This window comes from Sinohyriopsis cumingii, unplaced genomic scaffold (genome assembly GCF_028554795.1).
Source record: "Sinohyriopsis cumingii isolate HCF-2022 unplaced genomic scaffold, ASM2855479v2 utg002966l, whole genome shotgun sequence".
NCBI classification, from domain to species: domain Eukaryota; kingdom Metazoa; phylum Mollusca; class Bivalvia; order Unionida; family Unionidae; genus Sinohyriopsis; species Sinohyriopsis cumingii.
Window position 1 is genome coordinate 120966 of NW_028316354.1, and position 119632 is coordinate 240597.

Consider the following 119632-nt stretch of genomic DNA (forward strand, 5'->3'; position numbering starts at 1 on the left):
TGCATAGCATTTCGTGTGCTGCAAAAATGGCATTAACCCAAAACAATAAAGACAACAACACTTTTAGTATGGTACTCGTTATATGTTCGACATTGTATTATGTCACATTCACTGTTGTAAAGAGATACTCTTGTTCAGAATACATACTTCAGTATCATCCACTACATGGCTCTTGTTTTGTTAACTACAGAATCACCTAAACTTACTTGCTTGATTTTGAGTATTTTGGAAGGTAGCCGTTATCAATTTTGTTTTGCATTTTGAAACTATTACCCTTTCACAGATTTTGAATTAATTAATTCCAGATAGGTCATTCTTCAAACAACCGAAGAGATTGTTTCATACCTTTGACCTGTTTAATTCATCCTCTGCTTCAATCGGTTTATCTATATTGATGTGGAATTAGTGTTATTATTATTATTATTATTATCATATATATATATATATATATATATATATATATATATATATATATTGGCTTTTGGAAAATACCAACTAATTTTCTTGTTTTATTGTTTGTCAAAATATTTCCCATCTTAGTCTTCAAAACTTTTAAAGCTACATATTATTTTTACATCAAAAATGTTGAAAAGTACTCAGTTTTTCCATTTCTAGCTAATCCTATCAAATAACGTTTTTGTTGTATAGATCTTTTCCCTCGTGAAAACGTATCTTTTCAGATTATCTCCCTTTCAAGATTTCTCTATAAACAATTAGTAGGTCATCTCCTTTTTCCGTTTTAACTATCGCAGCCCGAGCTTATTTTGAGAACAAATACATATCTTTTAAAATTTCTGTCAGCGTTTGAATGTAAGTGCCTTCTGGGTACTGGATATGCACGAAACTAGCATAAACAAATATGTATTGAAATTTTGTTTACGCTTTCGTGCATACTACATAGGCAAAATGTTCAGTGAGCCATTCTTCCAATTTAGTGTACTTTATTTTAGTTTTCTTTGACTTAATTTGTTCCCATTTATGATTATATTTATGTAAGCAATGGAACTTTCAGAATCGCAATAAATACGTTTAAAATATTGTTATTGTCAAACCATCTAAATTGGTATAAAACAGCCAGTGAATGTAAACTTCTTGTAGGAGTTTTGAACAATGTAAATAGACATCCATTTAAAATGGGATGTTTCCTTTTCAACAATCTTCAACATTTCTTTTATCTATTTTGTACTGTTAGAATACTTTGGATTTGACAAGCTTGTTCATTCATATGGTTGATTCAAAGCCAGCAACTTCATTTATTGACTCACCATGTGCTGTCCCTAATCGATCTGTGTTTTCCATAAATTATATCTCTGTTTTGCTTCAGTCACTGACGACTAGCCATGTACTGTTTACACGATATTTGAGTTCTATATTTATCAATATCAAGCCATTTATTTCTCCCTCGTATATACAACTTTTAATCTCTATGGCATCATTGGATGTAATCGGTAAGTCTTCTCCTATAAAGATTATCTCTATGGCATCATTGGATGTAATCGGTAAGTCTTCTCCTATAAAGATTATCTCTATTGCATTATTCGTTATAATCAGTGAGTCTTCATCTATAAAGATTATCTCTATGGCGTCATTCGATCTAATCAGAGAATCTTCGTCTATTTTAAAATTTTAAACTTGTCGAATTAACACAACTAGATTTGATCACACTTTAATTCCTTCCAAAGGTGTCAACTAATAGACATTAAGATCCTTGCATTTATATTAAACTCATGGAATATTTACATCACCTCCCTGAAAACTGTTGAATCTATAAAAAACGCATTATTTATGTTGTGCAATATAATCAAAATTATCCAGCTTTTAAATTTCAGCATAATCTAGGCACCATGGTTTTGTTTCTTTCTTCAGAAACAACATTAGCGGTTCATAGCTCATTTGCAAGAATTCGTTCCGTGATTTAAAACATTTTTTTATATAAAAAAAAACTAGGTGTTGACTTCAGATTTTTTTACTTGTGCTAACATTACCTTTGCCTACATATAGAAAATACGATGCTTTCTTTGAACACGTTTCGCGTTATGAAATTTGAATGGTTATTTATGACCAATGCAGAGGATGCTGAAGAGAAAAAACGTCAATGTTCATCATATATTTGACTCATGTATATGAGCCGAACAAGGTACAATAACTCCTGCAACCTTTGTCAGTGACAGACATGTTGCAATTTCCCTTTATATGGGCCGGTAAAGTCATATAAATGTCTTTCCGTTTAGATATAAATATCAACGATTTTTTTTCCAAATCAGACCGGAAAAGGTAATATGTGCTTTCAAAATGTCTTTTATTTATATATCATATTATCAACATTCAGCTTATAACCCCTTTTATTATTTTTGTTTTATATCTAACTCTGAAAATGTTTAACGATGAATAAATTGGGGACCGGTAAATCTGAAATCAGCTAATCTCTGTACTAACAGGCGTTGCCCGCGACCTCCCACCATATCGAAAGCACGCTGTACATTTAATATGGCAGATAGAGGCTCCATAAATAAATGGTCTGATCTATACAGCTCTGACAACACACTTCTCTCTTCAGTAGTCAATCCCCAGCATGATACATGCCAGCGTATTTGGCTATCCGTCCAAAGTAGATGATGTTTTTCTCTGGTTGTGGGTTTGCCGGTTCGATATCAGCCTAAGCCAGCCATCGTCGGCTGCCTCAGTGCGATCTTGGGTGTTTCTCCCATTTCCTCGGCACGATAAATTTAATACTGTATTATAAGTGATGTTACAGCCAACAAAAGAACAAGTATCTGGCTTCTCACGTTTGCGCCATTTTCAATAGACCTAGCAAGACACCAGCACAATCAAGACAACTTGACATAAATTGTGAAAACATCTACCATTGTCGGTAAATATTTAAAATAAAAACAGCAACGACAACAATGTGTATAATAATAATAATAATAATAATAACTTCATGTCATTGCTAGTTTCTATTTTCGAATTGGCAAGAAATCATTCATTTTAACAATGAAAAACGTCAAGAGTCTGACACAATGGCCTTTTATGCTAGTGTTTTTCCGATTAACAATGTTATAAGTACAAGCATATACATGTCGAAATAAGACTTTGTCAATAATGTACTCATGCTCGCAATGTTATTCGTTAAAGCAATAGCCTAATACTAGAGAGCCACGCGATATTTGTATGGTAGTGTTGCGTAATGAGTCACACAGTTGATTAAAAGGTAATGATTTCAGACATCGCTTTTCCGACTGCAACGTGAGTATGCTGTATGTCCCTTCATTCAACAGGACGTTATGTTAGTTGAACCCATATCTTAAGTGTCACGTGCCCAAGGAAAGAAACATTGCAATTGCATGTAATAAAAACTTGACACCAGACCTATACCTACAGCCTGAATAATATTAATAATCGAAACATCGAAAAGAAAATGGCGTCTTTCACAAACACAAGCACCTTAATTTTAGCGTGTCGATGCATTTGAAAAGAAGTTACAACTGTCCGAAGGTAAGATTAATTACACATAAGGTTGAGCTGATTACGGTGATGAATTTTGTACCTGTAGGGGACCATATTATTAGCCTTGCTCTGGATATTTTCAAACAACTATTTTAAAACTTACAGAAGGACATAAAACATCTTGCAATTCCAGATAAATATAAAGTAGATTTTGTAGGAAGAACATACATACGGGTTTATGTTCCACAAATCTCTAGTAGAACAGAAACTAAACGTTCCTACTTTAACTTACTTATATAAATAACGCGTAGAAGGACTGACATATATAATTCAGCCTATCCATCTATATGTTTTGACTACAGAGACACTGCCATAGGAGAATAAAATATATTTGACTTACATTTTAGCAAGAGTAAGTTCTTTACCATTAGTAAAATCAGTCTTCATAGACAACATTATTTGCCAAACTACAACACTGTCTAATGATAAGTACCAGCCATTATTTTATCACAAATGTTTTGAAAAGCAAGCAAGTCATTTTATTCTTTCATGGTTCATATTCAGTTTTCCAGACGTTATATATATATATGTATAAATGTAACTGAGTGTGTGGGTGTATGTAAGCAAGTACAATTGCTGTTACACGTCAAGTCTTTCTGTACATACACACACATATGCATAAATGCGTGCATTCGTGTTCCAAAATTAGATAAATATATGTATGATTAATTTATGTATTAGTTATTCGCCGGCTGTGCAACAGAGTCATCAACTGATTCACTATTTGTTTCCATATGAGATGAAAGGACATAAAGTCTTGGTTACATATTTTGATATTAGTAAAGTCCAGACAAATGTGGTCAGTCTGGTTTGAAGATTGATATGGGTAATATGGCATCGGATATTGGTAGCATAAATACAGATGTACTCAGTACTACTATAGGTATGTAAATAAGTACGATTGACTGTTAATCTAAACGTATCTGCGCACATGTATCAATGCATGTATTAATGTTCCAAATATGCATATATAAATTGCTGATTAATTTAATGGCTGATTCACACACTGTGCAATATGTACATTAATTGATTCGTTGACTATTTGATTTCAAATGATCTGAAATCACAAAAGACCATGGTAATAACTTTACAGGACTATATTGGCCACGTACAATCAAATGTGAGCAGTCTGAAGACAGATCTGAATAATACCAGTACAGATGTACGAAGTACAAAGAAAGAACTTGGAGAAAGATTAGCAAATTTTGAGACCAGGGTAAAGATTATTGAAAAGGATGTCGAAAACAAAATTACTAGTTAGTACAACTATTAATAACAAATCAAATGTCATACATTTAAATTACATTTTAAAATATATAGTTATGCCAAAATAATTTAACTATTCGAGTATTTGTATCATATCCATTTTTAATTATGTGCGCTTACATGAGCACGACCTTTAAACCGATTTAATTTCTTTATTATATTAGTTGTCCTAACTCGTTTTCGTCGGGCATTTTAAAATAGATTTCATCATTACAACTCAGTCTTTGTGACTCACGTTATAAAGTCTAACAATTTCAAGAAGAATGTTTTTCTTTCTTCCATCATGACGCCAGTGTACAAGCTGATGATACTTCAGATCAATCAAAGAGTCTGTATTATTTCGATTAAAAACTAATGAATCCGGTGCAATGGATATTTTGAAATTGTGGATATTAAAGGTAACTGGACGCAAGTTATACTTTTTAAAACTAATGTCCACTTGTAGATAAGAGTTTTCATTTTAAAACAAAAGAGACCTTATCAATTCTTCGAAGAACGCACAGTATAGTTTTAATTTTATCTCTCCTATTTATCTGCTAAAACGTTTTTATTTAAATTTACATATACACTGCGTTCCTTCTTTATTGCAGAAGTCCTAGCTAGATCCCAGCACGTGGCAGTATCAGGACTTCTAAAATCGACCCTCACCACATTCAGAGAAGGTCAAAAAATTGTGTTTGATGATAGTTATGAAAATCGTGGAAATCATACCAAACCTTCACTGGTGTTTTTACAGTGCCTGTCGCAGGTCCTTGTATTGTTCTCTTGGCAGTGTCTTCAGACCACAACCCAACTCCGTCGTGGATGTTGACCGTAATGGCGTCATGCTATGCCGTACAGTGGTGACCGTGTTAAATTTCTGGTCAATAGCCCCGTGTACCGCAGTTGTTCATCTCAGTCAAGGAGACCAAATCTGGGCGCAGGTATCAGATCTGCATTACAGTTCACACACAGTCCGTGGAGACTTGTTTACCTCATTTTCCACAGGACTCTTCTCTCCTGTCTAATTTCTCAGAACATCGTAATAAATGTTGGTGTTATGCGGAAACTATGGACTACTCAGAACACTCACCATTACACCATGGCCAAGGGACTAATTTGTCATTTTACCTCTGTAAAGTGAAATATTAAAGATTTTAACATAGTTGTACTCTTCGAACATGCAGATGTGTCACGTTTACTTCAGAAGGACTTCAGAGTTACACTGGCTGAACAATTTATATAAAAGTGAATTATTTTCCCATTCTGCTCCATTTCATTTTTAAGTTTTATATTGTTGTACAGATCAGACCTGCAATCAGATATAAATTAATATATTAATATCAAATATTTACTCAGTTGTCCATTTTTTAAATTTGAAATGTTTGGCTAGACCTATTGTTCTCTCTTTTACTGCTTATTTTTCTGTCATTTAAAACTACCTTGGCACATTATGACACATATTCGTCAGAAATAAAGAAACTGTAACCTCACAATTCAGTCTATGAAGTGTTTTGGTGAATATGAAAGTCAACGGACAGAACAGATAGCACAAAGAGAGCCAAATAGTTTAATGTTGTCACAAATGTAAAGTACGCACCTACTGAACATGGGTGCAAGCATGAGATGGTCACTACAGAGGTACATTGAAGACTTTGTGTATTCACTACACTCCTGCGGACGCGTGGTCTCCAAAGATTTTTCATTTCTGGTTGCGTCGCCAGATGGTTTAGTAAATATGATTCACACTGTGGAAGTCAAACGTCCATATTAGTCCAGGGATTAAATAATGTAACCTCTCTCTGTGCGGTATTCGAAACTTATAGGTAGACATCTATTACCTCAGAGGGAGAGTCACACCTTGATGAAAACCATGACTCAAATTCAAGGATGAGTCACACCTTGATGAAAACCATGACTCAAATTCAAGGATGAGTCACACCTTGATGAAAACCATGACTCAAATGCAAGGATGAGTCACACCTTGATGAAAACCATGACTCAAATTCAAGGATGAGTCACACCTTGATGAAAACCATGACTCAAATGCAAGGATGAGTCACACCTTGATGAAAACCATGACTCAAATGCAAGGATGAGTCACACCTTGATGAAAACCATGACTCAAATTCAAGGATAACTTTTTTGCACCGGTGCACCGAAATGTATTTTGTGTGTACAGCCTATAACCTTCAAGTCATGGACATCACGTACACAGTCAATATTTAGGAATGATACATTCAGAATTTAAATGATCAAAGAGTTTGCATTTTTTAAAACTTCCATTTCAAATCGGAGCTTCTTGATAAACATTTTATAACCCACATTTGAAGTGAACGATATATAGCCAATACATTCTAAACTCAAAATGAAGACCTGAAAAACGACTGTTTTAATGCTATTTATTTCCAGTGCATCCTTTTTAAAACCATGACTGCAAGCAAATAATACAATATACATATATATATATATATAAATATATATATATATATATATATATATATATATATATATATATATATATATATATATATATATATATATATATTGGATAAATAGCACATAAGCATCTTTTGAAATGATACCAGTTCTAAACTTAACACCACATAAAGCAAATGAATGTTATTTCTGATGACAATTTCGACTCCATACTAGTAAAGAGATTTGTTAAAATTTTAAATGTTTTGACTAGACCTATCATTCTTTCAATATGTACTTTTGTTACTTATTTTCCTGTCATTTAATATTACCCAGGAACACAGCAACACATACTCTACATAATTAAACCTCACAATACAATCTAGGAAGTGTTTTCTTTGTTTATGATCGAAGGTAACTACAAAGGTAATCCAAAGGATGGGCCATTAGCGGCGGTGCCACCTAGGTAGTAATAATGCCATGCCACTATCTCCCATTTAGACAATGGCTGACATCAGGACCTGGAGAAAAACATTGCTTTACATTAAATATTCATTGATTGGAAAAAAACACAAAAATCAATTTCATATGAACGCATTGATTTCTTTTCATATTTGAAGTACATGAGTTTCAAGGTTGTGTGAAAAAAAATTAGTTTTAATAAAGAGGGCAATTTTGGGCACAAGGAAACTGGAATCAGAACTTCTGATTATTTTTATAAAAAGTCACCAGCCATGGGCCAGCGTCTTAAACATGTTTATATGGGCACTGACATCTGAACTACATGTGACTTTGGCATCCCTAGACGTCCATCATCACATTTCAACCAAATAAAGCATACATAAACGGAACCTGCAAACGGATCCACTTGCTTGTGTCAAAATTTGATTCCATCAGAAATGTGTGTGTTTGTGTGTGTGTGATTCTTATTTTTATTGTAGCTTCAACATTTTTGTCATATTGCTATGATGTCTGCAGTGTGGCAGTTTATAGTGATGTCTAGCACTGGGGTATCATGACATAGACATATAGCATCATGTCCCACCCAGTCACATTATCCTGACACCGGGCCAACCAGTCCTAATGCTGAGCGCCAGATGAGGCAGCTGCTATTACCCCATTTACATAAGTCTTTGGTGTGACTCAGCTTGGGTACAAACCCACTACTTCCAGCATCCGAGGCAGATACTCTAACCACTTAGGCCACCAAAGCGGTCTCATCCAGAAAACAGACCTCAGAGTAGACATAGCAAATATACTTTAATGTATGGAGAAGCTGCAATATGGGCTGCCAAGTGTGAGAGATATTCTTGAACACTGGGCATCTAGTTACCCTGTCAGTCAACCAATGAACATGTTACTCACCACTGTTTATTTAGTAAGAAAGACCCATACAAAATCAATATCAGGGTGGACACCTTACATTGTATTATTGGGATTCAGTGTACAAAATTCCCACTACTTACAACTAAACTGTTAGTACCATTTTTCTGACATGTGAGAAACCCCATCATTCCTGGCACTACATACACTCATATTCACTGCTTACAATTTACCGACAAATTATGTATAATAACCCATGTTATTTGGGTGTAGGGTAAAATCCCACAAAGAAATGAAGGATATGACATAATCCCTTCCGCCAGATCAAGTTTTTAACTTTTAAGCCGTCAGAAATATACTAGCCTATTTTGAGATGAGATGGGGAAAAACGAAATCGGAAATATTTGCATTCAATTTAAGTATGGTATTTCCTGTTATACAATAACAATATGGCTCAGATCGTATGTACTTCACAAAATAATAGTCAAATACGGTATATATAGTCAAATAAAGTAAACTCAATTCTAAGTTCATCTCTATGCTAGGAATGATCTATTTCCAACTGAAATGTTATGCTGTAAAAATGCAAGTGTTAAAAACAGCTGTAGGATTTAATGCAATGTATTAAAAGTGTGGATAATGATGCTTATAAAAGTAAAGTGAAACACACATGTGCGTGCAGTAATTCCTTATATCATTAGACATCTTAACCTCCTTATTAAGATCTAACATCTAACCCGTACACAAAATTTCATTTATCTACTCAAAGGAGAACCACACATAGCTTCCGAATCAACTGGTCAATGGCGACACACAAAGATGTATATTTGTGTTGGTAAAAAAAAAGAAGTTTAAAGGTGGATAAACTTATACCGGGTTAGGGAATTATTTCCTATCTTTAATTTTTAGGGTGTTGGAGGTGGGAGTTGTCCTGGGGTATTTTATCTGTAGCCGATATAATTTATAGGTCAAATGCCCTAAGCATCCCACCCTTATAGTGGTGTGGCATTTTGCAGTATCTCCAGCACCTAAATTGCATGTAGATTAAGTCAACCTACCAATCTTTAATCTACAGTATACACTCTATAAGAATGATGCAAGTCACTATGGGCTATGTTGGCCCAGTTTGCAACAGGAGTTGTTGACGGAATTAGTCCTACAACGTGAGAAACATCATCCGATATTTTTGTTGCGGGAAGGGGGGCGGTAGCACTAAAACAGAAACAACATGTGCTATGTTTTACATTGAAGGACCACAGGGGTGTAGGACAAGAACGGAATATTCCAGCAAAAGCAATAGTTATATAATAAGTAAAATTGCAGAAATGACCTTAAAATGTATTTTAGTGATATAAACATATACGTTATTAACAAAGATATATATATATATATATATATATATATATATATATATATATATATATATATATATATATATTAAAATGTACATTAAAATGTAAACACCTACGCATTCTTTCAAATAAAGTTGAATATAAAATAAAATAAGCTTTAACCGTATTACTATCTCATTTATATATATCAAGTGGCTGCTACACTTTTATTTTCACAGATATATCCTTGATAGATAGATAGATAGATAAATAGATAGACAGATAGGTACATACATGCATACATACATACATAGATACATAGATAGATAGATAGATAGATAGATAGATAGATAGATAGATAGATAGATGGATGGATGGATGGATATATAGATAGATAGATAGATTCGAATATTACTAGTTTTTACTTCTGGCAGGTGCTCTTAAAATGTTCTCCATATTAACTAGTTTTTTGTTATCATTATGGTAATCGTTTGTAATTAAAAGTTCCACTTATAACAATTTTGGACAGTCCATTGAGTATTTAAGTGATTTGTTGCTCTACCGTCTTTCAGTGATTTTTGATTGCGGTAAAAAAAGATACCATTCATTACCATTATATATGTTTGTATTTTTGTACTGTATTTAATTATCATCTAATTTTACCATTTTGTTAGCCAAAATGAGCTTCATATTTTCAACGTTTTCTCTTTTCTTTCATTCTTTTCCATGATAGTACATTTCTACATTGTAGTTTGTCATGTGAAAAATAGGTGCGGTTTAACTGTAATGTGTTTGGCTTTGCTTTAATTTTTCCATGTTTAATTTTGTTGTCAGCAAAACTACTCCGACGGCTGTGTTTTAAATCCTACATTTTAATGTATGTATGACACATGTGCTACATTCTATTAAAAATCATTTTTCAAACATTCAAACTGTTGAGGCTCATTAAATATGTTATTTATATATTGTCCCTAATCATATATTTTAACATAATAATGTTTTATTATTGTTCCCATATTGTTAGACTACTCATCTTAATGTTTTATGTCTCGCTCATTTTAACCAGAGTTATTTTCACTGAAGTGGACTAATTTTAATATATTCCTTAAGGTTTGATAAAATATCAACGCATTTTTCGTTTCATTTGGAACGAAATAATTACACATTCCGCTAAGATTTTTCACTAAAGATGACCTTTAGATGAATTAGTTGAAAAGTCATAATTAGGGGTAGTTTTATTTTTACAGATCCTTAGCTGTGCTCTTGTATAGCTCTTTTCCTCAGTCAACTGTACATTGTATGGCCTTACTCATACTGAGTGAGACAGGTCTTATTAGCAAATTTATAAAGTCGACTCCGTAACAACGGTCTTCTTAACAAGATCACAAGTCGACTCCGTTACCGTGGTTAAATATTTGGTGTGTTTAGTACGTTATAAGCTTATATCAAATTAGTTATTAAACATCATTCATAGATCATTTATATCTTTATTAATCAGAAAGGTTGGTAAAGAGTCTCCCACCCCCACCCCCACCCAGGATAAGACTGATTTGCATTTTATGATATTAAAATTCTGAGATCTACTATTTTAATTTTCCAATCAATTTAATGCGGCATATGAGTCTACTTTGAGACTAAACTTATCCTTTTTTGTAATTGTTGCAGCCATGTTTTTGATCTATCTTATTCCGGTATGTGCGTGTATAACAGAGAGAGACAGACAGAGAGATAGAGAGGACGAGAATTGTAGATGTTAGATAGCTGGCCATATTTCCTCTTTAAATATGCGTATTTACGTTCTACAGACAGTGTCATAATTACAATAGTTAAGCGCCATTTCCACATTGCATATCTGCATGAAAGAAGCATACTCCACGTACCACTGGTTTAATACTTTCTGTTTTGACCGAAGCAAATGCGTGTGTGTCGATGGGTAACGACTTGAAACACTTTATTCGTAATTGTTATCATCAGCGAATGAGCTACAAAGTGTTAAGTAACAACCGGAAAACAATCCTCCATGGATGTTTTCAGATAAAATGTGTCAATTACAATGGTTTAGAGACATGAGTAGGGAACAGTCAGAAGAGACACACCAGTCGGAAAAACAGGAGAACAGACTTTGTAATCGTATTTCAAAGCCTGTGTTTTTACATTGTGAAGGACACACGCCTGTCTTTTGGCATTCTGTCATCGTCTTTCAATCAAAACTCTTTGTCGTCCAAGTTTCTGTAGTTGGCTTTAACATTTAAATCCTTTAGCGGTTCCCATGGATCCACTCTCTACCAACTTGACGTCCAGATTCCGATTACGATCCGAAATACATTTGGCTAAGGTTCTGTTGGTATCACGATACACATTGTAAGGGATATGAAAGTTAGTGCTCTTGGATCATTGGTTTGAACACAGTAATAATGACACACAACTAAAATTTCACAAATGTTGAGAGAAAAAAACAACAAATGTAACTAATTGATCATAATATTTGGTATGAAAACAAGAGAAAATGTATACACTTTAAAAAGCAAAAAATAATTCAAGCTTTGAAGAGCGTTTGTTTAAATAGAATTATACAAATTGGATACGTTAATAATTGTATACTCTTATTCGATAGATAAGTTTCTATCATCTGGTTTCTTGCAAAAGATAAACCTTCAGCCTTGCGGTTTAAACATATCAAAACATATTTTTTGAAAGAGATTCCTCAATGTGATAAATCGGTAATATCTTTTAATACTAGACCAATAACGGAGTAATTGTGATAGATCGGTAATATCGTTTATTACTACACCAATAACGGATTAATTGTGATACATCGGTAACGTGGTTTATTACTAGACCAATAATGGATTAATTGTGATACATTGGTAATTTCGTTTATTACTTGACCAATAATGGATTAATTGTGATACATCGGTAACGTTGTTTATTACTAGACCAATAAGGGATCCATACTCATCCCATGAAATTAATTAGCTGATCCGTAATAATTTACATACCTGTTTGCAAAGTTGACGTTTACAAAGCTCTATTTTGATTTTGACGTTGTTGATAAAACAATCATGACATAATCCAAATAGAAGGGTACATGTCGTAATCTGCTGACTGCTTGCTTACTGTTAATAATCTACGTACTATGTGCTAGTCCATTAATGTACCGTATTCTGACACCTATTCTTGTTTGAATGTTTGGTCTAGATCTTACAAAGCTACTCAGGCGTGTAGGCAAATCACACTTCCTGACCATCAGCGCTACGGAACTATCCGGTATATCCTCACTCTTTATTTTCAAATTTTATTGGAAAAAGGCCGAGGTCACTGTTCTTGCTCTAATCTCTAAAGCAAATCCAATCCCACACCAGAAACCTTCTAAGAATGAATGCAAATCTCATATGTTCCATCTTGTACCCATTATTAATTACCAAATGACTAGACCGAACAAATCAATTATTCACCCTTTCAACAATCAGAAAGTTAACTGTTAAAATCTATTATATAGTGTTTTACACGTCCACCAGTGCATAAATGATACCGTCGTAAGAATAGCCTTAACAATAGTACTGGTAGATGTGTGAAACCCTACATACACGACTTGAAAATTAATACTTTCTTTATAGCATTTTCGTACGTTAAGAATCGCCTATTATAATATTAGTTAATACGAGTTGTTACGACTCTGTTGTCTTAAACTAAGAAAAACAATCAAGTTTAGTAAACTTCAACAAATATGTTATAACATGAAAATGTAAGAGGAGCACACATGAATAATGCCTACGTGTCAGAAGTTTTGCTGTATGATACTGATACCATAAAGAGTGTTTTGAATGAATTCACAATTATCAAATAATAATATATTATATTATATCTGAACACAACAGTAAATACGTCTTCTTACTGAAAATAAAACCGGAAAAGGAACAGGGCGAGAAATGAACAATTGTTCACTTCTTCCTCTATTGACTAAGCAATACTTGAAGCAAAAGTGACCTTATCGAAACACTGATCACGCATGTGTCAGCTAAAGGAATAACTTCCTGATCATCATTCTCAAGAAATATATTTGTCGTATCTCTTTTAGTTGCAGAAAGAAGATATAATTCAAGAATTTCACTCTCAACAGGATCAACGTCTTGGCACAATCAAGACTTGTCAGTTACAAGTTGAATAATCACGGCCTTATCCTCGACTAATTCATTGACTGGTAATAAAGTAACATTTTCTATAGGTAAACAAGAACTGTTCCGACTTCAATGGGTATTGAGACTGAGTCTGATGCCGAAGTGACACAATGGAGAGGAACGTTAACAAAGCCGCACTCTACTCGCTGAATAAGAACACTTGCACTGGATAATAAAATACTATTTATTATATGCTCATGTTTTCTCCGTTAACTTTACATTGTCAGAATCGTTCAGTATATTACGATATTGCATTCACATGTACTTCATATTGCATTCACATGTGCCCAATAGTGTATTAGGAACTACTTTGTAAACAAAGCATGTACACTTACGTAGTAGGCGGTTTACGTTTTGGTTGATTACATTTGTTTCTGAATGAACTAAAGCAGATGTTTCGTGGACTGCGACATACCAGCTGCTTTGCCACAATCCGCGTTTATTTTTTTTTGATACAATGTTTTGGATTTAGGCTAGCGATAGACGCCAGATTTCATAAAATTACTGGGTCCCTACAAAAATCATGCAAGTGACAAGGCATAAACTGTCTTCTTTAGCTGGTAATAAGAATGGCAAAAGATATACTTGCAGTTTTACATCCTTAATTTCCTTAAAAGGTACTTTCTTAGTTCTGCAAATCCGATTCATTCACAATATTACTCCAAATTTAAATTTTACGTAGACCTATATGCAATTTTCTTTCAAAAATAATGTGTACCGCGTGATTAAGTTCAAATTTATTTGGGAGGAGTTGTGTGCGTATTAAAAATGTTGTTGTTGTGTAATTATGAATCTGCCGTTGTGTATTTAGTTTGAAATACGGAATACATTAATTCACTTTATTTCTTATAGTGCACTTTTGTTTATGTTATTAAGCCCTATGTAGAATAAGAAAATAAGCCTATAATAAAACGGTTACTGCATTTGTATTGGAAAACATGAACTCGTTTTGTCGGATGGATATACTGCACTCCCAAGGTCGTGCTGTATTTCCATCCGAAAAACTTGTTGGGATCAAATAATTTCAATATATAGTAATGTACACTCCAAGAAGTAAAGCAGTTTTAAATCTGCAGTTTTAGAGCAGTGAGCGAAGCAAGCAATTTGGTGTGTAATGGTATAATGGGGACAATCTCAAATTGTTGCCGTTTGATAGTTTATGTTAACACATCACACTCGCTCTTCCTCGATCGCTCAAAAAAACGACTAAAAGGATGAGATCTTTATATGTTTATTTATATGATACCCACATACGCATCCGAGATTCAATCATAGTGCAAGTTTAATGTAAATTAGTGAAGATGTTTAGAATTTAATTTCAGCATGAAAAAATAATACAAACGGATCCACAGACACAGCTTCCTGGCATCACAGTATAAATGTATTAGTTTTAACAGCTCGTATTTTTTTTTTACTCCTTGACATAAAATGTAATAAGTTAACAAGTGGTAAAATAAATATACATAAAAACATGTATGGCTCACATGGCTAAGACTGAAAAGGCAGTTACAAAACAAATAAGAATCTGCAAGTTGAAGTTTGTTTAGAAACCTTGTCTCCTTGATGCATCAAACCCATGTAGTTGTAATTTTCATGACGGTGGTGGAGGAGGTTGAATTATTTTAAACCATACACTACCTACGCGGCTGTCATGGGGACCAATATACACACATTTGTCTGTAGATTATATTGTAATAGTATCTCCTATGATACTTTCATATAAATGTTACAATTGTATTATTGGGAAAGATGTGAAAACGTGTGCTTTCTATCTAGTTGTTATGTAGTATTAATGGTAGCTATGGAACATTACATAAAAGTTGGATATATTGCACTTACTCAAAGCACTCACTTTCAGATGGACTGATGGCAATATCATGTCGATGAACCTCTCAAAGTCTGCGACTTTACTATTAAAGATAGCATAATAACGATGAGATTTGACACAACCTCGAGGCTTTGAAGTGACAAGAGTACCATATGCCAATCTCGAGCTCTTTTCCCTATCAATGTCTGGATTGTAGAGTAAACAACCTGCTGCTGCATCATAAAGAATGGAACTCGAAACAATTACATCAAAATAATTGAAATAGTGTGTGTTTTTTAAATGACAGCCGAGTTAAGGCATCAGTAACGACAACGTTATTCATTATATTGAACGCATATCCATTCACTCTCACTAAAGCAAAATATCCTCAAAATATCATTGTGATATAAATTTGCTGCAAACATCGACTGGAAATTATGATACCATTTAGATCATTAATAATCCAGAGTTTGTATAACAGTTTTGAGACGCCTGTTGTTCACTCGTATCAACTTACTTTATGCTATTTTCCGTATAGGTTGGAAGTGTCCATCTCCATTGTATATTTTCTACTATCCACTCTTTCTTTTTCTCAGCCTTCTTGATCAAACTCCAGCCTGTAATGGCGGACTTTCCACAAAGCACATTCCTTCTTCTGGGAGATGCCATTTTGCTAAGTTTCAATGTTTACATGCAGTCTTGAGCTTCTACGGTAACACCGGCACTTGTTCAAAAATGTATACATTATTCCTGATTGCTGTTTGTAGAACTTCAAAGCGCCGTCGCGACTTTTCAAATTTGAAGGCTTGATTTTATGGGACAGAGAATTATATATTTAAAAGGACAACACTCCTTTTGTGATTCCTGGAACTTTATATATCTCTTATTATGCAGATTTGCTCCTTTGATATTGTAATTGGGAGGCATGGCAGAATCACCATTAAGTGATATAGAACCGTCCGAAATGACGGTTCGTAAGTTTCCAAAATGGAATCAGACTGGGGTTTGTTCTAACTAACGCATATATTGCTTTTGACCGTGACATTGACCACTTTGAATTAAGAGCATTTGTAAAAGCTTTTTATCTTATTTTGTTGTTTAGCAATCTGAATGGTGCCCTTTCTTTTCACAATACGTGCAGTAAATAGAGATAAGGTTTTTAGATTAGTCTTTTCTGAAGTCTGATTTTTAAAAGTTGATTAAGGCCGAGTTCTGGAAGTACTCATATGAGACTGAGATGATCCCACAGAACAAAACAAAAAAATGCTGAGGGGAAGACTTGCTGACAAATGACTATCGTGAGTCAAGGGTTAACCATCAGTTGTGTGAGCATCATCTTCCAAGGTTTCCAGTGTTTGCTTATCAAGATAGTTCTTGACAACAGGACATTGACGCTTTTATACTGAAATGTGAAACCTGTTAACAGTATGCACTGAACACAGAAAGAAAGAAATATACCTCTGTGACAAATGGGTCAAGTGCCCCCAAAAAGAAGTTAAAGGATATCAATATTTGTTTATGAAACTTACTAAATAACATAGAAATAGGGGGATTTTTTTAGGAAAATATATAATGACATCATCGCATTACATCCTGGTAACCACCGAAAGTACAACTCAACAATCAATATAGCGGACAGTAAACATGACCACGAAAGTATTGAAGAAAGAGCCGACAGAGTAGTCGGCACAATACAATTAGTATGTGGTTATGCTATCATCATCATTATCATCGTCATACCATCATAGCCATAATGATGTCGCTGAAGCAACAAAACAGTAATATAAAATACGACCAAATGCTTTTCCGAGGGCTCGATTGTTTTGGACATAATTATACTAGCTTGAAAAATGTACTATTGCAATTATTTATTAAAGATGTAAATCCAGCATAGTTTGTCAGATTTTTTTAAATAAATCTTGCGACTAAAGAAGAAAACGCTTTCTTCTTCTGAACGTTAAAAAGTATGTCCATGACTATCGGTAAGGGCCATAACTGAGAATGACACGCAAATTCGTGAAGCCTTTTACTTCAAAAAAAAAAATAACTGAGTGTGTACGCATTCCTTGATGCAGGTTACCAATCTGTGATAATTAAATAGAAACAACATATGTAATTCTTTTCAACTTACTAGTTTGGGTAGTATATATAAAGGGCGGGTTTTAGATTTGTCAGCTTAGTTTGCTAACCAACTGGCAATCTGAAAGCTGTTATCTGGCTTTACGGGCAGGTGTGTGCGGTATGGTGACGCATGGGAACGGCGTTCCTTTACTTTTTTGCTCGTTCCCTGACTTTTTTGCGCTTGCCATCCCCCCCCCCTTCCCCCGTCGCATATGAGTGACAGGAGTTCCCTCACTTCTATTTTGTGTTCTATCACTTCTTTATTTAGCAATACACCACTTCTGACTCATTTTAATTCCTCGAACTTAATTTCATTGCTAATTTTCCTTGAAATGACCGTCAGCAAATTTCTTTAATACCAGTTTCGATAATGTCTGCTGCCATCATCGTTTTTAACTCAGTTTGTCTCTTCATCAGAGATATACTTAAATATTACAAACTGAATACCCTCTGATTGGCTGCAATTTTTATCGGCATGCTCCTAGTCCCATGGAAGCCCGCGCACAGGGGCAAGGGGAGGTGGTTGTCACCCTACTACACCGTCGGATTTCACCTCAAAACGTGTTTTGTCCCACGTCCGTAAAACTTAAGTGCTGACCATTACATATCTGTCCAACCACCCCCGAGCTCCCCTGCTTATTGCACAAGACAGACACACCATTGTGTATATTGTAATGCATAAATACAGCTTCTCTAGTTAGACTGAAATTGATTAGATTTTACATCTAGCGGAGACCTGGATGTAAATACGTGACTTCATAACCATCATTTTAAAGAGCGCCATTTATCATTTGACATTCAAATAAAGCGAGTGCGTTCTGTAGTAGATTAGAATAACCTTTTTGAACAGTTTTCATATCTGTCAGAATCTGTGCAAACAATGCGCTTTACGAATTTATTGTTTCTGCTTATACAGAGGTCAAAGCAATTGAGATAACTAAATTGGTTACCACCATCTCAAAATTCTACACGTATATATTATGTGTTTTAATGTAATGCGTGCATGCATGCGTGTTTGTGTATTAATGAATGTATGTGAGTGAGCAAGACTTTGTAGTAGGTAGGAAGTTTATTCATATCTTATTACTGTAATAGTTTGGTATCGAGGGCTGCTTGTATAAATGGTTAATTGATTCAAAACCAAAATGGAGTATCCCAGAAAATATTATTATTATTATTATTATTATTATTCAGCAAAGGATCCCAACACAAAGAAAATTAAAATAGCTGTTGTTGATTCATAGAATGACTGAATTTTAATTTGTCGATTTGTTGAGCGTCTATGAAATTTGTTATTGTTACAAAAGTGTGTGATCTAGTGCTGCTTTCATTTGGACTGGAATAGATTTAAAGTTTATTTCCTGTGTAAATGTTGGACTAGGATAGAATTAAAGTTTATTTCCTGTGTAAATGTTGGACTAGGATAGAATTAAAGTTTATTTCCTGTGTAAATGTTGGACTGGGATATAATTAAAGTAGATTTCTTGTGTAAATGTTGGACTAGGATAATTTTCATAAAATTAAAGTTTATTTCCTGTGAAAATGTTGGACTGCGATAATTTTCATAGAATTAAAGTTTATTTCCTGTGAAAATGTTGGACTGCGATAATTTTCATAGAATTAAAGTTTATTTCCTGTGAAAATGATGGACTGGGATAATTTTCATAGAATTAAAGTTTATTTCCTGTGTAAATGTTAGACTGGGATAATGTTCATAGAATTAAAGTTTATTTCCTGTGTAAATGTTAGACTGGGATAATGTTCATAGAATTAAAGTTTATTTCCTGTGAAAATGATGGACTGGGATAATTTTCATAGAATTAAAGTTTATTTCCTGTGTAAATGTTAGACTGGGATAATGTTCATAGAATTAAAGTTTATTTCCTGTGTAAATGTTAGACTGGGATCATGCTCATATAATTAAAGTTTATTTCCTGTGGAAATGTAACGATTAGGAAAGAGCGAGAGAGACGAATTATGTGAATAACTGTGAAAACTAACAAAACTTGTCAGAAGCATGAGTTTTAATCTTGGGTGTTGTGTATGATATAATGTGATGATGTGTATTCGATTCGTGTATGATCGAATGTGATAATATCATTCTTCGAGTCAGGTATGATCGAATGTGATAATATGATTCGAGTCGTGTATGATCGAATGTGATATGATTCTTCGAGTCGTGTATGATCGAATGTGATAATATGATTCGACTCGTGTATGATCGAATGTGATAATATAATTCTTCGAGTCGAGTATGATCGAATGTGATAATATGATTCGAGTCGTGTATGATCGAATGTGATATGATTCTTCGAGTCGTGTATGATCGAATGTGATAATATGCATTCCAGTCGTGTCTGATCGAATGTGATAATACGCATGCGAGTCGAGCATGATTGAATATGATAATATGATTCGAATCGTGTATGATCGAATGTGATAATATGCATGCGAGTCGTGTATGATCGAATGTGATAATATGCATTCGAGTCGTGTATGATCGAATGTGATAATGTGATTCTTCGAGTCGTGTATGATCGAATGTGATAATATGATTCGAGTCGTGCATGATCGAAAGTGATAATATGCATTCGAGTCGTGTATGATCGAATGTAATGATATGCATTAGATCCTTTTATGATCGAATGTGATAATATGATTCTTCGAGTTGTGTATGATCGAATGTAATAATATGCATTAGATTCTTTTATGATCGAATGTGATAATATGCATTAGATTCTTGTATGATCGAATGTGATAATATGATTCTTCGAGTCGTATATGATCGAATGTGATAATATGCATTCGAGTCGTGTATGATCGAATGTGATTATAGGCATTCCAATCGTGTATGATCGAATATGATAATATGCATTCGAGTCGTGTATGATCGAATGTGATAATATGCATTCGAGTCGTGTATGATCGAATGTGATAATATGATTTGAGTCATGTATGATCGAAAGTGATAATATGCATTCGAGCTGTGTATGAATGAATGTGATGACATACTTTTCAGAAAAGGCTTCACATTAATTTATTCAAATGAAAACAACAATCACAGAAAGAACAATGTGCTCACTGGCATTATTGCAGTGAAGTCGACTTTAGACGTTTGTTTAGATAATTTTGTTAACCTAAAGAAGGATCGAATCCAGATTATTGTAAAATAATGTTGATGTTCAATGCATCATACATCTAACCACTAAACACCACAGCAGAAACCTTTTTTGTTTGCCAAGATATGTACAGTTTATTTCCATATTTATCTCCACATTACGTTTATGTACAATTATAGGCATGAAAAAGACGATATACATAATTTTAAACTCTTTAAAAATATAACACTATGCTTGAAACTACATCAAATTAGCAGAGCTTTCTCGCAGAATATTGAGTATAGGTAAACATGGTACAAAAGACTGAATAGTGTCATCTGATGTTCTAAGTTTTCGTCCTCGTCCTTCTCGTCTTCCTGGTCATTTTCTTCTTTGTTTCTTCTTCAAATAATAATAATAATAATAATAATAATAATAATAATAATAATAATAATAATAATAATGATAATAATAATAATAAATAATAATGATAATAATATTAATCATTCTGTCAATATTCCATCCGAACTATAAGCTGTATTCCTCTCCCTCTAGTAGTAGCAGCATTAGTAGTAGTGGTAAATTATAATTATACAGTACTATTGTCTTACTTTTAATGGTAGCATATAATTACAGCTTTGTTTCCAAACCTTTGTAGAATTTAAAGTAGTCCTAATCGCAACATATGAAGTAGAAAAATGAGAATTATTAGTTTATAAGACAGGAAAAGAGCACCCTATGCATTCGTGCTCTCTCTCTCTCTCTCTCTCTCTCTCTCTCTCTCTCTCTCTCTTTGTGTGCTTGTACTATAGTTGCAAACAATGTTTACAAACCTCCATTACTGATTTGAATTTCCGACGTTTTTCGACCAAGCGATTATGTAAGTCGTCAGCCTCAATTCTCTTCCGTAGGGTATTTATAGAGTATCACCTTACAGCCTGTGTTATCAAGCAACACGTGATGACCGATGTTGCTTATATGAAAATAAATTGATCCAACATCCTGGGGAGAGACTAAGCAGTGGATGTTTTACATCTGGCATGTATATATATGACGGAAGCAAGAAAATGTGGTGTTTATGGATAGTTTCTCAATTTGCTTTAGGTACAGTTACTGAATATCTCTCTCTCTCTCTCTCTCTCTCTCTCTCATGTGGTATTTATGGATAGTTTCTCAATTTGCTTTAGGTACAGTGACTGAATCTCTCTCTCCCTCTCTCCCTCCATCTCTCTCCCTCCATCTCTCTCTCTCTCTCTCTCTCTCTCTCTCTCTCTCTCTCACACACACACACACACACACACACACACACACACACACAGATACGTGCACAAGGACGAGCTAGCTGCATATTATGTGTACCGGCCAGCATAAATGTGTTTGTGAGTTCAATGGTGGGATATGGAAATATTCATGTGGCTATAAGTTGATGCTTGCTTCCGTTTTAATAGTGATTTTCTTCAGGAAGGACTCTTTATTGTTTTCTTTTATAACAAACAACGTCCTAACATATAATCACATATTCTACATGTAACTTTGCATTAATACCAGCAACAACACTAGTTGTCACCTCCTAAACCACCATCACCACTACTACTGCCATTGCTACCAAAAAAAAATGAAAAAATGTACGTGTACTTTAAAACAAGCTTTGTGTGACAACAACTGATAATATGAACAGCAACACGAATGGTGTAAACTAAAAAATATAAACGCTGATGATGATGCAGATTGTTGTAATTAGTATTAGTATTATTATTAAAACTGCACATTCTTATTAATTATATTATAAAGTTTAAAATCGATACGATTACAATGTTTGAACAATAAAGAATAAGAATGTGTATTTTACACTTAAAGTGGTGTACTATATATATATATATATATATATATATATATATATATATATATATATATACAGGGCCGGCGCTACCATATAGGTAAACTAGGCAGCCGCCTAGGGCGCTGATTTCAGGGGGCGCATTTTTTAAAAAAAAATGTGTTGTTTATAAATTTTGAAATTTATATTTTCCGGGGGGGGGGGCCTGAATCTAACCTTGCCTAGGGCGCCAGATAGTCTGACTGGGTCTGGCGCCGGCCCTGTGTGTGTGTATATATATATATATATATATATATATATATATATATATATATATATATATATACACTCTACACAATACATACTGGCTTGATGTTTTGATTGCTAGATAAATGGATGCAAGACAGTTTAAAAGCCTTGTTAAAATCCTGTTAAATTGCTACCACTACCACTACTGGTCTGTAATCCTGTTGACATGCATGATTTTACCTTGTTGGCTTTTTCCATCATGTTTTATGTACGAGTGACATGTATACCGATATGCTAGTACACTGGTAAGTTAACTATCTGTGCAGACTAACGAATAATATTGGTTACTTCCGGGTCATATATTGAAGGTATTTAAACTCAGAAAATCTTTAGCTGGAGCTATTTGCTATCTCCCACATTAAGTGCAGGCTACATTCTATAGACATAATGCAGTGTACATTGTCCTTACTGCGATATGACGACCGTAAATTCAAGTATCAGCAAGTGGGTTATGAGTGGGTTCTTTTCGGAAGTCACATCCATGCTTGAATATATCAATTCATGCCCGAGATCTGTAGGAATGTGCCCGCAGCCACTGTACAGAAGACTTGGCACGTTAAAGTATTGATCTGATAAGGGGTTTAACATCTGCACATTAAAGACTAGTAAGTACCACGGCCATTGTTGTGAACAGTTTTGCCATAAATTAATCCGCAGACCTAACAAAAAGTATCAGACGCCTTTGTAACGCCTTTTACTTCGCCGTGTTTTTATACTTCTTCACATTAATCGCAAAAATTTTTTTAAAAAAATGTTGTTTCGAAAAGTCATTGAGGTCCAATAAATAAAATAAAATATAAATAGACCAATCCAAGAATGCGCAACTCATTTGTTTTTCGTAGCCGCCCCCCCCCCCCCCACCAGATAAAAACCCATCAAAACGAATACATTAAAAAACATTAATCTTATCCTTAAAATTGTTTTATTCCAACTGTGTCTTTGTTTTAATCTGTTATACGGTATGTCCATTAGTACTATTAATAAGCGATTTTTAAAAAAAATTAGTTTTTACAATTCTTTTGTTGTTGAGGACTCTGGCCTATTCGTAAGTACTACCCCCGCGCAAGGTGAAAGCGACAAGAAAATAAGGGTCGCGAATAGCGATCTTTTTTTTTTTTTGACATCTGCTTATTATTACGTTCACTACGTATTTTCATTCGTTTCAGCTTTTTTTAATGCCGCCAGAACGTTTCCGCCCCGTACAATATTCCGCCATATGCTTTGCCTGGTGGCAGAAATATGTCACTTAATTCTAGCTAAGCCACAAACATATGGGTGAAAATATGAGTGTTTGTGACTGAACTGAATAACTCACATTAATTCCACTCTCGATTCTTATAGTTATAAATTGTTCGTTAAATTTCTTGACTTTCCTCCTCCTCTGTTTTTATGTCTCTGTAGCGTTACACCTGTAATACCAGAGAAAAAATTGGTTTTCGAAAGAATGCGGTTTATATAGGAAGTTTTGACTAATTATTTGAAGGAATTTTCCCCTTCCTCTTTACTTATAATTTTGCTTGTTCTATCTTCAGCTTTGGTCCATTACGTTTTGTGCATGGCATTATAATCGGAAGCATGTATATTCTTAAATGATTTTTAGTTAGTCATTGACTTTGTTTTACCATATAGTTTTAACCGGCAATATAAAACAATAACGTATCTGATGAGTCACTATACGTTTAAATGACATATAAGGTCATGGTATTGATGATGAGACAGTATACTGTAAACGATCAATAATTTTCCCTTTTATCGCTAAGCTTTCCTTGATGCAGTACATGTACTCCTGGGCTGTCCTTTCTTCAGCGTACAGCTTTATCCACCACGTGCAAATAATTTCATCTTAAGCTGGAGTAGGAAATTTGAGAAGTGTAGATAAGCCCCATATTCGCGCAAATTCACCACACAAAATTAATACCGACCTTCTTTTTTTATAAAGAGGATGACAATCCATTTGAAATTATATAACCTATTTATCTATCTTCCTTGTGCAGCATGCAGAAAATCTGATGAAATATGGCGTCACCAGTTTACCCTCTTGCTAAATATGAACGTCACTATTGTATACTCGTACACTGCCAATGCGTGATTGTATCAGTTCAGAGCCATTCCGAGATTATTTTGACATCCTCGAACACTTTTATGACTGTTTCTGTCTGCATTTGAATGCAAAGATAATTGTTTTCTTTGTTCACGTGGAAAGCTTATCGTTGTTTTTAAGATTTGTGGATATTTTAAAAATGGAGCAATGTTAATTCTCAATTATACAAAACTTGTAAAATTCTACTTCCGTCGATAACAGTTTGAATTTGAAGGAACTCAACAAAAAAATTACTTCAGAGAAACTACATCCAAAAATGAAAGTGAACAATAAAATTATTAGAACTAGCAAGAAAATGTGAAGTCCTAAAATATCTATCGATAAAGGGTGCGGTAGGGATGCACGTCATAAGTTATACTACTACTACTACTACTACTACTACTACTTCTCACCTCTTTGTGCGTGGGTTTCGAGTTTCGGATTCGGCCAATGTGGGTATGTGAGAAAGCTTGCCAGTAGCTTCTCGAGGGTCGGTGGTTCTTTCCGGGAATTTTCCTGGGTTCTTCCTCCACCATTAATACTGGCCGCCATGTATATCCTATCGTGTGCTGAAAAATGGCGTTAAATTCTACAACAACAACAACAACAACTAGTAATACTACTAATGCTACTATTACCCCTACTATGCATCGATTTGCATACTACAATGAGTGTATAATAGCACTGGTAAACAGTGATCATATATTTTACAATTAATTAACATTTTCGACCTTCGTTACTTGATTTAGGAGGCTATCGTCAATATTTACTTCATTCAAAACAGCATCATGAATCATCATTTTGGACATCTGCCATGTATTATCTCCATAGTAAGCACTGTTGTCTCGTGCTTTTTGCCACCACGTACACATTCCAGTTATTTGTACGGTCTGTTTTCCTACTGATTTGATACATGGAAGTGGAAATAGTAATATTAGTTAAATATATATTACAATATGAAGATAATATGAGAACCAATCTGTCTGAATTTGTAGTATGAAGATCGTATGAGAACCGATCTGTCTGAATTTGTGGTATCAAGATAATCTGAGAACCGATCTGTCTGAATTTGTGGTATCAGATAATCTGAGAACAGAACGCAGTCTGAATTTGTAGTTTGAAGATAATATTAGAATCGATCTCTGTATAAATATCATTTTAGTACCGCTACATTGGCATAAGTGATTACAACGTCCGCCTCCGATGGGAACATTCGTGGGTTCCATTCCTGGTCGAGTTATAGCAAAATGGTAGTAGCAGCTGTCTTGCTCGGCGCTCAGCATTAAGAAGTTAGTGTTAGGACTGGCCAGGGCCTGGTGTCAGGATAATGTGACTGGATGAGACATGATACTACATGTCTGCGGCATGATGCCACAGTGCGATCTCTATAAACTACCACACTGCAGAGATCGTAGCGATATGATCGAAACGCACACACACACACACACACACACATTTAGTCAGGCTCAGCCACAGGCGGCAAAGGGAATATGTAAACTCGTCCGTCTGTCTCGACTTTGTTAAATTTGGCGTTTAGTTCAGTTTCTCTTTCACATTTGGCTGCAGTTTCGTACAACTTAATAAAGTGGATAAGTCTTTGGGAGGAAAACTACCTCCCACAAATATTTTGTTACGCTTGAGTGAGATTTTTTTTAATTATTTAATTATTACGTTAGTCATTTTCTTTCGCATTGTTGGCTGCCGAGTCACGCAACTTCGAATGGGGATGTGTCTAATGAGTATTTTAGCGACCAATCAAACTTTGGCCACATTCATTTATATTGTCTTCCTTTGTTAACGAGGTCACATTAGCGTTTATTTTATTTTGCCATACAAAGTGAATGTCTTGTTGATCACAATAGTTTCCTGTTGCATACAAGAAGTGGTAAAGACTTGTTATTGGTGGCGATCTTGAGCCAGAAATGACCCCGAAGGTTCAGTGGGGGAATTAACTGAGTATGACCCCATATTGGCAATGGGAATTTAATATTAAGTAATAGGATGAACATTAGATGACCCTCGATGGACGAAGGGGATTTAATATCATCCTGAAAATATGACTATGGTAGTAAGAGGGAACGGAATATTATAAATTGCGTTTACCATTAGTATGGATATTTGCCTCCATGCGGCACCGTAACATGGAAAACAACCTTAAGTTTATTACAGTGGGCCAATATATGAACACAGGGGAAGTTAAGGTTAATGTGACTATCTGCCGACAGGGGATAAAGTTAACAAGGGCAATTAGGTTAATATTGTGGGTCAATATGTATGGGAAATGGGAATTTAAGATTAACCCATAAGACACACATTAGTATGGCTCAATGCCGACATCGAGAATGTAACATTAGTTCATAGGATTAACATTAGTTCCGTACTATGCCTACAAGAGGAATTTAACATTTGTCCATAGGATTAACATTAAGTATTACACTATGCCGACAAGGGGAATTTAAGTATTACGCTATGCCGACAAGGGGAATTTAACATTTGTCCATAGGATTAACATTAAGTATTACACTATGCCGACAAAAGGAATTTAACATTTGTCCATATGATTAACATTAAGTATTACACTATGCCGACAAAGGGAATTTAACATTTGTCCATATGATTAACATTAAGTATTACACTATGCCGACAAAGGGAATTTAACATTTGTCTATAGGATTAACATTAAGTATTACACTATGCCGACAAGGGGAATTTAACATTTGTCCATAGGATTGACATTAAGTATTACACTATGCCGACAAGGGGAATTTAAGTATTACACTATGCCGACAAGGGGAATTTAACATTAGTCCATAGGATTAACATTAAGTATTACACTATGCCGACAAATGGAATTTAACATTTGTCCATAGGATTTACGTTAAGTATTACACTATGCCGACAAGGGAAATTTAATTAATACACTATGCCGACAAGGGAAATTTAATTAATACATTATGCCGACAAGGGGAATTTAACATTTGTCCATAGGATTGACATTAAGTATTACACTATGCCGACAAGGGGAATTTAACATTTGTCCATAGGATTGACATTAATTATTACAATATGCCGACAAGAGGAATTTAGCATTTGTCCATAGGATTGACATTAAGTATTACACTATGCCGACAAGGGGAATTTAACATTTGTCCATAGGATTAACATTAAGTATTACACTATGCCGAAGGGGAGTTTAACATTTGTCCATAGGATTGACATTAAGTATTAAACTATGCCGACAAGGGGAATTTAAGTATTACACTATGCCGACAAAGGGAATTTAACATTTGTCCATAGGATTAACATTAAGTATTACACTATGCCGACAAGGGGAATTTAACATTTGTCCATAGGATTGACATTAAGTATTAAACTATGCCGGCAAGGGGAATTTAAGTATTACACTATGCCGACAAGAGGAATTTAACATTTGTCCATAGGATTGACATTAAGTATTACACTATGCCGACAAGGGGAATTTAACATTTGTCCATAGGATTAACATTAAGTATTACACTATGCCGAAGGGGAGTTTAACATTTGTTCATAGGATTGACATTAAGTATTAAACTATGCCGACAAGGGGAATTTAAGTATTACACTATGCCGACAAGGGGAATTTAACATTTGTCCATAGGATTAACATTATGTATTACACTATGCCGACAAAGGGAATTTAACATTTGTCCATATGATTAACATTAAGTATTACACTATGCCGACAAAGGGAATTTAACATTTGTCCATAGGATTAACATTAAGTATTACACTATGCTGACAAGGGGAATTTAACATTTGTCCATAGGATTAACATTAAGTATTACACTATGCCGACAAGGGGAATTTAACATTTGTCCATAGGATTGCCATTAAGTATTAAACTATGCCGACAAGGGGAATTTAACATTTGTCCATAGGATTGCCATTAAGTATTACACTATGCCGACAAGGGAAATTTAACATTTGTCCATAGGATTAACATTAAGTATTACACTATGCCGACAAGGCGTATCTAAGACTATACCATAATATTTATATTAGTATGCCTCAATGCCAACAAGGTGAATTTAATAAACTCATTTGGTAGGGTATTAGGGTACGTAATATTAAGTGATCCTTACAAACAAGCAAAGTTTTCTTAAATTATCTAAAAACAATTTACATTTTCATGTCAATCGCATATCCAATGTCAGTGCTGCATGAGTGTTGTTTGTTTCTTCACTTCGTTACAAGTGTACTGGTTTCATTATGTTGCCCTGGATTGTATACGCTGACTAGCCTATTATATAATGTTGCGTCGATAAACAACTACAAAAAGTGTGTTTCGAAATATCCAAAGTCAGTACTATATTACGTAAATTTGGTTTACTTTGTTACAAATGTACTCTCGCTGGGAGTGAAAAAGACAGCGAGACTTTGCTACACCGTCAAACATGGTCTGAGTTTGATGTAAGATACAGTTTTCGTGTACTTTAACTGTGTTTCATTTATATTAGCCTCTCCCCTCAGGATTTCACCAATAAACATCTGTAAAACTTAATAGCTGACCACTACATAGTTGCCACACACACACACACACACACACACACACACACACAACAAATTGTGCGGGCGCCCTTGATATTTTGTGAAAACAGTAACAACAAAATAAACATAAAAATGTGTTTCGCTATCTCAATTGGCTTTGCTACTTGACTGACTGATCGACAGAGTAAACCATCTGAGGTCGTCACTTGCTACAAATGTACTGGGGTGCAACCTTAGGGCGAGAAAATGATAAGCAACGGTTCATATTGCCCACACAATCAATGGCTTTATTAAAAAGGTTTTCTACATTAGTCTTTTGAACTTGGAGGATTATGGAAGCCTATTGAATTTTATCATTACGGATATCAGAATGAAAGCTTATAGCAATTTAACATGTTGAGCTGGCATAGACCTCTGTAAGAATTTAATATGTCAAATTGATGCTCTCCTATAGGAATCAAACATCGATGAGCGCTAAAGGCTTCTATATATATGCATCAAACAAACTGAAGAGAAGAACAAACACACCCTTAATGACAGTGGCTTCGTTTTACAATCCAAGGATAAATAAAATATAAGATCAGGTCTCGTGTGTGTGCGAGAGAGAGAGAGAGAGAGAGAGAGAGAGAGAGAGATTTGTGTGTTTTGGATAACAGGAAGCAACCTAATTGTTCTGCAGGGCACACTTTGATATAAAATAAAGTTTCCATGTACTTTAAGGCAGTAACATATTTGTAGGCAGTTCTAATGTTGGTAAATGGGATTGTGAGACATTGATACACCATATAGCAAGCCCAGTATGTGGCATAAGATAATTTTTGGTTCTTTATGATGTTAGCATTTTCTGTTTTTACACGCATTAATCTGGAACCTTATTACAGCACACTACCTGCCAGGTGATTCTACACAGGGTAGATAGAGAACTGGATTGATAGTTAAAACAGACAACATCAATAATGAGTACATACTGTATGTATATTGTTTAACAATTCACAGGCAAAAAATATTATTGATGTTTTTGATGCCTGGTTTTCAAGCTATGAATGAATCAATACTGGACATTTGTGTGCTCGTTACTGTTACTATCATTTCCCATTGTTTTCATCTATTGTGGTTATCCCAGTTACATACGAAAAACATTAAAAGAAGAACAGTTCGCATTTACTAGCATTACTAAGGTCCAGTGAAATTTCTACTTAGAAGAATCTCGATTTTTTTTAAGTGCGTACTTTGGCATTATAAACTCATAAATTTCCCAGGCTTTCATTTCTTCATTTCATGAAAGCAATATTCTGAATACTTTCGATTACAAAATTGTAAATTCGCAACATTACGGTGAGAATGTAAGGTCAGTATAACAAAGAATGCCGTAGCGTTGATAAAATAATCGGCGAGGGAAGAAAAAGAAGAGCAACAAAAACCCTTCAGGAAGTCAGTCTGAGTTTTCCTTGAAGTATTATAAAGGTAAAACTTAACAATATCGCAGCCAAAATCTGAAGCATCAATTTATTTTCATTTTACATGACTAGATTCACTCACCATTTCAAGAAGAAAAAACTAATCTAAACAAAATTATTGATTTGAATATGATTACTACTACAAAATATATAGAAGCGTCGTTGCATACGGATTATCCATTTTGGCTCGTTTTACTAATGTATTTGCTATTTAAATATTTTGTCCACAAACCAGGCAAGAAACTTGCCCATCACTTTTGTCGGACATTATTTTCCAATAGATATGGAATAACCCTATTGGATACAGTACGAATCTCTGTGTATGTCTGTTTGTGTATGTCTGTCTATCTTTCGTTATGTCTGTCTGTTTGTGTCTGTCTGTCCGTATGTATGTATGTCGTTCTGTCTGTCTGTCCGTCTGTCTGTTTGTATCTGTCTGTCTCTTTCTGTCTCTGTCTCTGTCTCTCTCTCTCTCTCTGTCTCTGCCTCTCTCTGTCTCTCTTTCTCTCTCTCTCTCTCTCTCTCTCTCTCTCTCTCTCTCTCTCAACACTCATTAGTTTTAAGGAGAGGGTCAAAGGTGTAATGATGTGAGATCCCCACTCCTTAGGGTGATCTGGTCATCGTTAACTTGAAGATGATCGACCAAAGTGTTATTGTCCGGATCGGGTAAACAATAAAACAAAATATGAAATTAATGGATGGAATAACTGAAAGATGAGCAGAGATATAGAATAGAACAAAACGAGCCACAATGTCTACAATATAACAATTTAATCAATTGCATAAACAATTTTAAATTGAACATGACATTTGAATGATTCACTTTCAGTAGTATATGGGGTGAGATTAGCGACAATGGGAATTAGCATTACAGACCCCCCTCCCCCGGGTAAGATTAGCGACAATGGAAATTTAAAATTAACGACCCTGGGTAAGATTAGCGACAATGGAAATTTAACATGGGCAAAAAACCCTGGGTAAGATTAGCGACAATGGAATTTAACATTGGCAGAAAAAGACGTTTGGGTCTGTCTAGGGACAAGGGGAATTGAACATGGGGAATAGAGTTTGGGTCTGTCTAGGGGCAAGGGGAATTGAACATGGGAATAGAGTTTGGGCTTGTCTAGGGACAATGGGAATTGAACATGGGAATAAAGTTTGGGCTTGTCTAGGGACAATGGGAATTGAACATGGGGAATAGAGTTTGGGTTTGTCTAGGGACAAAGGGAATTGAACATGTTAGAAAAAACTACTTTAGGGACAAGGGGAATTGAACATGGGATTTTTTTTTTAAAAAAAATTTTAAAAAAGGGGTAGGCAATGGAAAGTCAATCTCTTTTCGAGAAATGTGGGTGGCCCTGAAAAGGGCCTTTGGTTTCATGTTAATATTAACATAGACGGCATCTGTCACATCTTCTTCTTCTTAAACTCCTTCTAACTGCAGGTCCATACACAAGTACCCTCTTGAGGCATCCTTGTCTTTCTATGTAAACTCTTCTCATCCATAGACTAGTATCTGTCCTATCGACAACAGTCCACTTGGACTGGACATACATGGGTATGTCCGTCCTGAACATCATTGTTGACACAAGGGTGGAAGATTGAACGTCGGTCCACATCTTGAGGCTCCGAGAACAGGTGAGTGATTGCACTGAACTGCGCTTATTTATAGGGAGAGGAAGGATTGAAACGGATTGAGTTCATTGACCAATCCAAACACGCGTAACAAAATTCAGTCAGCCCGCATCCAATCCGAAGAGAGCAGTCTGTGACGTCACGTAGTCTATATAGATTCGCTAGCGCCTGTGTGCGTCAATCTATGCGAGAGTGATTCAACATGACGGAAACTCAGAAAACGATTCACTGGGGTGCACCAGCAGTGGAGACCGCCCAAGGGAACCCGGACTTACTTTCAGAAGAGGTACATTGGGATTTTGTGGATTTTCTTACCTCGCAAGAATTTGTTCCGGAACCTTCGTCTCATTCTTCATTACCGCAAGTGGAGAATTTTAGACAGAGACAGAAAGAAGAATTGGAGAAATTTATGCAACGACAAAAGGAAGCGGAACAAGCTTTTCTCCTACAGCAACAGCAACAGCAACAAGAAGAGGTAAGAAAAAAAAAACAATAAGAAGAAGTAGTAGCAAAGAAACAAGAGGGTGAAAATCAAACGGCCACGGTACTGTTGGACATTTTAGCGGAGTTAAGAAGTCTGAAACAAATGTATCAGACTTCTTTATCACGACCGAAGAGAATACGACCTTCCCGAGCTAAACACGCCAACCCTGTGACTAAGCCTATCGTACCACCCTTAGTGATTTCAACCCAATCATCATCATCAGAAGTAGGCCTCGGCCGTGGCAAAGGCTTAAGGCAGTTAAAGTTGATTGCTTAAACTCACCCCTACACCAAAAAAGGCCCTTTTCAGGGCCACCCACTTCTCTCGAAAAGAGATAGCCTTTCAATTTGCCAATAACTCAAAAATCAACAAAAAAAACATTTTTCCCTTATAGTACGTGTCTGTGTATGAGTGCGTGAGTGTAGCTTCTTATTTAAAATCAAAACTCAAAGACACTTACCTTATATAATTAATGTATTCTTTTCTCCATAGTTACAATCCAATTCACAGTTCACAAGAGAACACTATAAATTACATTCACTTCTTCTGTTTCTTTTTTTTACTCTCTCTTTTTTTTCAATTTCTTCACCGTCACAGTCTTTTCCTCATCCTCCTCCTCACTTTCTTCCCTTCTTCTTTTCTTCTCCTGTTTCTTTTTCTTCACCTGGCTGCTTTCTTCCTCTGAAGAATCTCTCTCTTCTTCTGAAGAATCCCTCTTTTCTTCTGACTCCTCTTGTTTCTTTTTTGGGCAATCTGGAGACCAATGTCCTTTTTCTTGACAATAATAACAGGTATCTTGACTTTTGTCTTTTCTAGCCCCTGTTTTTTTTTCTTTTTTGACGGTCTGGACACTCTGAAGACCAATGCCCTTTCTTCTGACAGATATAGCAAGTATCTTGACTTTTATCTCGAAAGGAAGGAGAGCAGTCCGTCGGCTGGTCTGAAGAGAATTTTCTAATGACCCCTCGCAAAGCTCTGATGAAACGTTCCATCTGGGTAGTCTCTTCCATCGTTGTGCTCGGTTTGAGAGTGAAACGAATAGTGAAAGGACAAGACACACACCCTTTTTATATACGCTGGTTTGCCATGACTATAAATTAGTCTGTGGTGTTTAAACTTTAGTCATTTGACGTTTTGCACTCAAGATGAAACGATCCTATTCATTCGAAAAGAAAGAAGAAGAAGAAAGTAAGAGGCAGAAACGTGATCTATCGCCTCGTACCAGAGCTGAAGTCTTGGCACAAATTCATGCCAGTGATTTTGAAGAGGACATGAGTGAACCAGAATCTGAACCCTCTAAACAAAGTTCACCACCCTTAGTCAAGCCTGAAAAGTACTATTCCATTCGAGAGACGGAAAAGCGCTCCTCTAGAAAATTTAGAACCACGACTTACACCTACACAGTGAAGTTTAAAGATTTCAAGTCCGACGTACCATTGGAGAAAGCAGAAGGGTTTATCACCGAGATGTGGGATTCTTTCCTCACCGCACTCAAGCGACAATGTCAACCCAAAGAAGACGATCGCTTGACCCTATCCATAGATCACGACAGCTTGAAATCCCTTGTTTGGATCGAGTTTAGCAGACCCGCAAAACTAACCCCTTCCAAAGTCATGGACAAGATTCAACACGTACGACAATCTAATGATCAGTTTGACATCACCGATGGAAAAGCCACACTGAAAATGGCCCACGTCTCTCCTCCTCAAGGGACCGGACAACGCAATAAGGTGTTATTGGTGAACGACCTTCGCAGCACCAAAAAGAGTCTCGTCCAAATTCACAATTCTCAAAACCAGATGTGTTTAGCCCGAGCCATCGTGGTGGGACGAACCTATGCCAACAAGAACGACACGGTAGAATGGAAAAGAGCCTGGAAAACTATTCAACGATCCGACCGAGCCAAACAACGAAACGAAGCAGAACTCCTGTTACAACAAGCCGGACTGTCCAAAGACACACCCTGTGGCATTCCTGAGATGCAAAAATTGCAAGATGTCCTAGCTCCATGCTACACCTTGAAAGTGCACCCTCAAGAAATGCGCGGACCTCTGTTGTTTCGAGGCCAAAACGTTAAGGACGGAAAATACATTCATGTCTATTATCACGATGACCATTTCGATACCATTACCACTATCACCGGATTCCTGGGATACAGTTATTACTGTGAGAAATGTGACTGTGGCTATAACAATCGAGAGCAACACAAACATTGCGGATGGAAATGCTCAGGATGTTTGGCCTCTCCACCCTGTCTGAGCGAAGGACAAGAAAGAGTACATTGTCCTGCTTGTCTGCGCACGTTTGTCAGCCCTGCCTGTTACCAACAACATCTGAAGACGTAAGGTTCACAGCAGAAATGTGCTTGTCAACTCCTGAGATTGTGCCCTACGTGTGGACAAGGCCTACGTACCAACAGTGCCAAGACACACGTATGTTCAGAGAAAAAAAAATGTCACATTTGTCACCACATCGTGGACTTGGAACATCAATGCTACGTGCAAAACTACCAACCCCCACCAGAGAAAGAGGATGGACACAAGAAGAAAGGTAATTTCATCTTTTTCGATTTCGAATGCATGCAAGAGACTGGCATTCACGTTCCTAATTTCTGCGTGGCTCATCGAGCGTGCGAGAAGTGCATTCAAGAACCTATCTTCAGTCATTGCCCTCACTGCAGCAAGATTCCTGGAGGACGGGAAAAAATCTTTCGAGGACCGAACACGTTAACCGATTTTGCCCAATGGGTCTTAGACCCCATCGACAAGACGTGGAGCCAAGAGGACATCGAACGTTACGGAGATTGTCATCATCATGCCACAGTGATGGCTCACAATTTCTCCGGATACGATGGACAGTTTCTTTTGAGGTATTATACGGAACAAGGCATCGAACGTCCTAAAGTCACTTTGAACGGAGCCAAAATCATTTTCATGCAAGTGGGACAAGTGCAGTTTAAAGATTCGATGAGTAACTTGGCCATGCCTTTGAGTCGAATGCCTAAAACGTTTGGAATGACAGAAATGGCTAAAGGGTACTTTCCACACTTTTTCAATACGGAAGCCAATCAACACGCCGTTCTACCCCATTTACCTGAGGCTCACTATTACGACCCGACAACATGCGTACCGAACAACGAGAAGTTTTCTACGCTTGGTACCAGGCTCACGCCTACGACCCTTTTGACTTTCAGGAAGAAATGTTAAAGTATTGTCGTTCCGACGTGGACATTTTACGGCGTTGCTGTGGAAAATTTCGAGAACTGTTCATGGAACACGGAGGGGTCGATCCTTTGAAAGAAGCTTGCATCATTGCCAAAGCGTGTTCCTTAGTGTATCGACAACGATTCATGCCTGAAAACACCGTGGCTGTCATCAGCCCTCAAACGACCCACTATGTCAAACGTCAGTACTCGGTCAAGGCCCTACTTTGGTTACATTACTTGTGCGACAAGGAAGACAAATGGATTCAGCATGCCCGCAACGGAGGAGGTGAAAAGACCATCGGAACGTATTCTGTCGATGGCTGGGACTTAGAAAACCCAAGATCGTGTACGAGTTTAACGGTTGCTTATTTCACGGATGTCCCCTCTGTTACCCTGATCGTAGCACTAAAAATCAGTTTTTACAACGGACCATGGAAGACTTGTACCAGGACACTTGTCAGCGACGCCTAAAGTTAGAACAGCAAGGATACCAAGTGGTGGAAATGTGGGAACACGAGTACGATCACCGTATGAAAACCGATCCTGAGTTTAAACGCCTCGTGGAAAGTTACAAGCTGATGGACCCCCTGAACCCGAGGGATAGTTTGTACGGAGGAAGGACCAATGCCACCTGTTTGCTGTACCAAGCCGACGAAGAAAAAGGAGAAGAAATCAAATACTTGGACGTGTGTTCGATGTATCCTTACGTGTGCAAATATTGTCACTTTCCTGCAGGGCACCCGTAATTGCTGACGGAACACATCGACCTGAAAAACATTCGACAATACGAAGGTTTGATCAAGTGCACAGTTTTGCCTCCCACGAACCTATACCATCCCATCTTACCTCACCATTGCCAAGGCAAACTGACGTTTCCTTTGTGCCGTACTTGTGCCGAAACGTGCAACCAAGACCAACCTTGTCAGCACACCCAGGAAGAACGGGCCTTGACGGGGACGTGGGTCAGCGTAGAATTGTTCAAAGCTCTGGACATGGGATACCAACTATTAGAAGTGTACGAAATTTGCCACTTTCCCAAGACACAACAATACCACAAGGGTGACCCCACTCAGAAAGGCATTTTCGCAGACTACGTGGATGCCTTTTTGAAACTGAAACAAGAAGCCAGCGGCTATCCTTCCTGGTGTCACACTTCCGAAGACGAAAAGACATTCAAAGAGAAATACTATGAACAAGAAGGAATATCTTTAGACCACATCGAGAAAAACAAAGGCAGGCGATCGTTTGCCAAAGTGATGTTAAATTGCTTGTGGGGTAAAATGGCACAACGACCTTGTTTACCCAAGACGGAATATTTGACAGAACCTTCCCGCTACTTCCAGATGATTCACGACAAAACCAAATACATGAAACACGTGGACGTCGTTCGCGAGGATTTGATCTTGGTCAATTACGAAGAAGATCTGGACTTTGTACAAGACGACCCCTTTGGAAATGTCATCATTGCGGCTTACGTGACAGCTCATGCTCGCTTAAAATTGTACGAAGCTTTAGAACTGTTAGGGGAACGTGTCCTGTACTTTGACACGGACAGTTGCATTTACATCCATCACCCGAGTCAACAAAACCCTGACATCGAAGGAGACCGTTTAGGAGCCTGGACAGACGAGCATCCCGACGACAAGATTCTAAGTTTCGTCAGTGGCGGTCCAAAAAATTACGGCTACGAATACCGGGACCCACAAGGAGAAGTGCACACGACGTGCAAAGTGAAAGGATTGACTCTGAATTATCGTACCAGTCGTGTGGTCAACTTTAGGGTATTGAAAGAAGCCTTGCAATCCGGAGAGGATGAACACTTTAAAGTGACCACCTATCAACCGAACAAGATTGTACGTTTACCCACTCAGCACATCGTCAGTCGACCCTTGGAAAAAGTCTATCAAATCGTGTACCAGAAGCGAGTGCGACTTCCCAATCATTTCACCTTTCCGTATGGACACGTCGGTATTGGTCTGTATATAAAAAGGAACCCTAGGCAAGATCGATAGTTCATTGTGACTACCAAGACCAAGTGAACAAGATGAATACTTTCAGAGAAACACAAAACAAGTTTAGAAAGGCACAATTCAAGTGTGGGGCTTCTGAAGTGGAATGCGATTGTGAGTCTTGCGACTTTTCAACCTGTGTTAGTGACAGTACCAGAAGAACCCGTCACCCAGGACAGGACTGTCGTGGACATCCCTGAAAGACCCTTTCGGGAGGACACTTGTGTGACCTTACCCCCTATAGAACTGGTCAGAACATTACCCAAAACATGTTGTACAGGCACTTGCGTTTATTCCACGTTGATGGTTATCATGTGCCTTTTATCCTTGTACTTTAGCCTTTGGCTTTTATGTATTTTTTGTCTTTCGTATTCATGTTTAAAACATTCAATAAACGTGTTCTGAAAAAAAGTATATAAACTCTCGTCTTGTTTGTTTTTGCGTCACAAGTGACATTCCTAACACTATGGCTACCTCTGCTATCTCTGCTCCCTCTTCCTCCACTGTCAAAGTCATCGACGAACATTTAGATCGTGCCAGTTGGGAGGCTTTGTATCTTCGTCATCCCTTTAACATGCTCATTGCCGGACCTAGCGGTTCAGGCAAAACCGAATTCGTCAAACGTTTGATCGAAAATAAACATCATTTGATCGATCGACCACCTCAGCGGATCGTGTGGTGTTACAAAGAGTGGCAATCGGCGTACAGCCTCTTGCGAGAAAGTCAAGGCGATTCCATCGTGTTTGTGGAAGGCATTCCTAAAGAAGACGACGGCATCGTCTCTGACTCCCGTCAAACCCATTTGGTCATTTTTGACGACATGTTAGGAGAAGACGAAGAAGAAATTAAACTGTGGTTCACGCGCAAAGGGCATCACCGTAATGCCAGTGTCGTTTACATCACCCAAAATTTGTTTCAACAAAGTAAAGCCCATCTCACCATCAGTCTCAATGCGCATTACGTGGTCTTGTTTAAAAGCCCTCGAGATAAATTGCAAGTGCAAGTCTTAGCCAAACAGTTAGGGACACCTTGGTTGACTCAGGCGTACGACGAGGCCACTCAAACTCCACACGCCTATTTACTCGTCGATTTGAAACCTACGACCCCCGAGGATTTGCGATTTCGTACCCACTTGTTTCACCACTGGGGCCAAGACGGAGGGCCTGTCCTGTACACGTCTCCGTCCTCGACTTAATTTCACTCCACAAAAAAAATCTATAAAAACCTCAGACCCTTTTCGTCTGTCTCACACACATTTAGAACATGACGTCCCTTCAGTCGCATCTTCCCGTCAAATTGATTCGTGCCTTGTATGGCATCAGTCGAGAAAAAAATCCACAAACACGAGCTCGTGTCTTAGAAGCTAGTCTCAAAGAAGTCTTACGATGGTTCACGGTGACGGCACGTCAGTTACTCCAAGGAATTATTCAGATTCCTCATCAAACCAAACGCTTTTTTGATCGAAACAAAGTCGCTTTGACCCAACTGACCGATCCCCGCATCGACACTCAAACCAAAAAACAAATCATTTTGAAACCTGGAGGGAGCGGTACTCTAGGAGGGTCATCATTCGCTCTCTCTTAAGATGGGATCCTAATGCCCCCAAACTTCTCCCCAAGAAAAAAGTCAAACGAAGCTCCAAGAAGAAGAAAAAGACCAGGTCCCCAAGGAGAACTTCTCCAGTGGCGGGACCCTCCTCTTACCAGACGCCACCCCGGAAAAAGAAAAGAAGCCCCCAGAAAAGAAAAGTCCACAGAAGAAAACTAGTCGCTAGAGAGGCACTTCGGCCAGGACGCAACTGTACACTCGCAAACCACGACCTGCCACGGCGGTGACCTTGTCTCCGGCAGCCTCAAGTTCATCCACTTCTCCGTTGATGACACCAAGAACTGAAGAGTACTTGGAGACGTTGATCACACCAAGAACTTCTCCGTTGATGACCCCAAGAAGAACTTCCCCAGTGGCAGGACCCTCCAATTTAGTGGCAGTGGCTGCTGCTCACAAAGTACCTTCTCCCAAAATCAAAGTCCAAGAAAGATCGGGCATGTTACAAAGTTTACTGGATTTGTCCAAGCAAGAACTGGCTCGATTTAGTCCGTTGCGTACCCCTGCACGACGTGTCATGCCTGTCCTCAAATTGATACGACGTAAAGACAATCAGTGGCGACGCGTTCCAGTATAAAAAAGGTGTGTGACCAAGTAAGGTATCAGTGTTTTTTTTGGTGCTCCTGAAGACTCAAAGATGTCACCCTCCAGAAAACATCCCTCTTTTAAACATCTCTAAGGAAAGAAAAGGAAAGGACTGCCTCCTCGTTTAGTCAAACATGGGGACATGTTATCTGTCCTGTCCAAAGCTTCTCCACCTCTACGAGAAGAATTCATTCAATCAGCCTCCAAAGAGGTCATCGATACCGTGTGCGAATGCTGTTTGAACGTCTTGAAAGGCACGATCCCTTTGTCCAAACACCAGAAACAATGCTTAGGCAAACATCGTCACGTTCTTCGCCAAATGGTTCAAAAGAAAATCCCCCTTCGTCAAAAGAAGAAGATGTTGGTCCAACGTGGAGGCATTTTACCCCTCTTGTTAGGTCCCTTACTGAAAGGAGTCTTGGGAACCATGTTGGGAGGACTGGTGGGAGCAAGATAAAAAGGCCCTCGGAAGTCCCAAGATCTCAGAATCGACCCCTGACAACCCCATGGAAGGACGAAAACTAGCTTTAGTGCCTTACAAACGATGGATGGAATACCATCGTTGGCAAGAACAACGCACCCGCATTTACCTCCCAATCCCCATTTGAGCGAGATATCCCAGTTACAACACGAACTGCAGTCCTTGATGGATCGCCAAGATTTGTCCGAAACAGAAAAATCGCAAAAGTACGGTCAACTCTTGCAACGACTGCAACTCTTTCACCAGAAAGCTTTAGACGAAACAGCTCTACCCACTCTGAAAGATTTTAAGACCTTGATGAAAAGTCCAGCACCATCACCAGTACCACCACCACTACCAGTTACCAAGACAGAAAAAGGAGAAGAAGAAGAAGAAGGGTTTCAAACCCCACCAGAAAAAGTACGCAAGTTAACAACACCACCTACCTCCAGAACTGGATGGATTAAAAAGATGATGGTCACCCCTTCTTCATCACAAGAGAAAAAGAAAGTGAAGACAGAAGTGAAACAAGAACCGATATCCCCCGCTCAGACATCGTCCTCTTCAACACCTATTGCCGGTCGCACACGCAAAGCATTGCAATCCAAGAAAGTACCCCAAGAGAAAAAGAGTAGCATCCTCCAAGAGTGGGTGTCTTATTAACACACAAACACAAAAAAATGGAAAAAGTCTTAGCCAGCATTTACTACGATCCCTCCCATGCTGCAGGTTACGCAGGAGTTCAAAAATAGTATGGTGCTGCCAAAACTCGACTAAAAAGTCTCCGTTTACCTCAAGTGCAACGATGGTTACAAGAACAAGCTACCTACACTTTACACAAACCCATTCGACGCAAGTTTGCCAGAAGTCGCACCAGAGTGGAAGGCATCGATCATCAATGGCAAGCCGATTTAGCCGATGTCTCTCATTTGGCCAGCTACAATCGTGGCTACAAATATTTGTTTTGTGTCATCGACGTCTTTTCCAAATTTGCCTGGGTCGTGCCCTTGACTTCCAAATCGAGCAGCGAGTTAGTGCGAGCCCTGCAACGGGTGTTGAAACAAAGTGGTCCTCACCCTCTTCGATGGCAAACGGACAAAGGCACCGAATTTCTCAACCAAGCTTTCCAAAAAGAATTAAAGAAACGTGACATTCATTTTTTTACCACCGAGAATCCCGAAACCAAAGCTAGCATCGTGGAACGTTTTCAACGCACTTTGAAAGAACGCATGTGGAAATATTTTACGCATCACCACACTCTGAAGTACATCGACATCTTACCGCACCAGGTGCAAGCGTATAACCAATCTTACCATCGAAGCATTGGACGTGCCCCGCAAGAAGTGACTCCCGACAACGAAGTGCTGGTGTTTGAGCGTCTGTTTGGTACGTCCCCGACGAGGGCTGTCCCCAAGAAAAGTGGAGAGTTAGCCGTAGGAGATTGGGTGTGCATTTGCAAAACCAAACGCACTTTCGACAAAGGTTACTAACCTAACTGGACGACCGAATTGTTTCGTGTCACTGGACGAGTGCATGGCCGTCATCCTACCATCTATAAATTGGAAGACATGAACGGAGAAGTGCTCAAAGGAACGTTTTATTTGCCCGAGTTACAACGTGTCACCAAAAAAGAAGACGACGTGTACGACATCGAAAGCATTCTCGATCGCAGAACCCGTAAAGTGGGCAAACGACGTGTCAAAGAAGTCAAAGTACGTTGGAAAGGATATCCACCCAGTTTTGATTCTTGGATCGACGCTTCGCAAGTCATCGACTATAAAAAGAAGTGACCATCATGCCCTTTCACACAGACGCAGCTACGTCGATCACTCCTTCACCCAGTTCTTCTCTGCAAGATTTACAAAAACAACCCTTGTGGGTGTGGTGTGCAGAACGTGTACCTAAAACGCAAATCGTCTTTTTCTGCCAAATCTTCGTGCCGTATTGTGTCATCGGGGCTGCCATTGCCAATCTGAGTTTGCAACAAGGAGACAAACAATTGTGGACCATTTTATTGAGCAGTTGCATCGGTTACCTGCTTCCCAATCCCTCCCTGAAATTCTCTTCCAACGGGAACCACGGGAACCTTGTGTCCAGTGCCAGTGCCAGTCACCACTCCAACAACAACCAGAACCCCATTTTGGGCGGAGACACGCCTCTGACGTCCACTAACCCCTCGGACAGCCACAGAACTCTGGAATTATGAGTCACCAAAACCAATTTTACTTAACCTTACCCAGTGACAGTTCCATGGAGGTGTTTCCCAACAACACGTTGTGCTGTTACACGGCCAAATTACCTCAGACCATCCCCTTAGATCACGAAGCCCATTGGGAAGTGGCTTTAGTAGAAATCATTCACCCGACCCAAGTCCTCAATGTCCTTCCCAATCAAAATGTTTTTGATGTAGAGGTTCATGACGAACAATTGCAACAGTACTTGGATACCTATGGCAAACATGACAAGAAAACCCCTGGCACAAAAAATCAAAAGTACACCACCTATCACTTGTTTATTCCTCCAGGCTATTATTTTAGTGGTCAACATTTGGTTAGCACCATAGCCTCCAGATTTAATGTCGTGTTTCTGAAAGCTTTGGAGAGTGTCAAAAAAAGTGTCACCATGGAATACCACAAAACAGCTCGTCGCTTCTTGATGAAATTTGACGGGAGTAAAATCCTGTCCATTTTATTTTGTCCTGAATTGTTTGACATGTTGGGCGGAGACATGGACATGAGAATGGTCATGCTCAAGAAAAAAGAATTACCAATCGTTTACGACAACGAGTCTTTTAGCAAGTTATTTCGTGCCCCGGTAGAACTGAATCAAGGACTGAATTTGATGTTCGTGTACTCCGATGTGGTGGAGTACAACGTGGTGGGACACACCTCTGTGCCGTTACTGCGTGTCATTCCTTTCAAAGTGGATTCTGCCACGGTCACTGACGAGGAAGGTGGAAACACTTATCACGTTCACCGCGAATTTGTCCATCCTCACTATTTGCCTGTCAGCAAGTCGTATTTGGACACGGTCAACATTGCTATGAAAGGAGATCTGGGACAAAATATTTCATTCACCAAAGGAAAAGTCACGGTGAAACTCCATTTTCGAAAAGGGTTCTCTCACGACTCGTAAGTCATGTATCCAGTGTACCGAAGGGTTGCTCGACAGCGAGGACACGGTTTAGGAGATATGTTAAAATCGGCTTTTCGTTCGGTGGCCCCGGTGTTGAAACCGATGGTGACACGCGGATTGCACGCCTTGAAAGATGCGGCACTGACGCAAGGCAAAGAATTTCTCCAAAATGTCATCATCGACAAACAAAACCCTAAAGAAGCCTTCATGAGGGCAGGCAAAAATGTCTTGCTGCAAACGGGCAAATACCTTTTGGACCGACGCGAAACACCTATAAATGCCCTGCACACTACCGAGTCAAGCATTCAGCAAGGACAAGGCAGAAAAAGACGACGAAGAAAACACCCTTTCACCAGACTTCACACGTCTAAAGCGAGAAAGACAAAGAAAAGAAGAACCGTTCGAGACTTAGACGTTTTCGATTATTGAGACACAGAACAAAATGATGCACCGAGAGTCTTGTGCTTGTTCCAAGTCGGAACTGGATCTGTTTGCCATGCCCCCTACCATAATGACGATGCAAAAATCCCAATGGGTGGAATTTCATCCCGTCTCCTCTTTGACGGATTCCGCTCCCATCGAGTTTGAAATCAAAGGACAACCCGAAGATTACATCGATCTGAATAGCAGTTACCTGTATTTGAAAGTGAAAGTGATCAAAACGGACAACACCAATCCAGGAGGCAATGCTAGAGTAGCTCCTGTCAACAATTTCATGCATTCCTTGTTCAGCGAAGTGGACTTGTACTTGAATAACAAACTGGTCAGCAGCAGCATGGATACTTACCCATATCGTGCCTACTTGGAAAATCTCTTGACGTACGGAAAAAAAGCCAAGAATACTCATCTGGATGCTTGCGTGGTATGGAAACCTGACACGGCAGGTGTAGGCACGTTTAGCGACACAGTCCTGACAGAAGATGACAATCCTCACAATGTGGGGTTTAACGACCGTCGTAAGAAAATTCTGCAAGGGCGAAGTTTAGAACTGATAGATCGTTTGCATTTGGACATGTGGTTACAAGAAAAGTATTTGCTGAAGGGGATGGATATCCGTCTGAGACTGAATCGTAGCAGTGCCGCTTTCCATTTGATGGCCCATGCCAACGAATACAAAACTATCATTCAAGAAGCCCGACTTTACGTGCGTCGTGTGGAAGTGTTACCTAAAGTGGGAAACGACGTCAGTCAGACGTTGAGCAGAACGACCGCCAAGTATCCGATACGACGCGTAGAAGTGAAAACGTTCACCATTCCCGCTGGACAGCGATCTATGATCGAAGATCATCTGTTCCAAGGACAGTTACCCAAGCGTTTGATTGTTGGTATCGTCAGGAATTCAGCCTTCAACGGAACCCACGATCAAAATCCTTTTGAGTTTCAACATTACAATGTGTCCAAGATCGAAGTCAGTCGCGACGGCAAGACCTTGTGTACCCGACCCTTTGAGCCCAACTTTGGTGTCGCAAAGAATTATTTGAGATCGTACTTGTCCCTGTACGAAGCCACGGGACAGTTAGGAACCAACACCAGTCACGGTATTTCGTACGACGATTATGCAGGAGGCTATGCTTTGTGGGGTTTTGATTTCACTCCAGACCAAGGCAGTGACGAGGGACATTTCCACCCTATAAAATCGGGCCAGATTCGTGTGGAACTTCAGTTTGCAAATCCACCTCCAGATCACACAGTGAACGTCCTCCTGTATGCAGAATTCGACAATACCATAGAAATCAACAGTTTGAGAGAAGTCATTCTAGACTATTAGAAGCCATGGAAGGCTGTTATCCCTCTTTGCCTAGTGGAGAAACTTTAGACATGAAATGTGAGGAGACCGTGGAAGCAGAATCCCAAGACAAAGACAAAAGGACATCATGATCAAGTCGAGATGTCCAGAACAAGAACAGCAATTGGTCTCCTACTGTGCTACATACCTGGCAGACACAGTTACGATATGGATGAAGCATGATTACTATGGAAGTCAAAACATCAGTCAAGAAGAAAAATTCAACGAATATCTGGACGAAGCTTGGAGTCTGTTTAAAAAAGACGTGTTACGTTGGTGGTATAAAGACTTGCGTGAACATTTCTGTAGTCCATTAACGACTCAAGAAATCCATTACATCAAAGCCCTCTTTGACAAATTCAAAGAGAAAGTCGAGATCGAAATTGATCACTTATTATCAGCAAAAGAACATTTAGTGACTTATTTTGATCGTGATTTTTCTAGAAACGATGAGAAAGTAAATTGTTGATTTTGTGACTAGCATGCTTATTTTGTTGTCTTCAGCTAGGAAACGTAGTGTCCATCCATGACTCAATGACTTGCAACAGTGGAAATCTCAATTTCATTCACCATGTTGTCTACCTAAAAGAGTGTGAAAAAATGTTTGTTATTGAATTGAATAATTATTGTTGAAAAAATGTTTATTGTTAAATTGAATGATTATTGTTGAAAACAAATTGTGAATTGTTAGTGTTAAGTGATTTGAATAAAAATGTTGTGTTTTGAAAAAATGCCTTTGTGGTTTGTTTGGCTATAAGAATGTTGATTTATGCTCTTTGACTTCTTACTATCCCTTTCATGACACTCATTGAACGTTGCGGCTCGAAAAAACCGTGAAGGGATGTTTTCCTTCACGTCCGCGCATTGACTTTAAGAACCGGGGCAGTTTCCAGTCTAACCATCCATTGTCGACTCATCCTCCTACGAAGATGTGCTCCAAACTAGCTAAGCTAAACGAAGCCTACGTGAATTTGCACAGGGTCAGACACAGTCTGATACCGAAGCCAGAAGAGATAGAGAATGTGAGAATGCTAAAAGTCACTGAAGACCTGATAGAAGAGCTCTTCAGAGAAGAAGTGAACAGGGAGAAAGAAGAATGGACAGAGAAGTACAGACTTCAGAGACAACAGCAACAGCAACAACAACAACAGCAGCAGCAGCAGCAGCAGCAGCAACCTGAACCTGACAGAGGCTTTGTCGATTGTCGTATCGACACCAAAGAGTTCTTCTTCTCTTTCCGAAGAAGCAGACCTATCGTCAGAAAGTCTATCCTCAGAGGACGTCGCATTCCTAGAAACTAAAAGATTGCCATAGCAAACAAAAAAGCGAAAAAGCAGCGCTTTTCAGGGCTACCCCAATACTCTAGAAAAGAAATAACAATCGATTTGCCAATGTGTGTAGGTAGAGTAGTGTGAATATAAACACTAACTCTTTTTTTATAGTGAGAGGGTATGTGTTTGTGTATAGGATTGTGTGTTTGTAAGTGCTCACGTACGTTAGTGTGAATAGTAGATTAAGATCATATTTTTGGCTGTTTGAGGTGTGGGGAGAGTAGATTTGGGGGTTTGATTGGATTGCTTTGCGTATGTGGATAGTATATTGAAGTGATTAATGAAATTTTTTAGAATAGTAATGGGTAGTATAAAAAAGTGAGTGAGTGTTTCTTTTAGGTCCGCGCGTTGTTTTGGTCATCATTTAGGTAAGATCAATTTTATGATTTTAGGGGGATGTTTTCCATTACGTCCGCGCTTTCAGTATAAATTGAAAATCGCTGGGCAGTCTAGCTAGCCTTGTTGATTGATGAAGAGAATGAATACCAGAATTGTAAAGCTTCTAGAACTCCAGATGCACCTGGAATATGCCAGGCGCCTGTTGAACGAACTGGCCGCGGAGGCCATTGTCGAAGAGGGAAGGATGAGAGAGGAGGAGGAAAGAAGAAAAAAAGAAGAGGAGGAAAAGGAGAGAAGAAATTTCAGAATCCCAGAGACAGAAAATTGGGATTCTGAAGCCACATATCCCGCCTCTGCTCTTCCCCAAAAAAGAGTGAAAAGAGACTGGGGAAGAAGATGTGTGCGTAGCGCCAGGCCAGGAAGGTGCCAGCATTAGATAGGTGCATCTGGAGTTAAAAACCAACAGCCCTTTTCAGGGCTACCCAATACTCTAGAAAAGAAATAACAATCGATTTGCCAATGTGTGTAGGTAGAGTAGTGTGAATATAAACACTGACTCTTTTTCATAGTGTGAGTGTATGTGTTTGTGTGTTTGTGTTTGTAGGTGCTCACGTACGTTTGTGTGAATAGTAGATTATGGATTTGTTTATTGTTTCTTAGCGTATGTGGAGAGTATAGTTTGGGTTTTGTAACCGCTCATGTACGATAGTGTGGATAGTAGATTATGGATTTGTTTATTGTTTCTTAGCGTATGTGGAGAGTATAGTTTGGGTTTTGTAACCGCTCATGTACGATAGTGTGGATAGTAGATTATGGATTTGTTTATTGTTTCTTAGCGTATGTGGAGAGTATAGTTTGGGTTTTGTAACCGCTCATGTACGATAGTGTGGATAGTAGATTATGGATTTGTTTATTGTTTCTTAGCGTATGTGGAGAGTATAGTTTGGGTTTTGTAACCACTCACGTACGATTGTGTGGATAGTAGATTATGGATTTGTTTATTGTTTCTTAGCGTATGTGGAGAGTATAGTTTGGGTTTTGTAACCGCTCACGTACGATTGTGTGGATAGTAGATTATGGATTTGTTTATTGTTTCTTAGCGTATGTGGAGAGTATAGTTTGGGTTTTGTAACCGCTCATGTACGATAGTGTGGATAGTAGATTATGGATTTGTTTATTATTTCTTAGCGTATGTGGAGAGTATAGTTTGGGTTTTGTAACCACTCACGTACGAATGTGTGGATAGTAGATTATGGATTTGTTTATTGTTTCTTAGCGTATGTGGAGAGTATAGTTTGGGTTTTGTAACCGCTCACGTACGATTGTGTGGATAGTAGATTATGGATTTTGTTTTAATGATTTGCGTGTGTAAATAGTAGATTTGGGGTTTGTTTATTGTTTCTTAGCGTATGTGGAGAGTATAGTTTGGGTTTTGTAACCGATCACGTAAGATTGTGTGGATAGTAGATTTGGGGTTAGTTTATTGCTGATTCACTTATGTGAATAGTATATTATATGAAATGAGAAAAGTAGGGGGATGTTTTCCTTCACGTCCGCGCGTTGTTTGGTCATGATCTAGGTAATATCAATTTTATGTCTTGGGGGATGTTTTCCATCACGTCCGCGCTTTTCGTATAAGAACCCACAATATTCGTCGTTCAAACCAACGACAATCAGGGCCGGCGGCACAATGCTGCAAATATAACAATAACATAGAACAATACCCCAAAACATTACAAGCATAAGGTAGTCAAAAGACCCAATGACTATCAGGGCCAGCAGCACAAGGCTGCAACCAAAACTTATGACTAGAAAAATAGGACCCTAAATAATTACTCAATAAGATGGAAAAAACACCAATTTCATCCAGGGCCAGCAGCACAATGCTGCAAAACAAACCAATCAAATTGCTGTCACCTATTAGCTAACATCTACCTCAATAAGCTCTACCTCTCTTAAAAACAGCACAGAGTTTTTTATTCAAATTCCAAAAGACGGAAATTTAGAACAAATATCCTGGATCGGAAAAACCCTGCTAACCTGTGGCAAGACAACTCCGCCCGAGCCCGACCACTTTCACCCCTTACCACGGACAGACATCAAAACCCATACGTGCAGTGCACGCATCATAAATTAAACCGCGAACTAGAACGGGTCCAATCCCACTGGTCGCTCATCAATGCAAATGAATGACAGTGTGCGTGCTGGGTCCAATCCCACTCATACAAACAAAAATATAGGCCTTACAATCAGGTCGATATGTACACAAAAGTACTTCGACCTGACGGCCCAATCAATAAGTGTTCTGTGAACACATAAATGCCTGGAGGAAGTGGCACCATTCCTTCCCCCAGGAGCAATCAAAAAGGTGCCTGTGGCACCACAAACCAGTGGTACATGCTCATTGCGAGCGCACACCACTATAATCCAACTCAGCAACAACAATTGTTCAAACCATTCTACAGAGAAGATGGCTTCAAACCACCTCGATAAATTGCAAACATTGCAAGACGCCCTGGACAATTTGGGCATGATGGAACAAATGCTAGTGAGACTAAACGAGGATCACTATTCTTATAGTCCCCATCGAGTGAAGATGGAGATTAACAATTTAAGAAAAGTAAAGGACATGATAAGTGATGTAATGAAAGAAATAAAGGAGGAGAAGGAGGATGAAGAGGAATGGATAAGGATGAGAAAATGGAATGAAAAAATTGAAAAAGAAGAAGAAAATGAGAAGAGGAAAAAAGAAGAGGAGGAGAAGCAGAAAGAAGAGAAAAAAGAGGAAGAAAAGAAAGAAAAGAAGAGAAAAAGTGTAGGACAGAAATAAGAAGCTGGTGGAGAAATAGAAGAAATTAGAAGAAGAAGAAACCCAAAGGCCCTTTTCAGGGCCACCCACATTTCTCGAAAAGAGATTGACTTTCTATTGCCTACCCCTTTTTTAAAAATTTTTTTAAAAAAATCCCATGTTCAATTCCCCTTGTCCCTAAAGTAGTTTTTTCTAACATGTTCAATTCCCCTTGTCCCTAGACAAACCCAAACTCTATTCCCCATGTTCAATTCCCATTGTCCTTAGACAAACCCAAACTCTATTCCCATGTTCAATTCCCATTGTCCCTAGACAAGCCCAAACTCTATTCCCATGTTCAGTTCCCCTTGTCCCTAGACAGATCCAAACTCTATTCCCCATGTTCAATTCCCCTTGTCCCTAGACAGACCCAAACGTCTTTTTCTTCCAATGTTAAATTCCATTGTCGCTAATCTTACCCAGGGTTTTTTGCCCATGTTAAATTTCCATTGTCGCTAATCTTATCCAGGGTGGTTAATGTTAAATTTCCATTGTCGCTAATCTTACCCAGGGGGGTCTGTAATGCTAATTCCCATTGTCGCTAATCTCACCCCATCTACTACTACTTTCTCTTAGTAAAAGAGATTCAAACTTTATGCAAAATTCAATTAGCCATTCTGTTACATCGATAATTTAAATTTCATTATATAATTGTGTCACTGATCGAACACAAATTGCCGGCATGTAAGTATCACCGTGTTTCATCCGGTTTTTTCCAAATCACTTTTGCTGATAGGTCGACGTTGCCGTATTTCTTTTCCTTCTTTCTTTTCCTCTAGCCTCGTTCTTCCCTTCTGTGATCGAACAATATTCTGACTCGTTTTGGACATCTCCTTGTCCTAGCTACGTCTTACTTACTTGGATTAAAGTGATTTTCGCTCCAGTGGAGTATGTATCACTGTTTAATGCACGCACAGCGTGCTATTTAATTACTCCTCCTAGCTACGTTTCTTGTAATTAGCAATTTATTGACAAACATTTCCAGACATAGAAAAATCAATTCTCATCATATATGATACAATCATTTAAGACAGATCATTTTCTTCTCGCCATTCGTATCAGAAATTTTTTTGAAATTTTTGGGATACATGATTCCTATAACATGCAAAACAAATGCATGTACGATTATTTTCTGAACTCAAGGAAAATTGAAGTATGAATTTAAAATGAATAAATTCAACAAAATAATTAAAAACTTAATCAGTGAGCACATTGCATGCACTTGAGACAAACATTGTGTTGTATTGAGACTGATCTCTTACTATGCAACTGAATCTCTCTCTTTCCGTGTCGTCAATTTTCAGACACACGTCCCTTGGACAATCTAACGAGAAATACTTGTTATATTTTTTCGTAATTCTGGCTCCCTTTATAAAATAAGACTAATTTCGAGAGAGTCATTAATTAATACTTTGAATTGTGTTTGGGAATTCACACACCCTCATTTAGCGTAACCAATCAGAAATCTTTTTTTTAACCTATAAATATTTTTTAAAGCTCACATCGAAGTCCGAGTAATTCTCTAGACCGCCATTATTAAAAACCATTCTGGAAAATGTCATTTCATGAGGCCTGTTTTAAAGTCACAAGATATACAAACAGTTTGGTTCTACTTTGTCTTATTTTCCGCTAACATCTCTGTCTCATTGTTATGAAACGGACTCTAACTAAAATTCCGGTATGCCCCCTAAACAAGAGAAGTTAACCACTACAAGCTGCCAAGTTATTGCGAGCCTAGCCCATACGTCCATCGTTATCGTTACTTGTCACGCTGACCCCGACAGAATCTACTGCAAAAAAAATCAACAAAATTTTGCACCATTAAGATACAATAATTTTCATTTTGTTTGCAAATTCTATTCTTGACAAATACAAACTCTCCAGAACATTTGTAATGAAATCATCAGCCTAAATATTTTATTGTCTCGATAGCTGAGAGAACTAGCAGAAAAATGTTGTTTGCTGTTTTTCAGGTACAGGACATTACAGAAACGAAATAGTCGCCTATGAAAATGCTACTGCTTTGAAGTACATGAAAACCGTTAATTACGTCAAAATTGTGGCCTTGCCTCACTGTATATATTCCTTGCTGTCTTTGTCACCAGCATCGCATTGTAGAAAAACAATAAGTCGGTTACTTGATCTGATATTAAATATACCTTTGGTTTTAAAACTTAGCTAATTCCTTTCATTAAATGTGTCTTTTTTCTTCTGTCCATCCTGTTTAATATATATCCAAAAAATTATTCTCACAGTCAGCCAGTCAAGTAAACCAACAGTATATGTTGTTTGCTGTTAAAACAAAGCACAAACAGAACATCATACTCATTTAACGTACACATAAAGGTTAGGTTAGGTCAAATGCTAACCCTATTTATATTTTAGCATTGCAGCGCTGTCTTTCTCTCATACTCTGCACCCATTATACCTCGGGGATAATTTCTATCCTGTGATCGTCCTTCTTGCTACTGCTAGGAAGATCGATTGAATTGTTTTTATGAAACAGATGGACAGGGTCTTTGAGACATTTTGTTTTTCTTCAGGTGCCGCTGTTATCTCCAGTCTGAAAAACTTGTGTAACCAGCAAGTGGACTGCGATAGCTGTATTACCACAGACCCAGGGTGTGCCTTCTGTACTGATGCAGTAAGTGTCACTAATTAAGTGCTACGTTGGCCCACGCACAAAATTGGCGTTATAATGAGGTCGGTGGTATAATAGGTTAGGAGCTTACTAGTAATAGGAACAAGGATTGATGGATGGGCAAGTGAATACAATTGAGAATTAAAGGATAATCGCAGTTAAGTATGAGCACCATTGTACCAGAAGCACTGAGTCAGTTAACCTTGGATGAAATGTTGATGACTCAAATTTTAAATTACATATTCATAGTTGCTCACTATAATGTCTTTTAAAATTCTTTGTGTCATATATTTATATGTATTCAAAAGTCATGACATAGACTTCTTATTGGATTATGACATCATTAACTTACAATTAAAGTCAAACAGCGTCTTACATTTTCATAAAACTATGTTGGTGTCTTTTGTGATTGGTTTTTTTTTTGGGGGGGGGGAGGATGTAAATTCCAATCACAATTATTTTCAAAAGACTTTATTACTAATGAGATGCTATATCAAACTTATGCAATTCATGTATAGTTTATTGTTGCTATTTATTTCATTAATTCCATTGAAACAGTTTACAATTTATATCTTAATCTTAATTATTGCTATTAATATCGTCAATGACAATGCCATCCTTATTTCTATTTTATTATGTTAAACAATTCATGATAATAATAATAATAATAATAATAATAATAATAATAATAATATTGTTGTTATTTTTATTATTATTATTAGTAGTAGTAGTAGTAGTAGTAATACAACATAAACGATAATAATCATAACGAATAATTGCTTTATGGATGTTTAAAATACTATGTTGCTCAGAGGTTGAATATTACAAGTTTTTTTCTCTTCACAATCGACAGAATTTCATCATCTCTAAGGGAAGTGGCAGTCGCTGTAGTGTACCTAAAGATCTTAACGAAACGGGATGTACTAACATAACTTTTCCGTTGAACCACAATCAAACTATGGAGGTATTGTAGTACGTTATAGTTACATCTCACATTAGTTAACTGATATTTTAAATGAAAAAGACAAACGTTAATTTTAGTCATTGATCAGTTCAATAGATTTTACGATAAGCGGACTCTGAGGATATATAACTTGTGTAAAAAAAATACATGCATAAATATTAAATTAGAATACACCGCTCTTGCTGAGGTTCCAATTAACGAGGTCAAACGTGTGGTGTTCTAGGCTGATACACGTACATCTACATGCTCTAATGTGCATTGCAAAATACTCTTAAAATCCATAATTTGGATTCATTATGCCTTTTTTGTGAAGTCCACTGTATTTTCGTCAGTCATGAATACGTTGTCTTACAAGCTCATCCGTTCCTTAAAATGTATACAATTAGTGTTATATTGTTGTTTCGTTATTTGATTCACGGCTTCGTTGTTATCTCTTACTTACATTGTAATGAAGTAGAAATTTAACAGTGACAGATACATTCTTCTTCTTCTTCTTCTTCTTATTATTATTATTATTATTATTATTATTATCATCATTTACACACAGGACAAAGAATTAAATGGTGGAAGCGCAAATGCGAATCCCATTCAAGTGAAACCACAGTACATCAAAGTGAAACTCCGGCCAGGTAAAAATAAATTGAATTCTTATGCTAGAGTGTAAATATGTTTGTTTGCTATTAAAGCTATATGTCGGTAGATAGGCCTGAACAGTTATATGTGTATGTATATATGTACATTCATGTGTACATCCATGTGTTTGCTTGTATCATTGCTTTCTTTTTTGAATGTTATATGTGCTTTATTCATTCTTTGTGCTTGTGTATCTCACCTGCCAGCTATAGGTTTTGTACGCTAATGTGGATTTCACAACCGGCACAAGCAACAGAGTGCACCAAAAGTAGTAGTAATAGTAGAAGTAGTAGCAGTAGTAGTAGCTGTTGTTGTTTAATTTGCAAATCATCACAATTACAAACCGAAAAATCAGACTCACGCCAGTAACTTATATGGTGTTTTTACTTGTTAAATTGTTTTTAAGTTTCTTTTTCCTCAGATACAAGTATATGCCTTTTTAAAATTTGTATTATTAACAAAATTAGTTTTCCCTTAAAACAGCTTTGATTTACATTTCTCATCCCCGAGTGTCAACCATCTCCAAAGCATGAAAATATTTAGTATAATTTTATTGAACTATTTCAACTTTAATTCTTTTACTCTTGCTTTGCTGAAGACATACTACAGTTATTATTATTATTATTATTATTATTATTATTATTATTATTATTATTATTATTATCTTTGCACATTTAGGCATGGAATATAACTTCATAATGACGTACCGAGTGGCAGAAAACCTGCCGGTCGACATGTACTTCGTCCTTGACATGAGCATCACGATGCAACAGAAGCTGAACACACTTGAAAGTGTCATTGATTCTCTTTGTGAGTGGTTGAATCATTTTGATAGTTCCATTGTCGTTGTCATCATCACTCTTATCATATCATTATTGTCTTAATTACCGATACCAGTATTGCCATAATCACTTTTTCTCCTCCTCCTCCTTGTTCTTAGTCATCATCATTATCATCAATGTTATCATCATTGGAAAAAGAATCCACTTGTTTATTATTATATTTGTATGAAAACAAAGAATATAAATACATTTATTTCAAAACAAATTAATTTTCCTCTCACCATCAATGGAAACTATGAGATAAATTTTATGCCCTCGGTGCTTGCTTGAGTTGGTCCTGTCTGGCTGTCCGATCAGAGAAGTCTTTAATCATGATTCCGTACAACACGAATGCAGACAAATGACCTCTGGCTATCATATTTATGTTCAAATCTAAGCCACTTGATTGGATTTTTGTGCCACAACAGTGATCTTTCTTTCTTTTATTTGGGTGCATATTTTCCAACCTTTTAGGCTTAGACATTTCTTGACAAATCCTTATTAGCAAGACTGTGCAAAAGCCTTTAGAGGTGGACACATTCAGTTTATTATTCGTGTTTGTATGCATTCATAGATAACTTGATTACATCTTCATGCTAATATAGACAATCTTCGAATGTTTATAATTTTCGTAATTTCTGGACTTTGATGTTTTGGTTTATACGGTTTGTGGTGGGTGAGGACATACGTGTTTTGCAACGACAAATTTCGTTGGTTGTTAAGATTGTGATCCATGGATATGGATATATCCAGACTCATTCAGAATTAAAAGCTGCTTTCGAATTCGAATTAAAATTTCTCAACTATGAATCACTACATCTTGTGTAAAGTAATTGGTTTTTTTTAATTTTACAGAGTACATATTTATCAGATGTTCAGAATGGTTAACTATACCGTTCAACAAAAGTTAAGAAATTGATTTTTGTTCAGTGTAAGACTACATCGCCATATTATTTTCACCTTCGGAATCCATCAGTTTTTAAAAAATTTCAAACCCAGATTATAGATTTATCAATACAATGAGATCTTTCTATAATGGGAGTTAAATGAATGACCAAAATGGATCCTTGATGGACAGGTGCCCTCTATATATAGGCTGAAGCTTATAATGTGCAGGTGCTGCTTGTATGAGGTGGAATATTGCAGTGACATTCATTAAATGGAGATTTCGTTTATTTTGAGCAAAATTCTTTAATACCGAGATGTCCGTTAAGACAGACTTCACTGCATTTTGTTCCTATAAACTAAGAGAATGCTAATGAATCAAACAAAGGAAGGAGAATTACATTCTCTTGTACAAATTTAATAATGCGTACAAACGCAAGTCAACGTAATGATTCAAACACACTTACACATATGAATTATTAATAGGAGGAGGATGAAGTTAATGATGTTATATTAAGTCTTTCCTCTCCTTCAGTGAAAGATATGGAAGGTTTTACATCCAATATACTTATTGGATTTGGAACATTTATTGACAAGAGAATGTCACCATATTCCTTTACAACGAAAGAATAGTGAGTATAACCATGTTCTATTTGTAAATTAAATTGGACTGTACATAATAAGCAATGCAAATATTTGTTTTGAATTTTCTTATACTTCTGAAACTACTGTGCAAAAAGGGAGTTAATTTAGTATAAATGTTGATAATGATTTTAAACTTTCTTTATTATTTTTAAAGATTATTTAATTTTCTCTGAGCTTAGTCAAGTCTTATTTGGAGAAATGATATTTAATATGGCAATTTCATGCCTTGAAAGAATTATAAAGAAAAGTTCTAAAGATGTAATTTCTGTGGATTGCGTTAAATGTTTCTTAAAGTTGACTCCAGGTATTCCTTTTGAAAAACAATACTCATGTTTTTATTGGAGACTTGTTAAACGTTTCAAGGATGAGTTTTTCTTTTGGAATTTTTAACTCGCCTGATGCTTCATTTGGCAACAAGTACAAAATCGAGTTCAAACCAGTGTAAACAACATTGATTCCTTAAACAATCTCCTGTGTTCATTGAAACGTCACAACGCATAGTCATATTTGAGATGTTTAATTACGCATGCTCACAACCCCGTTCAAAGGTACATGTACAAACTATGAGAGATTTGCACCTTTTTGGAAAGCGTACATAAAGTATATTGCAGAGAAATAATCTTTGCATTATTTCATGCACGTAAACGTTCTAGTGAGCGTTATTTTCACCTGACGCTAGAAGAATTATGAATACCAATTAGCCTTGAGCCACGTGCTGATAATCCTAGCGATGTAATTATTCGTCAATTCGAATTTGAATTAGTTTAGATGATACAAATTATTTTATTGTGACCCAAGTCGATGTGTTCTTTGTCTCATACAGCTTTAGGCGTGTTGTTTTTTTAAAAAAATGCTTTAAATAAATGACCTGTTGTATGTCTTCAGTTGTGTTCCAGACTAATCTTGCTTTTGTTGAAAATTTAGCCTGGAAAATCCATGCATTCTTGAGAAAAGCACCTGTGCTCCTGCTAATGAATTTACACACAGGCAGAAACTGTCAAATAACCCTGCAGAATTCAAAGTAAGTGGAAAATTACTAAATCTGGATGTCCACTTTTATTTAAGAAAAGTTCTCTTGGTATTCTGTGTGAAATGTCTTAAATTAAAGAAATTGTTTGCTGTAATCCGCAATTTGCCTTCATTGTCAAGATAGTATCCGATTTAGTTTGCATGTATTGGGGGAATGGCTCAAAAGTTTGGACAGTAGTTCTCTGTGAAAAGGTTATTAATCCCTTACTTTTCCAAGAAAACAGAGTGTGCCGAGGTAGAAACTAAACATAGCTGAGAAAAGCTGGAGGATATTGTATCCATCGTGTCAATTACGAATCATCCTACCGCACGCTTGGGCAGAATATTGGGGGGGAGGGGCGGATATTTTTTCCAATAGAAGGAAAATAACCTGGGCTAGAATTTTGCTGATCAAACTGGGCGGGGTTCATTGTCCGAAATAATAATTATATAGTCTTTAAAAATTAAATTTTATAAAAAATGACTTCATTTTTTATTTTCATAAACTGTATCCAGGAAAAGATGAAGTATTTAAATACATCCGCCAATTGGGACGTGATGGAGGGCGGTTTGGATGGCGTTATGCAAGCAGTCGTATGCCAGGTTCGTCTGATGATTTATATAAAGTCTGTTCTAGTGCCTACTGATGGAGAGTTATCAATAACTTTTTTTTCTCTTATTTTCCATGGAGGTCGTCTTAGTAGTTTTCTCAAAATAGGCCATAATAGCGAAAATAATTTAATTTTTTTAAAATCTGAGACGCACAAGTAAAATAATCTATGTAGATAAATTAAGTAAATATTACCGATGTCAAAGAAGTGGTCTGTACGTAACTTGGAAAGTGGGCATAGTGACCTCAGGTGGGCTATTGGAGTTAGTATGCAACCAGATGAGTGTGCTTAGTGACCTGAGGTGGGCTACTGGAGTTAGTATGCAACCAGATGAGTGTGCTTAGTGACCTCAGGTGGGCTATTGGAGTTAGTATGCAACCAGATGAGTGTGCTTAGTGACCTGAGATGGGCTACATGAAGTAGTAATGTAAGTAACTTAGGGAGTGGGCGCATTTGTTTTTTTTTTCTTCATAAAAGTAAAGAGTAGGATAAGATTATATGTCTCATGATGTGATATCCTTTTCTCTAACATCATTGGGGATGGACACATTTTTTTGTTCCGATCCAGAGTTTTGAGCACCATTGAAAGTGGAGAAGACACTTGACAAACCTATTTACTGTACAGTTCTTATAATGAAGAGAATGTTCACCTCCGTGTCTTTCGTTTATGTGAATTGTTCTGATAATTACATACACTTCCATGTCTCTCGCTTACCTGAATTGTCGTTTATGTTTAATAGATCTTAGAAAAACCGTAAACCCATTTGAAACAGGCGAACAGGTTTTGAAAATATTTGTGTCTGTCTCAATTGCACAAAGTATACCAGCTTTGATTATCTTTGAAAAACAGAAATGAATTTTTACTGTGGAGAGTTAGGACTCTAGGTCCGTAAACCATGCAACAGCAAAGAGCGAAAACCAACCAGTTTTGTAAAATTTCAACAAATATTTTATTTACCTAGAATAAAAATTAAAATTAAAATTAACTTACAGTACCGTGAATTAAACCCCAAATAGTACTGAATGTTCTATCACAAGTCCAAAAGTATAGAGTACTCCGAATGAATTTCAGTGGTTTTCTGAACGAATTCTAATTTTGAAAGTGCTGAAGTACCAATACCCTGGAATAGTGTTGATGTACTAATAGTCTTGCTGTATCAAAATTATATTTTCTAGAATGTATCTTAAATGAATTCACACTCATCCCCAAACAGTAAATTAATCCGAAATTAATTATGAGCACTTTGTAATTATTGTGAGTAATTTAAATAAGTCATATCAAATATTAACTGAAATGCAACCACAATTGTTTACAGTAATACTGATGATAGGATGTTGAATGAGTAATTCGAATTTAAGCAATCTTAATATAAAATTTTAACATGCAATTTGAGGACGAGGATGAGGGTCTACTTAATAGAAATTTCACTTCAAACAGCAAACAAATTTCGCTTCAAGATAATTCAAAGGACAAGATCAAGTCTGTATCTAGAAGAAAAAACTAGATAAATATGCTTACCTACAAACAATAAACGTAATATGTAATATACTATCATAATATATATTAGCTACATTATATGTTCTTTAAAACAAAGGACATCAGTCAGGTTGGTCCAACCCCTACCCTGAATAATGGATAAAGGTCAATCACATAATACAAAATAAATATACATAGCACATTATCATGAACATGATCCAATACAAAATATATATAGCACATTATCATTAACATGATCCAACACATAATTCAAAATAAACATACATAGCATATTATCATGAACATGATCCAATACAAAATAAATACACATAGCACATTATCATTAACATGATCCAACACAAAATAAATATACATAGCACATTATCATTAACATGATCCAACACATAATTCAAAATAAACATACATAGCATATTATCATGAACATGATCCAACACACAATTCAAAATAAAATATACATAGCATATTATCATGAAAAAGAGCCAACACACAATACAAAATAATATACATAGCACATTATCATGAAAACGAGCCAACACACATTACAAAAAATACACATAGCATATGATCATGAACATGATCCAACACATAATGCAAAATAAATATACATAGCATATTATCACGAACAAGATCCAACACACAATACAAAAAATACATGTAGCATATTATCATGAACATGATCCAACATATAATGGAAAATAAATAGACATTGCATATTATCATGAACATGATCCAACATATAATGGAAAATAAATATACATAGCATATTATAATGAACATGATCCAACACATAATGCAAAATAAAAATACATAGCATATTATCATGAAAAAGAGCCAACACACAATTTAAAATAAACATACATACCATATAATCATGAACATGAGCCAACACAAAATAAACATACATAGCATATTATCATGAACATGATCCAACACATAATGCAAAATAAAAATACATAGCATATTATCATGAAAAAGAGCCAACACACAATTTAAAATAAACATACATACCATATTATCATGAACAAAATCCAACACACAATAAAAAATAAACAAACACAGCATATTATCATGAACATGATCCAATACGAAATAAATATACATAGCATATTATCATGAACATGATCCAACACACAATACAAAATAAATATACATAGCATATTATCATGAACATGATGCACCACATAATGCAAAAATAAATATACCTTGCATATTATCATGAACATGATCCAACACACAATACAAAATAAATATACATAAGCATATTATCATGAAAAAGAGCCAGCACACAATACAAAATAAATATACATAGTATTTCTGAAAGTGCACTTGCAGCATATTACAATGTTGGAACTCACAATATTATCAACTCGTTTGTTTTTAAATTTAGTCCTATTGTTCAGAAAGTGTAAATAGCCATGAGCTAGTTTTTTTATGAGATGCACATCAAACAAAAGATTTACTTGTGTACTCTCAAACCCAAATCAACCCCAATCATTTACATATCAAAATAAAGAAGTTTGAATATTCTTGAAATCTCTCCTAGTATATATACAATTTTTATTTTGTGAATGGGTTTCCCATACTACTTACAAAAGCAGCAGAAAGAATAGGTTTGTTCGTACTGTTTAAAGCCAGTAAAATTTGTAAATATACATCAGAGTGGGAGAAACATCAAAACCTTTTAGTTGCCACTTCATTGTTGAAAACATTGTCTGACTCGCGCTCAGACTGAATGTGATTTAAATGTGCTGAGTTCTTATCTCAGTATTTATAGGTTGTGGAACCCATCAGTCATTTGAGATATAATTGTTGTATAAATTATATGAGTGCTTCCCCATTACATATTTGTCTTGGTCCTGCTTTACAGTTTGTGTGCAGGGTTTGATTTTTAAAGATAGAAAACTTCCCCGGATTTCCTCATATGTTATTTAAAACTGACCCTGTATATCTTATTTATTGTCAAAATAACTTTAATTCTCTTTTCTGGGGTGTATGATTGACAGGTGTAATTTGGGTTATAGAGTATAAAACCTGACCTTATTTCAAATATGTACCTCCCTAAAAAAACTGTTACCTTTGTTTGGTCATTTTCACTTCCTTGATTTCAGAGATACACTAGAAGAAAGGAAGAAACAACAATTGGCCATGACTTTGTTTTCTAAATTTTAGCTCTACTGGTAACTTATAAAACTTATCTTCCCCAGTTCCTCTTTTTAGTAAAAACACTTATTGTGATAGCTCTTTGCTGATTAGTGGTAGTTCGCACTGGGAACACATTATTAAATCACTCTCACCCTAACCTCACTTTGAGATGAAGGTTTCTATCAGATCTTAATAAATACTTAGAAATCTATTGACAGTTTGAACAATGTTTAGTGCAGAATTGCATCTCTTGGTATACTTGACATTAATTTCATTAATAGGTGAAGGTTGATGACATCTCCAAATCTGAATATTCCTTGCGTATTTACTCATTTGTACATCAACATTGTACATAAATTACAAAATTAGCCATTCCTTGACAATTTAGAAGAAATTTCCAAAATCCTTGTAAACTTATTAACCCTTGGTCCCTTTTTTGTGCATCAGTAGGTAGTATCATACTTAAGAGCTCTGTACCTCAAGGTCATTTAAGATACACCAAAATGGGTGGTATTACAGAAAAGCAGGCAGATGTAGCTCTACAAGGTTACCAAATAATCCGGACTTGCTTCTCGCATTACAAAATACAGAGGTATAAGTTAATCCGGTCTAGACTGCACACATCCAGGTGAACATTTGCAAAAAGTAGGATATGTCAGGGATTTCAAATAAAAAATGGCCAGGACACGGAAATGATGGGTCCAACATAAAAGAAAGCAACAGAAAAAAAATAACCCCTCCAACTTTTACCAACTTTTACCTTTCTACACATGTGTGAGCAAAATAGCCAATGAAAAACGATGTTTCTAACACAACTAGGCATCAGGCTAAACGGTAATCTCAGGGACAGATTAATTTCGATGTATTTAGCAGCAGCCCCCAAATTGTGTTTCCTACTCGCATTTCAGGAGAAAATGACAAAAATCTCATGGGGTTTATGAGTTCATTATACAGCCCATAGTCATTTTTCACTGAGGTAGACCCGAATACACAACCAAAAGTAAAAGAATTCATATTAAAAACACCAGTACTTCATTTTATATGAATGAGTGTACTTTTGAAGAGCGTTCGGTCAAAATTTAAAACATCCTGTTTTTTAAACAGAACTCATTTTACCTTCACATATGCAATTAAGCAGGGCAAAGTTAACTTGCTTATTCTGTAAAGTTAAATGTGTTATATGCAAATATATAAATGTCAGTAGTTATACTTGTTTCTATTGATGATACATCCGCCATTATAAATATCACCAACTATCAATTTGAAAAGTGGATGTTTTCAAAGCCAAAGTGTTGTTCATTAGGATCATAAGTGAACCTTGACAAAAAAAATTTCATCATGGGAAAATCTGGAAAAGTATGGGAACCATGAATAAAATGGATTATCAGTTGAAACAAATTGGGAAGAGAATACATTATCTTTAATTTGTGACCCCTGTCCAAAAATGTGAAACTTCTTGGTGGAATCGTCTATGAAATCTGATTTTGGATGAAAACACCCACATACCTACCCATATTGATCGCTGTTCTATCCGGCAAGTGTCTCCTGTATCATGTGCATTTCTACCTAATATGAAAAAATATGTAAAACTTATAAAATGTCACAAATTAAGATTTGTCATCGTAGCCATAGGAGCCTGAAAGAAGTCCAATCGTCATGTTTTATGAGTAGGCCATCAACCCAACGTTCATGTTTGTTTCCCTATATCACTTTTACATATTGTCTTTATGTTTCAAATTGTTTTTAAAATGCTATATTTCAGGAGGCAATTGGCTGGAGAAATGAATCTAGGCGAGTGTTGGTGTACTTTTCTGATGCCGGTTTTCATTTTGCGGGGGATGGCAAGGTTCACATTTTTTTACCTCATTCTTTTTTATGTCACCATTCTTACATTATTTAAAGGACATTATAATGTAACGCCTAATGAAGGCTTGTGAAGTCAGCAAAATATGAACTCAATTTAATAAATTTACTGCATCTCCAGCAAAAACTTTTTATGAATACCTGCAAACGTATTCAATATCTAAACCATTCACGACTATTATAATATCTAAACCATCACAACTATTACGATATCTAAATTATCACGACTATTACAATATCTAAACCATCACGAATATTATGATATGTAAACCATCACGAATATTACGATATCTAAATTATCACAACTATTATGATATCTAAACCATCACAACTATTACGATATCTAACTTACAACGACTATTACAATATCTAAACCATTATGACTATTACAATATCTAAACCATCACAACTATTACGATATCTAAACCATCACAACTATTACAATATCTAAATCATCATGACTATTACAATATATAAATTATCATGAATATTACGATATCTAAACCATCACTACTATTACGATATCTAAACCACCATGACTATTACAATATCTAAATTATAATGACTATTACAATATCTAAACCATCACGACTATTACAATATATAAATTATCACGATTATTACAATATCTAAACCATCACGATTATTACGATATCTAAACCATCACAACTGTTACAATATCTAAACCATCATGGCTATTACAATATCTAAACCATCACGACTAATACGATAAATGTATGAACTCGACATCATACATAAAATAAGAAAATTTATTTGATATTTGAACGATAGTGCAGAGGTCATTTCTAATTTGATGAATACACAGATTATTAATTTTAATTACATATCAATTGAATGAAGCGAATCTCTTTTTAAAAACATTGAAACTTGACTTGTAAAATATTCGTATACAGGTAATGAGTGTTGTAGCAAGACTTAGATCTAGTTCCATATATATACATTTCCTACAGCTCGAAAATATGCTGCAAAGATAATTTCCCTTAAATAACAATCATCAGTGGAAAATAGTAGGTTGTTGTGACTTAAATTGTGATGGAGTGGATATGAAAGAAGCGAGAAATACACTTACTATATTCATTATGGATGTCATATCTTCGGTTGGATATCTACAGAAAGGTCAAACCTTTATACTGCAGTTAACCCATAAACAATGAAATCATTTGTGTATTAAAGGCAGTTTGCACTGGAAAAACGCACTGGACACAGTAATACAAACCTTTTATACTATTACAAACCCTTACTGGACACAGTGATCGAAACCTTTTGTACAATTACAAACCCTTACTGGATGCAGAAAAACAAACCTTTTACACTATTACCAACCCTTACTGGATAAAGTAATTCAAACCTTTTACACTATTGCCAATTCTGACTGGACACAGTAAAACAAACCTTTTACACTATTACCAACATTTACTAGATGTAATAATACAAACCGTTTACACTATTACCAACTCTGACCAATATTACCAACCCTTACTGTTCATAGTAATGCAAACCTTTTACACGATTACCAACCCTGAGTGGATGCAGTTATTGAAGCCTTTTACACTATTACGAACCCTGACTGGACATAGTTATTTAAGCCTTTTACACAATTACCAACCTTTACTGGATGTAGTAATAAAAAAACTTTTTATACTATTGCTAACATTGAACGGACACAGTAATACAACTCTCTTATACTATTACCAACCCCTACTAGACGTACTGGAACAAACCTTTTGTACAATTACTAACCCTAACAGGCCTAACTGGAAGCAGTAATACAAACCTTTAAAACTATTACCAACTCTGACTGGAAGCAGTAATGCAAACATTTTGCACTATTATCAAATCTAACTGGACCCACTAATACCAAACTTTTAAACTGTTACTAATCCTGAGTGGATGTACTAATACAAACCTTTTACACTATTTCCAACACTGATTGTACACAGTAATTCAAGCCTTTCACACTATTACCAACCATTACTGGACATAGTAATGCAAACCTTTTACACTATTACCAGCTGTGAGTGGACACAGCAAAACAAACCTTCTTTACTATTACCAACCCTGACTAATATTACCAACCCTTACTGGATACAGTAAAACAAACCTTTTACACTATTACCAACCCTTACTGGATAAAGTAATTCAAACCTTTTACACTATTGCCAATTCTGACTGGACACAGTAAAACAAATCTTTTACACTATTACCAACCCTTACTAGATGTAATAATACAAACCGTTTACACTGTTACCAACTCTGACCAATATTACCAACCCTTACTGTTCACAGTAATGCAAACCTTTTACACTATTACCAACCCTGACTGGATGCAGTTATTGAAGCCTTTTACACTATTACCAACCTTTACTGGACGTAGTTATTTAAGCCTTTTACACTATTACCAACCTTTACTGGACGTAGTAATAAAAAATATTTTTATACTATTGCTAACATTGAACGGACACAGTAATACAACTCTTTTATACTATTACCAACCCCTACTAGACGTAATGAAACAAACCTTTTGTACAAAAATACAACTCTTTCATACTATTACCAACCCCTACTAGACGTACTGAAACAAACCTTTTGTACAATTACTAACCCTAACAGGCCTAACTGGATGTAGTAATACAAACCTTTAAAACTATTACCAACTCTGACTGGAAGCAGTAATGTAAACATTTTGCACTATTATCAAATCTAACTGGACCCACTAATATCAAACTTTTAAACTGTTACCAACCATGAGTGGATGTACTAATACAAACCTTTTACACTATTTCCAACACTGATTGTACACAGTAATTCAAGCCTTTCACACTATTACCAACTCTGATTGTACACAATAACGCAAACCTTTTACACTATTACCAACTCTGGATGCAGTAATTCAAACTTTTTGCACCATTAGCAACCCTGACTGGATGTAGTAATTCAAACCTGTTAGACCATTATCAACCCTGAATGGATGTCCTAATACAAACCTTTTACACTATTACCAGCCCTGACTGGATGTACTAATTCAAACCTTTTACACTGTTACCAATCCTGACTGGGCATAGTATTTCAAACTTTTTAGACTATTACCAACCCTGAGTGGACGTACTAATACAAACCTTTTACACTATTACCAACCCTGAATTGACACATCCGACAACCCTAGGGATATAGCATAAGCTTTCCTGTACTTAGTACTGGCTAGCCTATGATACTCATGTTTAATGACACTGTTACCACATTATGTACATAGTGGTATCTTTTATTTGGTCCCATATTATTAACACTGCATCTACCCATATCACTGTTTAATGCATGTAAAGAAACACATTCTGAAAATAGAAGATCTGTCTTTAGATTGATAGTATCTATTAATATTGAAACCATTTTTGTCACAAATGAGTTTAGGCATACCTTTGCTAGCCACAGCATCCTTTTTTACACACCTCTACATAGTACAAATTATAACCTTGACTGGCCATGGTTCCACTCCATACACATCTCTACATAGTACAAATTATAACCTTGGCTGGCCATGGTTCCAGTCCATACACATCTCTACACAGTACAAATTATAACCTTGGCTGGCCATGGTTCCAGTCCATACACATCTCTACATAGTACAAATTATAACCTTGGCTGACCATGGTTCCAGTCAATACACATCTCTACATAGTACAAATTAAAACCTTGGCTGGCCATGGTTCCAGTCCTTACATGTCACTACATAATACAAAATTATAATCTTAAATACAGAATAAGACTGATATTTTGCACACTGAAAAATCAAAGCTTCTTGTATTTTGCAGCTGGCGGGTCTCGTTCTGCCAAATGATGCCAAGTGTCATCTTGACTCCGAGGGAGTATATGTAATGGAGAAAGTTTTAGTAAGTGTTGATTCTACAATTAAATTGTCATTTGCCTATATTATTAGAGACTAGTGTTTGTCATTAATATTCTTTTAGATGGCATACGGTTTTCAAAATCAATGATTCGTACATAATTGTTAGCAGAAAGTCTCACCATTCTCTGATAATGTTGTTGCCTACATTAAAAATGGTGTTAACCTTTTTCTTGTTCAAACATTTTCAGGACTACCCATCTCTTGGACAACTGGCAAAGGTGCTGGATGACAACCAAATAAACGTGTTTTTTGCTGTGGAGAGCAAGTCACTTCCTTTGTATGAAGACTTCTGCAAGATGTCTTCCCAGGCTAGTGCGCTATCTTTTGATGTACAATCAGCTCAGAAAATTCAACAGGCCATTGTTGACTACTATAAGGTACATTATGATATAAAGTGTTGAATAACTGCGGGACAAATATATTATTTTCTTTTATTCCACCCTATTTTGTTATATAATTGTAGAAGTTGATTGAATATCACCTTCTTGTTTGCTCTTTTCTTTCTGCAAGGTTACAATGCTGAAATGTTCTTGTCTTCATCTATTGTTGGTTTAGTGTAGATTATTATTATTATTATTATTATTATTCACATATATGTCGTTTATACATATGATCATACCTCAAGTTTATTTAAATATATGAAATAAAATTGATATATTTTTTTACATAATTAATTTCCAGCAATCAACGTGAGAACAACAGAGAAACAGTAGAATCTGCAAAGCACTTACAAAATATCATCTACCATCATGTTCCATTAATCATATGTTTTCTATAATGTGAAAGTAATCTAAAAACACCTGCTATGAGCTATTTATTCCAGAGTGTTAAGTGCGACAGATTAATAACTAGAAGGCTCAGAGATCATTTTGTACATCTATCAATAAAGTCATATTTCATGACATTTGCTGTTAATGGACCTTACTTTAAAACAGGAAAGTATTAATAAGAAAAGTCTAACGATTTTGTTCTGTAAAGGTACAGATAGCCTTAATACAGACATGCCTATCGTCCCACATTTTGCATGTTAGTCATGCAAAGTGCCCAAATTTGCCTTTACATCTTGCAAATATGCATATAGTGTTGAAAATCTACTAAAGTGGGGATAAAACATCCGCATGTAATAAAATATGCTATCACCGACCAGAACAGGAAATTATCAAATCTGAGCATGCATGATGGTTACTATAGCCATTCAAACACTTATGTTCTGAGGTGGTTCTAATGCAAAAATCTACATTCACAGATTCTTTTACATTCTGTTTAGAATGAGTTGTTTTTGATTCTGGACATAAACATTCATGGCTTCTAGAAAGCAATTGGATATCGATGAAAGTGATTCAAAACTTACAATTAAAAAAAAATTGCTCACAATGCTTTAATAAAGAACATACTGAAGAGTATGAATTAATACAGCCATGAAAAAAATACAGACTGCAACATCTGTAATTGTGATCTTTTAATAAAGTCAGGAGGAATGTTTGATATATGCAGACACGTTTCAGGAAAAAAGCATTCCGACCTTGAAGAAGAAGTTAAACACTCTAAGAAAATGGCTTGATTGTTTGCATTATCGGCTGGATCTAGTGTGACTTCATCTTCTATGTCTAAGTCTGATGTAATTAGAGCTGAAGTTATGTTAATAGATATTGTTGCAGAACTCTATCTATGAGCGCACTTGATACATTTTCAATGGCTTTTAAGATGGTGTTTAGTGACTCTGACATTGCTAAACAATTTCAGTGTGGCAAATCAAAAGGAACTGCTGCTGTTAAAGAAATAGAGGCCAATACTACATTAAAATTAGCTGAAAGAATGTGGAATTGCCCATGCACTGTTTCTACAGTGGAAGCAATGATCATGGAAACTTCAAGATTCTTCCTCTTGTTATCGGAACTGTTGATCCAGTATCATCATCAGTAACATCAGACATTCTCTCTATCTCTGTTGGTGAACACTCTGCAACAGTCAAAGAAATATTCTATCTGATACAGAAAGTATTATAAGTTCATGACATTCCTTAGAAGAATTGCTTGGCTCTTGGGTCTGACAGTGCCCCTGTGATGGTTGGGAAGGACAGAGGAGCCTATGCGTTTATGATTCAAGAGCAACCGAATTTATATCTTTCAGGCTGCGTGTGTCACCTGATACATATAGCAACAGAAAAGGGTGCTGCATGTCTGCTACTTAATGTTGACCAGCATTTGATTGATGTGTATTATTATTTGGACAAAAGCATAAAACTTCAAGCTGTGTTCAAAGATATGCAGATCCTGCATGATACAAAAGCAAATAACATTCTAAAACATGTTTCAACTAGATGGCTACGCATCAACAAGTGCTTATAAAGACTTCTGGTCAACTAGGACCCTCTTCATGAATTTTTCAAAGAGCAAGAGAGGTCTGCATCATTCAGATCTTTAAAAGAAAGAGTAAGCAAGCTGAGAGTCACTTTCTCTTCTCCAACAAATTGCCTTGTATGTCTTTTCCTGGTAGATGCTCTAAAACTATTTGATGATGTGAATACAGAACTACAGTGAGAAGCACCATTAATACATGTGCTAAGAAGACATCTTGAAAAGCTTCTTAATCAGTCTCTCACAGAAAGAGGATAAAGATATTCTGATTGGACAACCTGCAACAGACTTTATTGCTAGAAAAGATGAGGACCACCTGAGAGAACAGGGGCTGCAAGATTTGTATGACAGGTTGTGTTCCTGTTAATATTTGAGAGGATATATTTCAGTTATTCATTGGAACTACAAAGTGCTCATTGATTATTTTCATACTTAATCACTATTTTGGTATCATTGCTAATTCATTCAAGGATATTTCTAATTATATCATTGCGATACATCAAAACCATTGATACATCAACTCTATTCCAGGCTATTGGTATGTCAACACTTTCAAAATTTTAATTCATTTGGGGAATGACTGGAATTTATTCGGAATACTCTATAGTTTTTGGACTTGTAATAGAACGCTTAAGACTATTTGTGATTAAATTCACATTACTCTAATTTTTTTTTAAATTTTTGCTTTGTGTTCTCGGGAAATAAATTATTTGTCGAATGTTGCAAAACTTATTTGTTTTTGCTCCTTTCTGTTCCATGTTTAAAGACCATCAAGTAGTAATATTCGAAATGAGTGTTTTCGACTCAGCACCTAAATAATCAGGTGTAGTATCATCAGATAATAGGGGTTTGGTTACTGCTCTAGGTCAAAGCCTTTTCCCTGGTATCACATGCAACTGTATATTTACGTGCCAGCCCACACACTTGCTGCTGCCTGATGTAAGAGGAATGTCGTGGGAATGTCACCTAGACCAGTAATCATATCAATCCCATTATCATACTACTTCAAAGGCTACATCCCTAAATGTTGGATTTATGCACATGAGTGTAACTCATGTGAGCCCCATTAGTGAAGTTCCCATGATGCACTGCAGGGTAGATCGATTTACATACATAGAAACACACTGCTTGTAAATCAGTGATTTGTTTAGGGTCTCTAATGCCTAGATTACATGCCTATGCTCGGAGTCATAAGTGTTTATATGTTTCCACTAATTGTAATCATTGTGCATTTATATGCAAGGGGATCTAAGGGAGCATATTTCTTAGTTGATGAAGTGTGTGACACTTATATAAGGGTTAATAAAGGACATTCTTTCATCAGTTACATATATTAACTAAATTCTTGGCATCCATCCATCTACGGGAGACGATGGCGTAGCTCCAAAGTACGCTTCTGCTTATCCTTCTTTTTAGCTCTCTTTTCAGCTTGTTTTATTCTTCTCTTTTCCTCTGCGTTTTGAACTCCCTGCCTGACAGCTAGACGCCAGCTGGAATGGTTGTTTGCACAGCTCTCCCAGTCATTGACATTGATGTTTGCTGTCTTCATATCCTTCTTGCAAACATCTTTGTAGCACAGATGTGGTCGTCCAGTTGGTCGTGCACCTTCTGCTAACTCCCCATATAACAGGTCCTTGGGAATGCGACCTGGGTCCATTCTCTTGACATGGCCAAGCCAGCGAAGGTGCCTCTCGCTGAGTATGGAGAACATGCTGTTCATGTTGGTGCGTTCTAGAACCTCTGTGTTGGGTACTTTGTCCTGCCACTGGATGTGCAGAATGCGCCGCAAACATCTCAGGTGGAAGCTGTTGAGTTTCCTCTCGTGTCTTGCATAGGAGGTCCATGTTTCGCTGCTGTAGAGAAGTGAGCTGAGCACGCAGGCTTGGTAGACCGCAGTTTGGTCTTCTCTGTGAGGTTGGGGTTGTTCCAGACCCTCTGGTTAAGTCTGGCCATCACTGCTTCTGCCTTGGCAATCCTGCCGCTCACCTCAGAATCAATGGAGAGTGAGCTGGAGATGTTAGACCCGAGGTATGTGAAGTTCTCGACAACTTCCAAATTGTACCCATCGATGGAGACAGAGGGAGGGGAGTCTGTGTCCTGTGCCATGACATTCGTTTTCTTCAAACTGATGGTCAGTCCAAATTCCTTACATGCATGGGAGAGGCGGCATACCAGCTGCTGAAGTCCATCTTCCGTGTGTGATGTCAAGGCTGCATCGTCGGCAAAGAGCAATTCACGGATGAGTACCTCTGTGACTTTAGTCTTAGCACGGAGACGGGCGATGTTGAACAGCTTGCCGTCAGCCCTGGTATGGATGTACACTCCCTCGCTGCAGTCCTTGAATGCGTACTGGGGAAGTATGGAGAAGAAGATGGCAAAGAGCGTCGGTGCAAGGACACAGCCTTGTTTGACTCCGCTAATGACTGGGAATGCTTCAGATGTTGCGCCATTGAAGCACACTGTGCTGTGCATGTTCTCGTGGAACGACATAATGACAGCAAGCAGACGTGGGAGGCAGCCGATCTTCTGCAGGAGTCTGAAGAGTCCACTCCGACTAACCATGTCAAACGCCTTCGTCAGGTCTATGAAGGCAATGTAGAGGGGCATCTGCTGCTCGCGACACTTCTCCTGCAGCTGACGTAGTGAGAAGATCATGTCTACAGTTGACCTGCCGGCTCGAAATCCACACTGGGACTCTGGGTAGACGCGGGAGGCTAGGATCTGCAAGCGCGCCAAGGCAACACGGGCGAAAGCCTTTCCGACGATGCTGAGGAGAGAGATGCCCCGATAGTTGTTGCATTCGCTATGGTCTCCTTTGTTTTTGTACAAAGTGACGATGTTGGCGTCACGCATGTCCTGTGGGATGTATCCCTGTTCCCAGCAAAGGCACAGGAGTGTGTGTAGGGGCTGGAGCAGTGCTGGTTTTCCGCTCTTGAGGACTTCAGGCGGAATGCCGTCGCTTCCAGGAGCCTTCCCACAGGCAAGGCAATCGATGGCTTTTCCGAGCTCTTCCAGGGTGGGTTGTGTGTCTAGCTTCTCCATGACAGGCAGGTCTGGAATGGCGTCCAGGGCAGTTCCAGTGACATTGTTTTGGGTTGCATATAGCTCGAGATAGTGCTCAACCCATCGCTGCAGTTGTTTCCCCTGGTCTGTGATGACTTCGCCCGTCTTGGACTTGAGGGGGGGGGGGCGGTCTTGTAGCTGGGGGGGGGGGGCCTGTCACCTTTTTGATACCCTCATACATTCCTCTTGTATCCCCGGTGTCAGCAGCTGTCTGTATGCTGTTGCAAAGGTTCAGCCAGTAGGTGTTGGCACAGCGGCGGGCGGTCTTCTGAGCGTTATTCCTTGCAATCCTGAGGGCTTGTAGTGTTCTGGGGCTAGGTGCAGACTTGTATGCCAGGAGGGCTTTCCTCTTTGCCTCAGTCACGGGCTACATCTCCTCCCAGTTTGCCTCATACCAATCGACATTCTTTCGCTCCCTCTTCCCGTAAGCTGTGATGGCTGAATTGTACACAGAGTCACGGATATGGGACCATTTGGAGCCAATGGTGTCATCAGGTGTCACTTTGGTGAGGGCTTCCTTCTGTTTGCTGATGAACTGCTGTGTTTTCTCTGGGTTGCTTGCACGGCAGGTGTTGATGCGTGGGTGACCCTTCTTCTTGGCGTGGTGCAGTTTCTTGGGTAATATTCGCACCTTGCTGGCCACGAGGGAATGGTCCGTGTCACAATTGGCACTGTGGTAGATGCGGGTAAGGAGGACACTGGCCAGTTCTGTACGCCTGGTGATGACGAGGTCTAGCTGGTGCCAGTGGCGTGAACGTGGGTGTCTCCACAACACCTGGTGGATCTCCTTGCATTTGAAGAAAGTGTTGGTCACACATAGGCTGTGGGAGCAGCACATCTCCAGCAGTCGCTGACCATTCTCGTTGATCTTGCCCCTTCCGTAAAAGCCGAGACAGGTGGACCAGGCCTCATGGTCAGCTCCCACTCTAGCATTGAAGTCTCCTAGTAAGTAAAGGCTTTCATTGTTGGGGATACTGGATATTGCCTGATCCAGAGCCTCATAAAACTTGTCTTTCTCCTCGTAGGTGGAGCAGAGGGTTGGGGCGTACACGCTAAAGATGTTGACCGGGCCTAAGGATGTTGACAGCCGGAGGGCAAGGATTCTCTCAGTACCTGATGATGGAGGTTCAATGAAGGCGATTAGCGTGTTCTTAACGGCAAAGCCTACACCATGCTGCCTAGGTTCATCCAAGGGCTTCCCCTGCCAAAAGAATGTGTAATTGACTTCCCTGATGGTGCCGCTGTCAGCCAGTCGGGTATCCTGGAGGCAGGCAATGTCGATGTTCAGTCGGGAGAGTTCTCTGTCAATGACGGCAGTCTTCCGTGCATCGTCGATCTGCTGCAGGTCAGTGGTCAATCCAGGACACATGGTCCTGATGTTCCAGGTTGCAAAACGAAGAGTTGGAGTCTTTTTATTTCTTCTTTTAGTCTTTCCTGGTGCAGAGTTTTGTGGCCCACTTGTCGAGATGGTTCTCTAAGCTCCACGCACCCAGTGAAGCAGGCAGGCCATGGCGGGCAGCACCTTACTGACTGGGGGCTGCCCAGCTTGAGGCGGGCGGTAGCTGTCCAGTGAGACCTGGTGATCTCTCCCACCGTCAGAAGTAACCCCTGACGCCAAGTTCTACACCAATCGAGCTTTGACTTAGAACCGGTGAACTGCTACTTCTCGTGTTGTGCCGACGCCGTACGACGACGCTGGAGTGTCCTCTCCAGTGGAGCTATGAAGCCTGGGCAGGGTGGTATGGAGAATCAGCTGTTGCCCATGCAGCAGATCCCCACTCTCCACGCAGCTGGTGTGCCCAAGGGAACAACGAATGCCGATACAGCTTGGCACCAACGGCGTCGCAGGAGTTGCCGGAATGACGTTGAAGTCAATGTCATACCGCCTTAGGGACTCCATCTCCGGATTTTCTGTCGGGGTTTACTCCCTTAGCCTTTCCCATGAGTGGGTATAGCCACAAGGCAGCAGAGGTTTGGAATCGGAGTTTTCCTTCTCCTATATGAGCTACCATCCAAGGTTTACGAGTCCCATCTACCCGAAGCAACTGGTTTTAAGGCGCCAGTGGGCCGCCTTCACCCCTTCTCCTGTTAGTAGAAAACATGGTCTGCCGGGCTTCAAATCTAAGCCACTCGCGAAGGCCAGGAGCTGGATTTTAGTTGACAGAGGCAGTAAGAGACGCAGGCCGTATGGGGCATTTTGGAGGATTGGGGCGCTTGTCTCCCACTCCCACCCCGGGCAATGTCAACCTTAGACCACATATGTTAACTAGATAGTATACTAACATGCTAGAAAAATTATGAACATTTAGGAAATACTGTATTACTATTACGAGAACACGAATAATACTGTAATATTTATGACAGGGTAATGAGCATTATTCACTAGTATTTAAGGTCTCTTTCTTACGGTATTAACTTACTGTATAATTTGCAATATGCTGAAAAAATCATTTCAATACAGTGTTGTAATGTCTAATATTGAACAATATTGACAAAATTCTCATTAAATTGGAACAGTCATATGTCGTATCTAAGAAAAACTTGTTTAATATCAAACTTATTGGTTTGGTTATCATTAATGTTATAAATCTATAAACTTTGTCAATTTCAATGATTGATACAATTACTCCATTATAAGAGATCAAAAGAGACCTCAAGAGATCAATAGAGAGAGAGAGATCATCTGTTATACAAGTAGATGTTTCCTGTAAGCATAGTGGCAAATAGTCTTTGAGTAGTCACATGGAATACACAGCTAGCCTGATTGCAGAACAATAGACACCATTATGTAATTGAGCTGTACACAACTTCAACAAGAGACAAAAGCAGACAATTTACAACTAGACATCAGTCATCAGTCAAGATTGAATAAGAATGTAGCTAAATATATCCAGAAGGATGAAGTGACTGGCTCTCAAACTTTCCATCGAGTAAATGAGGATGACAATGTGAAGTGGTAGACCTGGGAAAGTTCAGTCTATATATTTGCCATAGTCCCAAACAGTTTTGGGGAAAACATAGCGTGTGCTTACTATTATCTTTCAGTCAATATGTTTCATGGTTGAAACATCCAGAAAAGCATGGATTGGCTTAAAGTTCATAATTTGAAAGATTAAGGAATAATAATAATAATAATAATAATAATAATAATAATAATAATAATAAAGAGAACAAATTGGAATGGTCAATTCACCGTGTTGAATATCTTCTGGTTTGTCCAGATGTTACATACAGGTAGTTTTTCTATGTCAATGGATGTTGTACACTCCAAAATTACTAATGTTGATATGGTGTTTTCAGTATATGCATGTAAACACATGCTCACGCATGCTATTATACTTCACAAAGTCAAATTCTGTAAACCAGGAGCTATGAAATTTAGTTTTGACAGTTTGTCTTCAAAAACGATTCACACTTGAACTCTACAGAAATAATCACTTTCTGCGTTTCATATATGGAATAAAATCCGACTTCAAGGAAATGTTGCTGCTGTTCACAAATGTGCCAATAGCTTTTAATAAAGATGGCTTAAACATTCTCATTCAAGGAAATGATGTTTAATAACTATTCTACATATAAGTGATCTTTGATTTACATTTAACTTCAAATAATTGTTCCAGTTTGTGATCTTTAGCTATGGAAATTAGCCTTTTGGGCTCCCACTCAGAATGCTTCAAAGGTCTGTAATCACCCTCCTCTGATATTTTAATTCTGCAATTTTATAATGAAAATATTACAGTTACGCTTTGTTAACCAGTTAAATATGTTAGGTGGTGGTTGTTTTTACTGCACCTACTCATGTTTTAATTGCTTCTATGTCAATTAGCTGTATAAGCTGTCTGTAGCATAGTTTTACATCAGTTTTGTACAGGACCCTTTACAATATATATATATATACATATATATATATATATATATATATATATATGGCCATGTGAGGGGTGTTTGTAGTAAAACCTCATGCTTTTGACATGAGACGTCATGTTATGGGAGACATGAGTAAGATGTAGTAACACTGAATTCTCATGATGGCAAAATATGTTTATTATGCAAGATAAGCACATTATCCCCTGTATATAATTAGGTACATAACCAATTTTCAATTACAGTTTGCTTCATTTGCTGTTACAATGTAACTACAGATTATCCTTTCATTTCATCTGAAATCGCATGGCTTTTGTTTATAAAAAACTATCTTCCTACCTTCCTATAGAAAACAATTGAAAACATGCATTCTCTTGGAAATCTTGGATTACAGAATTTTACATTTTTGTATCATCATCATGCATTTGTTCCAGGGTCTCTACCCATAAGATAGACTGGTTATGTTAGTTGCTCTTTTTAACATTCTCTATGTTGCTCAGTCATTAGAAACAATGTGTTAATTATTTTAAGTAGCTAAACATGTTAACCATTTTCATAATCAATTACAATAAGCAAATAACAGCAAAATTATTGCCCATGAGTAACCATTTCCTGTTACAAGTTTCATTGACTTAGAATGTTGGACAGATAGCAATAACTTAATTCAATTTCTGAGGGGTCTTTCATCGATTGTAACGTTACATGTCATCATGTAATGGGGTTCCTTTATGAAAGGTTCATGGGACCTTATCATTAAACAGTGTTTACATTTTTTGTCTGGGTCATACCCAGTATGCATCGAAGATGCACAGCCACCATTGTTTACTTACCTTTGATCGTGTCTTATTGGTGATTAAAATTTGATCTTTTCGAGTGCTACTTTCATATTTTTCTGGTTTAAATCAGATGAGTATGATCTACGCTGATACAGTGTGACCCTGCTATAACGTGGTAGTTGGGAGCCATAAAATCCGACCGCATTATATACCGAACCGTGTTATATGCAACCAAGTCAGTTAGCTGAAAAAAATGTACCCCCCCAGAACAAAAAATTGTGGTGGGGTGGGTAATAAATGCGGGCGGTAAAATACGTGCTTTGATAAGCAACTTTTTACATTTTTTTTCATACTTTTTTAAGAATTTTTTTTGTGCATAAAAAACATACATGTATATGAAATTTCGGGAGCCATGCCACGACCGCGTTATATTGGAATTCATGTTATAACGGAGCGCGCTGTAGCTGGGTCACACTGTAATTCCTTCTGTATATGGAATAAATTCAGTGGCTTTTATTGGTAAATGCCAAAGTGAAAAAGTTGCATCGTCTCATTCAGGAGAAATGGGTACATCTGCCTGAAATTTCGCTTATCTGATTGGTCAAAATTGCAAATTATACTTAGCATAAGTACCTGCAACCTTGCTGTTCACATAACCATTCAAAGCCAAATTATTCCCTTTTATCCAGTTAAATACCTTTTATCACATTTATTTAGATCCATATCTCTTTTGAGATAATATAATAAAAAGAGTTGTCTTGGAACCTTTTTTCATTTCAGGTTTGTAGATACATGCAATCATCTATAATTGTTGTGGTTGTAAGTCCAAATATCAGCTTGAGATGTGGTCCACATGTGTCGTCTGTTGTCCATCCACTGTACATGAAAAAATGTTGTTTTAATCTTCTCAAAAGCTTGACCAGTTTCAGCTAAATTTGTCACAAAGCATCTTGCTATTCAGGGTCTGCATCTGTTCATTGTTATTTAAAGCAGGAAAATAAACGGTTTGTAATGAATACCTGGATGAATTTAACCATATTTAACAGAAAGCATTATGACATGTTTTATTCGTCCTGCTAGTCCTTCTAGTTCAAACTTGAATCATGCCATCAAAAGCTGGTTTTACTTTCTCTGAGTCAATGAGTGGCAAATAGTTCTTAACTTTATACTAATAATTTATATCCATGGTGTTGATTCAACATCACATACAGCTATGAAAATATAGAACAACTTTAAAACAACTTCTCATAAACTGATGCACAAAATGTGACCAAATAAAATAAAAACCTTTTTAGAATGAAAGCCATTTTAGTTTGTACAAATACTGTTGATCAGCTATCATATATGAATATTCTTACTAAAAATATATTTTTAAAAAAAACAACTCTAAATCTGCTTCACAGAAAAAGATGAAATTTGTTTCAAATCAGAATCCCATCACGGCGGTCTTGTATGTTTGTTTACCTGATGCTTGTATGTTCTCAGATTTGGCCATATTACAAAACATAAAGAAGAAAAAGAAAATTAAGTTCTTTTTGAACGCTAATCAACTGAATTTGAGAAACTCTGACATAAATCACACTGGCATGAATATCTTTAAATTTTTCAATGAGGTTGGTTATAGATTATTAAAATGGCCATGGTTTCCGTAAACCTTGAGATGACTATTCTGAAAAACACATTTGCACAATTTGACAAAGTTCTCAAAATGTATACAGCCATAATGCTTGTAAAGCTGCACAAATTACCTTTGCCTCCCAATCACTCTGATTAAAATCGGGATCTTTGATATTACAGAGATTTAGAATATACCAATAAATGTGTTCTCATGTTTTACTGCTCCACTTATGTTTCATAATCTGTCAGATGAACTATTTTCTTTGTGTTAGCAAATGTTAATGCTTGTAATGATGTCTTCCAAAATGACGTTTTTCACTTTAATAAATTTGAAAACTGGGACTTGACTAATGAACGACAAGGTTGGTAGAACATGACCACTTATTAATGCCTGTCAGATCTTCTTATTAAAGAGATTTTGATTAAAATCATACAGATCTTGAAATTAGGTTGGCTTTACTAAAACATTTTTTGAAACATTGATATCAGAAAAAGGATCATCATACAAGCATATATTCCTGGGACAACAAAACTTCTCAGTGGCTGTTAGGCAGATGTTAGACAGGTGAATCATCTGTAGCCCACTTTGGCCTCATGCTAGTGTGTTTGTAATAGGATGAAATTGGACCTGGAAAAAGATACTTGATTTTGTCAAGTAAATTAAATGTTGTTATTTTTATAATGCAAGCTAATGATGAATAAATCTCTGATACCTTAGCTCACACCCTTTCTTGACCTCTGATAAACTATATGATGACAACTATAATGTATAATGCCATTATCATTTCAGTTCAGATTTTATATATATATATATATATATATATATATATATATATATATATATATATATATATATATATATATATATATATATACATACATGTGTGTGTATATATATATATATATATATATATATATATATATATATATATATATAATATGTCAACAAAAATAATGGTGTTATCTAGTGGCATCCATGCAACGACTACAGATATTTCCAATCCACAGTGCCTCACAAATGGTTAAAAGAAAATTATCCCATTTGGTCCACTCCTATAGCCTGCCAAAGGACCTCTTGGGAACTTCCTAACCATGTTGAAGCATTGTTTCGGAACCTTAGACACTTGCAATGAGTTAACCAGTCCATCAAACCAGCTTCACCTATGACCTCAGTATCTGGGTTGCATAAACCCACAGTTTGGTAACATCCTGTAACTGCTAAAAATACAATACCCGTTCCACTGTTTGAATGCAAATACAATGATATATGTTGTGCATGCATGCACACTAACTGACTTTGTTACACACTCAATTCTTTCATAAGAATGACCTCTTTAGCTTATTATTATTATTATAACCACATTCATTCATGAATCTGTCTCCAACAGTATTCACACAACATTATAAAATGAATGTTTGATGTTATGAATGCGTACAACTTGAAATCAAACTTGGAAATTCAGTTTATATCACTGGCATCTATTAAATGTTTGATAATGAATATATATTAAAGTCATGAAAATTGCATCTGTTTAGCTGAGTAAGTTGCCAACCGCAAAGCGATATTTCTGAACTGAATTTGATCCAAATTGAAATACAATGGCCTATATCATGAAGATTTTGGATCGTTTTGATTACGAACATGAGGTGAGGTAATCCCGCATCTGATTGCCTAACATTATTACAACTTTGAAGGCTAAATGTCCGATCCAATTTTGACCAAACTTGGAATATATGCTAATGTATCGATAGTTTGTACAAGTTCGACATAATAAACAAGATGCATGCATATTAGGTCAGCTTTCATCTGACTCTTTTTATCGTGCTTAAACTTAAACTTAAAGCAAGGTGTTATATTCATGTGGTCTACAGATATTAATGAGATCCCTTGCTACCTTGTTACCTTGTTACCTTGCTGGATTTATAGACTCTATTTCTCATTCGAATTTTTGTAAAACATGGTAAATGGATTTGTATCATTCAAGGGTTTGATTATAAGCAAAGGACTGGGCATTCAAATTATACCATTACGTTTAGGATTGTCGTTCATTAAGATATAATAAAATAGGGCAAATATAAATCTTGTATTATGTTTTGGTGATAGTTTACATCGACTGTGCTTTTGCAGTTGTATACTTGACCATGTGGTGAAATAGGTCAACTGTTTATGTTGTGTAAGCCAGGTGAGTGAAGTCAGTTACTTGGCATTTTGTTAAATAATTAGCTTCTATGATAGTTGTCCAAAAATGTTGGTTAACGTTGCCATAAACGATTGCATAGTTTGGTATCTTCCATTTATTGTCTGCGATCTGCATGGTCTCAAAAAAATTTAGTTATAACTATTTTCCTATTGCCGTATCATCTGTGGAGTGGATTACTGTTGTCTCTGATTTTCACCAGATTTCGTAAACATGTACAGCTAAGTACACTATTTTGCGGAGCATAGCCAGAGATCCAGGTCATGATCTGTTGCTTTGAAAGTTTCTTCTATTCCTTTTCAGGAGCTTGTAAACAAAGTTGAAATTGTCGAAGTTGACAAGCCAGAAGAAATTGATATTGTCATACAGAGCAAATGTCTTTCGTAAGAGGATTTTTTTTTAATGAATAAGTTTCTATTTCGTACTTACTATCAGGTCCTTTCTAGGTTTGCCTATGCTTGCAAAGTTCACGGAAAGAAGGAGTTTGATATGATGCAGAGATGCGGCAATGTAATTAGGCTGAGACGTATTCATGTTACATACCCCACCCACTACCCCGTTGCTGATTTTAAATATTTTACCTTTATTGTAGTTATCAAGTTTTAAATAATACAAAAGTTCAATTCACTGAATTTTAAAAAAATACTGATGTGTGGATGTCAAAGAAGACACCAAAGTAGTCCCTATCTGGGTGTATGATATGGTAATATTCTGTACTGAACGCCACAGCAACCATGTCAGATTAAATGAGTATGCAATGAAAAAATGTTAGGCATCTCAAATAATACCATGTGACTGATACTTGGACATTGATCCTTCAGGCTGAAATGTAATTAAAATCTAATGTTAAGTTTTTAAAAGGTTTATTAAAAGTTTTGTGTTTAATTATATTTTTGAATAATATAAGTTTTTTATGATTACTTATTCCACACGTAATTTGAGAAAAAGTTCTATACATATTTATATGTCCTATTAAGCTGTGAGAAATGCATCATGTGAAATATTTCTGTTTGATGTAAATACTTAATCATATTAACACTTTAAATGTCAATTGCAGGCGGCAGATAAAAGAAACGAGAGAGTGCACTGGTCTGGAGAAAGGAAAATCGGTACAAATTTATGATTAATAAGTTACTGAATCCAAAATGGCTGTCTAAATCATATGAGTAATTCTGAGTCATCGCCATATTTGTTTTAGCAGTGTTTCACCCTATCATTGCCTCAAAAGTATTTATATGAACATATATAAATAGAAGTGTTGTTTGATTGCTCTTAAAGTGTTTCTATAAAAAGAACTTTGATAATTGATAATCTTTTAATGTAATTAAATAAATTGAGTATACTATTCTGAAAAAAAAATTAAAAACATATTGTCATGATGCTTTCATGATTTTGATTTTGTTGCTGTATTGTTTCTAATTATTTGCCTACAGGTTGACTTCGAGATAACAGCAAAGCTTAAGAAATGCCCTAATACAAAAGGTGACATAATGACATTTTACCTTAAACCGGCTGGAATCCAAGAGAAACTTCGAATAGATGTGGAATACATCTGCTCCTGCAACTGCCTAGACATAAATGTAAGCAGTATAATGTAATAACTGTAATACAGCAAAGTAAGCAGGAGTTTGCCAACTTGTTTACTGAAATATGTCAGCGGATATATGGGAAATATACCTACTCATGTATCTGCCTGGATATGAATGTAAGTAGATTAAAGTAATAATGTAATAAATCTAATGCAGCAATGTAAGCAGGAGCTTAACAACCTGTTTTCTAAAATATATTTTGGATGCATGGAAAATATACCTACACATGAAACTACCTGGATTTTAATGTAATTAGATTAATGTAATAATTGTAAAGCATGAAAGCATGAAAGTTCAACTCATTTACTAAAATGTATTATTGGATAAAGGGTATATATATATATATATATATATATATATATATATATATACTGGATGTTAATGTAGATTAATGTACCAATGTTGTAACTGCAAGACGATGAATTGAGTAGCAGCTTTTCAAATTGCATAGTAAAATATATTATGGGATCCATGAGAAATATATTTACTCCTGTTATCTCTCAGGCTACTACTGCAATTAGTACCAATTAATAATTTTAATTCAATTGCTATGTACACACGATTTTATTTTCATCTTGCTTGCTTAGAGATGGTAGTGGATACATGTACAATCTCTTTGCACCTGTAACCACCTGTATAAAAACAATATGAAGAATAACATTTTAATGTAATAACTGTAACAAACTAAATATGTAAGTAGAAGATTTTCAACTCGTTTAATCAAAGGTAATGAAATCTATGAACATTACTGCCTTAGTACTAATGTAAGTAAGAAAAGATGATAATTATTTCAATATAATAAGGCCAACATGACCTTTCCATGTCATTCACTTGAAGGCAGTCAGCGTGCAAAAATGAATTTTCAGATCGTGTAGTATATATTAACAGCCCGGATAATATTGTACATGGCTGTTGGTGAAATCTTTAGTGTGCTGGTCATGAGATAGGTAAAAATAAGTAAAATGCTGTAGTCGATATCACTGAGGAACATGCTATAATTAGGGGTGTGGTCAATATTAAAAATAATCAAACACTGGCTGATTAGGTAAGAGATATATTATAATTCTCCATAAATGATTATAAATTAATCAGGTTTCCCTTTTAAACTATTTGACATTTTCTTTCAAATACAGTCTAATGTGGTAAAGCAATTTACCAAGTATCGTCACTGAAAATTGTATAGAACACGCCTCCAAAAGATTCAAATTGATGTGTGATGTTTCTGATGAAGCGGTCTTTAAAATGATTCCCAACACTAGTGACAGTCCTTTGTATATGTCTCACAGAAAACATGAATAATAGCTGAACGTGTTACTTGATTTTGTCAGTATCGTTATCATGTGACCAAAAATTATGGTTGTTTTCAAAAGAGAAAAGTTTTTATGGTGGGAAAAATCTGAGTGAAATGTATTGTAGCAGAGGTATCATTGTAATTTGTTCTCTTTGGAACTTCATCAATGAATCACTGTTCTTGATAGTTGAAGACATCTTGGACATATTCTGATTACAAAACTTGCTTTTTTCCCCAGATATCATGATAATGTACATCATTCATGGTGGGTTTCCAAAAACTAACTATAACTGGCTGTGATATTTTTCTTATGCCTTATATAGCTAAAATCAATGTGAGGAAATATGGTTGTTCTCTGAGAGTATGACTGATAGGTTAAGTTCAAGGTCATTTAATTTTCAATTGCAAAACCAGTATGTTATGTTTACCCTTTGCTAAAGCTAAGGTTGGAGGTGGGGTGGGGGATAAGTCATTCATCCCATACAGGAGCAGTTTAGAGACATGTTGAAGAGATTTGGATTGCTAAATACGTGGACTCCAATAGTGAAAATGAGTAGTTGCTGCCTCCTTACTGACATCATTATGCATATTGCTGCTCAGTAACTGCTGAAGTCATGCTAAATAACTCAGACAATGCAAAGAGATTGGAAATTTGCTTAAGTAAAAGAACTCCAGTTTATTTTTAAATCCCCCAAATATAGAACTATGCCTCTCATGACTTTCAGAGTGAAGATAATTATACCATATACCATATATATATATATATATATATATATATATATATATATATATATATATATATATATATATATATATATATATATTTGGATTTGTTTAGCATAGCTTTAACAATGTTTCAGTCATAGCACTACGATGTCTGCAGTGTAGCAGTTTATAGTGATATCTAGCACTGGGGCATCGTACCACAGACATGTCGCACGATGTCCCACCCAACCACATTACCCAGGCTGACCAGTCCTGACACTAACCTCTTAACACTAACCTCTCCTGCATCTAAGGTGGATGCTCTAACCACTGTCCACTGGAGCGGTACCATATATATGTATGTATATATATATATATATATATATATATATATATATATATATATATATATATATATATATATATATATATATATATATACATACATACATACATACATACATACATACATACATACATACATATGGTACCACCCCATATATAGATAGATAGATAGATAGATATATGATTATTTTTGCCATTAGGATGGTTCCCAGTGCACTCGTGGAAATGGAACATTAAGGTGTGGGATGTGTAAATGTATACCAGGGCGAGCTGGAGATCTCTGTCAGTGCACAACAGACAAAAGTATTGGACAAAACACAACCTATCTGGACGAACTATGCAAGTATGTCTCTCTCTCTCTCTCTCTCTCTCTCTCTCTCTCTCTGTATGTATGTATGTATGAATGTATGTATGTATGTATGTATGCATGAATGCATGCATGGATATAATCTCTTTTGATCATATTTTACATTGTTTGCATTGGTCTCACAGAGCTATGAGAACCTTTATCACCCATCTCTTTAATTTTCTTTGGAATCTTTAAACTCCTTGTTTTAGAAGAAAACAATTGACATTGCAATCAGTTTCAAATTTAACATCTTTAAACAACTTTGTGTTATCAGCAGGGAGGTCTTGAGTTCTTTTAAAATCATACTTTTGAAGACTTTGCTGTATGTTCCTGAAATTGTGGCAATGGATCTTGCACAGTTTCCATAGTCTCTGTACTTTTGTAATAGAACATGATGTTAGAAAGCTGAAACTGTCATATTTTTTTTTTATTTTGATATGCTTTCCATCATTTTACGATATTTAGTTATTGACTTTTGATGTTAAAAACTGATATTATCCTCGTTCATTTAATTATTTATCATGATGTTATCAATACAGCAAAAACATGAGACAATGCATGGATCAATTTTATTATATAAATGCTATTTTATGAGCAACCACCTGCTGAACGCATTCAGCGACTGCAAAGTCTTGGCAAAATATGCATTTCAACACTGCTATGAATGACCGCATCACAAGAAAACAGATCGACACCACTGATCGTGACTTAATCCTTTGTAATATGCAAACAAAGTGCACATTAAATAACACTAGAGTTGAATAACATATAGCGAGATAAACACCAGTAACCATCATTTAATCCTTTGTAACAATGACTGCATAAATAGCAAAAATTGTTCCGACCAAGCAGCTGCGTAAAAATTGTCAACAAAGAAGTATAATGGATTTCTTAAACAAAAGTGATTAGAAAAAGATATATACATCATAGTGCAGTTTTTGTTACATTTGAAACAACCATAAAATATAGGGCCATGTGAATTTACCTTATGGATATGATTAATATTCCCTTTGTTTAATTTGCAATCAGATATATGTACATGTACTAATATTGTACATATTCATATGATGTTCAAATATAAATTTGATTCACATTGTTTGAAAATGTCTATATTTATTGTATAAAATTATTTTGAGAGGAATGCATGCAATATTAAACAAGATTTATGAATAAAAGATATGATACATTAACAGTGAATATGTTTGTTTTTTTCTTCTTCAACAATGTTAACTATTTACCCTGGAAACCAGTCCATTTTCACACATCTCTTATGAGAGACCACCTGTCTTGAGAGACCACTTTTGTTTGGCAGAAGGGGCAGTCTCTCATAAAAGGTCTTACTGTATATCCCCATTATCTCAGAAAAGAGAAGAGAAGGTTTAGAAAGAAACAAAAGAAAGAGACAAATCCCACATTGGAATGTATATTAAGAAAATCTAGCATAAAATGTTTTCTATGACAGAAACAAGAATGAAACTGGAGACGAAATCTGTTCATCCAGTGGCAAATGCCAATGTGGAGTATGTGTATGCAATCATGGTTTCAAAGGTATAATATACGTTGTGTCTTATCTGTCTACACACATGCACAACTCTCTCTCTCTCTCATTATGTAAGTGCTTATAAAAATACACATTGTTTTCACATCTGCTCAGCATCAGTAAGCTGAAAACCTCTCAAAACCAAACGATAAATTTGGTCCTAGTGGATTTCGTTTCATAAGGGTTTCACTGAATAATTATATTATTTGTCCATAAAATTTTGGTTTTATACTTTGTCAATGTTTTAATTACGTACATTAGAAAATAATGGTAATATCTCTACTGTAATTCAAAGGCTGTAAAAACTAATAAATGTATCTACTAATTGGAAATGGAACCATAGACCTGTAATTCTGTAATTTGAAGATATTGGAAAAATTATTGTTATTAAAAATAAATGTTTCATTTATCATACAGGACATTACTGCCAGTGCAATTCTGAAAAGTGTCCTAGAGGTGTGAATGGTCTAGAATGTGGAGGTAACATTATTTCTGAGTTGACATGTATAGAACTAATGTGTATTATTTAAACTCTACTGGTTATGGACCAGAAGAGCTTATGAAATGGCTTGTTGTTTATCGTCCACTGTTTGTCTATCCATTAGCACAAGTTTGCTGTTGCTGCTTCTTCTAAACTACTTGGTCAATTTCCATGGAACATTACATGCACATTCATACGAAGGGAGACTCATTGCTTTTCAATGAAACATCTCTCAGACATATGATATGTCCACCACATCAGCCATATTAAAAAATCCTGTTTTCATCTCACCTCTACCTGAATGAATGATTATATCGAGATGGGTTTTCATTAAAGGATTTTCTTATCATGTCTAATTAGTCCTAAATGCAAATGGTGATGATCTGATGTCTGGTGTTGCCATCATGGAGGCCATTTTGAAAATCCTATGTTGTTTCTCTTCCTAAATTGAAAGTCATTTCAACATGGAGTTTTCATCAGCAAACCTGTTATAGCATCTAGTTGGTCATCATCCAGTTTGAAAATCATTTTATCGCATCTCCTACTGAAATGATGGTTATATCAATATGTGGTTTTGACAACAATAATGTTTATGATTTCTTGTTGGTCCTAAATCATAATTTTGTTGATATGATGTACAATATGGCCTCTAAAGCATTCACCTTGAAAATCTTCGTTTCGCTCCTTGTATTTAACGGAAAGTCATACTGACATGGGGTTTCCCACATATTAAATAATTATACAGCATTTTAATTTTGCAAATATGTAATTTTTCTGGTATAATTCATAACATGTGTAATTGAGGGATATTTAAATTAGCATCTATGATTCTCCCGAGCTCTGTGAAAACATAGTACTCGAATGTGTCCTATTATTATGTTCAGATTAAAATGGAAAAAATTACATGAGGTCATCATTTTATTTTATCTCATCAAAACAGTACTAGGAGGCTCTATCAATTTATTATTGATTCCAAAAGTGTTTCATGTGGATCTCCAAACTCACGTAATTTTTAAACTTGCATAGATTTATGATGATATTATGTTATTATTTGCAGGATTATAAAGAGCAATAATTTGGAAATATAAAAAATTTAAAGTTATTTGGAAAAAAAGAAACATTATCTTCACTTTCACAAGGAAAAAAGCCCCACAAAGTTAATTCTTGTAAAGTACAGAAATAAATATTGACATAAATTACACAACATACACAAGAAATACATCCTTATTTCAGGTCATGGAAGGTGTGACTGTGAGTCATGCCAGTGTGAACGTGGTTATTCGGGACTCAGTTGCGATTGTCCTGATTCTCAGGAATCTTGTAAGGATCCCAAAGGAAAGGTAATGTTAGAATATTCCATTGCTTACATTTCAAATACATATTCTAATTTAAAGTCACAGTGCCCTCAATGCAGGTTTATACAATAACAGATATCAATGCATCAATTTTATATAATATATATGCTGCAAATTTTCAGCTCGAAGTTTCTCATGAAATTGGATCGGTGTGGAGGTTTGGATAAAAGCAAAATATAAATATCTCCAATTAATGAGACTGATTTCAATCTCTATTGTTTAATACAGCTATACTGTGCACCTGGCTTCAACAGTTTATTAATATTTCGATACATCTCATAGTTGAGTTGGAAACTGTCTTTATCTTTCATCAAATCGTCAAGTTTAGGATCTCATTTTGAAAGTACTAATTATATTATACGTTATGTTCCTGATATAAGGAGGGGCTTGATCTTACTTAAAATAACAGAAGAAAAAAACATTCTCCACACTTATATAGATTGTATGAGCTCAGTGACTTTAATTGTGAGGAGGCAATGACAGTTCAATGGGTAGAACATTGGACTCATTATAAAGGTGTCATAGGTTTGATTCATATCAAGGCCTGCCAGGGTTGGCTGCCATGGGGTATGCTTATGGACAACACTCAGCTCTCGTTTCTGCAGCGTGAAATAGCTAAATAAAGTGCTGCATAAGCCATTGAAAAACAACCAACATAAATAATAGTCATATGCCTTGAGTGATAAGGACAGAGTCATTCATTGGATTGAATGAGACGGATCTTGTCTTGGCTGCTACCATCCTAAACTGACAAGCCAGTATGGGGTGATTCCAGTGGCATCATTCCAGTAACAACTAGTTTGACCCCCACCCCATCCCACACTGGAACTATGATGGAAGGTTGCTATTTTCATGTCAGGATGGTATAGCGTGGGTAGAAGTACAACACCTTTGATCAAATATGGAGGCTGATAGTTATGCATGATCTCAAGTATCAGCAAAAAGCTAGTCTAGTTTAAACAGGTGCAGCTCCTTACAATCTCTGCCAAACAAGGGTCGGGTAATAAATTAGTCCCTGCCTGACCAAAATGTACGTGCATATATAATTTGCAAAATTTAGTCTGTGGAAAAAGGTAAAAACCACGCACATTTTAGTTTGTTAACATTTAATGAATATGTTTTGATCTCATCCACTGAGAAAGTGCTGACATCATTTTCGTTTTCATTAGTATTTCTCGGGCTCTGTTTGGTAGTTCATTGCTTATTGATAAGAGCCGAAATGTGCCAGATGTCTCACAGAGTGAAGGTCATAACAGATATCTTATATACAAAATTAACCTCCCTTGAACCATTTCTTATAATAAAGAGACCCATTGTTATTTTAAAAATCAACCAACTGCTATCAGTATTTTAGTTTTATTGCCATGAAGAAAATTCTTATGCTTTCTATTGAAATGTGCAAAGAATAATTTCATCTATTTTTCTTTGAAAATGATTAGTTGCCTACAGCCATAGCTGTATTATCTTTTTTGTGGTGTGAATTTATTGCCTTAGTGCTGACATATAATTGCAAATGTGACTTCAGCAATTGTCAGAATTGTGCAATATTGTTCCATATTGCATGGCTTCTTATTGCATGACATATGTCTAAATATAGTATTGCATATTGTATTAAGAACTACATGTACTTTGTAAACAACCATGCACACTCATGTAGTAGAAGAGTTAGGTTGTAATTTGTTAGATTTGTTTGTGGATGAAGCTGTTTCATCTAAGGTAGAGATGAAAGCAAACAATGTAGATGAGTTTATTGAAACTTTCAAAAGAAGCAATGTCCACAACATACATGAGAGACACAGTATTGAAAATACCATTCTGATCATTTAAACATATGTTTTGGAGAAAGTTTTCAACATTTCCTAAAATGGAATGTTTCAGACTCTGACCAGTACTCTCTGGAGTGTATCAAAATGGCATAGAAAAGCGTATTGAGGCCAAGGGCTATAGCATATCTATCAGCACCATTTAATAAGACAATTGATAGTCCTAAATTCAAGAAAAATTAAGCTGAAAGTATATATAGAAATGTAAGGGCCTCAGAGTCAATAAGCCATGATGACAAAGGATTTGTATTTGCCTTGGCTGAATGGACTGTCACACACCAGCTGCTTTGCAATTTTCCACGCTAACTTTTTTGATATAATGTTTCAGTTTGAGGCTAGGGGTATAAGCCTTACTGTAGTATAAGTCATTTCATAGCTGGGGTCCTTACAATGAGCATGTAAGTAACAAGGAGTAAACATGTCTTCTTTTGCTGGTAAAAAGAATGGAAAAAATATACTTACATTATTTCATCTTGAATTTCCTCAACATGTACTTTCTTAGTTCTGCAAATCCAAATTATATGTGCCATGTCATGGGTTCTATAACTTGACTACACACCTCGAAATTGTAATATAAAATCAACATTTCTATTTGCAATCAGATTCTCCTTACTGCACTTAAAATGAAATGAATGGAATTGACACAGCTAATAAATCCAGTACATCACAAGCAGAAAAGCAGAATTGAGTAGAATTGACCAAAAAAACATAAATTCCAGATCAACTAGAAACATTGTTGCAATGTGCATTCATTTAGAATATGATTCTAAATTTCAATTTTAAGTAGACCAAAACGACAATTTTTTAAAGATTAATGTCGAACATGCAACTAAGTTCAAAGGTCAGTGTGCGATGCTAATAATATTGTTATTGTGTATTGATGAATTTATGGTTGTGTATTTATTTTGGAATACAGCACACATTCAAATACTCTGTTTCTTGTAGTGTATTTTTTATAATTAAGTCTTAGGCAGAAAAACAAAATGAGTAAATAATAAAAATTTTACTGCATTTCTATGGAAAATACAAACTCTTTTTTCATGCATTATTACTCCGAATCACTGGTTCATATTTTCCCATACACATGCAGAAACTTATAAGTGCTGAACAGACATACTGAGTTAACTCAGTTGTCTGTATGCATGAATTACCCGGTCAGTTGTCTGTATTCATAGATTACCCGGTCAGCTTTGGCTTTTATTGCAATGCAAATGCATAGGCAAACCATGTTCTGCAGATGCAAGCAAGTGAAAGAAAAACGAGGCACCACACATTTTGGGTGATAGGTGACAGTGCTGATGTTCACTGAGATAAATAAGATTAATAATGGTAATTAAGCATGCCAATTCACATCTTTATGGAAACAAAAGTAAAATTTATGTCATGTAGGAAGAATGTTGTATACAATTTATGGTATGACATCATAATTTTGGTGTCATCATGCATATTTGTCTTCAAGGTATTATTTATATGGCTCGTATTGGATAGCTTATTTGGAGCCGTGTTCATGCTAATAAAGGGGGAACTGTTAAAAATGATAACACTGAACCAGTTTTACCCACAATGTTTTGCAGAATATTACTGATGGTGACTTGTAAAAATGGCTAACATGTGCAAGAATTTTTATTTGTACCATTAAAAGCTTCAAATGATAATTCTAAGTGAAATTAGCATTCATCACAGAATAACCGAGCCTTCTTGTTATTAAGGTTTGAAGTTATCATTGTTAAATTGGTGAAGTATTTTCTTTCACAGAAAACTAGAAAGATATATCTATTAGACCCTGCTGAAATTGAGTTTAGGTTGCTTACCAGCATTACTGTCTATTTTCTGTCGAAAACAACAATCCAGTTTGACAACAAGAAGTTTTTCAATTTAATGGCCACTGTAAGAAATCGTATCCATTAATAAAATGACTACACTCTGCAAAATGTATATGATGTATGTACAGATATCTGTAATCATATTTATGATTGTAAGTGTACAAGGCATTTGTTTACAGCATAAGAATGTTACTGTCTATTGACATGTATCTTGTAAACAGTGTTTGTACATTGATAAATGAACAAATGTCCTTCATATTACTAAAAAGACCAATTTCAATTTATGAACATGTTGTAGGAGAACTATAGGTATTGGATTATTTTCATCAACTAGAGCAGCACTGTTCTAAGTTTAATATAAACTCACTCAAATTGAGTGTATAGCATTGTCCTTTTTTTCTTAATTTTGTTTCGTTGTAGACTGCAATTCTAATTTGGAAATGAATTGTACAAATCTTCAGTTTTTTGGTATTTTTTATTAAAATGGCTGGTATCCATCTATAATTAAAATAATTCCATTTTGGATTATTTTCATCAACTATAGCAGAATTGTTCTAATTTTAATATAAACTCACTCAGAATGAGTGTATATCAATGTTATTTTTTTCTTTTTGTTTTGTTGTAAACTGCATTTTAAATTTGGAATTGAATTGTACAAATCTTCAGTTTTTTGTACTTTCTCTTAAAATGGCTGTTATCCATCTATAATTAAAATACTTCCATTTTGTGAAATGACGCTCAATGGATTCTGGCACAAAATTGACAGCCAGTTTGTTGAGCAACTTCTTATTGTAGGTTTTGCATATTGATCGGCCAAACCAAAATTCTTTCAGAGCAGTTTATGAATTAGATGGACATGATGCAATGCGTATTAACCTACTGCCTAAAAAAAACCAGTGTGGGCGATGTTTCAGACTCTACAGGCAAACTTTGTAACATGATGGTGAAGTTTCAGTTTGTAGTGTTTACAGAAGTTTATGTTCCCGTGGCATTGTTACATTACGTTAAAGCCTGAAAGGGTAGAATGTCACCTCCCTACAAGTGAAAATTGAAGTAAATTTATATTCATAATACAATAATTTAGGCTACTGTCCTGAAATTCAGACAAAAATGGTCACTTTATTGGAGCCCAATGCACTTTGTATCATAAAACGGACAGACATTAGGAATGGGGCTTTTGTCTAGCTAGTAAATGGTTTGAAAACCATGGACTTTGAGTTGAAATCAAGCTATGTGATTTTTCTAAATATTTGAGTGATGTACCAATGCTTATCTTAATATTTATTTTTTTCTCTAACATCTTGTTAATTTATTTTTAAACGATAGTAAATTCTTTCCTGCACAGAAGTTGAAAACACTTAGAAGCAGTGTCGCCTTCATAGCTACCTGCTTCAATATTAAATGTGTGTATAGTGTAATGTATATCTTTATTGTGTACTTAACTTTTGTCCATAATTGTAGATTGTAAGGTAAATTTGTAATAAACATATTACAAAGCTAACTGTTGTCAATGATTGTAGAATATGGACCATTATCAAGATAATGATCATTTGCAAACAACTGCATCCAGGGTATTTTGTTGTGTCATAAATCAGGTGGCAGTCTCTATAAATGAAGACCAAGTTAACAATTATTTATTCCTATTTTAGTATCAATTTTTTTCTCTTCTGGAATCACCATCTGTTGTGTTCAGATATAATTTTAGAGGAATTGTTTATTTACATTATTCATTGGAATTACAAAGTACTCATTGGCATTTGGACCAAAACACTATTCTGGGATGAATATGAATTCATTCAAAAACATTCTGCATTATATCATTGTGATACAGAAAGACTAATGGCATATTGGAACCTCCAAGACTATTGATACAATATCACATTGAAAATTGGAACTAATTCGGAATTCTCTTTTCTTGGAGACTTGCAAAAGAACATTTAAGATTATTTCTGATTTAATTCACAATACTGTATTTTCCTTTAAAATTATCACTTTGTATTATAGGGAAATAAATTGTTTGTTATATTTTATAAACCTTTGTTGGCTTAGCTTCTTTTTGTTACTTAGTTTAAGACCATAGAGTTGTAACACTAGAAAATATTTAGAAAGTCCAGAAGAATGCAAAATGTAAATCCTCTGCATATATCTTTCTCAACATACCTTAGTGACTTGTATTTTTATGATAAATATATTTTGTTGACTGATTTTCCTTTCCATGCCAATTTTAGCACATATAATCATTTTAATTTCTGAAAAATTAGAACATGAAATTATTTTTAATTGCACATAAGTTTTTGCTCAATAAAAATTCAAATCTTCGAAGATTTTATCACCCTGGATGTGTCGATAATATTATAACTGTGCCTTATGATCCTCCTAATGCTTCTTTTCTTAAAAAGTAATTATTATTGAGATTGCTATTAATAATTTAATTCATTTAGCTCTCTATTTCATCAGTCAGTCTTATCATTAAAAGGAATGCATAGTTCATCTACCATTGCCATGTCTATTTCAATATAGCTAAGTGCCATAAGATTTTTCTAATTACTTTTTTCTTTTAAACCTTATTATTATTGGGATTGCTAATCTAAGTTAGTTAGTTCTCAATTTCATCAGTCAGTCTTGTAATTAAAAAGAATGCACACTTAAATGGACAAAAGAGATAGGTGCATAGAAGTTTAGGACAAGAGTACACATAAATATAAAACAAATGAAGGAATGAACAAATGAACGATAATTAATATATGAAAGCATAGTAAGAAATGGAAGTTGTAAAATATATAAATTTACACGTGATTGAGAATAAACCAGAGTATAACAAATGACCATAACATTTTGCAAAATGGTCATTATAATGTTATTGAAACCAGGAATGGAAATACAAAAAAAGACAATGAACAGATGTTACTTTTGAATAGCATTTTTATATATTGTTACTATTATAATGAGCAACACAACAATTATCTTTTTAGCTGATATAACACTAATCTCCACAAATTTGAGGATTTGCTGTCTTTTATTTCTTATCTACTAATTATGGTTTATTTTTAGTATTATTTCATACACATTTATATAAGCAGAGCAACATAGTTGACAGAGCATAAGTCATAGTTCAGAGACAAGATGTAGTTCACAGAGTAGAAGACAGAGTTCACTGAGTAGAATACAAGAGTTCACTGAGTATAAGACATCATTCAGCATAAACATCACATTATGCATGTTCCACTATTGTTTGTTTGACCAAAAAGCAATATGGATTTGAATGCCAGGTATTGTGGGTAAATGACATCAAAATGCTACTTATATCAACAAGGTGAATTTGTAACCTGCACTGTTGGGAAACACTATTGCTTACTGACTAGTCCAGCATGGATGCAATCTGTCATCATTGGGGGTTTTTTTCTGGGGTTTTTTTTTTGCATTTTCTTTTGGAACATTGTATTGTCTTTCCATCTTTAGCTTTTCCAGCTCAATACTTTATATTGCTTGACCAATTCTCTTCATGTTTATTAGGCAAATGACAGGATAAAGCATCATTACTGAGGTTAAACGGTGGTATTGGATTATTTACCATGAACTCTAGATGTAGCAGTGGCTTCTATAGAAACAACAATGATGGTGTTATTAAAGAAGATATGTTGTGGTAGTAGTATTAGTTGTAATTATGGAGTAATATGAAAGAAAATTAATCTTTTCACAGATATGCAATGGAAAGGGGAAATGTGTATGCGGAAAATGTCAATGTGATGGACAGTACACATTACCTTATTGTCAGGAATGTCCGGTAAGCCTTTTTCCTAACATCATCACCTATGTCTAACTTTAATGTTTCTGTAAAAAAAAGTTTTATTCAGTATTAAATTGTAAATATAATGGTTAACTAATAATGCCCACCACTTAAACATACATTAAGTGAGACAACCAAGTCAACCCATTTTATTGAGTCTTCAGAATAGAAATAGGCAGATGAGATGAGCAGATGACATTGCAAAAATGCTTTCATTTTAGAAAACCTAATTTTTTTGAGTGTCTTAGTTAGGATAAAGTAACAGAAAGAAAGAAAGAAAGAAAGAAAGTATAAAATAAGTAGATTAAGACCGTACTCTACACATTGATGCAGTATTTTTAATAAGATGTTAATACACCATCCTCTAAGTGGTATTTTTGAGGAAGATGTTAAATCACCATCCTCCAAGTGGTATTTTTGAGGAAGATGTTAAAACACCATCCTAAAGTGTTATTTTTGAAGAAGACATTAAAACACCATCTTCCAAGTGGTATTTTTGAGGAAGACGTTAAAACACCATCCTCCAAGTGGTATTTTTGAGGAAGATGTTCAAACACCATCCTAAAGTGGTTGTTTTGAGGAAGATGTTAAAGCACTGTCATCCAAGTGATATTTTTGAGGACGATGTTAAAACCCCATCCTCCAAGTGACATTTTTGAGCAAGACATTAAAACACCATCCTCCAAGTGGTATTTTTGAGGAAGACATTCAAACACCATCCTCCAAGTGGTATTTTTTGAGCAAGACATTAAAACGCCATCCTCCAAGTGGTATTTTTGAGGAAGGCATTAAAAACCATCCTCCAGTTGAAAATATGTAATGTTGTCTTCTGCCCACTGTGAAGAGTAACTGAACTGAGCATGCACAATAAGGCTCACTCAGAGTAGACTAGTCTACTTTCCGTTCAAACATTTTTTCCTTCATGAATAAAGACGTTCCAGAGAATTGAGAATTGAAAGCCAGTTCAACAATATCTCTCTGCCAACTGAACTAATCGCTGTATTTTTACAGAAATAAGTGAAATAAACATTTGGTTCGGAATAATTAATTTGTGTAACGGAAGCTGATTTTTGGTGTTAACTAGCAATATTAACAAAGTCTATGCTATCTATTAAACATCTTTAAAATGTTAAATGATTATTTTACTCCATTATTAAATATGAAGACATGCGAGGAACAATGCATTGATGTGGAGAGCTGTGCATACGCTGAATGTGTCAGATGTTACCTGGACCGTAATGACACCTGTCTTTCTTCTGCTGCCTGCAAGAACATTACAGAAGTGGTGACATTTCCTTCAGGTGAGATTATGAAGAAACATGAATATGTCTTTCAAATCTGATTTATATTATGTTTCCATATTTATCTCTTTCTTTCTCTAACTCTAATTTTAGGACAAAATTATCTAAGACTGTCAATGAAAGTTTACACTTCATACCCATGTAGCTCTAATCACCTAGGAAGTAAACAACATTGTTAGAAACACACTTTAGAAATACTGGTACCCAAACAATACTTGCATTGGAAATTAAATATATTTTTGTAACAATTGTCAAGAATGTGTTAAAATTTTCTACTCTTTGACACCATTTACCATAATCAGTAGCAGAAAGAGCTACGGTGGCTCAGTTGTTAATATGCCTGACTTGTGAATAGGTGGGTGTTGTTTCAAATCCTAACCACAAAAGGTCGGGTTGGCTATCATTTTTTTACTGTAAGTACAGTAATTTACCACACTTTCCTTGGCACAATTAAACTTCCATGTGTTAATACACCAATAAACATCAATCAATAAAAAATTATTAAATCAGTATTGTTCAGAATTGAATGATTTCTTCCATGCATTAGTTGCGTCTGCGTGAGACTAAAGATGGTGGCTAGTGATTGCAATTATTAAAATGGATAATGTAAAATGAATGATGTATATTACGTATAGTTGTGGTCAGTTAACATAGTTGATAAAATGGGAAAGCAGGACCTTCTGTGTGGTTATGAGAACATTACAAATCAAAGTTGAAAATCACTGAGCTAGCAAGACATGTTGGTGTCCCATAGCAACTTGGAGGTGTTTTCAAAATCATTACAAATAACCAGACCAGCCAGAATATGAAGTCAATTGACAACCAATTTCTTGTTGTTTTTGCTTTGTTTTACACATCATACATAATGTAAGAAATGTTATATTGTGTTGAGTAGTTTTAGAGTATGAGAGAAATGTTATATTGTGTTGAGTAGTTTTTGAGTATGAGAGAAATGTTATATTGTGTTGAGTAGTTTTTGAGTATGAGAGAAATGTTATATTGTGTTGAGTAGTTTTTGAGTATGAGAGAAATGTTATATTGTGTTGAGTAGTTTTTGAGTATGAGAGAAATGTTATATTGTGTTGAGTAGTTTTAGAGTATGAGAGAAATGTTATATTGTGTTGAGTAGTTTTAGAGTATGAGAGAAACGTTTTTCAGAGTTTCAGCCAAAGTCAACAATCTAGAGATAATGCATACTTGTTTGCAAGTTTGAACGGGACAAAAATTTGGTCAAAGCTAATTGAATTACAAAATAGGAGATCATAAAAATGGTATCCTAAAATGCTTTAGAAAATATACTGATTTACATCGTACATTTAATATTGATTACACTAAATCAGCCATTGAAGATGATTAAAATGTTTTCTTTTGCTTTAAACATGTTGTATTGTGTACATTGGGAAAGCAAAGAGTGTTTGGCCTTAGACTAGGATTTCGCCTAACCTATACAAAACACATATACTATTCATGCATCAGTAACATGATATTTGCTTGAGTGTAATAGTTATGTTGATCTGAAGTAATCATAGTCTGAGGTGCAGGATTATAAAAGAATACAGAAAGGTGAGGAATAATGTGAGAATAGTTCACACAAATTTACAGGTACATATATTCAAATATAGGGACCATTCTTACATTGTTGAACCTTTTAATGGTATTCCATAATTTGTTGTTGTTGTTGTTCTAGGGTTTAACGCCATTTTTCAGCACAAGATAGGCTATACATGGTGGCCAGTATAACTGGTGGAGGAAGAACCCTGGAAAACCAAGGGAAGAACCACCGACCCATGAGATGCTCCTGGCAGGCTTTCCCATGTACCCATGCTAGCCGAGCCTTGGACTCGAACCCTCATAGACAGAGGTGAGATGGCAGTGGTCCGGAACAGTGAGCGCTTTAGACCACTCGGCCACTTGGGGCTCCGGTATTCCAAAAAGAATAAATTTAATCAGATTTGTAGTATCTTAGCTTTGAATACATGTAAACATCTATGCATATAGATAAATAGACATAAACATACCTATATATGCATATGCAAAAACGTACACATAGTACACATGTATACAGGCATAGATACTCATACATATACTGGATTCTTCATAGACCTGATGATAACATTCTACGGTCCTCCCTGGTATCCCATGACCTTGCATCAGATCACATCTGCATTATATGCCATCTTGACATATCAGTCCCTAACCTGCCACCTTTATCTGCTACTAAGAGAAACCTCCATATGATAAATAGAACCAAACTAAAGCATGACATCCAAGCAAACCTAACAACTTGCTTACCTCCTACAGCAGAATAACTCGATAACTGCCTGCGTTCATTGCTCGACAAACATGCCCCAGCTACCAAGTGCAAAGTATCAATTCAAAAGTGTTCTCCGTGGTATAGTAATGTTAAGGACCAGCTTCGCACTGCTAAAAGAGACTGCTGTAAAGCTGAGAGACTTTGGCTTTCCACCAGCCTCACTATTCATAAGCAAATCTATGAAGCCGCTAAGAAGAATGTCACAAATATAGTCCATGCAGTGAAATCAGCCCACTACACTACAAAGATCATGGAAAGTTCCAGCTGCAAAGAGCTCTTCGAGATTACTAACAAGCTAATGTCACCACTTCCAACTACCTTCTCTCCAGTCAACCTTCCGGACATGTTTGCAAATTTCTTCCATGACAAAGTACAAACCATTAGAGATAAGCTTGACACCACAATTTCAATTGACTCGTCATCGCCATACAGTTGGGATACAGAATTTGAGCGGCAACCATTAGCAGCATTTGAACCTGTCTCTATGGATTTCGTACGTACAATCCTGGTAAAGAGTGCACCAAAGTCATGTGAACTTGATCCAATTCCAACATCACTGCTGCTTGAGTGCTTAGATCCAGTATTGCCTTCACTAATTGATGTTATTAATACTTCTCTCTCATCAGGGGAATTCCCATCATTTTTCAGAACTGTCATTGTAAAGCCTCTGCTGAAGAAACCAACACTAGACCATAACGATTTAAAGAACTACCGCCCAGTTTCTAATCTCCCATTCATATAAAAATCTTAGAAAAGGTTGTTCTATCCCAGCTTGTATCTCATCTGAATTCAAACAGTATTTTTAGCATTGTACAATCTGCATATCGCCCTTGCCACAGTACTGAAACTACTCTTCTAAAAGTAGTTAATGACATTCTCTCTGTGTTGGATAGCGGAAAGATTACAGTCCTCACCCTCCTTGATTTGTCTGCAGCATTTGACACAATAGACCATGATATATTACTTCACCGTCTCCAGCATGTATTTGGCATTCATGATACAGCCTTACTGTGGTTCAAGTCCTACTCGGTCAACAGGACACAAATTGTATCTGCAAATGGAATACACTCCAGCCCAGTTGATCTATGTTGTGGTGTTCCACAGGGGTCTGTTCTTGGACCTGTTCTCTTCATTCTATACACTCATTTGCTCTCAAGTGTCATAGATCATCATCCAGTGTCTCACCAACTGTGCACTGATGACACCCAAATATACAAATCTAGCCACCCATCTGAAGCTGATGCTACCATCCAGGGTGTAGAAAGGTGCATTTCTGATGTGAAATCATGGATGACATGCAACAAGCTGCAGATGAATGATGATAAAACTGAGGCCATTCTGATCACAACACAAAGACTTTCTCATTCACATCCTTTAACTCAAACAATGAATATCAGCAACACCAACATTAAATTCACTCAATCAGTATGAAACTTAGGTGTTACTCTGGACAGTACTCTCACATTGCACCAACATGTCATGAACATATGCAAGGCTGCATATCTTGAGCTGAGATGCATGAGCTCAATTCGCAAATATCTTTCAGTTGATGCCACTAAAACACTTGTGTGTTCATTAGTACTTTCAAGACTGGACTATTGTAACTCAGTTCTGTCTGGTTCATCTCAATATCTGCTCCAGAAACTTCAGAAAGTTCAAAACACAGCTGCTCGGATCATACTTAGAGTACCATGATCAGAGCACACCTCCCCACTGCTCTGTACCCTACACTGGCTATCCATTTGATCCAGAATCAAACACAAAATTTGTTCTCTGTGAGATGTTTCACTGTCAGACTCTAGTCCAACATACCTATCTGACCTCACCCATGTGTACACACCAGCAAGATACTTACGCTCCTCTTCTGACAATCCTATACTCATTATTCCCACTATGAAAACAAAGTCATATGGACAGCGTTCTTTTGCATACCAGGGCCCAGCAACGTGGAATGAATTGCCCACAGAACTTAGACACAAAGACACAGTGATCCCATTCAAGAGTGCTCTCAAAACTCACTTATTTTGACTGCAAGAAAACTTAAAGACCTAACAATGTTTCCTACCTTAAATATTCTCAGTATATTTTTTTTTAATGTTTTGTAATTTCATGGTGTTTGTTTTTGTAATCATATCATTATATGTTTTTTATCTTATAGGTGTTGTCTAATGTTGTAAAGCGCTTAGAGCTTCTAAAGATTAGGCGCTATACAAAGTCCTCATTATTATTATTATTATATACATGCAGACACACATGAATAATTATGCATATATGCACATATACATGTTTGCATCAAAATGAATACTTTATACATATATAGATGTACAATGCTTAGTCAGATGATTGGGGGAGATAAAAACAGAAGGAAATCCCATGTGGAAAATATTAATACTAATAACAATAACAGTGCCCAAGAATTAAAATCCACGGCAATGATAATAAAGAAAAAAGGACACATTTAATCTTACTTTCTTAAACTGTATTGCTTGATCTATTTGCTCAAAAGCAGTTAGTACGTCTGAAACAAAGATGGATCTGCTTAAACACTTCAATATTAACTGTGTCATTAAGAGCGTGGTGTACAAAGGTCAATTATGTACTTCAATATTAACTGTGTCATTAACAGCGTGGTGTACAAAGGTCAATTATGTAGATGGCAATATGAACTGGAACTTTCAGTTGGTTATTTATCAGGAGGTTTCAAGGATTATTGTATAGTTTACATTCAAAGAAACAGTTGCAGGCTGTCGGATTTTGATTCGGTCCAATTATACAATGGATTGGTAACACTGTGGCTTGAACATAGATTGGCCTTAAGTGGTGAATATTTATTCCTCAGCGTGGCATGTGTACTTGACAGTGTCCATCTGTAGAGTAAGAGGATGGCACTTTCTAGTCTTTATCTAATTGTTTTGGAAAACAGATGTAGATTTGGAGTTTCTTATATCATGTCGAAGATTGATCTATAATTAGATAGTTGAGTCTCTTAAAGACCTGTTTGTAAGCTGTAAAATGGTACTTCAAAATTCATACTGTTTTGTAAAGAATATCTCTTGTCCCCTAGTGGAACAACCGTTGGTGGAATAGTTTCGTTTAAAAAGACTGGCGTCAAATGATTGTCCATTTTATGAAATGTAACAAGCTTTTGCACTTTTATACACTATTATAAACCTAGCCAGCCATATTCTGTATATGCAAATTTGGAATTAACATTTTTGGTAATTCCAGCAACAAATTTTTCTTCTTCCATTTGTATATTTTCAAATCGATTAGAATCGGTTTGGTTACACCCATCTCACACCCCAAACTACATCATTTTGCTCTAAAATTATAATATCATTATCTCTTCATTTTTATACCAGAAAACTAATTTTCTTTAATTATTTATGTTGTTTAACGCCATTAAATTACGTAGGTGCGTGAATAAATAGTTTGGTAGTTTCACAGCAACTGGGCACAATAGTGTCTATGTTGAGCCAATTATTAGTTAGAAAGTATTTGAAGTTCTTTTGTAATGATAAAATCTTACAAACAAATCACTTTTCTTAATAAAGGGTCTAAGATCTCATAATCTGAAATTAGATCCCACATTATAATGTTACAAAGATTACTGCAGACTAGTAAAGTCGAGGTGAGCTATATAATTGTTGATTACACTCTGCATTTAACTTGTTGCAGTAGAATTCATTCATTTGCAATGTGGATAACTCGAACACTGCATCATAAATTGGTTTGCTAAGTTTGATACTCTTGTTTTTCACACTGATTAAGCCTAAGTCATCAGTAATGGCAAATGATAGATATTTTGACATGTAGAAAAATTATTGTAGTCTGTACATATATTTATGGATGTTCTTTGAGGTTTTCTTATTTTTAAGGAGCATATTGTGATAAACTAATCTGAGGAAGTCTTCTTCAAATTAGTTTCTTTTTTTTATTCAGTTCATTGCAAGATTTAATTAATGGTTGATGATCAAATACCAAAACTCTATGTATCTTTTCAGTTTTTAATCAATTGTAAAATAAAATGCTCTAAGTTTTAGTAGTGAATAACATATCATTTAGTTTTCATTATGATTATGATATTGTTGGTTTATTGCAATATACACAACTCATTTTATCTGAATTCTAGTAGATAGTTATATATGAACTGTACAACTTGCCACCCCCCATTGTGGAGATAACTTTCTGTCAGGAGAACATTTTTACACTGTGCAATTAGACATTATCCTCCATTACTCTGGTGGCCTAGTGGTTAGAGTGTCCGCCTCAGATGCTGGAGGTCGTGGGTTTGATCCCTGGTTGAGTCATACCAAAGACTTACAATATTGGTACTTATTGCTGCCTCGCTTGGTGCTCAGCATTAAATGGTTAGTGTTAGGACTGGTTGGCATGGAGTCAGGATAATGTGACTGGGTGGGTCATCATGCTACATGTCTGCGGCATGATGCGCCAGTGCTAGACATCACTATAAACTGCCACACTGCTGACGTCATAGTGATATGACTGAATTATTTTTAAAGCTACGTTAAAAATCCAAATTACACACACACACACATCCATACATTATGAATGTTCTTTTCTTCAGTTTGTGTTGCTATCATTTCTAGATGATTCCACATGAGCCCTATAGACTTAATTGGTCATGCATTCCCAGGATAATTTTGACTGAGTTGTATATTGATTTATTTTGTCATTGTGTCATGTGACTCCTGTGCATGATCCCCATTTGAGGCTCCCTCCTTCCCAGAGCCATTCTAACCTCCTACATTGTTTCATGCTTTCACATAGCAACTGATTAGGAATTTTATGCCCACATTTAAACCCATGAAGCAAATATTTATTTGTGACTGCCGAGTGCATTTGATTTGCCTTTATTATGTAGTGACCTTCTTTCTATAGACGGCATAATGATTTTCAGCAAAGAAAACAACCCCAACTCATTTCTACCTTTAACCATCGGCTCTTCATTTTAAAAGTCAGTGCTATACAGTTAGCACAAGGGGGGGGGTCAGTTATTAGTGCTAAAAAATTATATGTATATTGATTTTAATAGGGTAATATTAAGACCAATATATGTTTTCACTTGAAACCAAAGTTTGACATTTGTCTGAGCAAGATTTTAAACCAGTCACTATTTCGGACTTAGTAGGGGTAAATATTAAAATGTAAATCAAACTGTCTTGTGGCTGCAAGCACTGAAATAGTATATTAGGATTTTTGTGTGGACTCTAATAGACAAATTAATGCAAATTGTTGCTGAATCTATCATAAAATAATGATATTTGCTGCAGCCCACCAGAATGAGCCTGTCACTCGTAAATTATATTCATGGGGTCCAGACATGTTAGACTGGTGAGAACAAAAAACAAAAAGGGAAAATGCATCGTTTTAAAACATTTACCTGTGAAATTCACTGCAGACACATTGTATTGATTTGTAATTCAGTATTACCAGTCTGGTCATTTAAAATGCTTTTTCAAATTACCCCAAATCCACCGTCAGTTTTATACATCTGAAACATATCATCATCTTCCTGTTTGAGCGATTTTTAATTTGTGATGTTTACTGTTCTCATATTCTTTCAAAAACATAAAATATCTCCCTCCCCAAACATTGTTATCAATGACCATAAAATCAATGTTCATACTTCAGCACAACCATCAAGTCACACACAGGCAGGTTACTGCAAATTTTGTCAGTGTCTTTCTGAATATGTCAGTTGTATCAATTGGTCGATTTGTTTCAAGGTACTGCATATATTTGGATCACTTTTGGCATTTCTGCATATGTTTCATCTGTTTCATTTTTTTTCAGGAAAAACGCCATGTATCATGTACATCAATCAATCATGTAGCATACAACATCTGCAGAACTGTGAAATCGGAAAAGGACCTTACCTGCAGGTCCGCAGTAGAATTGGTAATGCCTACAGTTTGCATTTTAAATAAGACAAAATATAAAGAAGTATTATATTCTATTATATTATATTATATTATATTATATTAAATTATATTATATTATATTATATTATATTATATTATATTATATTATATTGCAATATTAAAGTGGTTCTTCTCTCTCTAACATCAAGAACATTGTTCGCAAACGTTGTTCTTGAGCTGAGAACTTACACCACTTCTGAAGTGGGAATGGAAAAAAATAAAGATGGCGCAACATGATGACTGATGTGACATATTTTTTTGTTCCAAGATTTCTCATTGCTTGGGTGAGCACAACCAGGAGTAATTAAGAATGTATACTTGACATTTGAGTGAATATCCACCAAACAGGTTGCCCAGAGATGGCATCTATTTCAACTCAGGTTCTGTTTCTCAATGTGCCTGTCCTTAACAGTTCTGTCTACAAGTTGATCCATTTTACACATACAAAATACAAGTTTAGTAAAAACGAAATGGAGAATTAGCTGTTCATTCTTACAGTTTACTAGTCACATACAACTATCTGTTAATATCTTTGACTGTGTTAATGCTCAAGACGTAGAATGCATATTTACATTCAACTATCTGTTGATATTTGTGACTGGGTGAACACTTGAATGGTCCAGTATTATTGGTAGGCTGGTCTTACTTTAAATTGTAATCTCACATCGCAGAGAAACTAGCTTGGATGCCATACTTGATTATACTTGTTAGTCTTTTGATAGAATAATTGTTAGATATTGATGATGATAATAATGGTATTGATGATGATTTTTATCACAACATAACAAAAGCAACAGCAACAAGAACAATAATAATAATAATAATAATAATAATATTGAAAATACCCACCACATCTAATTGACCTGACACAATTTTCATAAATTGATAATTTGAGCAGATAGATATATAGGCAAACAGACAGACTTACAGACAGACAGGCAGGTAGATATATTTACAAATAGAATGGCAGTCAGATAAATATACAGGCACATGTAGACAAACATATAGACAGATATACAGACACATATAGACAGACATGCACACACATATAGACAGACATACAGACACATATAGACAGAATGCAGACACATAGACAAACATAGACACATAGACAGACATACATACACATGTAGACAGACACATATAGACAGATATACAGCCATATATAGACAGACTTACAGACACATAGTCAAACATACAGACACATATAGACAAACATACAGATACATAGACATACAGACATATATACAAACATACAGACATATATAGACAGACATACCGACACATTTAGACAGACATACAGACACATATAGACAAACATACAGACACATATAGACAGACAGGTAGAGAGATAAATATATGTGTATTCTGTTTCTATTTAACAGCTTGTGTGTCGGCTCCTAACACCCTGCTGATAGTTTTGCCCATTGTATCTGGGATTATTGCAGTTGGATTAATACTGTTGATCATCTGGAAGGTGCTTACATCCTGGTATGACAAGATTGAGTACCGGCGATTCCAGCAAGAAGTTGATAATCCCAAATGGGGAATTGTGAGTACACATATCTGTACATGCCATTTGCTGTCTTTCATTTATACTTTATTTATACTTTTTTATTTCTTTTACTTTTTGATTTGCCTTTTCCTGTTCAATCTGTATTTGGGATATTCTATTTATTTTTAGTTTTTCTTCCTCTTCTTTTCCTTGTCGTCTTCCGCCTCCTCCTCCCTCCTCCTCCTTTCCAAAACTCATTTTTTTAATTAGTGGTTTACCAAAGATATCTTTTACAAATTCAGTAGCTAAATTTATGGAACACTTTTGAAAAGGAATAAAAGAAAAACCTAGTGATGACCTCCCTTAACTTTCCAAACTGAGGTTGAAATTAAATTGATTTCAGCGGAAATGAAATACAGTCAAAAGCAGATGAGTAGCACCTAATATTGGTTTCATATTGGATAATTGGGTATAAAATCATTGTTTCTTTATAGATTTACATTACAATTCAGGTTAGTGTGCCTTCTTATCCTAACCATAGGCACTTGGAAATAGGACTGGTACCTTGTATCCTTGAATTGAATTGGATGCCATTTCCAGTATGAACATATTGCACTCGGGTATCACAAATCAAAAGCATCCACAGCATCAATAGTAAAATTATGGTATTTAGTTCTCATACCAAAAATGGACATCCAAAAGCCAGTTTGAAACTTCCACCTGAATGCAGATATGAAAACATTGAAAATAAGGTGAGAAACCAACTCCGTTCAACTCATCCAACCATACTTTAAGACTATTCCAAGCAACAAGTGAGATGTGTATTTTATACAAGTACTGAAATTGAGAATGTCAGCCTTTTCTTTTTGTTTTTTTTAAGATTAAAGTCAATGTGACATGAAAGAAGTAAAATGGTTGCAGTACAATTACCGAAGTTGTGTATTATCATGGTTTTTGCACGATGGCATTATTTCTACATCACCTACCTGGATCATACTTTGAGAATTTTTTATGCTGTTTACTATGGAGACAAAAGGTCAAGAAAGGAAAATTATTTCCTCAAAATTTTCAGCTATCAGACTTTTACTTTCACCATTGTCTGTCAATCACGTACTTCTTCTATAATAAAGAAGGAGATTGATTTGGGTATGAAAAGGTCAAAAGGTCAGGTCACCATGCCTGAAAAGAACAAAAATAATTTTTTTTTGCATAATAACTTCTGTTCAAGACCAGGTACCATCGCCAGATCTTTTTGGATACTTGCAATTGAGGTACTGATTCAAGAGGCTGAAGGTCAAAGTACTTGTGATACAGAAAAAATGCGTTTTTCAAAATAACTTTTGTTCTAAAATTCCTTGTGGCAATGTTGTGCATGGCTTGCCTTTTCGGTAATAAAGAGACATACATTATGGGGTCTAATGGTGTGAGGTCATGGTCATGTAAGTCTAATGGTTTTGATATTTTGTGTTTTGCTCAAAACAGCAGACCTTGAGGAAAATCAAGGTCATAGAGACCCACAATAGTTAATAATCTCCTCATTTAATACTATATTACTGGTGCCTTAATAGGGGACTATTAAAGTATGGTGGGTGTATAATGTGCGATTCTGTGTACTCTTGTTCATTGCAGAGTTAGGTCATAGCGTCTTTTCGACATGCTGCAAATTTGGTATCCTTTTATTTTTATCATTTGTCTCTGTTGATGTTTCAGTCATCTGATGTTATAATCATGTGATCCCTATTTATATGTTGGTAGTGCAAAGTCATCATTTCTAAAATAGAAAAAGAACATCTCTCACTTTACCTGCCTCCTTTGCTTTGTTGTAAAAACAACAACAGGGAACCAGTGTGACTTTCCAAACAGAGATGAATGTGTGTTTTCAAGTCTTTGACGGAAAGGCTATAAACATTCTGATTGCCAATGTTAATCACATGAGAAATAGCAGTTTGTTGTGGTTTATTTAAATTTGAATTGGGATTTTTTAAATGTATGTACGTTTGTTTTATACAATGTAATGTGTCTACAACTAGCAGTACCATTGGTTTTGCTCTTACAGTTTAATAAGAGTGTTTCCAAGTAGCGGCATCACTGTTGTCTTTTTTCTTGCAGGGTAATAATCCATTGTATGAAGCTGCAAGCACCTCGTATGACAACCCTTTGCGAGGCAAATAATGGCCCACAAAGAGAATCAAAATATAATAAATCATTTTAGAAACCGGAATGCAAATGATAATGTATTGGTTCGGAGAATAATTCAAGAAATACTCATTCAAACAAAAGTAAAATGTATGCATTTTTGGAATGGAATTACTCACAATAAATATAAATCTTTTCTGATTCACCATATCCAGGAACTTTGTGCCATACTATTAGACAATGCAAGCACAATGTGCACACCACTGTTGCATTGAGTTTTCTGCAGTCAGCATGCCCATGTTTCATCTGTATGGACTATAGCTGTTCTTTTGGTAGCTGAACATTATAAAGTTTCTCAGAATTATTTTAGGCAATTATTTGAGCTTGACTAAAAATTGGGACTTCCAAAGACATTCAAGGTGAGCATGTAATTGGTATAAATATAACTGGAAATGTGAAAAACACACATGATGGGAAAGTTTGTTGTGCCTCAAGTAAGCGTATGTGGATTCAATAACAATTACAGACTGACAACACATCTGATCTTCCAAGACAATGCCACCCACTTGTAACCACGCTTTTTGGGGATCACCAAATATGCTGCTGAATTGATGTTACCATCAGCACACAGCAATGATGACCAGTCACATTCTCTTCATAGGTCAAGTTACTCTACAGACTGTCTGGAATAGCTTGAGCGCTACAATATTTGCCAGATTTTGTTTTCCATTAAAACGTTTTTTGTTAAGCATTATTTGAATTATGCTGATATATTTACTCTTAGATGTGAATTTTAATATCATATAAAAAGCTTATCTATCACACTAACTCAGATATTCTTAAACCTGCAATATAACAATAAATAATTATATCTTATTTTTATATGCATTAATGATGCCCTCTTTCAAGGTGCATGCAATACTGTTGTATTCCAAGCTAAATGTTCTAAAAGTAAGAAGATTTGTCTACAATTTACAATGCACTTGACACAGTTTATTCACCCTTGTTACATTTCCTTTGAAAAAAGCTGATGCAATCAAACAGATCGAAAAAGAGGAAAAAGGAATTCTGGTGTCGAAATTATTTCCAAATTTATTTCAGTAGCATCCCAAACTGGGCAATTTTACAAATAGTCAAATTATTGGTGAGACTTCTGACATTAAGGAAAGAAAAAATGCAAAAGTTTTAAAACTAAGAGGAAATGAAACAAGGTTAACCTGTTATTTAGAAGCAATAAAGTTATTTAGAAGTAAATCAAGTAGCTGACATATTGGCATCCTTTATTTTTTCACTGTAGTAGTGTAAACTTGCTCATGTTTAATAATTTACCATGTACATACGTTTTAACTATGGATCAATATTTGTTGAACTCTTTTTTTAATTTACCATATGTAGACTAATATACAAAATAAATATGTTGCGGAGGCTTAAAGCGAAGTTCGAATAAAGTAGAAACCAGAAAAACCGCGGTTCAGAGACCCGATACTATCGAAAATGGTTTATAGGTGATTACACGTCCTGTACATTTGATTTTAGTCTCAAAGGAAAACTTTCGATAGATGAATTTAAAATATTTGTAAGATTTATTGATATTTCTGCCAAACCAGCTTAATTTAAACCAGGGCAAATTTATGCCATATAGTATATACTAGAAAATATCAGGGACTGACTATTTTGAAGTGTGCATCATCTTAGAATATAGTGTGATATGTCTGTAAAAAAATATGCATTTTTTTCTAAACATAATTCTATTTTCACTTAAACAGATATGAATTATGCATCAGCTTAATTGCAGTTTGTATGATTGTACATGTAATTTGCTCAATTAACTGTACATTGCATCAGGTAAGTTGTATGTTTGCTGTGGTTATATTATATTTATGATTAAGCTGAAATATCTTGTGTTAACCTAAAATAGAATCTTATGCATAAATGCATAATTTTGACACATATACAATGCCAGATACTAAATTATGCATAATTTTGACACATATACAATGCCAGATACTAAATTATGCATAATTTTGACACATATACAATGCCAGATACTAAATTATGCATAATTTTGACACATATACAATGCCAGATACTAAATTATATCCTTGCTTGAAAGTTAAGTCCAACTGCCAATAACATTGATTGATGTACAAGCAGATCAAAATGTTATTTGTTACACTTATTGCTCCTAACAATATAAACATACCTAAATCTGCCAGTGAATTATTTGTTGTCAGATTAGGGTCTGTGAAGTTTGGAGTTGGACTCAACTTATAAACAAGTATGTAAGGTACTCTCTCATCGTGACATGTACTGTATCCTGGTGACATGTACTGTATCCACATTATACATTGATTCACGAATGACTGGAAAATAAATGTACATTGCATTTTATAAAAGAGTTACACTGTCAAAAAACTTTGGGACATACTTCTTGACACTTTTAGCTCCAGTCACATTTTCAGATCAGAAGAATGTGAAATAGACTAGTCTAGTCTAGTCTAGTCCAGTCTAGTGTAGTCTAGTCCAGTTTAGTGTAGTCTAGTCTAGTCTATATCGGTTGTAACTCCTTACATTACAGGATAGAACTTGAGTGCTCCTATCCAAAGAAATTTATAAAAATAACTGATTAAGTTCATTTTTTGCAAGTCTTGACCAGATAAATTTTGAAATCCTTCTGAGTTTCACGAACTCCATTTGAAATAAGCACAAATGTAAGATTCTATTTGTCAAAAGACAAGAGTACTGATTTTATTATATCAAATCATATAATAGTGTAGAATACTCACATTAAAATACATTTGGATGTCTGTCTTTTACATGAAGCTATAACATCATTTATGATGTTATGATGTGTTATCACCTGTTTTACATATATGACAATTTTGAATTTAGGTATATTGATGTCAACAACACATTATTCATGTTATATATATATATATATATATATATATATATATATATATATATATATATATATATATATGAACGTGAATAATTTATACATTCTTTTGATTTTGATTTTGTTATTCACTGATACAAGTAATGTCCTTTGTTTAAATTACTTTTGTAATAAAATATCTAGACTTATGTGCTTTATATTCTAAATGTACAGTGTGTGTGATTTGGATTTTTAACGTAGCTTTAATGATTTTTCAGTCATATCGCTACGATGTCTGCAGTGTGGCAGTTTATTATGATGTCCATCAATAGGGAATCATGCTGCAGACATGAAGCATGATGTCCCACCCAGTCACATTATCCTGACACCAGGCATACCAGTCCTGACACTAACCTCTTAATACTGAGCGCCAATGCATGGTAGCTGTTAGTACCATTTTTATAAGTCTTTGGTATGACTCAGCTGGGGCTCCAACCTATGACCTCCCGCATCCGAGGCAAATGTTGTAGCCACTAGGCCACCGGAGCGATCTAAATGTACAGTGTAACTTTTATTATCGCTGTTGATCTTTATCATTAAGAAGCTTTGGATATTAATCTTCAGCCATAGACCATGGAACTCGTAAACTTGACTGGGAGTCTTACTCCAGACTTGGAAATCTAGCTCGAAATTATGAAAGCAGCCTTTTAATTGGTCAAAGTAATTTTAAGTAATGGATCTTTTAGTAATGGAATTTTTAGTAAAGGTTTATGATGCAGGAGCCTGACCTTGTATGGGTAAAACTCCTCAGCTTGGGTGCATGCTAAGCCTTGTTGATATAACTTAAAATATGGTAAACTTTGTACTACTGACATCGGATTTGGCGTTGATGCCCACACAGATAAAACCATATTTGCATTTTGGTCAGGTTGTTTGAATACTGCATAAATATTGTTATACCTGGAATAATAAACTTGGTGATGGGATGCAATATGCTGAGTACTATATCTTTGCCACAAGTGTTGGTCACTGTGACCTTAATTTCACGCTTCACTGACTTGGGTTATTAATCTTCTACCACAGACCATGGAACTCATAAACTTGACTGGGAGTCTTACTCCAGACTTGGAAATCTTAGCTCGAAATTATGAAAGCAGCCTTTTGATTGGTCAGAGTAATTTTAAGTAATGGAGTTGAGTAAAGGTTTATGACGCAGGAGCCTGACCTTGTATGGGTAAAACTCTTCAGCTTGGATGCATGCTAAGCCTTGTTGATATAACTCATCTGTTCAAAATAGGGTAAACTTTGTACTACTGACATCGCCTTTGGTGTTGATGCCCACACAGATAAAACCATATACATACACACACCTTCACTAAATGTTGATCACTCTTTCTTTCCCGGTCCTTGGCAACAATCAGGAATGGGTATCATAGCAACTAGAAACAGGAGAGATAGCCAAGGAGGTTATTAGTTCAACATTCTTGGCTAAGGTTTTACATTTCGGTCATGTTGTTTTAATACTGCATAAATATTGTTATATCTGGAATAATAAACTTGGTAATGGGATGCAACACGCTGAGTACTATATCTTTGCCACAAGTGTTGGTCACTGTGACCTAAATTTCATGCTTCATTGACTTGGGTTAAATTGTTTAGTCTAAGTTTTTCTCAAGATCTGCTCATCAAAGAATCATTAAATTAAACGATTGTTTACCACATTCTTACCACAAAAAAGGTCACTGTGACCTACATTTCACATTTTACTGATTTGGTTTACATTGTTGTGTTTAGGTCATGACCAGCCCGGTGTTATCACCAAGTATACCCAGTTATGCCAAGATTCATTAAATTTTGCGATGGAATTTATTTTGATTACTACTACATCCTCATTGCAAAAGTAAGTCACTCTGACCCATATTTCATGCTTCATTGTCTTTGGTTCAGTTGCAAGCACCATTCATGCCAGAATAATTAAAATAAGTAACTGTATGCATCCTTATTAGCACCACATCCTTGCAACAAAATGTCATTGCAACCTAATTTGAAAATTTCACTGACTAATGTAAAGATACACAATTAGTTCATGACCATATTGGTGTTTTGTGTCCTGTTTATAATACTATTATACCTGGAACCATGAAACATGGTGAAAGTATGCATCTTGATTAGTATTACACCTTCATCTGAAAAGGTCACTATGACCTATATTCCTATATTCACATTTCACCGACTTTGGTTCAATTTGATGTTCATGCTTTATTGATTAAGCTAGGCGATGGTATACATCTCACTTAATACTATACCAAGAATAAATATGGTGACTGTGATCTATATTTCTCGTTTTAATGGCTTAGGTGAAGTGTTTGTGATTAACTCATAGTTAGATAGGTTTTGGGTGCTGTGTACAGAATCAGGACACTTGGGGATATCTCTTGACGAGTACTACTCCCTCATTTCAATAATAGGTCAATGTGGACCGTATTTGATGCTTCACTGATTCAGGTTAAATTTTGTGTTTGATGTTAATTTTGTATGCACTGTTGATGCTAGTACTATGAATTCAACAATACTCTCTCTTGCTACCCACTGTATAACAACTAGACCCATTACTGACTTTTATTGGGGCCCCAAGTGGCCAAGTGGTCTAAAGCGCTCACCGTTCCGGATCACTGCCATCTCACCTCTGTCTGCGTGGGTTCGAGTCCAGGCTCGGCTTGCATGGGTATGTGGGAAAGCCTGTCAGTAGCTTCTCGTGGGTCGGTGGTTCTTCCCTGGGTTTTCCAGGGTTCTTCCTCCACCAGTTATACTGGCCACCATGTATAACCTATCTTGTGCTGAAAAATGGCGTTAAACCCTAGAACAACAACAACAACTGACTTTTATTAAGGTTTTGTCTGCATTTACCTCATGACCACAATATGCACACTAGCCTACATTGAGTCATGAATCTTAGTGTGGATGCAGCTTGATAAGATCTACATTCTTTGTCAAAAGAGGTCTATGTGACCTATTTTTCATGCTTCAGTGACCTTATTTAAATTTTTTGTTTTACGGGTGTCATTTATGTTCCAATTATGAAACTTTAACTTTGGAAACATTCATGTCAATACTTAGAATTAAAGAAAGTCACAGTGGCCTACATTTTACACTTTCATAACATGGGTCAAACTAGACCTGTATACATCCTTACCTACCCAGAAGGCCCTTTCTGACCAGTGCTGTTGGAAGTAGAAATACATATTTGTATTCAATGGTAAACTATGCATACAACAGTCTAGATTGTATACTGCTATGCATTACACTCATTAGGCCACTGTGAATGAGTATAGAAATAAAAGGAATGGACTGCAAGCTCCATGTTTTTATGTGAGGCTTCATGTGTAAGGTTTAACTGTGGTAAATATTGGTACATGAAATATGTTTGTACTGGGGCTGTCACTCCAAAGTTAATTAAAGCATGCGAAATCTGGGTTCTGTGTGTGTGTGTGTGCATGTGTGTATGTGTGTGTGATTTGGATTTTTAACATTATGTTTTTAGTCATATCGCTATGATATCTGCAGTGTGGCAGTTTATAGTGATGTCTAGCACTGGGGAATCATGCCATATACATGTAGCATGATGTCCCACCCAGTCATATTATCCATCAGTACTAACACTAACCTCTTAATGCTAAGCACCAAGTGAGGCAGCTGTTAGTACCATTTTTATAAGTCTTTGGTATGACTCAGCCAGGGTTTAAACCTGCGACCTCATGCATCTGAGGGGGATGCTTTAACCACTAGACCACTGGATCAGTATAGATCTGGGTTCTAGTGGTAGACCATGATTATATCCTGTCGAACAGATTTTAACAACAGATTTTTAAAACATTGATTTCAAAAACAACATTGATCTCTTTTCTTTTCCCACCCATTTAAATACTTCTACTGTGATTTGAATGTTTAATATATTTTACGCCACAGTAGGTAGGCAGGTGGGGAGTTGGATAGGTGGGCAGGTGGAGTGTTGGATAGGTAGGTAGGTGGTTTCAAAAAAAAATCTGAACAAGAAATTGCCTATATAATGCAGATTGAAAATTCATATTTTTAATTTTGAAATTATTACTGTTAGCTCATAAAGATCGAAAGAAATCCCTGCCAGAAAGTTTTAGTTAGAAATGGGGCCAATATCTCTTTAGTCTGTATTTTTTGTGCATGATAACGTTTCCAGTGGCAACTATAGAAATGTACAGTAAAACTTGAGATGAGCTATGCATTCTTTAAGCACACTCCTGTTATGTTTTGTAATGAACAAAAACTTTTATGAATGAAGTTGAATCAAATTAAACAAAAGGTCCATTGAACAATACATACAAGGCTGCAGAGACATAAAAGGCCCTTCCCCAACACCCCAACAACAACAAAAACAGAAATCAAACCAATAATAAAAATAAATAATAAATAAAAAAATAATAATAAAACCATGTAACCATATACATGATTTCATACTGAAGGTTTTATGCAGAACCAACTATATCTTCTAAAATGAAACAATAATTTCACATGGGAAATGCTTTCAATGGAATTACAAATGAGAGTGTGTGTGCATGTGTGATTTGGATTTTTAATGTAGCTTTAACAATTTTTCAGACATATTGCTATGATGTCTGCAGTTTGGCAGTTTATAGTGATGTCTAGCACTGGGGCATCATGCCGCAGACATGTAGCATGATGTCCCACCAGGTCACATTATCCTGACACCAGGCCGACCAGTCCTAACACTAACCTCTTAATGCTGAGCACCTAGTGACGCAGCTGTTAGTACCATTTTTGTCAGCTTTTGGCATGACTCAGCCAGGGATCAAACCCACGACCTTTTGCATCTGAGGCAGATGCTCTAACCACTAGGCCACCAGAGTGGTTATTACACATGAGAGAGGTTTACAATTTGGAATTTATGTTAAAAATGTTATTACATATAGAATTATATTTCAAAAATTAAACTAAATGTCATAAAAACCAATTAAGTAATTTATGAGCTTGAGTGTGCTCTGGTTGATGAGTTTCATGAATATGGAACCAGTACCCGTGTCCTCAAAACTAGGTAAGAAATGTGTTCTCAATTTCAAAATTAAAACATGAAATTCTGTATTTTGTATTAAGTTAAAGTTAGATCATTACTTTTGTCTACTTGAAATACTATGTATTAGCATTAAAGTTCCATGCTTATCATGAATTTGAAACTAACAAAGTTTAGAAAATATGCTTTTATTGGGGTGAGGGTGTTGTGTTGGGGGATAGAGTCCCACGTTATTGACAGGTTTATGTTATTGTTATGTCTATAACTTCTCCCACACACCGCCCCTTTAGAAAGGGGGGGATCCAAATGAGTCTAAGAAAACCATAAACGTATAATGCATTGAATAAATATAAATGAATAGGATGAACTGATTTCTTGCATAATGTGTCTGCATTGGATTGATGCTGTCTGGTGTAGGACAGCAGATAAAAAATAGTCAAGAAGGGGTGGGTGGGTGATGGAGGAAGCCAAAATCAGAATTATTCATGTTGTGATTGCTGGCAAACAGTCTTCCATTCCTGCCAGTTAAATGGGAGTCTTCTAAGAACATGGGAATGAGCACATGGTTGAATGAATTAGAATGATGTTGCTTGAGTTTGGATTGGTATTTTATAACACAACAACACAAGTAGGTTATTTAGTACCGCTGAAGCATTTGGAACAAAGTGCCTTGCCCAAGGACCTGGACTGATCAGATAATAAGATGAACCACTGAGTCATTGCAGATTCTAGATGGTATATGGGAGCTAGGTGACGGTCTCCATTACTCACAGCATGGGTTCGAATCCTAATCTCAGTGAATTGTAACTCTCTAACCTGTTTGATTATATTTGTATCTTTCATTTAATCATGTATCCATACAATGTGGGATCAACACTTTCCTTTCTGTTTGGTATACAGTGTAAAACTGTACTTATATTTTTATGCATATACCTTGCATCATTTCCAAAAACAGAAATTCAGTATTCCTATGGGGGAGAGGGTAGCTTGCTCAAATAGATTTCAGCGCTGATCAGTCGAAGCTAGGCAATGGTTACTGTTACATGTGACGTGGGTTTTCATTATGCTTGGTATGAATAACAACTCCCTTCTATATAGTCAAGAGAAATGGTGAGAGATCTACCTTTGTTAAGTTGAATATTTTTGTGGGTGGAATTACTGATGTCTACTCACAAACATGTAGATTTTGTTTAATTTCTATTTTGATGGCAAAAAACGTAACTTTGTATGGAATTTTTCTCCAAGGAATAGCATGACATTCAAAAA

At 36.0% G+C, this 119632-nt stretch overlaps 2 protein-coding genes across 2 annotated transcripts; both read left to right on the top strand.

Annotated features, from left to right (window-relative positions):
• Window positions 1-4565: 4565 nt before the first annotated feature.
• Window positions 4566-6248, top strand: LOC149769944 (uncharacterized). The gene is made up of 2 exons (XM_089949628.1): window positions 4566-4763; window positions 5364-6248. Exons 1-2 carry the CDS (start codon window positions 4583-4585, stop codon window positions 5582-5584), a joined length of 402 nt encoding a protein of 133 aa, XP_089805754.1. The 5' UTR covers window positions 4566-4582; the 3' UTR covers window positions 5585-6248.
• A 15936-nt stretch (window positions 6249-22184) lies between these two features.
• Window positions 22185-113522, top strand: LOC149769945 (integrin beta-1-A-like). The gene is made up of 23 exons (XM_089949634.1): window positions 22185-22215; window positions 53183-53283; window positions 54134-54244; window positions 54792-54873; window positions 55556-55687; window positions 57119-57215; window positions 58153-58249; window positions 58753-58839; window positions 64250-64333; window positions 68178-68255; window positions 68461-68649; window positions 82451-82530; window positions 83205-83256; window positions 83581-83727; window positions 86278-86420; window positions 87889-87974; window positions 88384-88446; window positions 89681-89787; window positions 97149-97232; window positions 98401-98536; window positions 106668-106772; window positions 108181-108347; window positions 110400-113522. Exons 3-23 carry the CDS (start codon window positions 54239-54241, stop codon window positions 110460-110462), a joined length of 2085 nt encoding a protein of 694 aa, XP_089805760.1. The 5' UTR covers window positions 22185-22215; window positions 53183-53283; window positions 54134-54238; the 3' UTR covers window positions 110463-113522.
• The last annotated feature ends 6110 nt before the right edge of the window (window positions 113523-119632 follow it).

Excerpts from the sequence above, each read along its gene's own strand:
- LOC149769944 (XM_089949628.1), top strand. The coding sequence starts at position 4,583 with ATGGTAATAACTTTACAGGACTATATTGGCCACGTACAATCAAATGTG. Across the intron at positions 4,764-5,363 it reads TGTCGAAAACAAAATTACTA|AAGTCCTAGCTAGATCCCAG; the intron begins GTTAGTACAACT and ends TCTTTATTGCAG.
- LOC149769945 (XM_089949634.1), top strand. Across the intron at positions 88,447-89,680 it reads GAATGGTCTAGAATGTGGAG|GTCATGGAAGGTGTGACTGT; the intron begins GTAACATTATTT and ends TCCTTATTTCAG. Across the intron at positions 89,788-97,148 it reads GTAAGGATCCCAAAGGAAAG|ATATGCAATGGAAAGGGGAA; the intron begins GTAATGTTAGAA and ends ATCTTTTCACAG.